General features: G+C 44.0%; 8 protein-coding genes across 10 annotated transcripts in view; 6 read left to right on the top strand and 2 right to left on the bottom strand.

The window, feature by feature from the left end:
• Positions 1–9345, top strand: part of mtmr4 (myotubularin related protein 4) — a 52428-nt gene extending 43083 nt beyond the window's left edge. For both annotated transcript variants that reach the window (XM_065962700.1, XM_065962699.1), the window contains 9 exons: positions 241–352; positions 838–1033; positions 1743–1928; positions 2825–2995; positions 4152–4306; positions 4502–5981; positions 6075–6185; positions 6342–6430; positions 7627–9345. In XM_065962700.1, the coding sequence (XP_065818772.1) occupies positions 241–352; positions 838–1033; positions 1743–1928; positions 2825–2995; positions 4152–4306; positions 4502–5981; positions 6075–6185; positions 6342–6430; positions 7627–7804 (2678 nt within the window). In that variant the 3' untranslated portion in view covers positions 7805–9345. The remainder of the gene's footprint in view (positions 1–240; positions 353–837; positions 1034–1742; positions 1929–2824; positions 2996–4151; positions 4307–4501; positions 5982–6074; positions 6186–6341; positions 6431–7626) is intronic.
• A 5076-nt stretch (positions 9346–14421) lies between these two features.
• On the top strand, positions 14422–25815 carry ca4a (carbonic anhydrase IV a). The gene is made up of 8 exons (XM_020649982.3): positions 14422–14588; positions 19179–19223; positions 20420–20584; positions 20676–20821; positions 21762–21854; positions 21947–22013; positions 22094–22257; positions 22862–25815. The coding sequence occupies exons 1-8, from the start codon at positions 14525–14527 to the stop codon at positions 23039–23041; spliced, it is 924 nt and encodes a 307-aa protein (XP_020505638.1). The 5' UTR covers positions 14422–14524; the 3' UTR covers positions 23042–25815.
• Positions 25816–62349: 36534 nt separating this feature from the next.
• On the top strand, positions 62350–74677 carry gusb (glucuronidase, beta). Its single transcript, XM_020649977.3, has 12 exons — positions 62350–62608; positions 64062–64247; positions 64335–64516; positions 66769–66911; positions 67012–67199; positions 67518–67670; positions 68150–68328; positions 68795–68941; positions 70122–70206; positions 71420–71596; positions 72265–72400; positions 73403–74677. The coding sequence occupies exons 1-12, from the start codon at positions 62393–62395 to the stop codon at positions 73552–73554; spliced, it is 1944 nt and encodes a 647-aa protein (XP_020505633.2). The 5' UTR covers positions 62350–62392; the 3' UTR covers positions 73555–74677.
• An 845-nt stretch (positions 74678–75522) lies between these two features.
• On the bottom strand, positions 75523–89059 carry vkorc1l1 (vitamin K epoxide reductase complex, subunit 1-like 1). The gene is made up of 3 exons (XM_020649940.3): positions 88761–89059; positions 83701–83810; positions 75523–81004 (listed from the first exon to the last, which is right to left on the bottom strand). Exons 1-3 carry the CDS (start codon positions 88949–88951, stop codon positions 80778–80780), a joined length of 528 nt encoding a protein of 175 aa, XP_020505596.2. The 5' UTR covers positions 88952–89059; the 3' UTR covers positions 75523–80777.
• Positions 89060–92564: 3505 nt separating this feature from the next.
• znhit3 (zinc finger, HIT-type containing 3) lies at positions 92565–95486 on the top strand. The gene is made up of 5 exons (XM_020649938.3): positions 92565–93332; positions 93648–93679; positions 93792–93857; positions 94336–94413; positions 95152–95486. Exons 1-5 carry the CDS (start codon positions 93265–93267, stop codon positions 95352–95354), a joined length of 447 nt encoding a protein of 148 aa, XP_020505594.1. The 5' UTR covers positions 92565–93264; the 3' UTR covers positions 95355–95486.
• A 1382-nt stretch (positions 95487–96868) lies between these two features.
• LOC109996036 (unconventional myosin-XIX) lies at positions 96869–116226 on the bottom strand. Its single transcript, XM_020649978.3, has 24 exons — positions 115994–116226; positions 113051–113189; positions 111252–111400; positions 110875–110988; positions 109369–109498; positions 109196–109265; positions 108964–109066; positions 107735–107831; positions 107562–107638; positions 107145–107235; positions 106796–106961; positions 106593–106666; positions 106388–106509; positions 105980–106093; positions 105642–105818; positions 105420–105557; positions 105225–105332; positions 105041–105111; positions 103222–103301; positions 101590–101753; positions 101271–101400; positions 100882–100967; positions 99969–100289; positions 96869–99871 (listed from the first exon to the last, which is right to left on the bottom strand). Exons 1-24 carry the CDS (start codon positions 116045–116047, stop codon positions 99758–99760), a joined length of 2889 nt encoding a protein of 962 aa, XP_020505634.2. The 5' UTR covers positions 116048–116226; the 3' UTR covers positions 96869–99757.
• Positions 116227–116805: 579 nt separating this feature from the next.
• On the top strand, positions 116806–119580 carry pigw (phosphatidylinositol glycan anchor biosynthesis, class W). The gene is made up of 2 exons (XM_020649945.3): positions 116806–116964; positions 117540–119580. Exon 2 carries the CDS (start codon positions 117543–117545, stop codon positions 119013–119015), a length of 1473 nt encoding a protein of 490 aa, XP_020505601.2. The 5' UTR covers positions 116806–116964; positions 117540–117542; the 3' UTR covers positions 119016–119580.
• A 1292-nt stretch (positions 119581–120872) lies between these two features.
• Positions 120873–129137, top strand: ggnbp2 (gametogenetin binding protein 2). 2 transcript variants are annotated; one of them, XM_020649984.3, is made up of 14 exons: positions 120873–121002; positions 121805–121941; positions 122762–122842; positions 122971–123224; positions 123621–123719; positions 124586–124699; positions 124810–125019; positions 125108–125276; positions 125361–125546; positions 125648–125792; positions 125990–126115; positions 126652–126800; positions 126887–127096; positions 128404–129137. In XM_020649984.3, exons 2-14 carry the CDS (start codon positions 121849–121851, stop codon positions 128608–128610), a joined length of 2043 nt encoding a protein of 680 aa, XP_020505640.2. In that variant the 5' UTR covers positions 120873–121002; positions 121805–121848; the 3' UTR covers positions 128611–129137. The 2 variants fall into 2 exon arrangements, with proteins under 2 accessions (XP_020505640.2, XP_020505639.2); XM_020649983.3 differs by having other exon boundaries at positions 125102–125276.
• Positions 129138–130506: the final 1369 nt, after the last annotated feature.

Here is a 130506-nt window from a genome sequence, read left to right as displayed (position 1 = left end):
AGGCTCCACTCGGCATCGTGCCTTGCTGTTGTGAATGTCCAACTTGAAATATGAAACGAAGAAAGCAAAGGTTGCTGCCGCCAATTGATGATGACGATGATAAAGACTGTTCATTAGACTGAGATCATTTAAAAAATAAATACTCGGATCTGAGGAGATGACACCTCTGTGTTTAACAAGTTAAGTGTTGTTTATGTCTTGTGGTCTTCACCAGAGTTGTTTACGTTTATTTTTATTCAGAGTACTACCCAAACTGCGAGGTCATGTTCATGGGAATGGCCAACATCCATGCCATCCGAAACAGCTTCCAGGCTCTGAGGACGGTCTGCAGCCAGATCCCCGATCCAGGAAAGTAAGTTGATCTGTTTGACCTTTCCTCTCCTCTCCGAGCCGAGCCACTTCAGTCGTGCCTCCCCCTCCCTTCCTCCCACCTCTCAGTAAGGCGACACCACGCAGAGATGGGAAGGCTGCCACTCAGTCCAGACCCGATCCTGCTGGGCTGGCCAGCTGTCAGTCTGTAAACACCGACAGCGGACTCATCCATCGTGCGTTTCCATTTGTTTACAAGTCTACATCTGTGTGCTTTGACCAGCTGTGTGTGTTTTAGTTGTGTGATTACATATGTGACATGGTATACATGACAAGTACAGTACATAGGTTAGCTCAGCTGCTCTGATGTCACAGGTCATACGCTTTCTCCTGCTCACGCCCGCAGCCTAATAACCCAGTCAAGTGTACAGATGCATTGTTAAGATATCATGGCTCTAGATCACTCCCATCACAAAAACTGGTTCTATCTAGATTTGCCTCTTATCAGCATCCTCTCTCTGTTCCAAGCTGGCTGTCAGCACTCGAGAGCACCCGTTGGCTGCAGCACCTGTCCGTCATGCTCAAAGCAGCCACTCTGGTGTGTTCGGCAGTGGAAAGGGAGGGGCGTCCTGTCCTGGTGCACTGTTCAGACGGGTGGGACCGTACTCCACAGATCGTAGCCCTTGCCAAGATCCTGCTGGACCCTTACTACAGGACACTAGAGGTGAGATGTCACAAAGATTGCCCAGGTAGTCGTCCATAAAGTTGGATTTTACATGCTCATGTTATGATTGTGGGCTTAACGTTGGTGCAGTTGTTAGCGGTTTGAGTCCCTCGTTGGACTTGGCCTCTCTGTGTAGAGTTTGCATGTTCATGCATGGGTTCCCTCCAGTTTTCTGCCTTTCTCCCACAAACCAAAGATAAAGAAAGGCTAAGTATTTAAATCCACAAATCTAAATTGTCCGGAGGTGTGTTCACACTGTCGCTAAAATGACCTGAGGACACGTGGAATCTGATCTTTTCAAATTAGATTTTGGACACTATTTATGTGTGGATTCCCACAGGAGTCTGATACACCCCACATTTAAAAATCAACCTGAAAACGGAGAACAAAAAAGTCAGATCTGAGCAAAAAAATCTGAACTGAGTGCAGCCTTAAAGGCAAAACAACATCCCCTTCTGTTTACCTTCATCCTACATAATAACAGCCAGTCTGAATAGAGGCACAAACTTGCTGCAGAAGAAGCTTCAGATCTAAATGCCAGCAGTTGAGATGCATTTTGGGTATTGTGCCAGCATGTGAAGTATGTGTGGAATAAAAAAAGTCAATGTTGAGTGATGTTGAGTAATGCATGAGTGCAACGCTTAAGTTAATCATTTAAGTTGCACTGTACAGCGATCCCGCTCAGTTCTGACTGCCGTGTTGTCCACAGGGTTTCCAGGTGCTCGTAGAGACCGAGTGGCTGGACTACGGTCATAAGTTTGGGGACCGCTGTGGTCACCAGGAGAACGCGGACGACGTGAGCGAGCAGTGTCCCGTCTTCCTGCAGTGGCTGGACTGCGTTCACCAGCTGCTCAAACAGTTCCCCTGCCTGTTCGAGTTCAACGAGGCCTTCTTGGTGGGTGGTCATCCTGCAACGTCTCCCTTCCTCTGTCAATCTACATTCAGCTGCATCATAAACAACTTAGAAGACAAAACACAAAAAGAAGAACTTCTTTATTATGATTCTCTTGTTAACCTTTATAATCCTTAAGGCATCACCTTTGTTTGTTGTAAATAATGATAATGATTCTTCACTAGTTCTTGCTCCTCTTGGATATTGCTGCTACATCGGTCAAGCCTTTTGTCCTTGTGGCAAATAATGTAGATTACTATTGATGTTCCCACACATGGAAAAAACTCTGAGTTGAATTTGAGTGAAGTCCGGGTGAGCTGATGTGTGAACAAAGCAGGTAAAAATCAGAAGACAGGACAGACTCAGACAACAATTCCTTTTAGTGTCATGATCTGCCTCCTGAGACCGGCTTCAATCCTCTGACAGGGACTACAACTTTTAAATATTTAAGGGGGCGAGGCTGTCTTAAATTTTCTAGAAACTTTCAGGAGTAAATTTGTGAAAAACAGCGGATGAGGGTTAAGAGCTGGGATGGGAAGACATGCCCTCTTTAGTATCCAGAGGTGGTGGAGCTGATGTTGAGTCTATTTTACTATGGCTGAGGTGTTGATGGAGGAGGTCAGCGAGGTACAACAACTAAAGAAGTGAATTTTGCCATTAGGGATTACAGCTGTCGTTGGCAGAGTTTATTACCTCTCATCTGAGCTAGCTTGCTAATGATGCTACATTTGGCTTGAAGAGTTTGATACAAAAGATTCCTGTTAAAGCCTTGTGGTAAAATCAATAAATACAAACAAAGAACCACAGTTATTCATGTTTCTGCCTCCTCAGTTGGCATCACTTATCAAACCGTAAAGGATGTAATCATCGGCCTTCTCCTCCCTTTGATGTGTTTTCAGGTCAAGTTGGTGCAGCACACGTACTCGTGTCTCTACGGCACCTTCCTGTGTAACAACGCTCGAGAGAGGGAGGCCAGGAACATCTACAAACGCACATGCTCGGTGTGGTCGCTGCTCCGGAGCGGAAACAAGAACTTTCAGAACTTCCTCTACATCCCCACTCATGATATGGTACGTAACAAAAATCTTACAGTGAGCTGCCACCTGAATCATGTTTTTAAGCTTTTTATTGAGGAGGAGATGACTTGCACATTCTATAGAAGTCGTGGTGGAACGTCAGCTGACCAGAGCTCTCGATTTATTTGTACGATTTGATTGTCAGACACGACCTGAGAGCTCTAACTGTACGAGTGAAATCAGGACTGAGCATTCACAATTATCATAAGAAAACTCCTCATAAGCAGGGCTTAACTGGGTTAAATACGCAGGCAAAAAGGCTCTCTGTCTCTTGCCCTCTCTCGCCCTCTCTCTCTCACACACACACTAATAAACACAAGCTAACTAGCAGCTAAATCATATATTCCCTGTCAGCTGGAGGTCTGCAGATATGTCTGCTATAGTTTCTTTCATGATATGAGTGGGGAGACAGAAATAAAGGGAATGCCTGCTGTTGCCATGGTGATTTCAGACGCTGTCCGTCAGTTTGTGCTGGTAAAATCAGAGGCGAAAAGTCCAGGATTCTGGGAATCGGCTCACTGTTCGATTGTGTGTAGTTGTACGACCAAAACATCAAACATGTCAGAAATTCATCCGACTTATCGGGAGCAGCTGTTTGAACGGTGATCAGCCGTCGTGTCTCAGTGTACATTGCACTACTGACCTCGGATGATCGGGCTGACATTCTTCAGAAATCAAAAATTGAAGGGCGCTGGTGGCGCTGTGGTTAGTGTGTGCGCCCCATCTATCGATGATATAGTCCTCCAAGCTGGCCGCCCAGGTTCAAATCCAGCCTGTGGCTCCTTGTCTGCATCTCTCTCTCTCTCTCTCTCTCTCTCTGATTTCCAACTCTATTCACTGTCCTATCTCTCCATTAAAGACACAAAAGGTAAAAAAAAATACATCTTAAAAAAATTAATCAAAAATCGGTTCTCAGCCTGAATTCGTACAGTGTACGCCGGGCTTAAGTCTGTTGTTATTTCTCTAAGATTGAACAAAGCGAGGCTGGACAACTTACAATATCAACAACTGGACAATACTTCATTTAGAGCATTGTTGCACTTTTACTTTCTCCAGTTTTTTTCTAAAGCTGCACTCATAGAGGCATAGGAACCTTTATTATTGTATTTTGACCTTCTGAGATTAACTTAGTCCCTTGTTTGTCTGCTAGGTGCTTCAGCCAGTCTGCCACACTCGAGCATTACAGCTGTGGACATCAGTCTACCTGCCCACCTCCTCCCCCTGCACCGCTGTGGACGACTCCATGGAGCTCTACCTCCCCCCAAATGTCACAGGAGACGAACTCAACTACCGCTCCCTGGACAGGTGTGTTTGTAAGATGCAAATCTGGTCTGTTATTCAGCACCAGTACTTTGTGTTCCTGTCAATCCCTGAGCAGTGATTTACATTCATTCACAAGAATTGTATTGCAGGGAGTTAGACTGCCCTCTTGTGTCCAAAACAGTGAATTGTATTATCATCATTTCTACATATGTGGGAGATAAATTCTTTTTTTTCTAGACTTCCCAAGACGCGCTCCATGGACAACCTGCTGTCAGCTTTAGAGAACGGGGTCCCCCTGACACGCACATCCAGTGACCCCAATCTCAACAAGCACTGCCAGGAGGGTCGCTCCGCCCCCAATCCCTCACCAGCTGCAGAAGAAACCTCTGCAGACGTCTCTGAAGAGGCCGAACCTCAGGAGGGGCTATACACCTGTGAGGTGGAACCTCCACATCAGAGCCCGGCTAAGACCCCAGAGGATGGTCCTGGTACTGAGACCTGTGAAGAGGAACCAGAAGAGACCTGTCTCACTACACAGCCACTGCCCTCTCTGCCCCTTCCGCCTGTTCCTCTCAGTACAGACATAACACTCGCTCACACTCCTTTCCCAGCTCCTGTACTCCAGCAGGCTGTGCTTCAGATAACTAATCCTCCACTACCACCACCTCCACCTCCACCTGAGGCTGAGAGCCCCTGTAGGACTGCAGAAAGCCCCACATCACCCTCTCATAAATCAGAGCCGTGCTTACCTCTTCCCTGCAACGGCACACAACCTGCAGTCCTTGCACCCAGCTCGCTGCTCAACGGCCACACTGACAGCCTCTCAGAGTCTGCAGACCTGCTGGCTTTGAAGCAGCTCACACCACTCCTTCCCATGGAGGACTCCACCGAGACTCTCACAGGAGAGGGAGAGCTTCCTCCTGTCCTGCCTCCCACAGTGAGCCAGGATCTGACCCAGAATCATACGGAGGAGGAGGAGGAGCTGCCTGAGCCACAGCCACCGGTTGAGCTTAAGACGGAGAAGGAGAAAGAGGACATGAGGGCAGATGTAGTGAAAGGACGAGAGCGCATGCTAACTGTCACCCCTGTAGATTGCACCCAGGTTGCAGCTCGCCATCTGATCACGCAGAGCCAGCTGTCAGACCTGTCCCTGCTCGGCTCCCACTGGGAGAGTGTCCAGGGTTTGGTCCAGTCCGCCTGCAACAGTCACTCAGTCGTTGGCCGAGCCTTGCAAAACAACAGTTACCAGAGCCGGCGTCTTGCAAGTAAGCTGCTCCGCTCACAGGGCTTCTCACTCGCCAACGGGTCCCAATGCTGCCGCAGAGAGGCTCTGTGTTGTCCCAGCAGCCCCCTGCAGCCTGCATGGCTGTCTGCTGCCAGAACCACAGGCTACTCCGGCCTGTGCGGCCCCGCTGCTGCCGCCGCCGCCGCCCTTAGCGGCTACTCCCTGGCAGGCCATCAGCTCCTTCCTGCTTCATTTTCTTCCCCCTCATCGTCCAGCTCCCCTCCCCCTCCCCAAGCCCCGTCTTACCTGGACGACGACGGGCTGCCGGTGCCCATGGACGCCGTGCAGCAGAGACTGCGGCAGATCGAGGCGGGCTACAAGCAGGAAGTGGAGGTGCTGAGGCAGCAGGTACGACAGCTGCAGATGAGGCTGGAGAGTAAACAGTTCAGCACTCCTCCATCAGAGCCAGACATTGACTACGAGGACGACATTGTGAGTAGTTTTTAGATGATGACGGTTATTCTGGCCAGTCTAGTCCTTTAACCTGTCTGTCTCCTGACCTCGTCATTGTGTCTCTGCTTTCAGACGTGTCTGCGTGAGTCAGACAACAGTAACGAGGAGGACTCTTTGTCCACCCACAGTGAGGACCGTCTGTCTGAGGGCAGCTGGGACAGAGTGGAGCCCAAAGACACAGAGGTCAGTGTCCATCAGTACTTCATCTAATTTAGCTTCTGTCTTCGCTTCCCCCCCCTCACCTGTATGGCTAGGAGCTCCTTTGATTACTGCACTCAGCTCTGATAACGTGTGTGTGTGTGTGTGTGTGTGTGTGTGTGTGTGTGTGCGTGTGTGTAGGTCACGAGGTGGGTGCCCGACCACATGGCCTCCCATTGTTTCAACTGTGACTGTGAGTTCTGGATAGCCAAGAGACGTCACCACTGCAGGTTCGGGCTTCACTACTGTTTTCTTACATCCACAAACACAACAACACATTCACTCACAAATGTTAGAAGGTAACAACTTCCACATAACTGCAAACAACTGAGCAGATGCATCACATTACTTCTCTTCCTCACACAGCCTTGGACACATGATGATATCGGTTGTTATGTTTGGTACTAAATCAACATTACCCTCTTGAGAAAATCAAGAATTTAGCAGGGAGTTTTTTACACTCTAAGTATGCGATAGGTTACACGTTATTGTCCTCTTTGGGAAATGTGTCTGGGACTCGAAGTGCTGCAAACATTCAGCTGCTTCCACTAGAATCAATAAATAAAGAACAATAGACAAACACATCAACATGTAAACAGAACTTCACATACCAATGCAAGACAACACAACATGTATTGCACAAGATCTGCAGAAACCGCACAAGAGCAAAGATGACAAAGGTAGAAGATAAAAACATATCGGAACATCATGACCATAAATAACTCTGAAAAATCATCATCTTGTGTTTAGGGGGCATGTCACCCACTTAGACCGTAACACCAGGAAGGTTGTGTCCGTAGCTGGGGGATGAAAATCAAACTACGAATGAATTGAAGTTATCTGTTCTTTTAGAAAGAGGAGTTTTCCTTCTAATGAAAGTAATGACGTGGGAAAATAGCCGATCAGTGGTGGTCTTGACCGCCTAGTCTGAGACGAGACCGAGACCTTCAACGAGTTGTCTGATTTTGAGTACATCAAGTACATCACAGAGAAAGCTCGACCCCCCCTTTGACCTCAACCTTGACTGAGGTTCAGCGAGCAGGGCGGAGACAGCTGATCTCAGAGGCCTTCTTCAGCAGTTCTTGAGCATATACTTTTTTGACGTAATAAATGATGTTCATGCATCAAGCACCGAACTTCTTGAGATGCAGCAAATCCGTCATTTTAAGAATCAAATTTGAATCATCACAAATAAAGTGTTTGGCTGGTTTAACCATCAGTGATTCTATACAATCAAAATGAGTTTAGTAAACATTTCCATCCTCTACAGTCCTGTAAAGTAGCACATTACTGAAAACAAAACATTTTAACTACAAGCTGTCTTTTTCACACACTGCTTTGTTCTGATGTTTGATTGTTTATGATTTTTAGAGCACAGAGCTGTGATCATGTATGAAGATGTCCTCTATGTGCTGTCCCTCTGCAGAAACTGTGGCAACGTTTTCTGTAAAGACTGTTGTCACCTGAAGCTGCCGATCCCGGACCAGCAGCTGTACGACGCCGTGCTGGTCTGCAACACCTGCCACGACCTGCTGCTCGAGTCCCGCACCCGTGAGATCCGCAGCCAGCAGCTCAAGAAGGCGATCGCCACTGCCTCCAGCTGAGACGAGCGTGCTGCAGCTTGGCCCGCCTCGGCTCTGTCCTGCTCTACGGACTGACAAGCTGAGCGCCCTGTTGTGACCCTCAACTTGCTGTGGTTTTGGCTGTGGAGGGGGAATGGGAGGCGGAGTTTTTACTCTGTTGGTGGCTCGACTTTGGAGAAGGAGACGCACTGTGAGAGCGTCTGAGATAGGAGTGTCAGGGGGGATGAATCCCTTCAGAGATATTTTCAGCCTGCAGCGCTGCAGCGTCCGGCTGCCTCCACGCGACTCAGTCCTCTATCGGTGCCCTGTCCCGAGACCACCTCCAACCTGTCCACCCCTGCAGAGTCACCCACTTTAAGCACCAAACACCTGCACCCTCCTCACAGACACCGTCTCGCACCTCAGAGGACAATCGCTCACACTTTCGGCGTGTCGGGGGACTCCAAAGCCTTTCCCTGTACTACTGGAGGCTTTCAACTTTAAAAAGAAAAGAAAATTGCTGCTACAGTATTTAAAAGTCTAATTTTGTATTCTTATTTTGTGCACTACTAGTTGTCGTGTGTTTTGAGGGAATCTGAGACCAAACTTGAGCAAAAAGGGAGAAATCTGCTGTTTACTTTGTCATCGCGTCGTTTTTCTTGGAGCCTGAATGTAAAAATGTAACGGGGGTTAACTGGATCGACTTTATGTTCCTGTGCATTTGATTGGTCGTATATGTGTGTTCATTGCTGCAATGTGTTTTCAAAGAGTTCTATATATATGCACAGTCAGTGTGGTTCTGTCTCTATCAATGCTTTCCTGCAGTATAGCCACGATGCTACATTCTGGGGGGGCTGTGTGCGGACAGATGGATGCGATGCAGTGTGTTGTTTGTTTTGTGGGACGTGTGCTTGATGTGTCAAGAGGAAGAGAAGCCGGGGGATGCTGGGAGGCGTTCTGTTAAGTCTCCTTCTGATCTGAGAAAATGTGAATTGAAGGTTCTGTGGTTGGTTTTTTGTTCCTGAATGAGCGGCTCGTTGTCCTCCTGAATGATGATGACTCCTCCTCAGAGTGTGAAGACTGAACTAAGTGCTCGGAGTTTCTCGTTCTGTTTCGGGGGCGTTTGGCCACAGTCCCCCCTCCCCCCCTTTAAAAAAAAAAATCTGTGTTGGTGTCAGCTGGTTGTTCTTTGAGACAATAGTGCCATATTCTGTTCTGTCTATTTTAAAGCCTTTTTTCTTTCTTACAGACGGCAGCAGGTTTCTAATTGGCCACTTCTCTTTGTGTTTGGATGGTACGGATAGTTAGCTGCTTAATAACACTGAGATGACAAAAGATTTAACAGGAAGCTCAGACGGATGATCGGAACGTCACTAAATTAGTCAAACTGTGTGTCTAATATTTGGGATTTTTCCACACGGTCTTCATGAAGTCAAAATGTATCAAAGGAAGTCAGACATGTAACATACATAGTTATCTGATCCGTAGTGGTGGCTAAAACCTGTCACTTAATGAATAATTGTTGTAAAGAAATGCACTGTAAAAGTTAAATCCCATGGGTTAAAATAAAAGATTATATCATGGATCGGTTTCTGAGCTGGTTTATTTATGACTCTTAATGGCAGGTCTTCTGCTGCATGCACTATCTTCAACCAGTCTTGAGCTACGACTCATCTTCAACCTCCCCAAATCAGCACATCACTCTGCTGTTCATCTCCCTCCTCTGACTCCCAGTCACTGCTCACATCAAATTTAAAACTCTGCTCCTCCTTACCTAAACTCTCTCATCCAGGTCTACTCTCCCTCCTGCCCACTACGCTCTGCCAATGAAAGGCATCTGATCCAACCTTCACAACAGGGTCCTAAGTCTCTAAGGCCGCTCTTACACTAGGCAAAGTTGTCCTGTACTGTGCTTAAGCATTATTAATCCCCCCATCACTTCCTGTCAGCACCTGTGTGTCTGATCAGACTTAAAGCTGTTTGTGTGCACCTTCTGATGTTGTTTCCTCCTCTCTCTAGTTTCTTACTTTTGTTTTTCTTACTCTCCGATTGTTCGTCACTTTTGATAAAAGCGTCTGATAAATGAATTCTAGAATTGCATGTCGAGTTGCATGACTTATTCTTATCTATATCCAGGGGATGAATTTAGATCCTTGTCTTAATCATAAGCATCAAAAGTGTCCTAATGATGACACAGAAGAGTCTGCGGCAGCAAATCAAGAGGCTGATGATCAGAACATCAACACGATCAGCCCTGCAGAACATCACAAAGAAGAGGACGCAGGAAGTGTATTCAGATACAGGATCTGTATCTGCACAAAACAGACAACGACCCACCCACACATTCGCACCTCTGTTAAGTATGTAGGTGTGTCTGATGTAAATTGAGTTCAGCCCTTTAACCCTCTGATGGGCTCCAGAGAACATAATGCTGCTTTCTAATTATCTGTCTGCAGCGTTGTAACTTTTCTCACATTTCCAGGTCCTCAAAGATGCTGAATGAAAACCACAGACGCACAGCATGGACTAGTGGTGAGTTTAGAAGAACCTGAAGTGCTATGCTGATTAGTTCTTTCCTCCTCTTAATTCAGAGGGAGACAAAGTTCTTAGAGTACAGATCATAAGTTTGCAAAACAAGATTTTAAACCTGGAATATTACATTTGCTGAAATTGAAAAGCCGATAATTTTTCATTACGTTGAAGAGTAAATTCAGCACTAGTCTCCCCCGTATGAGTAGTGGGTTGCTCATTACACAAATGCATGATCCTTACAAGTTATACCTCGTTGTAAAGGTGACTAATCAGGCTTTCCAACGATATATAATACAACACCAATTAGTATTATCAAATGGGCGAAATAAGTGACCAAAATAACATTTGCAAACTTTTTTTGAGTAGTTTATATTGTAAACTCCTTCCAGCACTGAAGCCTAAATCTACCCGTCATTTGTCCACCAGGTGGGGCTGTTGCACCTCGAGAGACACATAGTGTAGTATCTGCAACAAGACCAGCTCTATCAGGAAATCAAATCAAGAGACATTTGCATAATTTCACAGTAAGAGATGTCTCTGTTTCACAATGTTCCCTGGTAAAGGACGAGAACAGTTCCTCTTTAGTAGGAATCAACAGTCATCTCCTTCCTGCAAGTTAGTGTTGAAACTTTAAGTTGAATTAGGAACATAAAAGGGACTGAAATAGAAGTGTTCTCTTGACCCCTTCTCCCTAAGCAGCATGTCATTTCACTGCAGTTGAACTCATTTTAATGAAAGCCTGCATCTGACTAGCAGAGACGGCTTTCCTCCCACTTTGGATGGTGCAGCTCCTTTATCTGGAAACATTGTCTTTTTTTTTTTATTCGTCCTAAATTCTGACAACACAGAGTTCAGACCAGGAGGCAGTGCTGCAGTATTACACGCTCCTCTGCACCTCCTTTAGAGCACTTTACATCATCAGCAACTAAATCTCTATTAGTAAATGATCGGATATCAGATTATTTTATCTATTTACTTTGTTTAACTCGCCCCTTTCAGACTGCCTTTTTTGCAAAAGTCTACAGTCTCTAAATGTACTATGGGAGGTAGAGCCTTCAGTTATCAGGCTGCTCGTGGTACCTACAGTCTCTAAATATACTATGGGAGGTAGAGCCTTCCACTATCAGGCCCCTCTCCTTTGGAATCATCTACCAGTCAAGGCCTGGGAGGCAGACACCCTCTGTATTTTAAGAATAGACTTAAAACATTCCTTTTTGATAAACCTTAGGCTCAGGCTTGGACCAACTCCCAGTTATTCGGCTATAGATTGAACTGGACTGCCAGGGGACCTTGCTCCAGAGCTCCTGAGCTCCCTGGTCTCGTAGGTCCATCTGGATTGTTGGTGTGTTTTTACCCGCTGACCCCGCTACAACTATTATCAGCCTTACATCTATAATCATTAATATACATATTAAAGTGACTCTATCCCACTTTCTAAGCTCGACACAGCAGATGGCTGTTCATCATGAGTCTGGTTTCTGCCTCTCAAAGGAAGTGTTTCCTCTCCACTGTGACTTTGCTCAATGCTGCTTCTTGCTCATGATGGAGTAATGTTTGGTCTTTGTAGAAAACATAACAAAGAGTAAGATCTAGAGCTGCTCTTTTGTAAAGAATCTGCAGATAACATTTGTTAGAAATTGGAGCTATACAAATAAAGATTGATTGATTTTCAGACTTCATCATCGTCATGCAGCTTCATGCTCTTTTATCGTTGCTGACAGAAGATTTGAAGAGCAGCATCAGCTGATTCATGTTTTTAGGATGAAGATGTGCCATCCTCCCTCACCGTCCTCACTCAGCAGGATCAATAATTCAGCAGGAGTGTGTTCAGGTTTCTGTCCAGCTCAAACTTTTCTGAGGAGAAACTTGAAGATGTTCGTCAAGTCAGAGGCAAAGCTTTGCACTGACTTGACGAGTTTTGAAGAGAGGGTGAAGTGGCCTGGAAAATAAAAACCTTTTGGAAGGTTTTTAAGGTGTCCTCTTAAGATTCAGGCTCGCAGGTAAAGCTGCACGCGTGTCTGAGAGTGTGTGTGTGTGTGTGTGTGTGTGTGTGTGTGTGTGTGTGTGTGTGTGTGTGTGTGTGTGTGTGTGTGTGTGTGTGTGTGTGTGTGTGTGTGTGTGTGTGTGTGTGTGTGTGTGTGTGTGTGTGTGAATCTATCCCTTCTCTTTGTGTCACTCTGTGTCAGGTAGTTTAAAACCACAGAACTTCATATCAAATCTAGTGGAGAGCCCCAGATAACATTATGAGAAAAAACAAACATCTCAGTACTGATTGTGAAAAAACAGATGTGTTATAAGGGCGAGAGAGAGAGAGGAGTGACATGCAGGAAAGGAGCCACAGGTCAGATTTAAACACGGGCCGTGCAATGGGAGGATCATAGCCTCCTTTAGCGCGTGCACTAACCACTCTGATTCTGGCGCCCCTTAACTGAGATCTTCACTCCAGTATCTGCACCTCAATAAAACTTTACAAGTCCTTTTTTTTACATCAGTATTTCTATTGTGTGCAACTTTCCTGCTCTAAATTGATGATTCTTTGTTTAAAACCTGATGCACTAATACAGAACTCCAGCTTCATTCACACCATGACACATTAAACCATAAATGATGATTATCCAATAAACAAAAAGATATATATCGCTGACAGGAGGCGACCTTCATCACGAGGACTTTTATCTGAAATACGTTCACTGTGTTCTGCTGTATTTCATAAAACGTGTTTGAATGAGACATCAGGTTCATGTTTCAGGACTCCAGTGATCCACAATCTAAGAACTCAACAAAGTACATGAATATACGTTTTATGCAGCAGACATGATGAGTCATTGTGAGCGGGCATCTTCACCACAACCTCGACTAAGGTTGATCTTATGAGATAAAAACTTCAGGTTTCAAAATAGGACTTCATACATGCCATTATTGTGTGCAGAAACGGGCCTTTTAAAGATCTGGTGCCCTCGGCCATAATGTGGGGGAGCACATCATGGATTCTGGCTGAATTTTTGGACATATGAATATGTCTCTATCACCATGTGAAAAAAAAAACCGATGTTTCACACAATGTAATTTGTCTTCATCACCCTATTCATTTTGTCAAACATGTAGTCATGGATATCCTGTAGGTGACGTGAAAAAAATGAAAAAGCTTACAGCACCTGGTATTCCCAGGCGGTCTCCCAACCAAGTACTAACCAGGCCAACCTTGGCATGGTCTTGGTCCTGACTTGGTCTGGATCCCTAAATGTCCTGGTTTTGTCTCTGTCTCGTCCTGCCTTGGTCCTGGTCTTGGTCTTGACTCAGTCTCGACCCCTAAATGTCTTGGTCTTGTCTCAGTCTCACCCTGCCTTGGTCCTGGTCTTGGTCTTGACTCAGTCTGGACCCCTAAAGTTCTTGGTCTTGTCTCGCTCTAAGAGCACTCTGGTCTCGGTTAGTGCGGTCTTGACTACAACACTACTCTGAAGGTTTTTACCCAAGACTTAAGACTAAACACTGAGACTGTTTGAACTTTATAAATGGCCTCCTTAAAGCTTCTCTGAGGTGTCCGCTGAAATGGAGAACTGCAGATTTTCACTCTGCCTGAGCCGATGTAGTGAGAACAGTTTTATTTCATTTTAAACCAAACAAACGTGTTCATGTTTTTAAAGCATCTCTGACAGAACTGAAGGCACTGAATGGGTTAATTTAGTGATCTGAATACTTCCTCCTCCACTGATAATATATGTGACCCAATAATAAAGCTTTTACAAAGAGCTCCATTTGATCAAAAGGGAAAGAAGACATGGAGTCTTTGTTTCCAGAAGTGATTATATCATATTTGTACTGTCAGTGTTTTATCTTGAATCTATCCAATCAGGGGCTGCTTTTGTCGACTTATCGTTTTGTAATGATAATTGTGCACACATTGATTTTCAGTTAACCCTTTGAGGGCCACCTTTAGTTACCTGTGGAGCACCTAGCTGCCCCCCGCATGAATGATTAACCCCCCTGTGGTTCCTCCACTTTTCTCTGTGAATGTGTTTTGGCTCCTGCGCACCAGGAGCCCATTGACTGCCCCCCCCGCATTATCAGTGCAGAGCGCTATTAGAGGCGATGCCCGAAGGGGGAGGGGCCACTCTTTCTTTCCAGTCGGATGCTGATAGATAAGTATGAGACCCCCTGCAAGAATGCGATCACATTGGAAAAAAACAAGTCACCGTGTCATTCCCTCCGCCGAGTCGCACACTCTCCAGAATGCAGCAGCTCATCGTGCCCGCTCTGCTGGCATCACTGTGGACCCTCTGCACGGGAGCCGGAGGTGAGTGACATCTCAGTCATTAAGAAATATCTGGAGGATTTTATTCTGACATATCAGGTCTGTCACCTGAACTAAGAGGGGTTAATCATCTAATGTCTGTATTCATTAGTATCTTATATTCCTCTCCTCCATGTATCTTAAAGCCTCTCTGTGATTACAAGTCGTGAGGTTTTTAAACATCAAATCATTTATTTACAAGATAAATAATATCTGTCAGTTTTATTCTCGATTACTCTAAAAAAATGAACGCATCAGGAATATTTTTTTAGAGCCTTTCAGGTGATTTTTTTAACACTTTTCTCCAACAGTACAACTATTTTATTTATCATAAAGTTAGAAGTTATCGGAATCCTGTAATTCAAAGGAAATAAATCAAAAGAAAAACAAGCGCCGCAGTTCACGAAAGAGAGGCTCCACTCTCACCAAAACCAAAACAGGCTGCGTGACGCTCTCTCGCCGCGCTCACACACACACACACACACACCAAACACACGCGCGCACACACCGGTCCCTCTCTCAGTTATGTGGCCCCGTACATTCCTCCATCTGTCCGACGAGTTCTTCTACAACTCTTCACCGCTGAACTCCCTGCTCAAAGGCACGAGAGGATCCAAAGATACTGGATCGGTTGAGCCGGAGTCCACACTCTCTCTCTCTCTCTCTCTCGTGCACCTGCTCAGATCCACGCTGAGCCAATGACAGACGTTTGCGTCCTTGTTGCCGCAGAGAGAGCGAGAGCGGGAGAGAGAGTGAAGCGCTCACTGACTGAATGAGGTGTTAATTCCGCAGAAAAAGCCGCGAATTTAGACACCAACACTCGATGGATCAAATTATCAGTAATTAATGACTGACTGTTGTGTGAGACCTCCCATAGTCTGTCTGTCTGTCTGTCTGTCTGTCCGAACATTAAGGAGCCGTTGCGTAACGGGTGCGTAAATACGGAGGAAAATCTTGCGAATCCCAAAACTTAAATCAAGCCTGTCGGTGGAATGTGATCAGATTTGACACCGTGCGACAAACACAGAAGTCCATTTAAATCATTTAAGAGAATAAAAATGTCTTGTGAATACTAAGTGAACGCGTAAATGTTCCAAAGTGTTGTGCCAAGAACTCCATGCACCGCGCCTTAAAACGGTGGCAGATCTGTGATTACAAAGTATCTGAAGTTTATATTTGTATTTAAACGTGAAGTGTCTGTATTGTTCTGCAGACTCTGTGAAGACGCGTCTTCTTTTTTTTACTGGTCTGCGTAAATATGAGCTGAGAACAGAATCTGACTCTGAAGTGTCTGTTGAGGAACTTTAAGGCTGGATGGTAAAGTCTGCAGCGTGGAAAATGTGTCTCCATCATTTTGCATTCTCCTGTGAGTGCAGGATTTTATAAGCTGTTTTAATCGTCTCCTTAGAGTTCCTCTTTGAGGAACTCAAAGAGGAACTGTATGTTAGATCATCGAGGGGGGTTTAGTGATTAAATGAGTTTACTCCATTAAATGGAGTAAATGAAACAAAAAATATATAATTTTGAGTTCTTTAGGTCGTCTGCAAAAGTCAGTTTTTTCTCCTCCCTCGTTTTTAATTGATGCACCATCAAAAAAAAAATTCGCAGATTGTTCCAGTCCTCTTTTTTTTTTAATCCCTAAAGGCCCGGTTTGGCACATGAAGGGGGGGAAGAGGACTGGCTCCCCGTTTCTTTTGAACCGTGTTTGTGTGTGGACGCAGCGTCTGCAGCTCCGCACAGTTTATGTCTGGCTCTACCAAAGTCACAATGGCATGAAAAGATCCGCCACATGATGTTTCTTTCTGCTCGACGTGCACTCGTGCACAGACCTTTGTTTTTTTCTTCTTCACAGTTTCCTCCGTGTTTTTTTATTCTACCCTCTTGGCAGAGCTCTGACTTGGATCATTGCAGCTCATTCATACTGTTCATTTTGCCCTGCGCCTCACAAAAGATCAAAGGCGAGCGCTGATTGGCTGCGAGTTGTGCGGACAGAAATCTGATTGGCTGAAAGGAACACAAGGCACCACGCGGACTTTAAAAATATGTATTTAGAGTTTTTAGATCATTTACTTCGTTAGCAACAAAACACGAAAAAAACATTCTATCACTAGTTCAGAGTTGTAGTCAACATTTTACTTTATTCTAAAAATGATTTTAGTCGCATTTCCTTTAAAGTAAAAATCTGAAACAGGCTGAAAATGTCGAGTAACGTTTTATGTTAAGTAGTAACTACACAAATAAACACATTTCTGCTCCTAGAATTATGTCAGTAAAGTATAATTAGATCTACAACCATGCATCAAAACAAAAAGGTAAATTATTAAATAAAGCCCGCACTGAGTTGGGAAAAGGGCGTTCAAGTACGCTGCTCCCTCTTCTTGGATTGTAAAATTGTTGTAAAATAATGTAAAATCAAATCTTTGGAAGCTGGTCTCCCTAGATCAGGGGTGGGCAACTGGCGGCTCGGGGGCCACATGCGGCCCCCATCAACCTTAAATGTGGCTCTCATGTTAATTTTTTACACATCAATTAATTGGAAACATGAAGAAAACATGATGAAATCTGCCATGAAATCATGAAAACCAGAAATATGTCCATAATAATATCTGATCACTGGTATATGTTGAGTTAAATTTGAGACATAATCGACTGTAATCGTTTAATTTGGCCCTCTGGCAGTGAGAATTAAATGAATGTGGCCCTTGCTGTGACCAAAGTTGCCCATCCCTGCCCTAGAAGTTTTTAAAGGACTTCTTAATGACCTGGAGGCATAAATATCTGGCTGTAGATGCTTTAACTGACTCATATTGCCTCTTTTTTGATCGCCTTGTTGATGATTGTTGAATGTTTTGATGAATGTTTCTTATATTTTGTGATTCCTTTTTTTATTTTCATTGTTGAAACTCAGTAAATTGTGCTGCTGCCTGTCTCGGCCAGGACGCTCTTCTAAAAGAGATTCTTCATCTCAATGAGACTTTTCCTGGTTAAATAAAAAATAAATATAAATGTCTCAGAGGCTCTGAGATGTGTCAGGAATAAAGTTTAAAATTGATGTAATGGATAAAACAAGAGCACTGAATCTATATTTATAAGCATAAATGAATTAATAAAAAAACAAATAAAAAAACTCACTAAGAGCTTGAATATGAGAAAACCTTATTTAGCAGATTTTTTGTATATGACAGCATGTTTGTTATGTCTTTTAAGAAACGTGATGTTTGGAATGAGGCTGACAGGCTCGATGGTCGCAGTTATCAGAAGTCATTTGAACATCTCGTCTTTGTGAGACTCCCACAGCTGCATGTCCTGAATGTTGCTTTGATAAGCCTGATTTTAGCTCATGCAGCCTTTGATGCAGATTAATGACACATCACACAGCTACCCCCAACCGCCCCCACCCTGTCAGATCATACAGCCTGTAGTGTAAAAGTGAGTCAAAGTTTGGAATTAATCATAATCCTTTTATGCCCAGTGTGCACCCAGGCTGCAGGCAGGGAGAGTTAACGGTAAATAGTAAATGGACTTGAGCTTGTTTAGTTCTTTTCTAGTTTTCTGAGGACTCAAAGCTGCAGGTCACATCTACACATTCACACCCTGATGGCAGAGGCTGCTGGGTAAAGAGTCCATCAGTATTAACTCATCCATTCATACGCTGCAGACAAAGCAGCGGGAGCCACTTGGGGTTAAATGTCTTGCACAAGGACACATCGGACATGTGGCTGCAGGAGCTGGGGATCGAACACCCGACCTTCCAGTTGAGAGACGACCGACTCTACCAACTGAGCAGAAGTGTGTTGTGGGAAGTGTTTTCCCTCTGCAGTCGTCACGCTGCGCTGCACACAAACCCTGCAAAGATCCTGCAAATTATGAGATACATGTGCATCCTCTTCTAGTTTCTCCGACCTCTTTGGTGAATCAGGGTACATGTGAGAATCTGGACACTTTCCCCCCCAAAAAGTTGCCCCCCCTGCTTGGTTTATTTTCAGTCCCCATTATCGTGCAGGAGCAGCAGGAAAAGGCTCACCAACATGGCAAAGAAACCAAGCAGTGACTTCCTTTACAAACACCGGGAGAAACCTTTTTTTTCTCAATGGCATGTGTGTTTTCCATAAATATTTGATTTGTGAGATAGCTGCAGATATTTGTCTCCGAGCACGTGGTGGAAACATGCAAACCAATTGTGAAATATTAATAAACCTTCAGACAAACATGTGAGAATGGGAGCTGGCTGATGCTAAAGATTGGCTCTGTGTTTGTTCTGATAGCACGGAAAGATAAAGCACAAACGCAAACTTCTGTTTTTGGTGAATAGGAAGACAGTTCCTGTGTGTCCGGAATAACAGCTGCTTTAAACTAATAAGAGAACAATTCACTGTTCACTGTGAAGAAAATAAATAAACTGTCAATAACGGGACGCTTTTTAAATACACAGGGAACCACGCTGCACAGTTTTCAGAGTTTATGTTTAAAAAGAAACATTCAGGCTGAGGCTTCATTGTGTGAAGTTTGAGTGTGTGTTTTGTTTTTTTACAATACTTCCTGTTGACGATGACACTAAGAAAAACCTTTAAAAGTTAATTTCCTGTGTTTCAGATTGGTGCTATCAGTCCCAGTTCAGCTGTGATCATCAGTGCAATGGTAAGCCTAAAAATGTGACTTGTTTTATGATGCCGTTGAATCTTTCTTGATATGCTCTCGTCAACAAAGACGTTTAATTAAATCATTTAAAGTGCAATAATACACAATCACTACAACTGAAGTCAAGAGCTCTGAACATGTAATATTTAGAGCAATGGTTCTTGACTGGTCGAGCCTCAGGACCCTCCAACGACTCCTTCATTAAAGATCACGACCCAAAAGTCTGATATTTTTTAATCAGTCAGATTTAATTAAAGATACATTGGGCAGTTTGGACCTCGGGCTGTATGAAGTGTGATAGCACAAAGAAACTGAGTCAAAAAATAACACTTCATAGACTTTTTGACAGCATTTTTCTTTCAGGCACACTGAAAACGGCTCTGCAACCTACTTTTGTGTCCTGACCCACCAGTTGAGAACCACTGATTTAGAGAACAAACACATGTAAAAGAGGAGAATGAAATAATTAAGATTATAGATTCTATGTTTAAAGACTCGATGTCTGATTGTGTCAGAAACAAGCAGCCCTGAATAAAGTTTAAATCAATCTGAAACTCTTTTTCAACGCCGGAGGTTTCAACTTGATTTAAAGCCACAAAGAGACTGACTGACAGTTTTTCAATGAAGTGATGGAGAGAAGGATGGTAAATGTGAAATAGTGGGAAAAAATCACGTAGGTGAAGCTAAAATGATAACGAGATTTGTTTATTTTGAAGGACTCGACTTCATCTGTGAGACAGCTGTAGTTATCCGAGTTGCATCATATTTATGTAAATGAAGTAGAACTAGGTCTAAGGACCGTCTGCATGAAAATGAAACACGATCAGATGCTTTGGGAATATTTCAACACAAAACATTACATGTGGATGAACAAAAGTAAAGGATCGAGGATGGATCTCTGCGGATTTTCATTTCATGGAGAAAATAATAAAACACAATATTTGACATAGCTTGAATGCCTTCTAGATGTTTAAGATGCTCAGTTAAAATCATCATCATTAAAAGTGGGCGTAAGATCTCAAAATAAAAGGATATGCCACTATCGGCTGCCGTGAGAAACTTGTTTCGAGCCCTGAAAGGAATCGTCTAAATGCCATGACCTGTTCTAAAAAACAAAATGTAATTTATCAAAGAGACAGCTGAGCAGAAAGCGATCAGTGAAAGTTGCATCACAGGAGTTATTTTTCTTGTTTAAGCCCCAGAAAAGTGGGACCACGCAAATAGCAAATGCGGAGGAAGAAACCAGTCACCCATCAATGTCGTCACCAGAAAGACTGTGAAAGACGAGCGACTGAAGGACTTCAAGTTCGAAAACTACCAGGAGAGCTTCAGAGGCACGATCAAGAACAACGGACACTCTGGTGAGCATATTTAAGAATGCACAGACAAAACTCACCAACTCAATGAAACTGCTTTATGAACTCTTAATCCTCTGTTTTTGTTCAACAACAGTTCAAGTTGGAGTTCCTCACGTGAGCACCGTCTCAGGCGGAGGTCTGCCCACCACCTACAAGGCGGTGCAGTTCCACCTGCACTGGGGCAAAAATGGAGGACCTGGCTCTGAGCACACCATCGATGGGGAGCAGTATCCCATGGAGGTAGATTCATCTTAATCTTAGTCTTTAACAGGTGACAGTTTATGAAGAGTAAAGGGTCACATGAAGACAGCTGGATGAATGTCATTCACATGTATGACCTTAAACTGACAAAGATGATGTTAAAACTTTGGGTCAAAACATCTGAAACCTCTCCTGCGTGGTGTCGGTCTTTAGACGTGTTCACACATGCACTCCTGAAAAGTTGTAGAGGATAACAGGAGGACTGCCCCTTGAATCCTCCTGACCTGGTTGTTTACCCATGCACCTCACAGGGGGAAACTATCCCTGTCAGACAGGAGGGGGTCTCCTGAGGTAAGATGTGACGTAAAAAGAACGACGTGAAACTGGAGGACGAAGCAGCAGAGTTCAGAGGGGGGATCACTTCGTCTCCCCATAACGCCTACACAACATTCAGTAAATATTGCGCCTTGAAACAACAGTCTGAATAGGGGCTTTCCTAGATCCTGTTAAAGGAGCTCGAATCCGCCTTTATAGTCCTCCTGTCTTCCCTTCATTGTTTATCAAACAGTGTGTCTTTGTAGTTTTAACAGAAATCACCCCAAAAGGAGATGAGTACCCCTGTTTTTTCAGGTGTGAAAGTATTTACAGCGTCTACTCAACATAAGCGTCACAGTCTGAGCTCAGAGACAAAGGAAACTGTCACACAATGAGTCTTGTTGGCGTCTTTTAACAGCTTGTTGAAACAAAGGCACAGAGGAATAGAGAATATCAGGATCATGATACGTGACAAAAGGGACAAACTTATATCCACGATATCTGCGTCTTTTGTCCGAGCAGAAAGTCAAACATTGCAGCCGTGAACTGATGAAGTTGAGACATTTCTGTTGGTCTGATTCAATATGAGATCGTACAATCACTGCAAAAAGTAACGACTGTAAAGAAGTAAGTTGTGACATCAGTAAACTTTTTTTCTCCACAGCTGCACATTGTCCACATGAAGCACCAGTACACTGACCTGACCACGGCGCTATTAGACTCCGAGGGAGTTGCAGTGCTTGGGTTTTTCTACGAGGTAACAACATAAACCTGAATCTGCTGTCACAGATCAGACCTGGAGTTGGTATGACACCGCAGTGCTGACCGGTGTATTTATTCTATTTCCAGGCATCAAACAGTGGAAACAAGAAGTATGACCCGATCGTCAACGCTCTGAAAAGCATCCAAGACACGAGTGAGCGCTGAAGTCCACTCAAACATAATCAAACACTGCAGCCCTGCTTGTGTTACTTAACCTTCATTTTTGATTTTCAGACGGCAACACGTCTCTACTTCCCATCTCTCTGGCTCAAATAATCCCACCCGAGCAGAATCTGACCTCCTTTTACCGCTACAAGGGCTCTCTGACCACCCCGGGGTGCACCGAGTCCGTGATCTGGACTCTGTTTGAGAATCCCATCCCTCTGAGCATGGATCAGGTCAGGACATTTTAAGGACATACCACTGCTTGTTGTTTTGTTTTGATACCTTCTCTTACTTTTGGTTTCAGAACGTGGCCCTGAAACCAAAAGTCTTTTAGATCCTGAACGTAAAGGTCACATCTGAAGTTTCTTGTTTGTCTGGAGAGAATAAAAGTGCTGCGAGCGCATCTTGCAGATGTCAACAGACTTTATGATAATTGGCGGTAATCATATAGTTACTATGTGATTGGCTGGTTCAAAAGAGCGCTGGTGACGTCATCCTTCTGAAAAGTTTAAAGATTTTCAATTCCACTTGCTTAGAGCGGCTGCACAAAGAAGGCAGAGCGCTCGGAGAAAGGACCCTGGGTGCTGCCCTTTTTTTTATGCAGGTGCTGCCTGCTGCTGCAAACGCTCACTCCTCATTGGGAACACTTGAAAAACAAAGCTAAAACTCCAGTTGGACACAGGGCCTAACACCAAAATGTGTTTGGTTGCACCACTTGGCGTTGCCCACATTCATCATGATGATACGAACGTGGCCTTTGAATCCAATGTTGCTATGCCTGAATTTGCACGTTTGAGACTGTGCACTAACATTTGTGTTCCTCCTCTGTTCCACCAGCTGCGGGCGTTCTCCGAGCTCAAGTTCAAAGATGGGAAATCGATGGTGGGGACCTTCAGACCCGTGCAGCCACTGAACGGCAGGCAGGTGTACCGGTCCGGCGGCGCAGCCATCCTCGCCAGCTCCACCCTCCTCATGGTCGCCATCGCCTCTGTCTTGGGTCTGTCCGAACCCAACTAGAGCGAGGCATCCCATGATGCACTGCGACATCCATGAACACAATAAGCTCTGAATCATTTCTAAAGTGAACTCCTGTTTGTAAAGTCTCCATCGCATGGTCGCTAAGATGACGGACCACGTCGTAGTGCAGAAATCACTCACCTGGTCTTCCTCCCTCACAACACCAATGACAAAGGCATTCTGGGAATGCTTTATGAAAGGTGCTGTCAGGGTTCGATCAGCGTTCATGCATGCATAGTAAAGCAGTAGATCTTTTTTCAGCGTTATGAATGTGCCATAAAGAAGGTTACATAGCACTAAAAGTCATATCTTAATTCAAACTCCATGTCCGATCCCTGAGTCGTACCTAAACAGCATCATCCTGCAAACACAAGCACACAAACACGCCCGCATACCCTTTAGACGTCACCCGCCTCTTCCAATGTCAGGTAAATTTAGTCTCTGCTAATGTCTCTGATGGTTTGCGCTCTAAGGGGCAGACGTTAGCCCCCTGACCCGGCACGTGACGCGTGGTTCTCAGTGGGGCCTGTGAACAACACAGAGCTATTTATAGCAGGACTGAGTCACAAAAACAAGCTCCATTTCAAAGCCAGCGGTCAAAGGAGTCAGCAGTTTGGCTTTTCTGTCCCGGTCCAGGAGAACAGAGCGCAGCCGTCAGGGAGGGAACCTGCACAGCCACTCAGTCAGCAGTTGGTGGGGCAGGAGGGAGGGCGGTTAGGTGGGTGAGGGGTTTTGCATTCTTAGAGCAGCGCTGTCTGTTTGCTTCTACAATCAGAGGCCACTGACACCTGAGTCCAGGATGAGGAGGCAGAGATGCTAGTGCTCACAGTGACAAAGCATTTTGGCAGCCTGATGTCAGATGGAGGAGGGATCTGATAGACTGTATAAAGAAGTGAATGTAGCTACTATGACGTCACACATTCATTTAAGAACCCGCTCTGAGCCTTTTGGCCGTCGCCATGTTGTTTTCAGAAGCATCCACATTTGGACACAAAGGGCGGATAACCATTGTTACGGCTTGATAATCCCAGGTAGCCTCAACCAAACAAACCCCAAAGCGGTGCACGTGACCCCTACGGGGGACCGGAGTTATGATGGGTCCCCCCAGAGCTTAAAACAATGCACCCGGTCTGTCACTGATAGCAAAGCATGGCAAATTTTGTGAAAGGACTTCCATGTAACTGCCAATCTCCACATAGTCTGTACACGCCAAGGTTCGTCAGCACAGCACACCTGTTCTCTCCCGCTCTAGTCAATGATTGTCTTTCCACATCACGCACGCGGTCTTTCTCTGGAGCGTGCCAGCAGCACAAGTACACTCTGCTCTGTTTCAAATACGCACCAAATCTTTTTGCGACGGAGCACGCTGCAAGCACGTGTCAAGCAGGACAGAGTAGATCTGACAGGAAGTCAGACAACACACAGAGAGTCTAGTCAATTTCAAAATAAAACAAAATCAACGGACTCCTGATCGTGTTTTTCATCACTTTATCAACATGGCGGCGAATGAAAAACAAAGACAAAGCAACATGTTGTTTGCACGCTTTTCTTTTTATTCCCGTGTGATCTTGAAGTTCTCCTGTGATGTGTGTACAGCTGATCATGGCTTAGCTTACGCTTCAGAAACAGGCCGAGTCGGGCAGGGTGCACGTTGGCAGACGGAGCAAAACCGTGGCACTGACGAAACGCAGTGCAAGTACTAATGCGGAAATGGGGGAAGTGGGTCAGGCTGACAATGAATCTACATCTCACGTTTGCAGTATCACTTTTAATTGCTTCCTCTTTTGAATCCTCTAATGAAAATATTCATCTGCCAAAGGGGGATCCAGGAGAAAAAGTTCATGATATTTAATAACGTGCTGTTTTAAAGTTGAGTGAATATGCATGTTTAGAAAATGTTTACAAATGAAATAGAGAATCAAGGTTATTTTCTCATCTGGTGCCATACAATCCAACTTCTCTTTGCAGCAGGTGGAGTCGCCCCCTGCTGGTCATTAGAAAGATTTAGTGAACTTCTGAATTGGCTTCACTTCTAAAACTAGAGGCTACATCCGATTCTTTTATACAGTCTACTAGGGAATATCTAAAATCCCCTGCAAACAAAATGTCATTATTCCTGTGCATCTCAAACACTCGGCATGAATCTGCATGTTTTGATGTTTCCAGATGTTAGTAATGTGAGCTACGTGTGTGACAGCAGGGGTTGAGCTACACACACTAATTGCCAAATTCATTAACGACGCCATCACTCCATTTTCCATTTTTTTTGACCCGTGGCGTTCACTGAGCTTCTGTCTCGGAACATGTGACTTTGTTCATGGCTTGTAAAACAGGGTCTCAGATGCACTGAATGTTATCGACTGTGAATTACTCCCCACCGAGTCCTCGCTCATTTATCCAGGAGGACTCGATATGTATTCTAGCGAAGAAAATGTACTGTGATGACTGAGCAAGGAATCTGTGTATATTTAAATTCCATTGTTTCATAATGCATCAAGTTCTATTTCTATGCTGTGTCATTGTACACATGTATTTATGTACTGAATGTGTATATGAGACACACAGTTATTGTTATTTATGTAATGCAAAGTTTATATAGTAGTGAATGCAAACCCATAAAGATGAAGCATCAAGTCGTCCATGACAGATCGACCTTATTTACGATATGTAAGTGTATGAGATTATAAGGTTGTCATGCTTGAGAGTGTCATAAATTATATGGAGAATGTGTTCCAACAGAACTAAAGAATAAAAAAACTTACATGCCTTTTTAATGACGGTGTCTTCTGCTTGCACGGGCGCAATTCAAGCTAATGGAGCGGGGATCAAAACAATGTCCTCCTCCGCTTCTCTGCACGCTGAAAACGGATATTAGAATACACTCTGTTGGCTCTGTTGTTTGTCTGCGAGCTCAGACACACAGACAAGCCTCTCACTTTTCCTGCACACACACGGATCTGCATCCTTTAATCCTTTTCTAATTGACCTGTCCTTGATGTTGCAGAGGCTGTTTTTGGCTACACGCAAATATAGCAGAAGAGCAGGTTGTTGTAGCTTCAAATCTACTAGACAACACACACCTTTCTTTTCCAGAGACAGGGCTGCAGGTGCTTTTTCACTGCCCCTTTCAAGCTACTTAAAAACCTCCTCCCCACTTCTTTTCTTGTGTTTTCCCTCGTCATTAAGGAATCAAAAGGCTTTTTGTGATGGGCAGCCTCTCACAGAGACATGCATCACTAGAGAGTAAAGAATGAATGAAAGCCTCCTGTTCATTCCTGTGAGCTGGCCTCTTAATGCTTCTTAAGTTAATCATCAGGACAGGCTGGAGATCAATGGCTGCATGCTTCATATCTGACAGGGGGTACCTTGATCTACGTAGTCAACAGGACAGCATCCATAACTCCGAAATCTCTCCTCTAGCGACCCATGTCCCTGGGGGTCTGTGGGACAAAGGGTGTCCTTCTCCCATCCTCAAACTGAATGTGACCCTCCTGAAAAACAGGCACAGGAGCCCATCAGATAGCGAGCTGAAGCTAAAGGTCATGGGGCCAAACTTTGTCAATGTGGTGAAGAGAAAAACAAGCAGTGTCACCTTTACTGCCTCTCCGTGTGAATCTCCCATTTCATGACTCTTAAGCTTGATCAATGCTGCAGTGTGTGCGTGTCTACCACCAGCTCAACAGATATTTGTAGCCGACACTAACTTTCTTACCCTAATGAAAGTCTACAATAGTACAGACAACTTTTTGTATTTTCGATGTGGCTGGTTCAATAATGTCTAGAGGCTCGATTCAGAAAGGAGCTTCAGAGTTAGTTAACCCTAAATTGAGGGAAAGTCTGGGTTCTCAGTTTCAGAAAGGGAGGCCAGCAAGTGAGCGAGCAGTGTCCTTAGTGTTTTTCTTAGCGAGCAGAATGAGTGTGCTATATTACGGTGACAGGGACGTGCAAAGCAAACAAGAAAAAGTTTGAGACAAATTAACATTTTGGAAGTCAAATGTATAAACGACAGAATCTTGCCAGAAAGGGAAAGTACCAAATGGAGCGAGGGACCCCGGAAGTGATTGAGTGAGCAGTCAACTAGTTTCTTTTGGAGAAAAGACAGTTTCTCGGTCCAATGGGGGGAATATTCTTTGGCCACAGCACCACTTACTTGTAGGGTCCCGCAAGGCTCCATTTTGGGGCCTTTCATCTTCTTATTGTATTTGTTGCATTTGGGATACGTTTTCTAAAAAACAATATTGCTTATCACTGCTTTGCTGATGAAATCCAACTCTAAAGATTCAATGCAGCCATTGCTGAACAGGAAGAAAAATGTTAAATTGTGGATGGACTTTAATTTTTTTATGAGTCTGAACAAAAATTAGTTACTTATTACTTGGTAATAAGTAACTTATATTTACTTATATTTGGAAAACATTTTGATGACTGTGTCTCAGCCCTCTAGCTTGTCGTATATGCCAATCTGTAAAGATGTTTTACATCTAAGACAGGTGACTTTCAACCACTAATAAAAACACATTCTGTGTAATTATGCAGCTCATTAATTAGATTTGAAACAGCTTTGATAACCAGGTAGGGATTTCTGTTTCGCTCCTCTCTGGCAACACACTCCAAATGTTGTAACCCCCTTCTCCAAAGGTTGAAAAATCCCTAACACACTCAAATGGATTGGGCCTCCATGATTTTGCTCGCTATTCTTCAGAGAGAAATACCATCGTTTGTCCGGTGTTGGAGCAGCAGCTAGTTGGGGTCAACGGCCTCTGCTGCTCCTGTTTTTACGAGGATAAGAATCCACAGGAAGCAATATAAAAAGGGCCAAACATTCATTTCCTTAACGCAGAAGAGAAAGGCCATTAGGAGAATGTTGCTTTGTCCTTTAACAAACGAGGGCTTTTGTTGAGGAAAATAAAATAACTACAGCGGGGAACCATTAACAGCTAACATCTTTGTAGGATTCTATTTATCACAGCACAGACTTTGTGACAGACATCAGAATACATTTCCCATCAGCGGGGATAACCACTAAGAATTGACGCACCGCAGCAAAAGTCAAACAGTTTTTAAGCTGACAAGCAGCATCCATGCTTTCAGTCAGACGTCCCTCTCACGTCTGCAGTCTTTGCAAAACGCTGCTGTAAGAGTTTTAACAGCTGCACGTATACAGCAGCACGTCACTGCTGTAATCGCCTCGCTTCACTGGCGCCCTGTTGATTTTAGAATCCATTTGAATATTTTATGAATTGTCTTTAAGTCACTGCATGGTGTAGCCCCCTGTTATTTATCAGAACTCTTAAACCTGATTAATGCTTCTAGGCGCAGTGCGGACGCCGTGCACGGTCACTGCGAACGTCGAGTCGTTTCATACTGATTGTGTTAAGAGCACTCAAAGAGCTCAACACCAAGGAACAGGCCTCTTCAGTAGTCCTCTGAACCCCTCCAGTTTTACAGCTCCATTAAAATTTGAACGGCATAAAAAACTTCTGGGCCCTGTAGCCAATCAGTGCAATGCATACGGCTTCGCGCCGACCGCTTTTTTAACAAAATCTTGGAGGTGCGCGGCTGGGTGCCGGGCCGTGGGCCCTCCTCACGCTGTCACACAGGGCCACGATTTCGCAATAACGCCGAAGCATGAATCAAGTTTTAGTCCCCTACTCCAGAGGATAATCACTCAGGTCCTCTGAGCGGTCTCTGTCTCCTTGTCGTCCCTCGAGCTCGGTGTAAACTCAGGGGCGACCACGCCTTCTCAGCTGCGGGCCCCCCCATCTGTGAAATCATCTGCCTCCCCTCATCAGATGTGCAAACTCATTCACTCAAAGCACAACTCAGAACCAACCTTTTCTCCAAGGCCTTAAAAATTTGTTAAAACAAATCTTATATTTGATAGAAAATGTCTTTCTTTGTTGCTGCTGTCTTTAAAGCTATTATGTTTGCCTGAGATCTGTTACGCCTCGTCTGTGCTGCACAGTGTTCAGCTGAGGCTGATTTTAAACGTGCTATACAAATAAACTCGACTGGATGACGTGTTCTCGTCCATGCAGCTGACATCAGTTTACATCCAGGGCTGTGAGAGACGATGAGAAAGAATGTGAGGTGACTTGAAGCCTTTTCATCTGACAGATTGTTCGATTAGTAATAAGATTAGTTCGATTAGTGTTTAAAAAACAACTTTCTTCCTGTCAATAACACTCGAGGTGGAGGGCAGGAGAGGTTGGAGGTCACAGCACAGCTGTCCAATCTGAGGTGCTCCAGGAGCAACGAGGCATCTTGTTTGAATGAAACTCACTGCTCCAGGTGTCAGACGGGTGAAAATGGAGTCAGTAGAGCTGACAGACCTGGCTCAGAGTCTGGTCTGTGAGAGGCAGCCAAAGCGAAAAGGTTAACTCTCTGTAATCCCTTTTAGGACCAGCAGACTCGAGGGAAGAGATCCGGATTAGTCTGGTCCTCTGTAGACTGTAGTTCATGGGGGGACAGGGATGGATATGGAAGAAAGACCCGCAACACTTATAGAAGAACCTGGACTTTTGACAATGTCCACAACAATTACGTTCGAATGAATGTAACTAAAAATTATGCAGTCCGGAGTACCAGAGACCAAGGAGCAGTGGCGATTCTAGAGCCTGTCAGGGTCCCAGGCAAAAATCAATTGGGGGGTCCTCCAACCAGCGTTCATCACCAGCCGACAATTACTCCTCCTCCATTGGATCATTCCTCTTCAATTTTCTTTGTTGACTTTCTTTGACAAACTTTGGTTTTAAAGGAAATGATGCAGGGCAACAAGAGTGCTGTCAGATCGGGGACCCCTAAGGGAGGTTTCCTACTGTTGTTGCAAAATGTGCACATTTTAGGCCACTGCTTTGGTTTAAGTTTGGGCCCCTTTACTGGTCTGGGGCCCCAAGTGGTTGCCTGCCTTGCCTGTTGACATGCAGTGTCTCTGCCAAGGAGCCAATCATCAACAAGTCGGAGAGCCATGAATCAGATTTCCAGAGGCGTGCATCGTGCACCGGGTCTGCCTGTTCCCCTCAGTTACATAATGGCCAAGGTTTCCAGGTAGCATTTTGTGGAGGCAGAATGATGCAGTGAGACTGAGTCATACTGCTAAAGGCAACTCATTTCACGTTAAAGCTGACAGGAAATGACGTTACTTTTTTCACAGGAGGATCTCCTACATTTAAACCTTTAAAGCCAGAGTGAAAGGAGCGAAAATTACTGCTCGACCAACGTGTATTTCGGGAATGTGAGTTTGAAGAGGCTTGGACGACCATTATTTTCCCTGGATTGATTATAATTTGGTGGAACTCATTATCTGAAGAAGCATTGTTGCAGTCAGCAGAGACACACTTCATTTAGAAAATGATACATATTTAATATGTTTCTGTTGATTCTGGGGACTCGGCTGTTCTAGTGATGTTAAAATTGAGCGCTGCCTTTGATACGTTTGATCACAGGATCCTGGTTCAGTTCTATGCTATTCCTACCTTAAACAGACTCGATGCTCACACAGGTCACCATGTGGTGGACACTGAAGCTTCAGTGTTTATCCAGCTCTGCATCGGTCTGTAAACCTTTCTGTGTTCTAACCTCTCTCCATTTTTCAAAAGCATCTCCAATATTGACCCTAGTTTGAGCACGTTTCTGCTCGTGGAGCTTATTAGAAACATGCAGAGGCTTTTTAGGTCGGGTACAATCACTTCTATCTGAACCACTTCTCTTGCCCACTTCCATCGCTGCAACACCTGTTGACCTGATAACTACTCTCATATCTGGAAAACCGAGGGCTGTCCAAAACGGCCGTGTGGGGGTGTCTTAAAACCGCCTACCTTCTCTGGTCCAAACAAATCCAGAGCATTCAGGAGCAGAATCTAAAGTTAGAAGGAGGACATACTGGCTGCTGCATTGTTGTCAGAGAAGCCAGCACTTCATCATAGCATGTTTCCTTAAAGTCTGATCATACAGCAAGATCACTTTATCATTTCACTCACTACACATCTCACTGATTGGACCTTTAAGGAATAACGTTTTGCAATAAGCAAAGGTCAATCAAGTTAAATAAATAAAAGAAACTGAAAAGTATCTGTCAAGTGGAAGATTTCAGGGTGAGATATAAATGTAAACTATGAGAATGCTGATATCTTTGTTCTCAAATTGGGTAATATCTTGACGTTAGAGCAGACTTGGGCTGAGGTGGCGTCACTAACAGGAAGAACACTCCGGCCGGGGTGAACAGAAGTATTTAGAAACTGAAACAAAGCTACCTTAAGTACCAGCGCTAACAAAGAGCCGGAGGAAAACACGGAGAAGTCGTTCTATTTTTGACAACAATGTTATTTGGCTGCATTGTTCTGGGGGCACAGGGCACAGCAGAGGGTGAGGGGGCTTTTAGGAAGGAGAGCATTTAGTGTGAAGCTTTAGCTTGACCTCACATTCCCGCACTGAACCAGACTTACTGGAGGGTTTTTTCCTGCAGAATTGCTGAGAAATCACAGTTATGATCCTGCCCTGATCATTTCCAATAATCATAGTCATATCCATTCAACACATTCTGCAGAATCAGTGAGCGCTCATATCCTTTCTCAAACAGTGTTGAGCAACAGTTACCTCAGGAATGTCTAAAATCCACACAAGAGGATGTGATCAAATATGTGCTCCATTATTTACCTATACACCATGACCGTAAATAAAATCCATCCTCCCTTCTGCTGGTGCCACTTTATTTGTTCTGGCTGTCGGCACTCCCTGTTCACCGGGACGCCGCGAGGAAACAGGGGCATTCTCATTTCCATTTCTGAAATTGAATTTCATGAGTCATCCCGACCAGTTAGAGCCTCCTGCCATCACGACAAAGCCCCACCACCCGCCAGGCACGTCCATCCCACCACCCACAATCCACCCCTGGCACTCAGCCTCACACACACGCACCGAACACGCACACGCTCACGCACACGCACATGCACACGCACACGCACACGCACACGCACTCACACACGCACACGCACACGCACACGCACACACACACACACGCACACACACTCAGCTCTGACTGCAAGGGGAATAAAAAGAGCTGTGTGCTTTGGTCCATGATCAAACTAATGTTTGGTGCAGAAGCAGTTTGTTCTTTTAAAAGTAATATTTATCATTTTGAAGGAAGAGAACGCAGACAGCCTCCACTTTCAGACGGACAGATGACTGCAGGATGAGAGGACAGGAGACGGAAATGTCCTTGACATCAACAATTTCTCTAAAGCAAGGAAACTCGAGGGGCTTGTGCGAGGTTTTGAGAGTCTGTAAATCATAACTGTAGAAGCCATAATGTGTATTTTTACCTCGGTTGATTTTGTTATTTTTTGCTTCTTTTATGGATTTGATATCGTTTCAGGTCATTTACAATGGACGTACAGCCACGATAATAACTTTTAGAAATGCATCGTTAAAGATCTCTCTCTTAATTTGCAATGGTAATGATGTTATATGTTCACTCCCATAAAAACACTGAATAAGAGCCGCTTCTGCTGTCGGTGAGGGATGTGTGACTGATTAGATGAAGTGTCTTCCCCCCCTTCTGCAGATTCAGTTCCACAATTTCCATCTAACATTCAGCTAACGGTCTTTTTCTGTTAGCTGAAATGAAGAAGTACTTTAATCCTTTTCACTCTGTAGCGATGAAGCCATCTCCAGGTTTTATCTGTGCATACGCTGAAACATATATGTTGGTGTGATAAAAGTGATGAGAGATAAATAAATGGTGTAAAATCCCACACAGTGTCTGTGATCTCTTCTAAGCTGGTTCCTCCACTCCCACGCTTTCTGATGCTCTGTGCACACGTACAATCAATTTGCACATGCAGGCTCTGCATATCTGTTTATAAGAAGCTTCATTTTAGGAGCTTGTGGACTGACAGGCTAAAATCAAGCAGCAACCTCCAGTGTTGAAAAATGAAGCCGATGCTGAAGTGTAAAATCCTGCAGTTCATTGTGTGCCCACTAGAGGCTGGCTGCAGAAGCACAGGAAGTCACATACACACCCATTCAAAAAAGCCTGTTTTTACAGCAGAGATTAACATGTTTACAGCCTGTTTAAAAAACCAAATAGGTCTGATTAGCTCATGTCTCAATCGACACACACTGTACGGGGGGGTGAACGTTTTGATGACTCATCAGTTTTGATTTGATGAAGGATAAGAGTTATTCACAATAAGGCGTGTAGCTGACCTGATTGACAGGCGGGCACGGTGTAACGGTTTGTCAGGAGGTTTAAAACCTGCCTCTGCTCCAGCTCTCAGCCTGTCGTTAGGTTGACTGAAAGTTAGACTGAGACAGCATTTCCAGCATGGAGACTGCCATCGATGGGACTCCAGCGCCCCCTGCAGGAACAGACGCCACAGCAGTTTCTTAAAATTTGTCTCCACAGAGTTTAAGAAACATACGTCTGTAAGTACGAGTGCATATGGTGCTGTTTGTCGAGCATGTTAATTAAAACACATAGGTTCCTAAATTTAAATAATCACTGTTAGTAAGAATTTTCATGAAATTGATTCATCTTGGTAACTTTGTGAAATGTACTATTCAATCTGTCTACCACCTGTTAGCACTCATACTTTTGGGTGTCTGAAGCTGTAAATGGATGAAACACCTAAATTGTAGCAGATCTTTATTTGTGTAAGAGCCAACCATATGTTGTCAACAACTGTTTGTTAGACAAAGAGTCTACATCTGTTACGTATACAAATCAGTGTCATGTCATCTTTATTGTTTTATAGTGTATGTACCCAAATAGAAAGGAATTTGTGGGTTGCAACTTCTTACAGAATATAAGCAGCACTGTGAACACTGTTACTTTGTCAGCGATTTGTAAGCATGCATGTTTGGTGAAGTTATCTGACCTCGGCCGATTAAATGGAGTTATAATCTACAGTCTGTTTCAAGATTTCTTCACTGGATTTATACAGCAGAAACAACCCCCACCTAACAATCGCAATGCTAATTCTGTTAGCTAGTTAGTGGCATATTCTAGTATGTGTTAGCATCAAGCTAGTCAGTCTCAGATACCACGAAGAATATAAGAGTGAAAGGCTGACAGAAAAATGACTGTTTTCATGTTTTAACAGGAAGTGTCATCGCCTGAAGAGATGATGCTTCACTTCTTTCTTTCTACTTTGTGTCATCACACTGTGATGATATCAGTTTCCAAATAACTTGTTTTTGTAACCAGGCAGGCCTTAAGAACACAGGATAAAACACAACTGCCTGTTCCATAGTTACGCCCGGGAAAAACTGACTCATGTAACTCACCAGTCTACACGGCGTCTTTTTGCACCGGACACCGCAAAAGGCTCCAAAACAACACAATGGTACAAGTCAGGGATGATGCCCGACAATGAGTAATGAAAGAACGACATGGAGACCTGCAGACTCCAAGATGCAGGGAACCTCCCTGGAGTCTAAGCAGCTAGCTAGTTAAACAACACGATGAGGTGTTCTTCTTGCAGCTTGTGTGCGACGGAGGCCATGTTGTTCCGGGGACGAGGAACATAGTGACGACACATTAAGTACATATGAAAAGTTTTTCTCATTTTACAACCTTAGTTTCTCTTTCTTTATTCCTTTCGATTTTAGTCCTTAAAGTTTTCATACATGCTTTCACTCTCGCACAAATCTGAAAAACTCCTGAAGTTTTCGTGCTGAGCTGCATGTGTGAACACAAACAGCTGAATGTTTCTCTCTTCACCCGGAGTTTCTCCTCCAGCCTCCTCGTATTTATTCTGCAGAAAGTCAGCGTATGTAGTAGTAGTAGCGTAAGTTAGCGTATGTGAGAACGCAGCAGGATAAATGTCCGACAGGGATATTCTCGCGCTGTGAGGTGCATGTGTGAACAACCAGATCAGGAGGATTTCAGGGGTAGTCCTCCTGATATAATCTAGATATTTTCAGGAGGGCATGTGTGAAAATGGCTTTAATTATTTTCAGCCGCCACCTGCTGGTATGGAGTGTTATTGCATCTTGCACTTCTTTAGAATACACAAACTAATCAGCAGTACGCCTGCTATCAGTTTGGTGTGAACTGTGCGACGTGTTGGCCCGACAGCATCACTCGAAACATGATGCAGGAGTTGTGTTTGTCACAGCTTGTTCTTTGTTGTCAGTATTGTGTGTACCAGCATTAACACCTCCACCTCCAGGGTCTGGACTCCATGGGTCGGATAGTTCTTGCTGCCGTTTAGGCAGACATCTTGGATTATCAGATCTCCCTGTAGAGTCCAAGTACCAAATATTCTCTGACAGTAATTCAATATCACAGCTATGTAAAATAATACCTATCTTTGATTCTTTTAGTTGCCTCTTGTGATTAAAATGTCAATTTTTTAATAACAAGATGCCGACCTTAAACATGAAATCTTCTGATATTTCCCAGCAGATAACAATAATATAAGTTAACACTCTTCTTTCATGTTTTTTATTTCTGCCCTTTCAAGCTGACCTCGGATCCTCTAATAGTCAGACTCTGACTCAGGAATAAAAAGCTCAAGTTCAGGTCAAGAGGACATTTGTGTGACTCTCCTCTGTGAGTGCTCAGAACTTTCCCGAAGCTGGTGAAAGGCTTCTTCCATATATTGTTACACCACCTTTCCTCAGGGAGCCGTGGTGGTTTAAACGCAGCCTGCCAAAATCCCGAGACTGGGCAGAGTTAGCAAACGCTCACCTCTGACGCCTCGACAACGGAGGAAGGAAAGAGGAAATATCAAAGACTTCCCCTCCTTTTTTCTTCCTGTTGCTGGACTTTTAGCTGCTCCTCATTAGCACCATGGAGATCCATTAAAACAAGAGGACAACTTCCTGATCAGGCATCGGTTTCACAGCGACAAGAGGCTCAGTAAGGTGGGTGACAAAGGCAAACGGGCTGCAAGGCAAAAGGTTTTCTGAAGTATAAATGGGCTGCATACTCAGAAACAAACCCCAACAGAGTCCACAAACAAGCTGCAAATAAAGGCAAAGCTGCTGAAAACCGAAACACCTTTCCCTCTTACTGTGATGTTTTATGTTTGTATGCATCATCTCAACGCCTTCCGTATTTAGATACTGTTTAGATCACGTTTTACCAAAATATTAATCACTGCAGCTGTGCACTTATTGGGGGGTCCAAATTAAAAGAGTTGTGGGACGTGTATCTTCAACTGGTCTCTCGCGCTCCTATCCAAAACAATATATTGAGCGCCCCCTGCAGGCCTGGAGTAGCTCGATTGGGATGACAAGAAATGCAGCTTTTTGGGGTTGGTTTTTAAAGCTCTTTTTTTTGCAGTATCTTTCACCTTTTGTCACATGTTTCTGTTATTGTATAGATTTTTTTGCATTTCCATCATCTCTTCAAGTTTTAGTCCATTTCTCCAAATGAAAATCTTGCAGGTCACTTTTGACCTTGTGGACCACCGTAGTTCAGGGGGTGTCTGTGTGCTGCAGCCCCGAGGTGCAGATCATATTTAACTTATTTTTCCAATTTTACGCTGAATTGGACAAGCACTCTGGTTTCAGAGAGGATGCATTGGCAAGATTAGGAGGGGTAGCATTACTGAGGGTTTCTGAGGCCAGGTCTATCATTTAAACACACACACACACACACACACACACACACACACACAAACACACACACAAACACACACTCCACCACTGCATGCATGCATACAGTTAACCAGCGAGGATGGCCTTACTGTGTGTACAAACAGAGGTGTAATATATCTGTCGTGGTCGATCAAGTAGACACACATGATGCTGTCTCTGTATTGTATTAAATGACTTCATGACCACATATCAGTCACTCTCACTCAGTCCTCCTGTCCGCCCTGCGGGCTGCTGCCACTTGATTCCTGTGCTGTGCAGTTTGGGACACTGTGATCCTCTCAGATGTCCGCTTCAGCTCTGTTCAGCCTTTTTCCTGCCTGCCCGAGGATGACGAGGTGCTTCTCTCTCCTTCTCTTCTGCTGACTGCTGCTGATTAAAAAAAACGAGAAGAACAGAACTTCTTTTTTTAGAGGAATCTGAGGGCACCCCACAGGCTGAAGCTCCCCTCTCTGTATCAGTATATACGCCTCCCTCCCTTTCTCTGCATACCCCCACCCGCATGTGTTTGTTTGTCTGTGTGTGTCCTCATTCTGCCTTACATGATGCTACGCACATGACAGCTTGTGTCAGCATCAGACGGCTGTGCGGCTGTTGATCGGGGGATTTTTCGGATCACACAAACCTAATAAGACACGGAAGCCTCGAGCGTTTCTTACTGGTGTAAAAAAGTGCCTGAATAAATACGTCTGCGCTGACGGAAACTCTCCTTAAGTTAGACCTCAAAGCAGCGAGTGAGTGAGAGTACAGTGATTCCACAGGAGACGGCCTCTGAAGAGCTGAGCTCCATCCTGACACCCCAGGATCGCTGCTGTCTCTCTTTTTAATCTCACATGTTTTACAAAGCAGGCAGGTTTTTGAACAAGTATCCAGAGCAGTTATATATGTGTGTGTTAACATTAGTTATTTAGAGGAGAAACATTTCTAAAGGGGATCGTGCTGCATCCATCCGGAAGTGGAGCTCCTTTGCACTCTTACACTTTGTTGTGAATGGTTGATGATGGGTGGATGCACAGAGAAAAGTGCACACAAAAGGACAAACCAGGACAAACGGAGGGAAACATACATGTGAGAGCTTTACATAACTGTCACTCACCTTTAGACCGCTGCAGGAACACTTACTTATATAATATTGTCTTGTGAAATATGGATGTATCCAGGCAGGATAAGTTGAACATCATCATAAGTTTGAAACAAAGATGATTGTTCTGGAGCTTTTTCTCAGCTGTATTTTTGGGGGGTTCTGACGATGCAGTTAGTTATTTAGATTTTTTTTCACTCAGACACATCCGCATGATTTGCTTTGTCTTTTTGTTTCTCTCTCCACACTCAGGATGCTTTCCTGTAGAGAGGGGCAGAGCCAGTTAATTTGATTTCTTGTACCTGGGGAGGCAGGGCCGGGGTATTTAAGCTTCTCATGGAGCACTCACACTAGAAAAAGTTGTCCCATACAGTGCTTAAGTATGATTGCCCCAACACAACACCACCTGAGGGTTTGAGTTGAAATACTGATTACTTCTGGATCATATTAATCACAGATTTAATAAAACACTCGGTTGTGACGACTCAGCGGTCACGCTACAAAGAGTCCAGTTTGATCTGAGTGCTGTGATTTAGAGATCATAAACTTCAGCTCCAACAAAGTAAGTACAACACGGTGTGATGACTACGACAGCGGCCCGTTTGTGAGGAGGATAACGAACTCACAACATCACAACTAATGACAATAACTCATCCTGAGCCTCTGACAATCTGAGCAAATATTCACATTTGGAGATGGAAAGTGATTGATTTTATGCAAACACAGAAACATACATTTCTCGTCCAGCTTCTATCTGGGACCATTTAGTGTCCAGATTAAGTTGTGAACTTCTGTCGGAGTCACTATTGTTCCTGAACATGTCACATCTGATATTTTCCCACAGTCATGTTGGCTTCTGTCGAGGCGTGTTTGGGTTTTTCTGTCCCTGAATTCTGTCCCTGATGCTCGGCTCTCAAAACATCGGGCCCCTGGATTATTAATATTTATCATTCAAACATCCTGCCGAGAATTATTCTCCTGAATGGGATGAGATTTTGTCACCAGCTGAAAAAATGGGATGTTGTTTATTTATGAGAACTTGGGCGCCATTGTGGGGGTGTGTGGGGAGGGTGGGGTGGGTCATTATTTGAGTCTCATCCAGCCTGGACATGACCTTTAACTCATGTGCGATTAAATCATCAATCATATAGAAAAGCAAATAAACTCAGCGTTAATATACAGAGACGACAAGTACAATGGTGGTCAACATGTGAGTGTGGAGCGAGGTCACATGACCTGAGGCTCCTTTAGCCGCTCATCAAAGATTCATTTTCACTTCAGATGTAATTCTTAATTAGATGAGCTTAATTGCCTGTGAGACGAGGATCACTTGTGTTTACCCACAATCCTCTTCTAGATCGTCTCCCACTGCAGGGATGCTGCCAACCTGCCCTGGAGCTCCTTCTCGCTTTTAATTTCCTCATGAAGCCTTTCAGATCCGATGTGAGCGCTCAGAGAGAAACACACCTCCACATGGGGCGAGCAATGTTGTGATGAGCAATCACTGAGCGCTCCCGTGTTGGCTCTCACATCTGATTATGTAACATTTGAAAAAACAGGTTTGTACCACCAGATTAAAGGTCCAACCAGTAAGATGTGTAGTGAGTGAAATGATAAAGGTACCTTACTATATGATCAGACATTAAGGAAACATGCTATGTTGAAGTGCTGGCTTCTCTGACAACAATGCAGCAGCCAGTATGTCCTCCTTCTAACTTTAGATTCTGGTCCTGAATGCTCTGGATTTGTTTGGACCAGAGAAGGTAGGCGGCTCTAAGGCACCCCCACACAGCCGTTTTGGACGCCCCTCGGTTTGCCAGATATGAGAGCAGTTCTCAGGTCAACAGGTGTTGCAGTGATGGAAGCAGCAAGAGAAGTGGTTCAGATAGAAGTGATTGTACCCGACCTAAAAAGCCTCTGCATGTTTCTAATAAGCTCCACGAGCAGAAACGTGCTCAAACTAGGATCAATATTGGAGATGATTTTGAAAAATGGAGAGAGGTTAGAACACAGAAAGGTTTACAGACTGATGCAGAGCTGGATAAACACTGAAGCTTCAGTGTCCACCACATGGCAACCTGCATGAGCATCGAGTCTGTTTTAAGTTAGGACTGGAGTCTTACGGTTTTCATCCATCAACCTAACATCGACACAAAAGCATGCAGACACCTGACGCGTTATGGTCAATGTCACATCACCTTTAATTATCTTTCAGAGTGATTTTATGACTTAATAACTTTCCAATAAGCCTGCAGGAAGAGACGTCGGTGAATCATCAAGAATGAGTTTCTCACTTACTCTGAAGCCACCGAAGCTGCAGCAGTAAAAATTTGCCAATTGAAGAGATCCTGCTGATTAATTCAGCAGCTCAATTTAATAATAGAAGTCGCCTGAGGAGGGCAGAGTTTGCAAAACAACCTAAAAGGTTTCTGAATGTTTGAAGGAATGCTTTGGGTTTTATGAGTTGGGGGTTTTTTAAGGTTTTTATCAATAGTAACGGTCAGCACAACGCCTGTTTGGAGAATACCGCTGGACTTCCAACACAGAAGCTAACTACCCATTTCCACATAGTCTGAAGGCCTACATACAGTATGTCAGCTTCACGGTTTTACTCCATTGGCAACATGCACCCTGACCCACTGGATCGGTTTCTGAGCAGGAGTGCAGCTATGAGCAGCTGTGCACACATCACAGGAGAACTACAAGATCACGCGGGAATAAAGTGGAAAACATGCAAACAACATGTTATTTTGTCTTTCTGAGGATGATTTGTTTTTCATTTGGTGCCTGTTTTGATGTAAAAATGATCTTTGTTTGAGTTTGAAAATGACTGACTTCCTGTCCGAGGTCGATCTATTCTGTTCAGTTTGATGCATGCTTGCAGCGAGTCGAATAGACTCAAAAATAGACTTGCAGCGCATTTGAAATTGAGCAGAGCGTTGTGGCCCTGCTGGTAACACTCACTGTGGAAACAGGAACATTGAATAGAGTGGCAGCCATTGGCGCCGTAGTGTCCCTGACGGGAATATGTGGAAATTGGCAATAAGATGTGTGTAGCGGTGGACGACGTCTGCTGCAAAATGTATTTAATCATCTTTTACTTTCATGTTTTCTGTTCTGCTGTTGTAACTGTTTGAGTACGTGCCTCTTGTTCAACGGCGTCTTGGAGAGCGTTTGAAACTGGAAAGTTAGCCAAAAGTGCACGACCGTGTCTGTGGTTTCCACAATGCTCGTTGTTTATTACAAACTTTACCTAAGTATTTTATCATACATGAGGAACGTGGCGTTCAGAGGCAAAAGGAAAACAGGAGCTCGGTTACAGACGTCCGTCCATGGAAGAAGCTCAAACTAAACTTCAAGAATAAACCATTGTTGATTTTGAGTGGTTAAATAAATATCATTGTTTGTGATGACAGTGATTAGTTATTAACTTAATGGAGGCACAGAAAAAGAAGAGGAAGAGGATGTGTAGAGATGCTTATGAGCACCAAGTAGGGCTGGGTGATATGACCTCATATCAATATCACGATTAATTGAACATTTTACCTCGATTACGATGAATGAACGATCATTTGTTTTTTGTTTTTTTGCCCTCATAGTTCACTGACAAGGTCTCTACTGTAAATATGCTCAACTATTAAAGCTGGGATATTTCTTCAAATGAAGGAGTTCATATCTGATGAAGTATTTTGTGGTTATTTATTGAATATTTCAAACTGAAGGTTTTACCAGGTGTAAATGTTTGTGGTCAAGCGCTATATGATTGCAATTCAACCATAGAAAACACATTTTAATGCCAGGTACATCCATAAGCACTTGACATAGGCTAACAACATTGCCCTTCTCGGACGCCTGAAGGCGTTTGGCCTGAGGCCCCAGATCCTCGGGAGAGCCTCCTGACAGAACGCTTCACCACCTGGAATCACAGCAGTACCAGCATGGACCGTAAGGGGTTGAAGATGATGGTGCACACGGCCCGACACATCACTGGGTTTGAACTGCCCACTCTGCAGAAGCTGTACACCCAGCGATGCCTCAAGAACTCCCTGAAGGCCACACACACTCACAACTACCAACGTTAACTGCCGCCCTCCAGTCGAAGGTTCACGACTCCAAAACTCTGACTCTGACTGAGGAGCAGCTTCTTCCACCGGCCATAAGACTTTTAAATAATAGAAATAACAACCAACTGTAATCTTGAGTATAAAGGGAGTCTACAACGTCATCCAGCACTTCAAAACTCATTTCAGCACCACCACCACTGTGTAACGTGAGTCAAAAATGGATACAGCTCGCAATTTAAAACAACCGTCTGATGTAACAGCTGAGAAAGTCTCCATCGGTGAAGTGCGGGTCTCTGATTAACATGACCTGCCACACAACAGCTTTGTAAACATCGCTGGCTTTTCAAAATAAGACATCTTTCATTTTTCACACTCACCCAAACATCATCTGTGTCTCGGTGTGTTTGTTTTTTGTTGCAGACGTATGGTCCAGAGATGAACTGTTGAACCCCACCCCTCAGGTCTCCCTCTCATTGTGTGTGGAGGGACGGGGGCACGACCCCGCTCGGCACAGGATGACATAGGTGATGAGTCTATAGAGGCTGCAGGGTGAGGCACGGTGACATCACACACGCCCAGCCCAGAAGGAGGATGTGAGATAGACACCCATAATCTGGTTTGTTTACAGTTTGGGGGGTGAGAGAGAGAACTGGAGATAAAGAAAGCAATACATCATCTGCTCACAACGCCACCTCCGAGGCAGTGTGGAGTACAATTTAAATTCTGATTAGTCAGCAGGTTTATTAAAGGTCAAACTTAATAAGATAATCGACAGGATTGTTTAATCTGTAGTCTAAAACCTCACTGATGTTTCAGGCACATCCAGATGTTTCGCCCTGCTTTGTTTTTCTGGTTGGCGGTCAGAGCAGGAGGCCACGACTTTCTCATGGTCGCGGTCCTCTTCCCACCACACTGCCCGTGCACTTTTTGTCATAACCTTCTCTTGACCTCCATCCTTGAATCCCGTGACACTGAGCACATCATAAATCTCACATATGAGTCCACAGGGTCTACATTTAGACCAGATAACCTCGGCACTACAGGTGATCAGCTGACCCCACACGCCTTCGTTTTATGATCAAATCTGACTCGTTTAAGGGGGAACTCTTTGTGTGTTCATTGCGGACTATAACATGCAACCTGTTTTATGTTATCTAAATCTAAAGCCATAGAAATCTACCGCCCCCCATAGGAGGACAACTTTATTCATATTTCATTAGCTATCCTAACAAGGATTGGTTCATTAAAAAGGCTCCAGTATGTATTTTTCACACTACATCCCGGCGTCTCTGTTGGCTGTGGCCTCATAACAGCGGTGTCCTAAGGTTTAGCAACCAGATATCAGAACATGCTGACAGAGAGAGAGAGAGAGAGAGAGAGAGAGAGAGAGAGAGAGGAATCAAAGCAGTTTGAGTTTGAAAGAAGCTACGGTGCAAAGTAAAACTGAAATGAGCAAACACAAACGCAGCTAACAGGCTAACTGCTACGGAGCGTGAGCGAAGTAGGCGAAGTAACTGACTAATGATCTGTTAGTAGTGAAGTTACTGATCTACCTGCTGTATACAGTTTTTATATTACCGAACCAACCAATCAAACTTAAAATAAGCAAACTTTTCGGTTATTTTATAATTTTGAGAAGAAGCCGGATGATTTGGTGGGGCAGTCAGAGCATTTGGGGAGGGATGGGATATTACCCCCACCCTGCCCATGAGAATGCCTGTTAGCATCACTGACTGGACCATCATGTAGTATTTGTCACTAAATTAAGTAACCTGAACTTAAACTTCTAATTTTTTTGGCACTTTCACATGCACTTCAAAAGACAAGATTGTTCCTCCAGAAAGTAGAAAATGAATCACTGTTTGTAAATAACTTTGAAAGCGAGTGTTTTAAAAGTGCTTCATTAATAAACCTTTCCTGACTGACGTTCTGTCCATGGAGCAGGACTCTGAGTGACTCTGAATGATGTGTGGGATTTACACAAAGACTTGTGTAAATCAGTGTGATGAAAGATACAACAGAAAACTTCAATTCTCTGACTTTTTTGAAATTTTCAAAATCCAAAACAAAAAATGTACATTTTTAGACACTTCGTCCGTGACCTGCTGTGAACTTACACTTCCTTCCATGTCTTCAGAGGGCAGATATGTGGTGTTGTCAGATAAAAAACATCGCTGAATCACTTTTATCAGGCTGGAGCACAGAAGAGGGACAGATGCGTTTGGAATGTTTTCACTGAAAGTCTGTGTCACGGTCTTTTCTACACACGCGTTACGTAATGTTTGTACCTGAGCTGTGACGGTCTGGATTTGTATTTTCTGTTCTGTTCCTGCGTGCTGGAGATATCATGAGTGACCTACATGCTGTTCCTGAGGATGTCTCTGATTGTGGTTTAACTTCACAGCAAGTCAACAAGAGTTTTTTTTTTTTTTTTTTTTAAAGAACTTACGTAATGCTTTTCTTGTCTTCTTACCACTCGATGCACAAAATACAGGAGCTGGGATTAAACCACGACCTTCTGATTAAAAGACGGCCTTCTCCCCCTCCGAGCTACAGTGTAAAAACAACACGATACAGCGTCCAGTCAGTAAATCTCTTACTGGACTTTCACTCAGGGCCAAATTTAAACAACGAGGTGATCTGGCACTACAACCCGACGTCCCTTATGCCCAGCCTCCACCATCGGACTGTGTCGTCCCCACAACTACCGACGTCCTCATTCATGCCCCGGCTTGCTCCGACCTCCACCTAAAGTGCACCTCTAACAATATGCCACCCACCAACACCCACTATCGCAGAACCAGAGAACGGGTATGACGGCTTGCAATGGCACTGTGTGAAGAGCTGCTGTGGCACCAGCGGAGAGGCTAAAGTAGAGACAGATCTGTGGCTCAGTTGTTAGTGTTGGTCGTCTTCTAACCGGAAGGTCAGGGGTTCGACCCCCAGCTCCTGCAGCCACATGTCTGATGTGTCCTTAGGCAAGACACTTAACCCCAAGTTGCTCCCTCTGCAGTGTGTGAATGTGTGTGAATGGATGAGTTAATACTGATGGTTTTGCTACTCTTTACATAGCAGCCTCTACCATAAGGGTGTGAATGTGTAGATGTGACCTGCAGTGAAAAAGTGTTTTGAGTAGTCAGAAAACCAGAAAAGAACTAAGCAAGCTCAAGTCCATTTATTGTTTATCTAACCTGATGTTCTGCTGATGCAATTGCCCAAGAGCCCTCTACAGATCTTGGGCTCCTGGGCAATTGCTCGGTTGCCTTAATGGTTCATCTGGCCTTGCTCTCACCACTTTACCCAACATCAACGCTGAACTGGACCAGTGGACCAAACTCTGTGTACTAACCATCTGATGAATCAAGTTCTGCAGCTTTAAAATAAAAAATTGGCATTCAGTTTTATTTTGTTTTTTTAATTTCCTGTATCACAGCATCATTGCTTTAGTTTAACTCTCACATTTACCTTTTTGCTTCACGTCTGCTTAATCTCTGCACATCTTCCTGCAGGGTTGCGTAACCTCTGACCAACTTTGCCCAAATTTTTAACGCAGCAGACCTTTTTCTGAGGCGCTGACCTTGCACTGAAGCATTTTCTTAAATCATCACTTGAACGTCACTTCTCATTCCCCTCAGGATGTGTCAATGAGTTGGAAACCAGGGAAGGAAGTGCATTGCGATGCATCCCTCCAGTGGTCGGGTTCACGTCACTGAATTTCAGCATAATGAGTTACTTTCCTTGTCACTTTCCCTGAGTTTTCCGGATGACTAACGCTGCAGTGAGGGCTCTTTATTCCACAGACCTGAGGTGAGACTGCAGGAGGCCTGTTTGAGAAGCAGTGGTAACGTTGGAATGACGCAGAGGCAGAAAATCCTGAAGGGGAAAAGGTAGAGACACCTTGTCCAGGCTGAGACAATGAGGACCAAAACCATTCTTATTGAGTCAGGAAGCCGCAGAGAGGGAGAGAAAGGCTGCTGAGTCAGAACAGACAGGTAATCAGTGAGTTATTTTACGAACCAACACCCTGCACGACTTCTGCACAGACTTTACTTCAGCCTGCTGCCGCTATCCGTGCACAGTGCTGGAACAATCCTCAGAGGAGACCCCCCCTCTGTGATGATGTTATCATAAACACTGATTAAGTCCTTTATCACAAGCACAAGACACACAACGGGGGAAATTGTTTGTTGTATCGATGCCAGGAACAATAAATGCGAAGGCTGCAATACAGGAAGTGAACCGCTGAGGAGGTGTATGTTAGGATCTGACCGTGTGGAACTGATAGGTTTATATTTTAGTGATATTGAGTGGATTTAGGTCCGATTATAAATATGACGCAATTCATTCAATTCACCAATTGTTTTATTTTATTTACACCTGCGTAGGGGTTTTTTACACTCTGTTATTGAGACACGTGTTACTCAAAATACACACCTGTACCAAGGACCTGTGGACTGGAGAGATGTCAGAGTGAGGCCGCTACACAGGGAGTGCACCAGAACTGCTGGGGTTTTGGTGCATTGCTCAAGGGCCCCTTGGCAGTACTCTGGAAACGAACTGGCACCTCTCCAGCCACCAGACCAACCTCCATATTTTGGTCTGCACCCAGACTTGAGTTAGTGACCCTAGTGACCCTCGGGTACCCAAAACAAGTCCCTACAGACTGAGTTAGTGTTGTAGTACTTGAAATCAGTCTTGGTCTCCAGATTAGTCTAGAGACCACTTTTTGAAGGTCTTGGGTTCGACTTGGAATCAAAAGCATTTTTACTCGGTCTTGTCTCTGTCTCAGACTGGGCTAACTCCGGATTTTAAATCAAGACCTCCACTGAAAGACTGTTTTCCCACGTCATTACTGTGATTAGAGGGAAAACCTTAAAGAAGGAAGAACTTCAATTTATTTTGTAGATTGATTTTTATCCCCTGGTTACAGCCGCAACCTTCCCGGTGTTAAGGTCTAAGTGAGTGACACGGCCCCTGCACACAAGATGATGATTGTTCAGTGATATTTATGTTCTTGGTCTTGTCTCGGTCTCGCCCTAGCTGCCCCGGTCTTGTCTTGGTCTCGATCCCTACATGTCTTGGGTTTGTCTCGGTCTCCAGGCACTCTGGTCTTCGGTATGTCCTGGTCTCGGGTAGTGTGGTTTTGACTACAACACTACTTGTAAGTGTATGTAAGTGTGGCTGGTTGTCTGTCTCTATATGTCAGCCCTGTGTTGTACTGGCGACCAGGAAGGGGATTTCCCCGCCTCTCGACCAAACTGGAAAAGGGGGTATTGATAATGGATGGATGAAATAATGGAGTCTGTATCTTAAACATCAGGATGAGTTTGTCATCCTCAGGATCTAAAGGTGCTGACGGACGCGTCCTCTTATCTTTAAGAGAGGAGCTCTGTGACTGCAGCTGCTGGGACTCAACACCTGCTGTCACGTGGTCGACTCCTACGGACAACGAGACCTCTAGTCTGTGGCAAGCACTTTGTCCAAGCAGAGGAATGTGTGTTTGTTTTGTGTGTGTGAGGTTTCATGAGAAATAGTCCCCCAGACATCCTCTTGTGTCTGTGTCGCTTTGTGCCTCTTATTCAACCTCCTCGTAGGCAGGAAGAGGAAGCAGAGAGCCCGATTGTGTTTTTGAGACAAACGCTGATCAGAACTTGTCCAGAATATCCCTCCTTTAATAATACATGAGGTCACGAGCAGAGCATAATGTGACAAACTCTGCGGAGCACTTGAACGTGTCATGATGACTGAACACAGAGTCATCATCAGAGCGTAACAGTGCTTACTCTGAGGTGTGCCGTTATCCTTTCTTCCATTGTCCCAACATTTTAACTCATAAACATTTTATCCTCCTAAATCACTATTCGGCCTTTTGATCTATTCTTCGTCTGAGGTCATGTTCAGGAATGTGCAGCTTTGATGATACAAGACGCTGACTTATTTGTCCAGCTGAACACCCCAGGACGCTGGTCCACCCCGGAGGATTGTGACCCACAGCAGAGACATGGACCCCTGATCTGTGGAGACCGCAGCAACCAGAACGAGGGACAAACACTCTGAAGACCAACGCACAACCTGCAGATTTCAGCTTTAAAGAGACAAATGTTGTTCATCAGCTCTGCAGAGCTTTACAGCATCTCAAGCTCGATTGGTTTTACAGCCTCCTACATTACTGTTTGGTTCCCTCTTAATGATGTCGACAGGATTTTTTTAGCACCAGACATTTTGTTCAGCAATAGCAGAAAAAGCAACGACTGCGTCACATGGACTTGAGTGTCCCTGTTATGAGCTGGATCCTGGTTCTGATCATATTCAGGATCTGGTGTTCACATGCACACAGAGAAACCTGGTTATTCATATCCATGTATTCATGATAGACACTAGTATCCATGTTTGTGATTACTGCGTCTTATTGCTGCAGGCTCCTCTTTAACTTGTTATGATTTAATTAATCTGGGAGTTCAAGCAGTCGGGCTAAAAACATCGACATCCTGTAGAACCTGCTTCCAGGTCTTTAATTTTAAGGCGTTTTGACATCAGGCACGATTGTACATTTGTGTATGTTCACAGTCGGATACAGCAGGGGGCAGTATGCACATAGTTGGTTTGCAAGTCCTCCAAAAAGAAGAAATAAGTAACCATGGCAACCACTTGCAGGTTGAGTCCATCCTGCTAACTGTGGAGGTTTTTGTTATTTGCCAAAAAACGACCCTCTTCCGACTTCATAATCTACCGTGCAGCTCAGAGAATGAAATGGGCCCGTGCTGCCGGCATATAGCGGTCCACTTCCTGTTTGAGCACGGTTGCGTTCACATCTCCAGCGGACTGTACTTGAGTACACATGAACCAGGCCCGAGACCCCCTCTTCCAGTGTTCACACTGATCAAATGAACCAGACTTTGGGGTGAAGCGTACACAGATCCAATTCCGGGTCCCTGAAGACATCAGCTCATTGAGTTTCAAGTCATTCTTTAACAGATTTCAGGCTGAGGGTGCAGAATACCCAGAAGCTCTTTTCCTAATTGATCTCCGAGCATTTGGGACAGAGAGCATGAAGAGGTCCTGAGAACGCAAAGAAAACTGTCCAGTACTTTTCTACGTGATAAAAACACAGAGATAGTGAGGGAGCAGAGCAAAGATTGCCTTATAAATAATAATAATATATATATATATATAAAGATGTACCAGTGTGCAAGCCTACAGGTCCCCAGAGCATGCCGTCCTGCCCGAGAATACAGCTCACAATGAGTCAGAGCTGTACAGTTTGTAACGACCCTCGAGGATGCACTGAGCAGAGTGTTAACTTTAAATTAACGAAAAGAGGAAGATGAATAATTTTGATCTTGTGGTTGAGGAATTCCACCGCGCCTTACAATCCTCGGGGACGCACAATTGGCTCATCTACATAAAAAATGCAATATGACCTTTTCCGATAAGCCAGCCTCCACAACACCACAGAGGAAGTGAGGATTCAAGAAATCCTTTCACATAAACCGCCGTCAGTGACCTTTGCTGCCGCTATGAGAGCCTCCACACCTTCATATTCCTTCATTATGAGTGTGTTGTCAGTGTGAGTTATTCCTGCAGCACCTGCTCAATAGACACCCAGCTGCTCGGTGTCATTATGAAGGGAAACCCCTCAGTGCTGCAAAGATCAAATCGCTCTCTCAGGTCAATACATTCACACACATAACACCTGAAAACAGCCCACATCATACAGCAGCCTCTGGCCTTCTCAAGGCTCCCTGGGGTTTCTGCACAGCTTCAATGAGACTGTCAGGCTCAAACCTGCAGCACACACATCCTCCTACATCGCTTTAATAAGTAAAAGTGCAGCGTGCTCCTTCGTCTTGCCCGGGGGCGTGTTGCTTCTCCACATACATGTGAGGTGTATTTTTAGAAAACAGTGCCTTATGGCGGGTGTTGCGTGGGTGGATGTGAGGAGTTACTTATAACCCGGGAATCAATGAGCCATGTTCATCGGGAAAACAACAACCACACATGCATGAATCAGATTTGTCAGCAAACACACATGCACACATTCAAGCAATGGATGTGTGTGTGTGTGTGTGTGTGTGTGTGTGTGTGTGTGTGTGTGTGTGTGTGTGTGTGTGTGTGTGTGTGTGTGTGTGTGTGTGTGTGTGTGTGTGAGGGAGATAAACCCCAGATGCACCCGCTCCATACACTCTCTGCACAGGAAACCCCAGCGTGCAGACACAGCTCTGCGTGATGCTGCAGCGATGTATTATTCACCATTTTAAACACGGATTCTCCTTTTTCTCGCCATTCACACAGTTTTCATGGCGTTCAGAGAGCACTTCTGAGCTGACAAATGGATGAGGCACAGCAGAGTGGATGTGCGTTATGTCGTGTCAGCGAGCAGCAGATCCAGCTCAGAGTGCAGGTTGAACATTTTGTCCTCAAACCAGCCTGTAATATTCTCCTTCACTGACATTTTAAAGCCTTTTTTGCTGATATGTTGCAACACTGTCTATGTATTTCATGTGTACTTTCTTGCTGTGTCGTGTTTCTGTGAATGTTTCTTGTTCTCAGGTAGGTTTGTGTGTTATTGTGGCCCCTATTCAATTATTCCCTTTTCTTCACTTTTGCAGGTGAGAGATCACTCAGCAGGGGAAGCCCTCCTCTCAGCGTTCATCCTTTAATCACTCGCCCATATTCATTATTCAACTCCCACAGATGATGAATTATTCAACACTCAGATTTCCACATGAGAACAGTGAGAGAAGACACAAGGAATGCCTGTTCCCCGTCTCTCCCACACCTCTCTCTCTCTCTCTCTCTCTCTCTCTCTCTCTTCCCTCCCTCATACACCATCATCAATCTGGCACAGCGAGGAGGAGGATGATAGAAATCACCCGTCTCCAATATGCGTGCATGTTCTCCCTTTGAGGTGTATGAATGTAAACTGTGACATAATTGAATTACTATTCATAAAGGAGGGCAGCTGGCAGAGAGCTCAACATCAACAGAAAAATACAGGCTTCCACACTCCTGCAGAAAAACTCAAATAATCAAAATGTTTCAGCACCTCTTGGGTCGAGGGTGATACCAGAATTTTTTAATTTGAGATACTAGGATTTAAACTCTTGACGATTACGTCATGAAAGGGTCTGACGTCAGTTGTCCATGCCTACATTAACCACCAGAGACGAGGGAGGAGAGTTTTAATGGCGACCGGCAGCAAGACACAACCGGATAGTTAAAATCTGACCCGGGCTGTTTTGCTGAAGAACAGACAATCCATGTTGTTTGTCACATCTCTCCTGCCATTTCTCAACCCCTTTATTTATGTTTTTATGTTTTGTTTCTCTCTGTGCAAAGCATTCAGAATAGCAGCATGAACTGTTGTTTACATGAGGTCACCTGAGGCGGTGCGTTCCTCCTCTGGGCACGATAATCTAAATAAAATTGTGTAGTATGTGAAGTGCCCTGATTTTCACATCTCATTGTGAGTGCATGCTGGAGATTATGGAGAAGAATATCTGTTAAAGGGGATATATTATGAAAAATCCACTTGTACAGTGTTTTTGAACATATATTTGGGTAACCTGAGTGTCTACTGACCCACAAAATGTGAAATAAACCCATCCAGTCCTTTGTTTGTGGTCTGCATAAGTCTTACAACACAGAGAAAAATGTTCCGTTTGAAATTTGCTCTCCTTGTGATGTCACAGTGGGATTCTGGTAAAATAAGAAATACCCTCCCCTCCCCTGGTATCTCCACCCATGGACTCCACCCCCAGCCTAGAACAAAACCTTTGCGCAGGTCCTCAATTTTTATTCTCGCTACAGAGGAGTGATGTCTACCAGGAAAACTCAGGGGGGGCTCATTGCATTTAAAGAGACACACACACCAAAACGGAGCGTTCTGAGAGAGCTGGTTTCTACAGGGTCAAACCTCCTCTGGTGCTTGATTCATGTTATATTTTGACCAAAGCACAGCACAGATGTTTCATTTAGACCACAGGGGACTGTTTGAAAAGGTGAAGAAGGGGGATAGTATGTCCTCTTTAAGATTCTTCTTCTGCAGGTAGCAGATTTAAAAATCAAAAAACGATCCACCCCTTCCACTCGGCTGGATACGGGCCCGCATGTTGAATACTTATTAATCCAGCACATATGGAACAAAAAAAACAGTTAATCTTTAGCTGCTTTTGTTCCCGAGCTATTCAGCGGAAAATAAATCGAGAACTAGCAAGATATTGATGTTGTTCGTCTGGAACTTCGCAGAGATAAGTAAGACTTTGATAGCCATAGCTACTCTTTCTTAAAAATGTCCCTGCTTGTCTCCTCAGATCTGATAAAGCCATCATGCAGTATGTCTTCCTCGCTGCAGAGATTGTAACGAGTTGGAATTAAAAATCGAACGGTTTGTGCGTGTGCAGCTGCTGCCCTCACACCTCAAACAGTGTTATGGTGTCAGGAACTGCTGTCATACTTCTGTGTTACTGCGTCCTCCGGTAGCAGCATGCACCACTTTAATGTTATGTCATGTACAGGGAAGGGGACTACTTTTATTCATTCATAGCAGAGCGATCACGCCTCATAAATCCTGGTTTCACACATAGATCTGACAGACACTTTAACAGATGGCATCGCTCTCTGGAAGCTCTGCTCCTTGAGGTGTGAGCGGTGTTATCACTCTGCAGCTGCAGCAGAAATACACAGACTTTCACTTCCTTACACTCAGCCTTACTGCAGGCGATTTAAAGGTAATAAAAAGTGAATTATCGAGCAGATCTGTAGAGGTGGTAACTGTCCTGCAGGATCCTGATCGCAGCCCGGGGATCTGGCAGTGTGAGACGCTGGCACAGAGGGAGGCGCAGCGGGACTTAAGGGATGACTTCCTACTCTGCTATGCATGCGCCCACACAGACAATCTGCCACTATAATGATATCAGACAGAGCCTCCCAGGACCCTCAGAGCTGCTACGCCCTTTTTTGGACTTCCACTTTTTTGCCCCAAACTGGAGGGAGACAATATTGCAGGATATCACAACAAATTCATAAGAATACACAATACAACTCTACTAATCTTAATGTACATGTAGAACATGTACTCAGTGGTTGTGATCTGAAGATCTGCTCAGCATGTGGAAATGCTCAGGTTTTCGTTCGTAGTACATTTGTCAGTAGTGCCGACTGCAGAGATTGAAAAGCAATAAGTGACACATGCCAGGGCACATGAATATGCTGCTACATTTGTGGCAGGCTAGTTTGACAGCGACATGGCACAATAAGTTAAGTGGCATCTGCATTTGCCAGTGGCCTGCCAGCAGGGGGCCAGTACCACCAGAAATGCCAATCTTCCACCCCTTGATTCATATGTACCAGCATGGACTCCCTTTACAACATTTACTGCCATTAATGTGTACTTTTTGTCTTTGTTGACAACGTGAGTGCGTCATAGTGAAGTTATTAAAGGTCACATATTCTCCTCCTCATCAACCAGTGTAAATAAGTCTCAGAGCTCCCCAAAACATGTGTGTGAAGTTTCTTGTTTTAAATCCACTCTGATCCTGTATTTGATCATGTCTATAAACCCCTCTATTTCAGCCCTGCTCAGAACAGACTGTTTCTGTGGCTGTACCTTTAAATGTAAATGAGCTGTGTCTGACCACGCCCCCTCTCTGGAAGAGCTCGGGTGTCTTGGGCTTTCTCACTCCATGTCCTATTGTTTATGGTGAGAAGGCAGACTCAGAGGGCAGAATAAACACCTAGCTGTGGGAGTGTCACCCACCTGGGGGAGGGGTTACTGCCCTTTGTGATGTCATGAAGGGAAAATCTCCAAACAGCCTGTTTGAGCACATATTTTCTGAAAAGTGGAGCAGGCAGAAGACGGAGAGGATGGACTTTTCTCATCATTGGGGGGTTTGTAGACAGACTAGAGACACATATTAGAGTTAGAGGAAAATGGAAAATTTTTACGCTGTCTTGTCTCAGTCTCAGACTGGGCAGATTCCAGATTTTAAATCATCAAGATTAGAAGGACAACGCCTAACTTATAATTAGATTTTATTTCCTGGTTACGGCAGTGAATAATCCTTGTCACTAAATCTGTTACTTTAAGCGGCTTTGTCACATAAAAGACGCCTGCGCCGGTCACACCTGACTGCTTCCAATATCGTCACCTGTTTGGCAACACATTTACAAACCCATTGATAATGTTCAACTCACTTCATCATCTATTCATGACTAATATAGGATGCAACGGCTCATTAGATCACCTGCCAACGTGTGACATCATTAATATTTGACCAATATTTCACTACATGTTGACGACTCTGTTCTCTGTCATGTTTAAAGTGTTACGGAAGTTAGGAGTGATATTAATGAACTGAACTCAGGACGTTGCTGCTCAGACGGAGCGTAAAGAGGAAGAAAGCACAAGGCAAGCTGTCTCAGTGACCGGCTTCTCCATGACACGTTCACGGGGCACAAGCTGTGGTTCTTGCAGAGAGCCAAAGATGACTCCCGCTCCGTCTGCTCTGACTGACACTGGTGAGGGAGACAGGTAAAGTCACGCCATTCATACAGCGTTTAAAAATCAGAGTGAGACAGAACATGCTTTACAGCCTCAACACATGTGTAACCCAAATATTCTTAACAGTTATCAAAGCCAGAGAAATCCTTCATTTTAGAGTTGTAACGGGACATGTCTTTTCGCAGTGGCTACCATGACAGAGGACAGACACGACATGTTTATCGTTGCCGTGGAAATAGTGAATGTTATGTCAAAGACCGCTGCTAAAGAAGCATAAGCTGCTACTGAAAGCTACCATACTGTTGCTGTATGTGCTGCTGTGATAAAAAAAAAAAAAAAAACGTCATGTATATTATACTCGGATACATTAGCTCTTCTGTAAACATAATCTCTTCCTCAGGTCGTCTAGACTACGGTAAACTCGGAGGTCGTTTTTCATAAGGGGTGGGGGAGGAGTAGCAGAGGAGAACTCCCATGATTCCCTGCCAGCCTCGAAGTCATCCTTTGTTTTTATTTTGATCGAGAGCCCCCTGTTGGTGGATTTTACATACTGTGTGTCTAATATGAATTGTTAATAAAATTAATAATATACCACAAAGCCAAACAAATGAACCCGAGGAGTATCCTGTGTGTCTGTGGATCCAGAGTTGTACACTGACAGCCTGATATCGGTGACATTGGCTGGGTTTGCGGCCAGCACAACTCACTACTGACTAGTTTTCAGATGTACCACCGGGCAGTAAATGTTTCTCCAGGCCGTGTATCCGCTGAGACAATAAGACAGGATGCAGAGAGCACTAAAGGAAACACACAAGTACATCCGCCCTACACCGCCACCAGTCAATTAGCAGCCATTAGTTTCTATTAATAACCTACATAACTATTATTAGACAGGTTTTTGAAAACTAAACCAACTTAAATAATGTCTGATAAAAAGTTGAAAATGGCGCTGGCGTTGTCAGTCCTTGGTGAAATTCCTTTCACCGACCGCTGATTCAACAAAAAAGGCAGACGGGTAGCGACGGAGCTGGACACACAGCAAAAACTAGGGCGACGACCGCTCACCGACGGAGCAACTAGGACCGACAGCCGACGATCTCCTTGGTGTGTCAGGGTCTTTAGTTTTACCAAATATTTTCCTGGTAGCTCCTGAGCTCTCAGGTCTTGTAGGTTCCTTGGTATTGTTGGGAAGGACGGCCTGCTGCTATGCTCCCTGACACACCAGCCTCCACCATCAGACTGTGTCGTCCCCACAACCACCACCGTCCTCATTTATGCACGGCCTGCTCCGACCTCCACCTCAGCGGTAAGGAAGTTTGGACAACAGGAACACAAGGAATACAAAGGAGAAATTCTTCCTGCATATTATCCCATATGCTCTTTTGGGAGGTGTCTCGAGATAACACTTGTTGTGAATTGGCGCTTTACAAATAATGATTAATTGATTGATTGATAACTTGCTATAGTTTACTAAATCTGTTCTAGGCCTCTTGAACACTGTATGATATTACTTCCTGTTTTATTTTGATGATACTGTTATATTCCTGAGTTCTCTGTTGGTCTTCAGTGTTTCCTGTTTTATTTTGTAGGTCTTCCCCCGGTGTTTCATGTCAAGTTTTACTTCCTCTTGTGTGTTTTCCCTCCACTTTGATCGTCCTCATCAGTGTCAACTGTCTTGTATGTCACACCTGGTGTTAATGACCACACGTCTATTGAGGCTCTGTGTTCAGTCCCTTCTGTGTTAGTTCGTCATACATCAGTCCCAGAAACGTCTTTCTTCTTCTTTCAACACTTGTGTCGTGCTAGCTCAGGCGCAGTGGGACTATTAATAGCAAATCAGCTAAAAATTCAGGCATCCAGGGAATTGTGTCTCCCTTTCTTCTCTCTTCTCTCCCCCTGAATCGCTCACTTCCCCAGCTCACTCATCAATAATGTATGGAGGAACTCCCTTTAAAGATGGTTTTACTGCAGGCTGCTACTTCTTTCTTGGAAATGAACAAATGTATTCATAAGAGATGAGTAAGAAGAAGTTAAACAGCAGGATGCGATGAAAATAACCCAAGCTTTAGAGGTGACACGATGAGATGGGATGAAAAAAAACTAGTTGAGAATAAAGTCAAGACACGTTTCTGTGACTTTGGTACAATGCTGTTATAGTTCATGCTTAATTTAGGCAAATATTCATTACATAACGACCCGACAATATACATCGACATCTGAATCTGCCACAAACTGCCATCACAAACTGCCTGAATGCAAACCAGCTCGAGTTCATCAGACTGGAAAGGCCAGAGAGGGATTCTAGATGGCACCGCAGTCAGATTCGTTGACATGTTTGCCAAAAGCAAAGCCCTCCGTGGCATTGACCTCGGCCATTTTATTTTAGTCGGTCAAGGTTACGACCTCTTTAGTAACCCCTCGGCTCCTCTGAGCATCGTTTCAGGGGCATGGCTCTGTCACACAGAAGAAAAGATGTTCTGCTGTGCGCAGAAAAGTTGGAAAAAAGTCGACGAGGTTTGTTGTCGAGGTACAGGAGAAGAGATTTGATTTCACTCCGGCAATAAAATGTTGATTTGTGAATTACCTAAAGGGAGGACCTGTTGGGATGTAAACAAATAGAGTATTCATACATAAAATAAACTCCTAAAAATTTCCTGAAAAATTTAGGGTGGCAGACATCTAGAAATTTGTAAAAAAAAATAATGATAATAATAAAGCATCAGGAAAAATGTAAATTGTTCACTGGCTGCAAAACGACACAACTTTCTGTGACGCCTCATGGAACAACAAGAGTGAATTTAGACTTAAAGGCAGGGTTGGTAATATTCGAGAACTAGTATGATTTTGAAAGTAGCATTCCCTCAGTGATCTGTCTGCACCCACCCCCTTCCCTCTGTGCTCCCTCAAAAGCCACGCCCCTCACTGACATGAACGGGCGCCGTTACTCCAGAAGTGGACCTCAGCTCATCTCTTGTATTGTGTAGAAACTACGTCGTCTCATGTCTCATTCAGTGGTAAGTAAACTCACAGTATAAACTCTGTTATCTGTGACGTGCTTTGAGTGTGGGCTCGTGCATGCACGGGGTTGAGCGTGAGCAGGGAGACAGGAAAGGCTTGATTGGTTCATCAGATTGGTACCTCGTGGCAGACATTGGTCGAAGTTTTTACAGACTTACAAACTGCTACAGATGACGGATTTTCTTTGTTCCTTTTCCAGAGAACATGAGTTATTGATTTCTGTCAGGACCTAAAAACAATTTCAACCAAAATCTTCAAAAGTGGATCTGGAGAAAATTACCAACGCTGCCTTTAAGGTGGTTTTCACATTAGGGACCCGGATCCGAGTACACTTGACCCCAAAGTCTGGTTCATTTGATCAGTGTGAACACAAGCCTACCATACTCGTGTCCTCAGGTTCAGAACGATGTTCCTGATGTGAACGCAGACCAGCGGGGGAGAGGGGGGCAATAATGCACTGGCATCTAATGAAACAATCGTGTTGACATGAATGGACCTGAAGGACTTTGACAAAACGTGTCCTTTGCTGTCATGGTGGACAACAATCAGGGCAGACGATTTTTTATTTTTACCACAGGAGTCTGTTTTCCAATGATTCAGTAGGTATGTCGAACGAGACATCAATGACAGAGAGATGGGAACCAAAGGAAAAGCTCCAAAATAGATTAAAGTACTTCAGAAAACAAAAACATCCCGAGAGCATTTGTGGGAAAATGACCGGAGACGGGCTTTACACAGGAAATTAACACTGAACTCACCATTAACCTTACATTAATTTCAGGCCGCTGGCAGCTTGTTTGGATGAGTCTATCACTCTGTGAGGCTCATTAGTACGAACCTGACCCGTTCATCCTGCACATACACAGCAAACTGACATGACTTTTATAAAAATAATCATGAATATCACTCGGCTCACTCGATTGGTACGTTAATAATTCACTGTGATTGCTCATGAGAAGACGTAGTTCAGAAAATAAACCAGAAGAAACCTTTTAAAGGGAACCATGTGGTCAAAAGGTCACAGCAAGTGAAGGAAGTGAAGTTAAAAAGAAAAATGTGCACAGATGAAAGTTCCTTTCAGTCCGTGGAGTCTTTGCTTCTGGGATTAAGAATGCCATCAGAGTGGGAAACATAACTGGGCAGAGAATAAAACGACGTCCTGTGTTCTACAAACCAGAGCCCGACCGATAGATATTATCATCTCCAGTGACTATCAGTATCGGTTAATTTTATCTCAGATATGCGCCGATATTAATCGATTTATTCACCGCTCAAACAGAATTTCATTTGAGTTTCATTGTATTACACTAGCAGTTCTCTGTCACCAGCAGAGGGCGCTATATGGATTATAACAAGCATCATCACTCTCCAGAGTGTCGAGCAGTGACGCACGTTCATGCTCAGTTACTTTCCAGTTGAGTGACCATCTTGTCTTCTTTATAAATATTTTCCATAAGTGTTTGATAACTGAGGGATCAACACAATAAATGTGTATTTCTATATCTATCTAAAGATCGAACATAGATCTGAGAAAGATATCGGCCAATATATCATATCAGATTTTTTCTCTCCCCAATAGCGACATCGTTATTATCCCCCACTATCCCATATCAATCGGGCCTTTCTACAAATGAGACCTGACACATGAATCTGTCCAATAAGTAACTCTAGAGAGTCAAAGAAAACATACGGAGCTTTTTATGACATTGTTGAAATATCCTGAGAAAGGCTTATTGTATCAAACACTTTAAACCAGGGCTGTCAAATGATCAAAATTGATTTTTAATCGTGATTATTTGCATGTTTTAGATTCCATTATTTAGAATTTAAAATACAAATAGTTAGGATTTTATTTTGAAATTTTGTACTGTCCAAAGCTGAGAGTACTTTACTTCCTGTGTGCTTTTATTTCTAAACAAAGTAAGGCTCAGTAACAGCTCAAAGGAACGGTAACAAAGGTCAATGTGTGATGTCATAAGGTCAATGTGTGATGTCATAAGGTGGATATTACTTTGGACTCGTCAGCTGAGCTGTCAGAGAGTTTGTTAAAGTGAAATGAGACATTCAAAGATGCAGCAGTGTCCTTCTTTTACATCACTGAGACTACAGGGAGACACTGAGGACCACTATCTACGGAGAGCCTGAAGGGACAAAATAACACCAGATTAATCATGATTAACTCTTGAATGCTGACAGCCTTAGCTGTTACGTACAATTCAGTTATATAGAAGTTCTCGGGCGCTGGTGGCACAGTGGTTAGTGCGTGTCTCATGTGTGGAGGCTTTGGCCCTATAAGCGGGTGGCCCAGGTTCAAATCCCACCTGTGGCTCCTTTCCCGCATGTCATTCCCTACTCTCTCTCTCTCCCCGATTTCCAACTCTATCCATTGTCCTATCTCTACATTAAGGGCAGAAAAAGCCCCCCCCCAAAAAAACTTAAAAAAAACAAAAAATCTAAGTTTTCAAAACATGATGTCACGGAGATTTGTACTCGTCCTGTGTCTGTCATCTTCATGTGTTAATTGAACCCTCACTCCTCACATGCTACATCACTCTCTTCAAATACACTTAAATCTCTCACAGCACGACGTCTGTAAGCGTCTCCTTCCCTCAACATTTGTATCTGCTAAATGTTGTATTTCTGATGGTGTGTTGCCCTTCTTCTGTCATTATATTGGTGATGGGAAAGCAGATATATGACAGGAAATGAGGGGACAGATGGGGAAGGGAAGGGCGAGCTACAAAAGGTCTACAAGCGGGCACGGCCGAGGCAATTTGACCCGCAGTTATTTTACAGTCTAACAACAGTGCAGTTGAGCTCGACACAAAACATCAACCGCTGCTTCATGAATCTGTAGACGTCGACACACATGAATGACGTTCTGTAAGTGAGCCGGGTTTTATTCATATCTACCCCGGATATCCCAAACTAACTCCTCAGCTCACCTGAGACAGCATTACTACCTACATTACCTACAGACAGGACAGTGGATAGAGTCAGGAATCAGGAGACCGAGAGAGTGCGGGAAAGGAGCCACAGGTTGGACTCGAACCCAACTGCCCGCCTGGAGGACTCCAGCCTCCGTTCATGGGGCACGTGCACAAACCACTAGGCCCCAGGCTCCCCCATGGAAAATGAACTTGAGCTTGTACAGTATATCACACCGCAGGTCTCACCTACATCACACACTGATGGCACACCGCTCCCATGTTTGACCTCTCCAGTTTCGGCCCAGTGACACAGAGCTCTTCTTTTACTCTCTTTTGACAGGACAGTGGATAGAGGAGGAAATCAGGGAGAGAGAGAGAGTGGGGAACGACAACCCTAGGAGCCACAAGCCGGACCTGAACCCGGGCCGTCCGCCAGGAGGACTACAGCCTCCATATATGGGGTGCTAGCACCAACCACTGCACCACCAGCGCCCCGTAAACTGTGTTTTTAAATACTGCTGTCATCAATAGATCAATAAAGAACATAATAAGCTGTAGTTATAAGGGCTTCGAGTAGGTACATTTATTATTCTCAAATTATCTTAATGCATAGAGTACAGTTGAATTAAGTTTTGTTTCAACACAGGGGGTCAAAAGGTCCCCAGCTCATTTCCAACCCCCCGCAGGTAAATCCGCTCATGTTCTAAAGTAATCTGGAGATGTGCACAAGCTTTAAAAATAAACAAGAAGTGCAATATTAAAAACCCCTGTGCGCATTATAGGATTTTTATTTATACTCCACCTCAAATATCGACATATATTTTCAGATTTTAGGGTTAATAACTTTGATCATGTAAATAGTTTATATTATTATACTACTCTTATATTGATCTTTGCACACTCTTAATGTAAATACTGTAAACTATCTGCCTCATGTATATAACCCATCTGTTACATAATTACATGTTTTATTATCATGTTTATCTCAGCATGTTTTCATTCCTCGTCCCTGCACTGTTGTCTTATTTTTGTACTTATTAGTCTTTGATTATTTTGTTTTTTTTATTGATATTTAACATTTTACTTTTTTTACATAGAGAGCTCAATTAACCAAGCAAACCTGGCAAATAAAGATTATGATTTTTTTCTAAAAAAAAAAAAGAAAACACACAATTTTTCATTCTCATTTTAATTTTTTGTTGTTTTTTATTATATTTCAACGACTTTCATAAACAAGAGTCTGGCTCCACCTTGTGACGTTTTTGAGTATTACATCACTAAGCGGGTTTAAGGTTTAAAATATAATGTAGAATAAAATATGGTATTGTTTTCCTTGTGTTAATTTGAGTCAAAAGTCATTTAACATAACAAATAGACCTATATTGAATAATAAAATAAATACATCTGAAATGTTCGTTTCACAGTTGATTTGGTCTTTTTTATTAGCGTCACATAATTAATTCGCTTCTTAATCGTATAATCCGAAAATAACTGAAAGAAGAACATTTGATTCAGAACAAAAAGCGAGATGAAAACGGAGAAGAACGCAAAGGTACAAATCGGTGAAGGAACTTCGTATCCCACAATCCATTGCGATTCCAATGAGAACCAAACAAACGATAGTTTAACCCGCTTCTTTCAAAACGAACGCGGACTTTTTATCTGCATTTATCATTATTGTAGAATTTATGTTGTTAATAATTCTGTTGTAATATATTATAGTTTGTGTTAGTTAGTGTGTCTAACTTCCCCGTCCGGCAGCCGAAGTTGGCGGGGTAGTAAACATCTCCATGGTAACAGTGGGCTCCACCAATCAGAGACGACGCTGTGGTACAACGAAATTGGTTAGTGTAGTTCTTTATCCAAGAGCGCGAATCTAGCGGGTTTTTACTTATAATGAGGTTGATTTCACACGAACTTGTGTTTTCTACAGGAGCATATACCATTGTTTCACACTCAGGTAACTCATGGTTACTCTACCTTTGATGGTTACGACATCATGGCTAATATTAAATCCGTTATGGAGAACATGAATGGGGTTTTTACTTCTGGAACTTAGCGATCACGTGACGACAGAAATTAGTCACGTGACTGAAGCTGCGTCATAACCCGCTGAGGGAACTTCCCAGTTTTGAGCGTTTTGAGTCCAGGATGGCCTTACCTGGGAGTCCCGGGCTGCTCCGGGTTTTGTGGCTGTTAGCGGTGTTTGGGGCGGTGTCCTCTCTGGACTCCGGCATGCTGTTCCCCCGGGAGTCCTCCTCCAGGGAGGTGAAGGAGCTGAGCGGGCTGTGGGGCTTCAGGGCGGACAAGTCACCGGACAGGAAGCAGGGCTTTGACGAGGCATGGTACAAACGACCACTGGCAGAGGTGAGCAGGAGACAAGCTAACTGCAGCCCTGATAACAACACCTCACTTCGTTTCTGTCATTCAGACGTGTTCAGAAAGTTCACTTTCATGGAGCACCTGAAGCCCCAAAAAGTAAAAACAAAAACTTCTTCATAGTCAGTTATCAATTACATTACGCACAATGTAATTATCTTGTGCACATAAGTTAGGTGATATCTTGAGGAAACATGAGAACCTTCTGATGCACATGTACAGACATCATCAAGACATCATCTAACTTTTGCGCACACACAATTATATTTTGATTTATTAAGTAAATATTAAGATTTTAATTTCTGCGCAAAACATAATATTTTGTGCGCACCGGATATTTTCTTTCACTTTTTGGGGCTTCAGGGGCTCTGCACATTTTTACTGCCAGCACAAAGTTCACATTATGCAATCAACTTTGAACTTTTAAGCAGCCAACGTTATTATATGTAATTTTACGTCAAAATCCCCTCAGAGTACATCCACTTAGCGTGCCACAGGAGGGGTTCAAAACCACAAATATGCAGAAACTTGCAGCAAAGAATGAACCAATATGTACCTTTTTATTATCGGTTTGATTGGCACACACTCAGGTGATTCTACAGAATGATAAAAACACTACAGTGCCAGTGTTTCCAAACTCTTACTTATCAAGTTTGACCCATTTTTGTAAAAGCTAAGTTTACTTAGTTATCTTTCATTGCTTTGCCTCACAGTGGACTTTAGTCGGGTCGTTTGTTTTTGTGGTGGCAGAAAAGTATTAAGGAACTCGCTCAGGAAAAAGAATACAGAGGAAATTAATTAAAATGAACATTACCTCCATCTTAATAACTGGACAGGCTGTTGAGGTGGTGAACCAGTTCAGATACTCGGGGACAATAATTGACAACACACTCACATTTGAAGCCAACACTGACGCCATATGTGTAAAAGGCACATCAGCATATGTATGTATGGAAAACTGAAGAGTTTTAATGTCGACCGTGTTAGGTAAAGGTTTTCTTCTCTCTACTCTGAAAAGTAGAGAGGTTGGAACAAATCTAGAGACTGTGCAGTAAAATAGGCGGCACTAGTTTGGATGAACTCGCCTTCTCATATGGAGCCAGAGCTACAAAAACCAAAAGCACAGGCGACCCTCTGTGACTGCACTCGGAAACGGGGCTTAAAGGGTCCCTTTTGAGTCTCCTCTACAACATCACGTGAACCCTCCACCCTTAATGTGTGTTTTTCAGTTTTTTCTTGTTTTACTCACTGCAGGCTGAACAGCAAATTGCCCCTCCAGATAATAAAGTTGACCATGATTAATTGTTGTTCTTCTTGAGGGTCCTGACCTCCAGGTGTGAATCCAGCTTTGGTTTTAGGAGCAAATATAAGTAAAAGTAACAAAGTCATCTTAAAATCCTTTTTTATTATCATGATCTCTCCCTCCCCCCCCCCACTTCAGTCCGGCCCAGTGATTGACATGCCAGTTCCTGCCAGCTACAACGACATCACTCAGGACCCGGCTCTCAGAGACTTCATTGGCTGGGTGTGGTATGAACGCGAAGTGGTGGTGCCGGCTCGCTGGATCGCCGACAAAGGAACGAGAATCGTCCTCCGAGTGGGAAGTGCTCACTATTACTCAGTCACGGTGAGTGTTGCATGTTTCTCGTAGATTTAAGAGATGGTGCTCACCCCTTTTAAAAAAAACCTCGTCATCGTCTTGGCCTTTTTTCAGTGGGTGAACGGGGTGAAAGTGACGGAGCACAAAGGTGGCCATCTTCCCTTCGAGGCTGAGATCGGCAGTTTGCTCCGCGCTGACCCGTTGACGCCGTGCAGGATCACCATCGCCGTCAACAACACTCTGACTCTGGACACACTTCCTCCAGGAACCATCCAGCACATGGACGACCACACCAAGTAACCCTCGCCCTTTTTCATTTCAGAATAAAACCCTGACTTTAGCTTGCATTACTCCTTTACCCCCCAAACTTTGACTCACTGGGAACAATGGCGGCTTGTTCAAGGTAGACCAGTAACAACACTCGATTATGACGCGTTTATGAGCATATCCGGGACGTGATTTATCGTTATGATGATGGAGGTCGACCCTGAGGAAAGACCAGCTGAGAACTTGTTTGGACTCAGTATTCCAGTTAAAGAAGACATGATGTCTTAGACATCCTTCAGTCTTTTTGAAGGTCTCATCTCTGAATCGCAAGCATTTTTACTTGGTCTTGTCTCGGTCTCAGACTGGGTGGACTCTGGATTTTAAATCAAGACCAGTCATGATCTCCACTGAAAGACTGTTTTTCCACGTCACCTGTGAGTGACACGCCCCCTGAACACAAGATGATGATTTTTACGGTCTTGGTCTTGTCTTGATCTCGGAGCTGGACTCGGGTATGTCTCTGGTCTCTGTTAGTCTGGTCTTGACTACAACACTAGACTGATGTCTTCCTCCTTTTGTAGCCAATTTGAACTGTACAGGTTTTTAGAAAACAAACTGTCGTGCGTTTTCTTTGTGGGAAAATGATTAAGAGGTGATTGTGGTGATACATGTTGCTGCTGTGACGATGCTTCACTTCAGCACCAGACGCTGTCTGCAGCGCCGCTCTGTTGCATGGCGAGAACATTTGTGTCGCTCACTGATCATCATGCGTTGTTGTTAAGAAAATAAAAGTCACAATGGAAATAGTGTTGTGGGCCAGTTGTCGACCCCTGACTCAAAAACAAATTAGCCACATAAATAAAAAAAGGGGGGGGGGGTGCATGGTACCGCAAAGATCACTTTTAAGACACCCTGGATCACCGCAGTGGGAATTCCCTCGCCCTGACAGCCTTTGACAGAGATTCTAAAAGTAAAATGTCGGTGCACGTCTCCCATCGCTGTCAGCTGTGTTCATGGTTACACTCCTGCTGCTTCAACAGATAACGATCAGCAGTGACTCTTAAAAGTGACATTACATCTTAGTATTGTAACTTCTCCTTTCTCTTCTCAAATCTAAAGTGACACTTTTAACTCCATTGGGCCTCCATTGAAGAGACGGACTGCGGAGTATGTGCAGATTGGGGGTTAGACATGTTTGATTTGCTGTTTGGTCACTGGGCTTAGGCGGCGTCTTTGCAGGTAGTCAGCAGCTGTCAGAAACCGCGGTAAGGCGTCTTAATGCTGCAGTATCCTGCTCTCTTTAAGAGCTTTAAGAGCGCCAAGTGGGGCGCTGGTGGTGCATTGATTAGTGCACACACCCCATGTATGGAGGCTGTAGTCCTCCAAGCGGGCGGCCCAGGTTCAAATCCAACCTGTGGCTCCTTTCCCGCATGTCATTCTGCTCTCTCTCTCTCCCTGATCCATGACAATAAATGCACAAAACACCCCAAAAAAAGAGTTAGCCAAATCAGGATAAGGCCTTATCTTGGTTTCTGAAATCAGGATGCACAAACACAAAACAGTCCACTTAAAAACCCGATCAAAACTGGGAAACTCAAGTCCACATATACACACCCAGCGTCTCCCCTCTGCAGCAACCTGTCACTGAAGCCGTTTTCACATATGCACTCCGGATAATATCTAGATATTTACAGGAGGACTGCTCTGGAGATTCTCACGACCTAGCCGTTCACATATGCTCTTCACAGCGGGGGACTATCCCTGTCAGAGGGGAGGGGGCCGCAGGGGGTTTTCCCGACGTAAGACGCGACATAAATAAACAACGCCAGAGTCCATTACACAGCGCTTTCTATCAATGCTGTGTGTAATCCAATGGAATGACAACATCCACAAAAGAGAAGAGAACAACATACTGACGAACAGAACAAAACATAATGCAGCCGTTTAATTACGTGCACGGAGATCGTAGTGGTCGCGTGCAGACACTTTAGCCGGTCACTGTATATAAACCTCATTCTCTTTCCATTGGCTTGAATTGAAATCTCTGGAGTATATGCTGCCGCATTCAGACATCAGCTCACTGGGATTTTCTGCGGAAAAAATACTAGGGGTCTGGCCGGAGAAACTCCAGGTAAAGACTGCACAAAAAATGTGTCTGTTTGCGTTCACACATAGCCTAAAGAACCTCCGGGTAGCCAAATCTCCGGAGTTTTTCAGTAGATTTCCGTATGTGTGAAAAGGGTTTAAGTGTTCAAATAACGAGTATGTGATCATTCGACAGGTATCCTGAAGGATTCTTTATCCAAAACATCTACTTTGATTTCTTCAACTATGCTGGGATCCACCGTGCTGTCCTGCTGTACACCACGCCTAAGGCATACGTGGACGACATCACCGTGGTGACGGACTTCTCCGATAACACCGGTGAATATAATCACACAGATAACTCACCTTCATAGCATCACCTGCACTGAAGCAGAAATCAGATAAATATGTCTATTGATTTTTCCTTGGTTCCTTACAGGTTTGGTGAAATACAAAGTGTCGGTGAAAGGCGCCGCCTCGGCCTCTCTGAAGGTCACGTTGACGGACAAAGATGGTCACTGTGTGGCCTCCTCCAGCGAGCCATCTGGCGTGCTCACAGTTGTCGATGTCAAGCTGTGGTGGCCGTACTTGATGCACGAGAATCCGGCTTACCTGTATTCTCTGGAGGTGAGAGGACATGTTTACCTTCACATCTAAATTAATGTTGGAGCTTTTCCATCTTTTTGTGGAGAATTAAGGACTGAAACTAAAATCTGATGTGTGATGCATCATGGTACATTGAGTCTCTGCTTGTGTCTACACTGTAGTTTGCAAAGTAAAGACACATGGAAGAAGAGTTAATCAGTCTTATCTGTCATTGCATAAATGTTTTTCTGCACCGCTGTGATGAGAACACACTGTAGGCGTCAACTTCCTGTGATTATAATTTCTGCAGAAAGTGATGCAACACAAAATGTTTCTGACATTTTCCGCTCTGATATCGAGGTTCGAGTTCTAGCTTCCAATAAGGGATCAACATCAGAAGACGTTTATGCTCTTCCAGTCGGCATACGCACGGTCAGCGTCACCAGCAGCCAGTTCCTCATCAACAACAAGCCCTTCTACTTCCACGGGGTCAATAAGCACGAGGACGCAGATGTGAGTATCACTAGAGGGCAGCATTTATCCTACAGAGCCAGAAGTCAATTCAAAGAGATTCACACAAAGACATTAGAAGCATCACGACAGAGAGAAAAAGAGACATTAAAAATAATATTTCAGAGTAAATATAACAAATAAAAATTCCAAAGAGAAAATCAAACATTCGTAAAAGACAAGCGCCAAAAACAGCTTTTGGATCTTTAGGATACATTATATTATTTCAAGATGATGAGACAGCGCTCTCCAATGTTTTGAATTTGGACTGCAGTACCCATTTTAACCACTAGGGGTCAGAGTTACTTATTGCACCTTTAATTATAATAACTGTAGAGTATTAAGTTTACAAAGTGAGTTCCAAAAAACTTTTTGTATACATTTATGGACTGTACATGCTGGAGCTCTTCAGACAGGATATTGGGGGGGAGACACAGTTGAATAATCCAATCCTTCCCTCCTGTGTTCACTTTGTGTTGTAGATCCGAGGGAAAGGCTTCGACTGGCCGCTGGTCGTCAAAGACTTCAATCTATTGAAGTGGTTGGGGGCCAACTCGTTCCGCACGAGCCACTACCCGTACGCCGAGGAGATCCTGCAGATGTGCGACCGTCACGGCATCGTAGTGATCGACGAGTGCCCGGGGGTGGGCATCAAAGACATGTGAGTGAGGTCGTTCCTTTCATCCTTTCATCCTCTGTGACCTTCAGGTGTGTTTGAGGTTCAGATGAGCAGACCTGCTCATGCTCCCCGTTTTGAGTGGGTTAGCGTCTGCATGTCATGGAGACTCTTAAAGTGGTCTTCACAGTTCTTGCATTGCTCAGATACTGACTCAGACTGAAGCTGCAGGTTGAATTCAACTTCATGACGCATCTTTGCACAGAAGGATTGCGGGTTGTGTTTGCAGCGCGTCTCGTTGGTGCGTGTTCTGAAGAGATCTCTTAACAGCCATTGTTTTTGTTTTTAAAGATATTGCATATCGTGATTCTTGCAATCAGTAAATGAAGCGGTTTGTAAAATCACCCTCTGCTGAGTCGTCTTTGTTCTTCTTACAGATTTGACAGATGTTTTAATGGATGACGTCAGTAAGCTGTCGTTTCATAATGTCTTTCCCCTCTCACCAACACAGACGCAGTTTTGGAAACGCCTCCCTCACCCATCACCTGTTCGTCATGGACGAGCTGGTACGGCGGGACAAGAACCATCCCTCTGTGGTCATGTGGTCAGTGGCCAATGAGCCGGCAGCTGAGATGCCTCCTGCTGAATACTACTTTAAGTAAGTGCTGGTCATTTTTTAACTCGCCAAGAACACATCCATGTGTATGGAGATATTAACGGTGCTGAACTTTGCACATGGATCTGCAAATGTTTCCAGTATTTTGTCAAATGTGACCAAATTACTCTCATTACTTCTGGCGTCCATGTTTGTTACATTTTTTCCAACCAGAGCACTCAAAGTCGTAATTACGACTGTACAACTGGGACGTACGATTTTTCCGAGGAGCACATGAAGGCAGCATTTTAAGAGTTGTTATTCCAACTTGAGCAGTCGATTTAAAAACTCACTTTATTCAGATGTGTCCGATAACACCTGAACCTAGCTTAGAGAGAGTTTTCAGCGCCTGGCGTCTTTTCCCAAGCGCTCCGCCTTTTTTTGTGCGGCTGCTCCGAGCGCTCAAGTTGAAAATCTTCAGAAAGATTTCTTTCAGAAAGGCGCTGTTAACATCTCCGGCGCTCTTTTCCAAATATATGCTATTCCTCGTATTTTTGCTGCCTACAGATCGTGTCTTGTCCCCACATCCTCCTCGCTGTCTGATCGGGAAATAAACAATCTCAAATATAAACCTGCAGTAAAAAGTAACGGAGCAGTGTCGGTCATACAGCTGCCGTTGTCAACAGACTGAAAAAGAGCGGACGTCGTGCAGCGCTTTTCTTCTTGGTGCTTCATGGAAGCCATCTTATGCAACATATCTTCATATGTCTGACTCTTGTTTGTCACTGATCATGCCTTCAGGTTCTGATTTTTAAAGTGTCTCTCATTTTTAGGTAGGCTACTTTTTTTTTTTTTTTTAATGACTTGATGGAAACCGTAAAGAACTGGACTCCCGGGGTTCATCTTCAACGCCAATAGTTCTTTAAAAGAGTCGTAAAAAAGCTTTGTTCCGTCTCCTCAGCGCCTCTTCACTGAGATCTGAGGACTGGAGTATGAGAAGTCGTCAAGCTGCCCTGAAAACAGAAACAGGGTCGACAAATACTAAACCTCCTGAACTTCTTTAAGACTAAAGCAGCGTGATGATGGGGGTGTGTGTGTGTGCAGGACGGCGTGCTCTCATAGTGCACACGGGCTTCACACTCAAACTGTCACAGACCGAATCATATAAGTGCTGCTGAAGCTTTCAGTGACATCGTTGTGATTGTACTTGATGTGTGTACTTTTTTTTTTTTTGTTGTCACAGGACGTTAATAAAACATACCAAAGCTCTGGACCCCACAAGGCCGGTCACTTATATCACCGACAGTAACTACGCCAGGGACAAGGGGGTGAGTTCTGACAGCACAGGCTTCAATCACTTTAAAGCAAAGTTTAAACCCACACAGCACTTTGTTTGTTTGGTTTCATAGGTTTGCCCCATATTTAAAGGAAGAATGTGTGACTTTTTGATCCAGTAGATTTCACCCTTGAGCTCCAGCATGAAACCAAAACAAACTGCTGTTTGGCCACGCCTCCTCCATACTGAAGCCTCCGCTCTCCTACAGAGACACACCTCCAATGCTCACAGGCACCATAATTAAGCACAAGAGGCGGAACAAATTGTCCTTGCCTCGAGCTGCAATTTCCTGTGTCCTGCATTGTTGTTAGCATGCTAACATTAGCGCTCTTAGCTCTTAGCTTCATTTGCACACAGAAGCAGAAGCAGAATCACTCCCATAATTCCCCGCCAGCCTCGATGTCATCTTTTGTTATTGTTTTGATTGAGAGCCCCCTGCTGGTGGAATTTACACACTGTACCTTTAAATTTATTTCATTAAATGTCGACCCCAGATTTGAATATTGACCACCTCTGTAACCAAGTCTGACACCCCTGATTTCAGATAATATATCCACTAGGCGCCTGTATAACCCCATGTTAAGTCTTTAGTCCGGCCCCCGATGAGGTTTCATTTGATGAATCCGGCCCACTAGCAAATAAAAGTTTGAGGCCCCTGGTATGTAGAGATCTTAAATATGGAGGAATGTTTGCAGAAAAGACGCAGTGACACATGCCTCATAGTTCTTGTAAGTTAACTCTATAAGATTCACTTACAGTCCTAACGTCCCCCATGAGGACTAAAGGAGTAAAGCTTAGACTGTTAAAGTGAGACGTTCGGTATCTGTTGGATTTCTGAAGCTTTGGTTGTTGACCCAATGTCACACAGTTGTTGACAAGCTGCAGAACAGTTCACATTCCTCTGCTGTTCAATAACATCTTCCATGGATCATGTAGAACGTAACACCGGGACGGTTGCGGACGTAACTGAGGAATAAAAATGTAAAAAAGTTATTTGTTCTTTTAGTAATAGCTGATCAGTGGTGGTCCTGAACGGTCTTGATTTAAAATCCAGAGTCCGCCCAGTCTGAGACTGAGACAAGACAGTGTAAAAAGCCTTTCGATTCAGAGACGAGACCGAGACCTTCAGAAAGTGGACAGGACTGATTTTGAACACTTAATTGAACTTCATTAAACAACATTATTTTTCTCTTCTCGTCCCTCAGGCACCCTTTGTGGATGTGATCTGTGTGAACAGTTACTTCTCCTGGTACCATGACCCAGGACACTTGGAGGTCATCCCCATCCAGCTCAGCACCCAGTTCGAGAGCTGGTATGGAAAGTACCAGAAACCCATCATCCAGAGCGAGTACGGAGCCGACGCCGTGCCCGGGCTCCACAATGTGAGGAATCACACACACACCAGAAAGCAAACAGTTATAACGAGGTTAAAAAAAAGCCTTCAGTTTCAATAATAAAAGAAAATGTAATGCGTCAAACTATTTAACGCTAATAAACTACACTGTGACGTCATGCGTCTCTGATCATAAAACCATCCACAGCAACACACACGTCTTCCCATCAGGCATGATTGTTCCCCGCTCCCCCCTCCCCCACTGCTCTGCGTTCACATTAGTAACATCGTTTGGTACCTGAGTACACCTGTGTATGTTCACAGTCTGATACAGCAGGGGGCAGTATGCACATAGTTGGTTTGCAAATCCGCCAAGAAGCACAAAGAAGAAGAAAAAATAACCATGGCAACCACTCGCAGGCTGAGTCCATCCTGCTAACTGTGGATGTTTTTGTTATGAAACAGGCCGTCCTGGGTAGTTAGACATGAGCCGTTTAGAATGACGTCATATAGCGGTCCACTTCCTTGTTTGAGCACGGATGCGTTCACATCTCCCGCAGACCATTTCAGTACGCATGAATCGTGCTTGAGACCACCTCTTCAAGCGGACTCGGGTATGGCACCAAACGAACCGGACTTTGGGGTCATGTATACTTGGATCCGGCCCTGGGTCCCTAGTGTGAAACCACCCTATAAATCTGTCTCCTCCCCCTGCAGGACCCGCCCATGATGTTTACAGAAGAGTACCAGAAGGCCGTCCTGCAGAGCTACCACCGCGTCTTCGACCAGAAGAGGAAACAGTACGTCATCGGGGAGCTCATCTGGAACTTTGCAGACTTCATGACCGCACAAGGTAACCGCAGCTTTTATACACCACACCCGTCCCGGTGTGACAACAGTTTATGAAGGTTAGGAAGACGCTGCAGACGCTGCAGCGTGCCATCAAGATGAGTCGTGTAGCTGTCGGTAGGTTCAACAAAAGTCTGTTTCATAAGGCAGGTTCATGGGGAAGTTATGCACTCTCTTACTAACTGGTGATGTGTCGGGACCAGAACATTGTAAGTTACTCTGCGTTAAAATACTTTAAATCGTGACTTTGAACATGCATCTTCTGTTTGTGTCATCAAGCTAATATTGCCATTATCTTTTGATATTAAGTAGATATGATTGGTGAGGTTAGATAGGGTCTGCAAGTCAGTGCCCCAATTGGGCCACCCCAGTCCAAAAAGTCTGGACACGGCCCCATTCCAAAGAGACCAGAATAACTTTTTTTTTTTTAAATGAAGATCACATATTCTCCTCCAATGTAAATAAGTCTCAGAGCTCCCCAAAACATGTCTGTGAAGTTTCTTGTTCTAAATCCACTCTGATCCTGTATTTGATCATGTCTATAAACCCCTCTATTTCAGCCCTGATCAGAACAGGCTGTTTCTGTGTCTGTACCTTTAAATGTAAATGAGATGTGTCTGACCACGCCCCCTCTCTGGAAGGGCTCGGGTGGCTCAGGCTTTCTCGCTCCATGTCCTATTGTTTACGGTGAGAAGGCAGACTCAGAGGGCAGAACAAACACCTGGCTGTGGGAGTGACACCCACCTAAGGGAGGGGCTACTGCCCTTTGTGATGTCATGAAGGGAAAATCTCCAAACGCCCTGTATGCCAACAACTGAGTATTTTGCGTTTTAAAAAAAAATGTTGCCGAGGTTTAGTGTGGACCTCAAACATCGTAACATGATAAATTATATTTAAATATGGATCAACATTGTAGATGTCCTTTACATTCTGAAATGTTTAAACTTGTGACATGATAAGAGGCTGAACATTTCAGAGGACTTGACGAGCCCTCTTGTGTCTGCAGGGATCACTCGTGTGGTGGGGAACAAGAAGGGTATCTTCAGCCGTCAGAGGCAGCCTAAGTCAGCGGCGTTCATCCTGAAGGAGAGATACTGGAGACTGGCCAACGAAACGGGAAAACTACCCGTTTGGACCAAGTACCCCTGCTCACTCTGACCCCCCACAGTGTGAGCACCCTGGATCAGGAGTCAGGACTGAAACTGTACACCTGATGAGAAAGACAGTTTTACTAAAGCGCACACAGACACAACACTTAAAGAAACGCTGTTCTGCAGCATGAACTAAAACAGTACAATGATCTGGGATTTTAATAACAGCCTGTCCTAACAGCACGCCACACCAGCGAGCATCAGCGAGAGTCTGTTATTTACTAGTGGGAGTGTTCTAACAGCCCGTGAGCGACGCTGCGCTCCTCTTTTCCTCTCCGTCGCTCACGTAGATGGGCAAAGAAGGAGGAGGCACCTACACTCTCTTTCCTCCCTCAGCTGAGCTCGCTAGCTTATTAGTTATTTGTACAAAGTGGAGATAACGGTGCATTAATAATATCCACATCATGATTAAAATGTTGACCTTTGACAACATCGGAGAAATCTTTATTCAGCCCACTGTGTAGTTTATTGACGAGCCTCCAAGTGTTGAAATTTGAGTCAGCAAATCGTCAATACAAAGCACCACACTTCAGTTTGCCCACCTTCAAAATAAAAGCACCAGATGTCAGACTGTTTGCAAGGGGGAACTGAAATTCCCAGAGCAGACAATGAAATATTTTATGTGGATAGCGAGCGTGCGAAAATCCGCGTGCTGTCAGGACACGCTGTTAGTCTGAGAGATTTTTAGCACGTGAAAAGTCGCCTCTGCTGCTTTCTTTCTTGTTGCAATTCACGTTTGATGGACAATAAATATATTTTTGATATCTGTTCCTAAAGAGACGCCTGAGTGAAGGTTTATAAAGTGATTTAGCGTCACAGGATGAACGTCGACATATTTGTGAGGTATTATGAGAGCTCCACCTCACCATCTCTTCAACTTCAAAATAAATGTTTTAAAGATTATTTTTGCAGTTTGATATCACGACCGAGGTGAACGCTTCTGTCACTTCTGTGCGTTTGTTGTTCTGTGTTTGAGCGTCTCTCAAGGATTAAAGAACGTAACAGCTTTCATCAGAATGTGAACAACGATGCTGAAAATAATCAAAGAATGTTTTTATTTTTATATTTGTGTAAATCTACGAACAAAACTCTCTTTACATGAATCAAGATATTAAAGACTGAACAAAGAACTCAATGTGCACACTGAGTGTTTCTTCAGTCCAAACTTTACTTGTTGATTTGTTTCACTCTTCTGGGACACAGAAGACTTCGTGCTGGAACTCAGGAACAGTGACTCTACTAACACAAAGGATCAATCAGTGAGATGTGTAGTGAGTGAAATGATAAAGTGACCTTACTATATGATCAGACATTAAGGAAACATGGTATGTTGAAGTGCTGGCTTCTCTGACAACAATGCAGCAGCCAGTATGTCCTCCTTCTAACTTTAGATTCTGCTCGGTCTGCACTCTCACTGCTCCAGGACTTATTCTGAGTCATGTTAGTCAGATACAGACACAACACTCCATGCTGTGTACCCGTGCTTGTACATGAACTGTACCGAAGAGCACCTCTTCAAAGCGTGCCAGGGCCAAGGAAGTGTACCGAGCTTGAGCACAGATCAGTGCGGTCACACTTGTCAAAGGAACTGGACTTTAGGGGTGACGTGTGCTTAAGCAAGGTACGGATTGCCAGTGTGATCGCGCTCTTAGGACCCTGCAATGTAGGTTGGATCAGACGCCCTTCAATAGCGGAGCGTAGAGGGCGTGAGGGAGTGTAGACCTGGATGAGATTAGGTAAGGAGGAGCAGAGTTTTAAATTTGATGTGAGCAGTGACTGGGATCCATTGGAGGGAGACGAACAGCGGAGTGACGTGCTGGTTTGGGGGGGGGGGGGGTTGAAGAAGAGTCGTGCTGCAGCGGTTTGATAGAGCATGCAGCAAGAAGACCTGCCAGGAGGGAGTTGTAACAGAAGATCTCCGTTTGGCAGCTCAGTTTGAGAATAACATTTGAGTGGAAGAAGTGGACATGGCAGCTCGTTTCAGAGGGAATGTTTTAATGGTAGATCATTTCCACATGACAATGACACAATTAAAAACGCTCTCATGTCAACCGTTTCCACAGTTTTCCCTTAAAGTAAGCTGGATTCAAACAGATTCTCTTTTCTTCACAGCACCCTCCTACCATTCATGTAACACTTTTTCCATGTAAGAAAATACAGCATTTTTAAAACATATTTGGCAATACAGAAGCAAACCTGGTAAGTTTTCCTCCACAAAGAAATTGAATAAACATTGAATGCTGACACATGGATTCCCGAGCCCTCCAACCCCTCAACTTTTTATAACCTAAAAAAAAAAAAAAAACAGTAACCCAGAATGTTAACAGTCTATACAGATAAAGGGCATAATTAACGACGAGAGAGAGAACATTACAATCATGTAGTTTAGACAGAGTGTGTTCTTAGCTAACAGACGTGTCCTAGCTAACAAACCAAAGAGGAGAATTATAAAGTGGAATCACAAACGGGGAAGGGGAACGGCCGTTGATCTGACAGGGCGATTTGTGAATGGATCGTTGCGCTGATACTGGAAATCAATTCTTTGGACAATGACCAATTGATCCGATTACATGTTCAGGTCGTTACACTTTCCATTGGTGGTTTTGCAAGGCTTAATACTGTTGCTCGTCTTTGGCTCGAGGCCTCGTGATCAAACAGAAGGCACTTTTGTTGGCATTGGTGATGCGGCTAACATGGCAGTTAAACCTCCGGGCCTATGTGAAGATTCATGAGAATGCAGGATTGATCTTTTTTTCACATTTCACATTTTGATCCTTTTTTTTTTTTTTTTTTTTTTTTTTTAAACAGCCAAACATTTCAAACTTTTGACCCTTTTTTTTGAAAGTAACTGCACATACTTTAGTGTAACACGCGTGCACAGGAGTGGAAACATGGATGCAATGAGCACTCAGTCAGTTTCACAGCACTCGCAGGCGTTGCCACAGTAACCGGCAGGTTGTGTCAGTTTGACCTCCCTAGGTGATGAAAATTTTTTTTGACCTATGCAAGAAGTGAATCCGTCCGCAGGAGTCTCGTGTTGAATGTGAACACAGAAGGCTTTTACAGAAAGAGCATTGAGATGAAGAACAACCTGATGTTAGCCCAACGAGGCAAAACTGTAAGACGGAAATATGACCGATAATCGCTCAGGGAACGTTGAAAACATTTAAATAATCAGATGCAGCACCATGAACCACGTTTCCACCGAGCGGCCCGGTTCAGTACGGTACATTTATCGGCTTTTCCACAGTCAAAATAACCGATTCATATCGCCCTACTTTTTAGCAACCCTTCTGTTTGGGTGCCAAGCGTACCGATCTGACCCTAAAGGCTGGCGTTGGGACACACACCGCATCCGGCTTACATTCCACTTTACCAGTAAGCGTATGGTCGGCTTGCAAGATCAGGGTTTACCGTACTGAACCGCTTGGTGGAAAAGGGCGCTATATGGTCTGTAAGAATGGTGAAAATATTACAGAGAAAAGGTCAGAAAATGATGAAAACATTTAAATCACCAGATGGAAGCAACATGAGCCTTGTTTCCACAGAGCGGCCCAGTTCAGTACGGGTACATTTATTGGCGTTTCCACAGTCAAAAGTTGGGAATGGTACCAAAGTAACCGACCTGTACCATCCTGTTTTTTTGCTACCCCTCTGTTGGGGTGCCAAGCGTAAGGATCCGACCCTAAAGGGCGGAGTTAAACACACTGCAGTCTGTTGATTGGTCGAAAGAATCGTCATTTCCTGTGTGACAGCGGCAATAAAGGACAAACAAAAAAATGCAACATGTTTAAGTAACCTGAGCCAAGCGTACCGATCTGAACCATAACAGCAGAGCTAGACGTCTAGCTTAGCGCAAGGTCGTCTGTGGAACTGCAAGAGATCAGGGTTTACCGTACTGAACCAAACCATACCGCTTGGTGGAAAACAGGGCTTTAAAATCTGTAAAAATGGTTCTGCTGGCATGTTTTACCACTTTACAACCAAACATAAACTGCCAACCATTTTCCAAAGCAAAACAGAGTTTGAATGTTCTACTATGTTTGTCTGGGCTGACTTTACCGCAAATATGTCCTCGAGTGATGTCACTTGAGTCACTGTTGAGAAGTCTGAAACTACAAGTTTTTCTCAAATTTAAAATTCTGAGTGTGGAGCCGGGTCCAGATTATAGACGTATCTCTGCCTGAACAGTCCAGTTGAGTTGCATTGTGAGTAATGTAGTTGACAGGTATTGCCACAGTTTTTAATTTCTAGATTTTGGACACAGTTTATAAAAGTGCAATGCAGTAGGGTCCTCTCTGTCAGGTTTGGTTTTTCATCAGAATCAGGGTGTCAAACGGCTTAAAACGTAGTCGATAAAGTTTAAGAGTTAATCACGATTAATCACATTTTTATTCGCATGTTTGAAATTCCATTCATTTGCATTCAAAAATACAAATAGTTAGGCTTTTATTTTTAATTTGTGTACTTTAATTCCTGTGTGCTTTTATTTTGAAATAAAGTAAGGCCTTTCCTGTAGAGTGAAGGTTAGGACAGGAAGTTAAGCACAGAAACAGGAAGTGGTTACGGATCCCAAACTGAGGTCAAACAGCTCAAAGGAATGGTAACAAAGGTCAATATGTGATGTCATAAGGTGGATATGACTTTGGACTCGTCAGCTGAGCTGTCTGAGAGTTTGTTAAAGTGAAATGAGACATTCAAAGATGCAGCAGTGTTCTTCTTTTACATCACTGAGACTACAGGGAGACACTGAGGACCACTATCTACGGTGAGCCTGAAGGGACAAAATAACACCAGATTAATCCTGATTAACTCGTTAACGCTGACCGCCCTGATCATGATATAATTGGATTTGCTGATTGGTGCGGCATGTATCAGTTTTACTGTCGTCACTCAAACCTAAACAGAAAAGAATTGCACGTAGAGATCAGTGAGTAGGCTCCTCCCACTGCTGAATTAAGTGCTAACGTTCAAGAGTGAAAAAGTGCAGATTTCGCTGTGCTTTGGAAAATGGATAACATCGATGTAGCAGGCAACGATTAAAAAAAAAAAAAAAACATGCATTAACAGTAACCTCTGGGACAACATCCTGCGGGGGAAATAAACAGCATAACCTTAAACTCCTGTTTTCATTCAGGACAGATGACCTCATGTGGAGGAACAGGAAGTACTCAAGTGAAACGTCTCCTAATATTTGCCAACATCAATACTTTAACAAATAAAGAGAAAAGGTCTGTGAGGAGATGACTGCTGTGAAATAAGAAGGGGCATGGAGACTATTAACAAGCTGGCTGGACACCACAGATTAAATTACATTATTACAGTTATTACTACGACTGCTCTACAACTTGGAGGTGTACGATTGTCCGATGGCCGACGCACGTTTAAAGCCGGGAGAAAGCGGTGTACCGTGCATCCAGCGAGACGCCTTAACCCATGGATTCTGTTGGGGGATGGAGGGAAAAAAAAAACACGGATCTACTCTGTCACTGAAGTGGAACAGATACCGTGACCGATCTGTTTACAAACCATGCTATGCTAGATCAACTGCTCAAAAGAAAAACTTCAGTGTCCGCAGCTCGCCATCGTAAGACGGTCGCCTCACTCCGCCTCCACGTGTGGCGTGGCAGACCGTTTTAAGTTTCCTCAAAGGGAGACAGTTCCATTCACAAAAGCCCACAAATGAACAGCAACTCAGCTTTGCAAGATCACCGCCGCTGTTCAGTTGACATCAAATGTAACCAGGCTGGAGAGTGAACAGAAAACATGATGAGCAGACCAAACCGCCGGGTAAGAGACGCTTCTGCCGCCAGGCCACCCCGCCCTCGAGCAGATGATCACAGTGTAGCAGCCTTTGCTACCTCCAGACTCTCATTAGGGAGGGAGAAAACACTTCACTGGCTTCTGGATTTACAAAAACTGTGATCAGAAAATAAAGCCTCGGACCTGTGACCGTAAAACAACGAGCAAAAAGAGGACAATACCCCCTCCGACCCGTCGTCCCGACCGTAAAAAAAAATAAAATAAAGGTAATTCACCTTAACACTCCATTAGGCACATAAGTCTGTATGGATCCCACTCGAGCGGTGGTCAGGAATGCTTTACACAAATACATAAGAAAACAAAAAAAGAGTGAGGGTGCCTTTATGCAAACTCGGTGGGAAGAACGTATCGTTCTGACTCGTGTCGGTGGCTTCAGATGAAACGGGAGCCACTCACAACAAAGAAATCCACACAGCTCTGAACCGCACGCCGGACCCGGTTTACAGGACGCGGCCTCGTCCACAACCAGCTGACCTCGATCACTTTTCTCATCGTTCCGGGTTCAACTCGTGTTTTCCTCCTCTTCTATCGGGTGTTTAGTTTTTTTGTTGGTTTTTTTCCTTTGAGTCAACACTAAGTCACGATCTAGCCTGGAGTATTGCTCAGCAGCTATTTACAGAATTGCAAAAAACAAACAGTCGGACTGATCTACGCACAACATGTCATATTGTCCCGTGTTTACTTTTGTAGTGGTCCTCTTCAAAACGAAACATCCTACAGAGTGTAAACATGAAAGAAACTATCCTGCAGACATGTTCATCCTTGTTGCTCCCTCGCCCCGACCCCCCCCCCCCCCCCCCCCCGTCAACCAAACTTTATCTGCAAAGTGTATGATGACCTAATGAGTGTTTTTTCCCCCCTTATTGGGCGCTATTTTTAGTGCAGATCCGCTGTGCAGTTATAGGACCTCTCTAACATTTCAAGTAAACCCTTTCAAAGTCTTGTTCCTCGTCCGTTCTGCGTTCCTTTTTGTTCAGAACAGAGCCGTCCTCCGTTGCTCTGTGTTGTAGATTCTGCCTCCGCTGTTCGTTTGGATGGTTTTCCCAACACAGACGCGCTCACACTCTCACTCTCGCACACACACACACACACACACACACACACACACACACACACACAGGAACGAGCACACGCACAGCCAGCCCCTTCCTTGAGTGAGTACAATGTTAAACAAGGAAAAAGAAATTAAAAGAAAATCTTTCACTTACAAATCCTTCCGTGTTTCGCAACATTAAGATGTCAGGCCCAACATTTAAGTTACATTTCTTCTTTTTTTTGAACACACAGCAGAATAAACATTGTTTTGGAAGCAAGGTCTCCTGGTGGCAAGTCAAATGTTCAGAGGTCACATTTCTTTTTTGTTGTCGTTTGTTTGTTTATTGTATTTTTCTTGCCGCTCTCCACAGCTTAGTCCTGCTTGGCCTGCAGCTGCTGCTTCCAGGCCTCGTTCAAGTAAACCAGTCGCTTGTAGTTGAGAATAAAGAGAATGAAGTTCAGCACATACGTGGTGATGCAGATGATGCACAAGTCCTTGAGGACAAAGTAGAGGATGTAGCCCAGGTAGAGCGAACCCACCACCGACAAGATGGAAGTCGTCATGAGAATGAGGGCGGCCATTGCACTGACAGTCATTCCTATGGCGAGAAACACAAACTAAAGCTTAGAGCAGAAATAAGACAGACAACCTGAAAACACTCTGAAGACCTGATGAGTCTGCACATACACTTCTGCTTTCTGCTGCTCATGATGTCACCGTCCACTCTGAATAGATTGGTCATATTATTTTGCTGTCACATGAGCTGCAGTCATACGTATAAGGCTGATTCTGCATCCTGAGCTTATAGCTCCCAATTTCCACAAACTCTGCGTCAGCGCCACGGTTTTGCTCCGTCTGACTTTGAGAGCACTGCACCAGTGGGTCAGTTTCTGGATTGGAGCGTTACAAAATGACTCAGGAATGAAGAGAAAACATGGCAAACAACATGTTGCTTTGTCTCTCTGAGGATGATTTGTTCTTCACGCTGTCCGAGTTCGATCTATTCTGTCTAGCTTGACGCGTGCCTCCAGCGTGATCGAAAACAGACTTGCAGCATATTTAAAACCGAGCATAGCGTAGTGGAGCTGCTGGCCCACTCAGGAGTCGAACCGCGGCAATCACTGTGGAAACAGGATCATTGACTAAAATGGCAAAGAGCAGCAGACTGCAGGGAGTATGTGGAAATTGGTAGTTCAGGTATAAAGCAGTGACCCAATAAACTTAAGACTTTGTCCACTGATTTTTAAGGCCAACGCAGACGCCATGCTCACAGCAACATTTGAAATATTTACACAAAAAGCTGCAGAACCGGGATGAAAATAAACGTTTTCTGTTGTCTTTAAAAACGTTGTCAAACGTTGAAAATTGTGAACCTGTCCGTCTGGTTCTGCTACATGTTCTGCAGACAATGCTGGGAATGTTCCAAACTATGAAGCTGGAGGTCATTCTGCTGTCTGCTCCCCTGACTTTTTGTTTTTATCAGCTCGTGCAATCAGAGCCCGTTAACTATCGTCTGACAGTTACATCTTCCCTCACTCTGTGACATAAATCTCATATGATCCTATGAAGCCTGAGAGTCTTTTTCTTAAAGTTATGCTGTTCAAAAAGACAAAATACCCACCAGTCTCAGCTCCTTCTGCTCATGTTTGAGTCACAAAACCTGTTTTCACGTTTGCACTCCTTAAAGGTTTTCTATGCGATTTTTCACACTTAAATGTAACAGAAATCAAGTATATCCTCTGAAAATAACTCTGTGAGTCATGACTGTCTACAATGGGTGTAACACCCGAGTCCCACTGTCTGTGATGCTTTCAGAGTCCTATCTTCACTTTGTTTACATCGCCAGGACGGCCTGCCGGCCAGCTCATCCCCTCACATATAAAAGTTGTTTAATTGAGGGACTAGAGAAAAGAAGAATAACATACTGTACTCACTGCTTAACTGTGTTTCTAGATCACGCTCATTTCAGGTAAATTTACATGCAGTGTGAAGATATGAGCATAATAAAGATCACTAGCATTAGCATGCTAACACAACAATGCACCGCGAGTTGTTTTGGTTTCATGCTGGTGCTCAAGAGCGAAACCTGCTGGATGATAAAAATCGCATATAAAGCCTTTAACCTTTCAGGCAGCCTGATGCTGGAATCTACCTGAGTTGATAGAAGAGATTTCACACCTGCACAAAACTCCTGAAAAACTCTTGATTAACTCCTGATATCTGCAAGTTGAGCTGCATGTTAGATTGCACACAGCCTCCTCATATTTATTCTGAAGTCAGAGTGAGCTGATGTGAGAACGCAGCAGGATATAATCAGGAGAATTCACCTGGAGCGAGTGGGAGGAGGTGGTGACGTTTATTCCCTGTGATCGCTGCACGACCATAGACTGTCTGCACACTCAGGAGCAGACCTCCTGAAATGATCTAGATATGTTCAGGAGTGCAGATGTGAAAACGGCTCTAGTGAGCGCTGTCAGCCCGGCGTTGGGGGGCACAGGCTCTACTGATGCAGCAGTTGCACTTTTCTGAATTGACATCTTTGACTTTATGACAGACGTCCTTAGCTGTATGCTGGCACTATTTAGAGATGAAAGCCGCGACATGGACTTTTGCCCACTCACAAATATTAGACAGCCAAATGCGGCGAGCACAATACAAGTCCTGAAGCAGAGTGGCTTTGCTTTTAATATGGAAATCTTGAGCCGCTGTAGCAGTTTGGCTTAACTGGGCTGCTATTGTGTTAGTCAAATGAGTGGTTACTGCCTAAAAGGACCTCTTGTTCTGTGCCAGTGCCAGGTGGCCAAGCAAGCCTTCATGCCACTATGCAGGAAAACATGTCAAACCAGCATGACTGAGTCAGCAGCAGCATCAACGTACTGCAGGGAGAAGAATGTGGACGAGTAACCAGAGGGGAAAAAGAGCTTCAAGTTAAAACAAGTCACACTGAGGGAAACACTTTGTCCTCCTCTATATTCCTGCCGTGACACACAGCACTTTCTGATCCGTTCTGGTGTAACATGTTTATCTCTTCAGGCTCAGCAGGAAAATCACCAGAATTAGATCCAATAAACTCAAATATTGATTTGACTTCTGTAGTGCGAGCTTTAAAAACAGCCCTCTCCCTCAAATACAACACTGAAGAAGGTGATTCTATTTAAGCATGGACTCTAGTATGATATCTGTGTCATGTGACTAAGCTGAAGTTATGTCAGAGTGCTGAGTCAGCACTAGTCTAGGGAGGTTTGTCAGCTGAACTAAGAAATAATAAGTCTGGATAAAAAACGGACGGCTTACCCAGAAGAAGCTGAAAGGCATAAAAGACGATCCCGTAGACACTGTTGGGTTGATTCAGTGCGCTGTCATTTCCAAAAATTGAGCCCAGGAGTCCAAATCCTCGACCCCACCTGAAAGCACAGAAACATCAGCATGAAGGAGGCGACCACTTGAGTTCATTAGTACAGAAGTTAATCAGACCCAATCACAGCGGGGGACGCCAAAAAAATAACGAATGAGGCCTTCTAACGTCTGTAAAGCATTTAACCAGCTCTTCTTCTCCTGAGTATGTCTGTCAGATACTGAAGTTCAAGGTAGATGAAGTTTGCTTCTTTAGGAAAGGAACATTTTTATTGTTTAGTTTACTAAGGCTGGCATCAGACGATTTTAGGCCCGATTTCACCACTTCAACGATTAAACACACTTGAGGATCCAAATAATCCTTCAGTGTGGTGTCATGACGATTATTCTACTGCTCCCCATCGAGCCAGAGCCTCCCCGAATTGAAATCAGGATTCCACGTCAGGCTGCCTCCGACGGAATACCGGCACTCAAAGAGAGCAAGCAGACTTGGAAGCTTCACCAACTGGAGGCTGCAAACTTTAACTCACCCTCGGCTCGCGCTGATCCATTTGTTTTTCGTTGCAAAACTGAAACAGGACAGCCAGCCTCCTCCATATTTGTTTTCCTTCTAAATGTACGCATGATCACACAAGTTCCCAAGCGATCTTGTGTCTGTGTATGAAAGAGCTACACACGCGTCTTGTCAGTACAACAACGGTCTGTTCTGTTTACAACGGACGCTGCGTGACTAACACTGCTCCATTGAATTTTTACATTTGATGTTATTTTTCCTTCACTATGAGCATCACTAGTAGGATGTTTGACCTCCTACTACCTCTGGATAATACGCTTGATAATAATAATTCCAGCAGGAGGATGTGGGTACACAATACAATCTGTAGGATGCAAATATACTGGGACTCCTGGCCGATCTATTATATGATTGACTTGTTGAAAAGAGCGCTGGTGATGATTACAGCGCCATTCTGAAAAGTTGAAAGAGTTTTAAATAGAAGTGCTCAGAGCAGCCGCAAAAAAAAAAGGCAGAGTGCTCGGAAAAAGAGCGCTGCACCTTTTCTCTGGGCGGCTGTCTGCTGCTGCAAACGCTCTCTCCTCCAAGTAGACACAGGGCCTAAGTGGTGTCTAAAAAAATGTCGTTCCCCAGATTTTTAGACTTCTCTTTCTGTGGACTAAAAAGACAATTTTAACTGAACTTTCGTAGATCATATTGCATATTTCGTTTGTTTGGGACTTTTTGTTCATTGTGAATTCATAGGGGGGTTAATTAAAGGGATATTTTTGTTAGGGTAGCAGTGTACGGATCAACAACGGACGCGTTTCAGCACAGAGCCTTTATCAGCGCTTTGTTTGTCATCTATTTTCTTTTTGCGCTCGTGCTCCTTTTTTCTGTTTTGAATTAGGCCTATCCAAGAACCCACAATGCAACAAGAAACATTTACAAAAATGTGGACTACACAACGATTATCGATTACGTTTGTTTTGTAACCGATTATTATTTAATGAACGAGTTTGCGCCCCTAGTCTCAACCTTTAAGTGCTGTGTGAAGAGCAGGAGAGTAGGGGGCACATCTGCTGGTCAAATATTGTCTCGTCCTCAGCTGTTATGACCCTTCTGTTTCTCACCACTATCTGCAAACTGAGCAACACTCTGAGTAGTGTTCAGCTCCTACTGGGCTGTCGCTGTTCAGTGTAACTACAGTACAGATTACCTCCTCAGCTTTGTGCCTAACTTATTTCTAAACAGATTTTGGACAAACTTTAAAGTTGTTTGCTCAAGGTGGGTCTTCAGAAGAGGAGCCTTTTTTGGGAAGACGCTCCTCATTTTTACTGCCTCAATGTTAACATCTAACCGTATCATAACTGATGCAGAGTCTCTCATTAATCTTATTTCAATGGGAAATTAATTTAGTATTTATTTCTGTATTTTTTATGGACCATTTTACAGCTCATTGGAGGGGACATTGCAGCAGAATGGCAATAAGAGGCTTGTTCAAAAAGTCTTTCATTTATTCTCCGTCACCACAACCACATGACCAATCAGCCCCGGAGGAACTGTTACGAGAACCAAAGGGACCACAGTCCACCCAGAAAAGCCGAGATATAAAATATCTGAGAGAACTGATTTGAAGAACTGGGAATGATACAAGAATGTTCCTATTCTTTTGGATTTATTTTTGGGCTTTTTATGTCTTTAATGGAGAGACAGGACAGTGGATAGAGTCGGAAATCAGGGAGAGAGAGAGAGGGGAATGACATGCGGGAAAGAAGCCACAGGTGGGATGTGAACCCGGGCCTCCCGCTTGAGACTACAGCCTCCATACATCGGGTGCGCGCACTAACAACTGCGCCACATGTTCCTATTCTAATATAAATTAATGTTGTGTCTGATATTCAGACATCTCACTTCATTAAACACTTCCTCTGATTTTATAAGAAAGTGCGGATCTCAACACTGCAGGCAGATGAATGTTTCATGTTTCCACAGCAGTAGTTTTTAAGGCTTTATCTTTAGACGTGCACAAACTTAGGTCAGTAAAAATCATCAATCTGCTTCATCAAAAAATTGCTTTACACACATTTAGATTAGAGAGTTAGAAACCAATTTCAGACAAAGACAAAGAAAGTCATTTTTGCAAAGGAAAGGAATTAATGCATCAAAAAATGCAAGAAAATTCCTGCAAACACAAATTCTTGCTTGGCCATCACGAAATATTTGGTTCATAAATCTTCTTGTTGCCGTGGTTTCAAAACAAAAACTTATAGCATCATTACGACCCTACTGACAATGTTCAGTATCTAAAGCTCAAAGTCACACGTGGTGGTTTAAATCTTTTAGAGATGACAGAGGTGTGACTCAGAGAATTCATTCTCTCATCTTAGAAACATTTACTAACCGTGTTCTCACACAGATTGCATTCCAGATAAGCAGCAGATGTTTGTTCAGGACCTACAAAGACTCTTATTCAGTGAGATGTCACAGGCAGGGTTAACTTCTTAGTACACACATTTCTAAAGTAAAGCTGGGGCAGCAGCTTTTTCAGTTTCATGCAGAACTAAAAGGAAGTCAGTGTGCACAATAAATCACAATTTAATAATTTACATCGCAAATGTCTGCAATATCACAATAAATACGAAAAATGATTAAATGCAAACAAGCACTGCTTCCTCTGCACCGTCTTCAGAGGTAGTAACAAAGGCGCTACAGAGGAGGGGCGGTTTCAGCGGAGCCAGCAGGGGAGCGCAGTGCTGTGTGTGTGTGCATGTCGGACAGTGTGTGTATGTGGAGCTCCTGCTGTGCTGAAACACAGTGCATATTCATAGACTGGGACACATACAGTATATTGCGCCGTCGCTGAATCAGTATGAATGTACAAAGACATGATGACGGCTTCAAAGCAGTCTAAGGGGCCGGCGCACTCACACTGGGCTTGGCTGCTCCTTACCGCCATGAAGCAAGATTAGTTGTCACCTATCTGTTCCTGCAGGGGACTCCGGAGTCCCATCGATGGCGGTCTCCATAATGGAAATGCTGTCTCAGCCTAACTTTCAGTCAACTTAACAACAGAGAGTTTGAGGCGGGTTTTAAGGCTCCTAACAAACCGCTACACCGCACCTACCTGTCAATCAGGTCAGCCTAGCACCTAACAATGGAAAACTAGTTTAGCTTTCATTTTGCACTTTTGCCATTTTTTTAACATTGGAGGTTGCCCTGAAACTTCATTCCCCCCCTGCATAAGGAAGAGCCCCAGGTGGGCCACCTCAGACAACAAAACAAAAAGAAGCCTGGACACGCCCCTAGTACTGAAGATAAACCGGTTAAGGACCACTGCTCTAGGGAACAGCAAATGGGGATCCTAACCATAGACTGTAAATATTAATGAATGAAGCCTGAGTGACTTCACCCGTCTGTTCCTGCTGGGGGCGCTGGATGGCCGATGGTGGTCTCCATGCTGGAAATGCTGTCTCAGCCTAACTTTCAGACAATTTAACGACAGGCTGAGAGCTGGAGCTGAGGCGGGTTTTAAGACTCTTGACAAACCGCAGCCTCCTGTCAATCAGGTCAGCCTAACTATGGAAACTAGTTTATCTTTCATTTTGCACTTTCGCATCAGCTTCTTTTTTTCTTTTCTTTTTTTAACACCAGAGGTTGCCGCTTGGTGGTTGCCCGGAAACTTCATTCCACCCCTGCATTAGTAAGCGCCCCAGGTGGGCCACCCAAGCCAAAAGAAAAAAAGCCTGGACACGCCCCTGGTCCTAAGGCTAGACCAGTTGAGAACTACTGCTCTAGGGTACGGCCAATGATGATTAGAACAAATAAATAAATAAACACTGGCACCTTCACTGTACAGTATGTGAGGGTGCTGACTCCTTAAGGTGGCCTACTATGTTACAGTCCTCCACACTGACCTCTGGAGCAGCTGTGTCCACTGTCTCTGTAGGTAGCCCGGGTTTAGTCCTTTGGACTGACCCACAGCTGCCCGGTGACATGACAGCAGCATGACAGCAAGTGAAGAAGTAACGATATCCCAAAAAAATCCAAACCAATAATCCAGTTTACTGAGAGAGAAAGCCTTAGTTTGAATGAATGGCTTCACCTAGCGCCTACAGTAACGTTATGCTAACAAGCTATTAGCTGTACAGCAGATGTGCAGCACCTGAACACACACAGAGTCTCCTGCAGGATCAGAAGAAGAGACAAATATCTTCTTATCATGTTTTCTCTCTGTTGAAAGCTAACCGGCTAAGAGTAAGGCTAACGGTTGGCGGCGCTAGCATCCCGGAGCTAAACGGCTAATGTTTTGCTAACAAGCTAAAAGTTAAGTTATTTTACACAGGTGAGTTAACCAACACCTAGCTCACAGCAGGGCACTACTTATAGTCAGCAGGTAGCTTTAGAGGTACAGGGCAGCCGGATAATGTGAGCTGTTGGTGCAGTTATAAACCTCCCTTCTCAAAGTGCCACAATGGGAGGCAGCTCCTCGCTGAATTCAAATTACCTTGAGCTGAACACTTTCGAACAGCTGATGGAGCTGCTGACGTCGCACACGGCCTTATAGCTCGGGTCCCGGGCCTTTTCCCTCTCCACGTGGAAGGCATACAGAGACAACAGGATGCCCAGCACACAGACGACGAGCCGGGCTATTCTCTCCCACCGAGGGGTGGACACTCTCAGGACGGGCGCCGCCATCACTCTCTGGCCTAGCTGGAGACACGCATTCAAACGCAGCGAGCTCGCCTGTGAGACACACGACTGCGACGTGGAATAGCGTCATGACGTCACAGAGCTTCAGGGAGGGCGGAAGGGCGGAACGCGGTGTACCCATCGGGTGTACTCATAGGGTGGACACGGGTCCCCCCAGGAACTGAAACTATCCGGCAAAAATAAACTTTATTCGAAAATATCTAAACACTTTTTCTGTTTCTTTATTTTTTTTATGGAATAATTTCAGTGTCTCGATCAACATTGTCTTATCTTTATGTTTGAATTCGTTTTATAATTCCACCATTGGTCTCTTAATTTTTCCATTATAAATACAATTACTTACTTACTTTATTGATCCCAAACTGGGAAATTGTGGCGTTACAGCAGCAGGTTATCCAAACACACAATATGAGCAAAAAACACAATGTTCGCAAATCTAAACATAATATAATATTAAATACAAAGTAAATAAGTACTAAAAATATCAAAACTAAGAATGTGAATATATACAACCAGGATTTAACTAAGCATTACATTCTTAAATAGGAAGATTAAATATGGAAGATTGAATGTAAATGTGCAAAAACAGAGTTGTAAATGGACAGTATTGACATAAGTCAAAGAAATATCTGTAATATATATTTATGTATATTCTAGTTTTGAACATCAAAGGTCAAATGCTGCCGGAGACATACAATACATTAACAACACTAATAAACAATCCAACCATCATTAGGTTCATTATACATAAAACATAAAACATGAAAGCCCCCGCAGAGATGTTCCCGCATCCAGATAAAAGGGATAAAAGTGAAAGTGTGGAGGTATCCAGCTGCTATTCAAACTGTACCGTGTCCAAAATGAATATATCGATAAATAAATGTAATTACAAATCAATTATAGTATATTTCTTTGTAAGACAGCCCATCTCAGCCAAACTGCTGCTGTGTGGGGGACAGAGGGTCAGACACATGTTATGTAATATAGAAGAAGATCTACCTTATGAATCCCACGAGGGGAAATCAATTTTACAGTCTGATGTTGGACATGCTACACACACAGAGACTGAAACACACACGCAAGCACACACAGGATCCTGTGGACATGCACTGATGGAGAGATGTCAGAGTGAGGGGGGGCTGCAGGGGGAGACCTTGCCTACCAGACCAATTTTCAGCCTGACACGAGTAATCAAGAGTAACCAACGATGTGCAGCGAAATCCAACCATACCTCCCTTGATATTGTGTCATTACCGTAATTTATTAAATATGAACACAGTTTTGTCATTTAGACTGACAACACATTTATCAAACAAGAAAATCAAATGATTCTGACTGGAGGTGTGAGCACGCAAAGACGATAATCACACAAAGATAAAATCAGCCATAGATAGAAATGATTCCCAGTAACAGGTTCCATTTATGTATGAAAAAGCACAACATCTGCATATCTCCATCAATCAGAACGACCCGGCCGCGTCACGTGACTCCGTGTATATAAACACGGGGTGACGTCATCTGTTTACTTCGCTCCTCGACTCCTCTGGTAGGAAAGTGTCTGCAGCAGTCCGCGTCCAAACAATGGCGACAGACATGGAAAGATTCGTGTCCTTTGAGGAGGCTCATTACGATCAGTACGACTATTACAACCTGCGTGAGTACTCGTGTCACGCCTGCGGGAAAGGCAGAAGCAAGAGAGAGATCGAGCTCAACACAAACCGTCATTGCCCCTCCGGACACGAGAGGAAGATAGCAGAAAAACTTCACAACAGCCAAATGAAACGCAGGAGAACCAAGAGCTTGTCGTCTTGATGGATTTGCTCTCGGTGTGTACAGGTAAAGGTATGCTTTGAAGGTCTGAGTGGGGGGGCTTTATCAGCCTCATTCCTTTGTGTGTCCAACAAACCGCCTCTGGGTGGAAAAATAAACCTCCTGCTTGATGTTTGCATAAGTCGATCCCTGCAGCAAACACACAGAGGTGTGTGTGTGTGTGTGTGTGTGTGTGTGTGTGTGTGTGTGTGTGTGCGCGCGCGCGCGCGTGCGTGCGTGCGTGAGGTGAACAGAACAATGCTGCTGTTGTTAGGATCTCTGTAATCTATGCATGACATATTTAGTGTGTTTTACTAAACCTATGAGGTCACCCAGTTACAGAGGGATATGTAAAACTAGCACGTTTGACAGAGAGAGAGAGAGAGAGACTTTATTAATCATTTGCAGGTAATTACACAGTCACAGCAGCTGCCTTCAGTCAAGACAAAATATTAAAGGTGACATATCCTCCTCCTCTTCAACCAGTGTAAATAAGTGTCAGAACTTCTCAAAACATGTGTGTGAAGTTTCTTGTTCTAAATCCACTCTGATCCTGTATTTGATCATGTCTATAAACCCCTCTATTTATCTTTTGGGGGGGTAGCTGAGAGAACTCCCTGATTCCCTGCCAGCCTGACGTCATCTTTCTGTTATTGTATTGATTGAGAGCCCCCTGGGGGTGGTGGTGGGATTTACAGACTGTGCGTTTAAACTGATGCATTAACATTTTCCTCCGATGTCTCCACAGATCTGGACAAAGGTTTGTTTTTATTGACGCTGACCGCGGCCACGGGTTCCCCCCCCCCACCTTCCCTGACCCAGTGAATCGGGTGCTGTGACCCCATGGGGATCACGTCGATTCACCTGTCACGAGACGGCTCTTCATTCCTCCACCCTGTAACATCGACTCTGAAATTACAGCTGTGTGCAGAGATAGTTAGTGTTGAGCTTTGTAGGTCAGTAGTGTGAGCGTGAGAAACATATCGATGAATAACGTTATGTCTGTCGGTGCAATATATTGTGTTTTATTTCAGATTAATAAAAAATGATGTTGACTAAACCACTCTGGGTTATTTATATGACTGATTATAGAAAACATCTGGTTCTGTTGTAACAGCTGCATTAGAGGGATGTCACTGCTTTAGTGATCAGCCGATGAGCGTCTCTCTCCTCTCTGCACGCCGCCTGTTGTGTACATTCTTTAACCCCGGGGGGGAAGTGGCTCCACATTCACATGCCGAGGCTGAGCAGCAGTGCCCTTAAAAAACTGGTCAATTACACGGCCTGACAGATATTATGATTAGGACTTTTTTAAAGTGGTGTGAGCTATTTTAAGTTCTCCTTTTCTGAGACAGAGATGTGAGTGCAGAGACCCTTGAGCCCACCACAGATCTGAAATAATTATAATGAAGTGTTCAAAGAGGATATATGAAACCAGGGCGATATGGACAAAATTTCATGTCTGGATATTGTTTTAACTGAAGGGAGAGACACGATATCTTTAGGGATATTTTTAATGCCAAGAAATAACATAAACAAAGGCAGCTCTTATTCAAATCCACATTCAAAATGTTGCACAGGCACTTTTATTAACAGCCTGTCATGAAAAATGACTTTAAAACCAATCACGTTTGTGAAGTAGAAAATATAATTTGCTTTTCAAATAAAATAAAATAAATGTTCTTTCCCTTCATTAAAATATACAATTCAATACTTTATTGTCACAGCTTTGCACAGTTGGTCCACAAGTATACATATATAATAACGTAACACAGGAAGAAACATAATCAACAAGGCTGTGTGTTTGGTTATGAAGGTGCTTTTGAATTTTGCTCAGAGAGAGAGAGAGGAGGAGGAGAACTCCTGACATCCTCCTGTTGTTTTCAACCATTTTTCTGTTGGTTGAGCGGTCATAATATCTCTTCCTTCAACTCTCCCGTTGGTAAAAATATAAGATAGGCTACTACAGATTATAACCTGTGGAGAGCAGCATTAAACTTCCCAGAGTACAGCCAGGATCAGGTGTTAGATGAGAAATCCATTCTCCTCGCAGGAGTCCAGAGGCGCTGGTTGTCAACAGGCAAGGCAGGCAACTGCTTGGGGCCCCAGACCAGTAGGGGTCCTCCAGAGGGCTGACAAACTTTGAACCAAAGCAACAACCCAAAATGTGCACATTTTTCAATGACAGTAGTTAACCTCCCTAACGGGGCCCCATCTGACAGCATTCACTATCATTGCCCTGCTGAACGCTGGTGGGTGGGCCCCCAAATCAATCTTTTGCCTAGGGGCCCCAACAGACTCTAGAACCGCCACTGTGAAGGAGGTAACACCGGAATTCATTTAACCACTGATCGTACCTGCTTTTATTTTGAAGTAAAGATCGCGCCACCGGAAGTGACATCCCGTGTTTTCCTGTTAGTCCCAGCACGTGTGAGCTGTGAGCAAAACGGAGCAGATTTTTCCTGTTAGTTTCTTTTTGTACCCCTGAGATGCAGATCTGCAGCGTTTGCAGCGAACAGACCCCGAAATACAAATGTCCATCCTGTCGCATCAGATAGTAAGTAACCATTTGTTTTCTATCTTGAGCTCAACTTCCGGTCTGAATGTTTCAATAAGGTATGTTTAAATCATAGACTGTACATTTCACAGGGTTTTAAATTCACTAAAATGTCGTTATCTGTAATTTCAGACCGGAAAACAGAAGAAAATCATTGTAGATACTATTCTCTGTCGTACTATGTTTGTTAAACTTTACTTCAGTAAAACGAGTTAAACAGAATTGTGAAGGATGGCCTCCTGTATGAAATGTACAATTAAAGTACGCAACGAATGTATTATAATAACTGTTTTTAATGTGCATTTTCTCATACAGTTGTTCTCTTGGCTGTTACAAGAGGCATACAGGTAAATGAGTGATTTACTGATGTAGTTATGTGATCTTTGTACGAGCTGTGGAAATATTTCCCTTCTCATCATAAAACAATCTGCTGCTTCATATTCCTCGTCTTGTTCACAGACACCTGTGCACCTGTAGAGCAGCCTGCACCTCCTCATCATGAAGCTGAGAGGACCTCAAACACCGGTATGTTTGATCCAGGACCAGAATCTAAAGTTAGAAGGAGGACATACTGGCTGCTTCATTGTTGTCAGAGAAGCCAGCACTTCAACATAGCATGTTTCCTTAATGTCTGATCATATAGTAAGATCACTTTATCATTTCACTCACTACACATCTTACAGATTGGACCTTTTTTTTAAATGTTAACCTTCATCAACCAACAAAATAAGATTGTCATGTTCTCCACAGTCTGCAGTAACCACATCTTACAGATTGGACCTTTTTTTTAAATGTTAACCTTCATCAACCAACAAAATAAGATTGTCATGTTCTCCACAGTCTGCAGTAACCGGAGGTAGAGAGTTGGTGATGTGGTGAACTTGATGACAGTGGGAAGTTGGTTAGGGTTAGCTGAACCTGTCCGTGAACTAGATGAAGTCACAGTAAACATTTGGATCCCCCGTTGTTGAAAGCTCTTTTTCTTCTTCTTCTGTCTTTGCAGAGCAGTGGACCGTCGAGGATCTTCTGCATGAAGGGGACATCGTTGACAAAGTTCCTCTGCAGAGACTCCAGCTGCTCGGTATGAATCCAACGTTACCTCCTCCTTCTTCTACTCCATAGATTATTTGGCAGCTAACCCCTCTATTAGAGCAACAGTCTGTAACTTTTCCACCTTTAAACAATCGCTTTAAAACGACTTCAACAGGGAGAATGGCGTCTCTCTCTTGTCCACAGAGTGCCACAGTCGCCTGTTTTCAGCACTATGTAACTTTAGCAGGGGTCGAGGTCATCTGGTGAGTAGTGAGTACGTCTTCACGGCGCTAGTTCACTCAGCAGCCTTCAGCCACAAAGCAGCCAGTTAGCCCGTCTCTGTACTGATTGATTTTTCCGAACTGTTTCAGAGTTGTTGTTCCGATTTGAGCAGGCGTTCATGTGTATTTTACCACCCGGAAACTTGTTTTTCCAATGTCTCCGACACCACATGAATGCAGCGTAAGCCACAGCCTATCGTCGTCATGGTAACAGACACATACTCCACATGCTAACAGTTAACTAACAACAGGCTGTAGTCGCTAGCAGAGTCAGATTTGATCAACAATATAAGTGACCCTCGTCAGTTCTCGTGGTTTGCCCTGTTTGTTAAGATGTGCACGTTGTCCAGGAGATGGCGCTGAAGCAGCACTGTGTTATACGACACTGCAGTTGAACTCGGAGACCTTCAATCGGCGCTGAAGCGAATCTGACGTCCTGCATGTTGTTGCCTTAATGAAGCTTGTGTGTAACATTCAGTTCTCTTCTTCTACATTTCCTGGTGCAGGTCAGTCGAAGGAGCTCAGGGATCTTCTTTGTAACCCTCATCTGAGACGCTTGTTACGCTCCGTTGATGCTGCAGACAACAAATCAGACGCCATGAAGGCCGCCATGCAGGAGCCGCTGTTTGTTGAATTCTCTGATCAGTGTTTGAGAATCGTGGACGACAAAGCGGAGCGCTCACCCTTCAGTAAAGCTGCTGATTCATAGAACCTTTAGTTACACATCTTTATACTTTAAGAGAACGTTTCCAAGTACGCCATTTGTGACTTTTTGTACAGTTTCCTGTCCTTTGCCTTCTTGTGCTACGGCATTTTAATAAATGCTTAATGTTTTTAACCATGTAAATGTCTGAGTCATAGTTTTAAGTTATACGTAGAGATGCACTGAGTCAGGGCTGTTACCAATACAGATGCTTAAAATAACAATTTAGCCCATTCATCCGTCCATTATCTTCACCGCTTTTCCTGTTCAGCGTCGTGGGGGCTGGAGCCAATCCTAGAGCTGTCATTGGGCGAGAGGCGGGGTTACACCCTGGACCTGTGGTCTTCAATCACAGGGCTGACATGTAGAGACAGACAACCAGCCACACTCACATTCACACCTACAGGCAGTTTAGAGTCTCCAGTTAACCTAACGAGCATGTCTTTGGACTGTGGGAGGAAGCCGGAGAACCCACACATGCACGGGGAGAACATGCAGACTCAACACAGAGGATCCTGTCAGACGGGGATTCAAACCAGGAACCTCCTCGCTGTGAGGCAACAGCGCTAACCACTGCTTCATCGTATGATACCGATGTTTAAAACAACAATTTAGCTGATTGCTGACACCAGGCTGTCATGACTTCTTTTAGTGTCAGACTTCCACAGTGCTGACATTTTCTCTAAAGTTTAGCCAAGAATATGGATCAGTTTGTCCAACAGCTGTTTTCATCTGCCCTTCACGGAATCAGAAGTTAGGTGAACTAGATGTCAGCATTAAATTGGTTTGGTACAACAAATAAACATCTGCTTCTGACATCGGTTCATCCCTCATTAACCACATAACCCACGCAGAGAATCCAAAACGCAGCAGCACAACTCATCTTCAACCTCCCCAAACCAGCACATCACTCTGCTGTTCATCTCCCTCCTCTGACTCCCAGTCACTGCTCACATCAAATTTAAAACTCTGCTCCTCCTTACCTAAACTCTCTCATCCAGGTCTACACTCCCTCCTGCCCTCTACGCTCTGACAATGAAAGGCATCTGATCCAACCTTCACAACAGGGTCCTAAGTCTCTGACTAGACTCTTCTCCTCTGTCGCCCCCCGGTGGTGGAATTAACTTCCAAACTCCATTCGATCTGCAGAGTCCCACTGCACCTTAAGAAAAAGCTAAAGACCCAGCTCTTTATGAACACCTACGACCTTAATGAGGATGATGATGATGGGAACTCAAGAACAGCCGTCGATGTTGTCCTCTGCCTCTGGTCACTTCCTGTCAGCACCTGTGTGTCTGATCAGACTCAAAGCTGTTTGTTTGCGCTTCCTGACGTTGTTTTCTCCTCTCTAGATCCTCGCTTTTGTTGTTCTTACTCTCTGATGTTTGTCTCTTTGGATAAAAGCGTCTGATAAGGGAGTCGTCCATTATGTCGAGAGAGCCGGTAGCAATGCCTGAATAAAGTCACTTGTGAACTAGCTGATCACAAGTGAACAAAGTTTGAAATAAAGACAAAATGTCTGAAGTAAAAAGACATTTATTTGAATAAAACAGTCACTTTTAAATATCAATATAATTTACTTTGATCCCTCGGTACCGCAGACAAAAACAAACACGTAGATATTCAAGACTGTGAACTCATCATGGTGACATGTGATGCACATAATGAATCATCAGAGCGGTCCCTGTGAAGGTTAAAGTGATTTAGTCTCATGTAGAATCAGTCTCAGACACTATGATTTTTTTTTTATATAAAGATGAACTCGTTCTCACACATATGACAATCTCAGACTTTGGTTTGTACTTGCATTGATGCTTTGGCAACCACACAGTGGTTTAGTCAAACACTTTACAAAGAAACAATGAGCAGCAGTTTAAACAAAACTTTCATGCCCCTGATGTGTCTGCTTGTTTTCAGGCCTTTCTCAAACTAGCTCCTTACACTCAAGGTTCCCACTCCTTTCTACCGTTCATTTTCCAGGACTTCCTCTGTGGCATTTTAGCTGGTGTGTCACATAGATTGTAAATATTTATGAAGCCTGAGTGACGTCACCCGTCTGTTCCTGCAGCGGGCGCTGGAGTCCCATCGATGGCGGTCTCCATGCTGGAAATGCTGATTCAGTCTAACTTTCAGTCAACCTAACGACAGGCTGAGAGCTGGAGCTGAGGCGGGTTTTAAGACTCCTGACAAACCGTTACCACGCCCACCTGTCAATCAGGTCAGCTACACGCCTTATTGTGGCTTCCTGTGCTGCTGCAGCCAGCCTCTAATGGACACTCAAGGAACTGCAGGATTTTGCACTTCAGCATCACCTTAATTTTTTCTCGCAAATATTGTCTGCCTCACCAACGTCGCCTTGTATGGATTGAGAAGAAATGGAAGTGATGCGTCACACATGAATCTAAGGCTACATAAAGTTCCTTTTCCTGCAGACGATTATTTAATTTATACACATTATTGAAGGTTTCCTCGCTCAGCTGTGAGTGTGACTTCAAACAGAGTCCACGCCGTGACTGACTGATGAGTGCCGAGGGTCCGGTTTGAGAAAGGCTCGTCGTCTGTCTCTGTGTGAGGAGTTAATGTGCAATTTGTGCATTACATGTGCAATATTTGCTTAATTACTTTTTTTCCACAGAACAAAACACTCACTCTAAAAAAAGAAAGAAAAATGCTGGTGTGACCTTATAATGTGCGTCTGAACCATCAACATGTTTTACACAGAAAATAACCAGTATATAAAATCCCACCTAAATATTCACCGTGAAATAAATACATGTTTCTATCAGTCTATTAGTGATCCAGGGTAGATTTTAAGGCACGGCGTTAAAGGCTTGGATCAGTAATCAGAACTTTCAAATATCGATACGAGAAAACCTCAAAAGCAAAGATTGTGCCATGTCTTTTAAAGTTAGAGTCAGCAGACTTCTCCTAAAGTGAAGCTGCTCCATCGTCCCTTCTGGGCCTCCATATATGTGTGGTGGTGACTGTGTCTGCAGAGACTCTGTCCTCTCACTGGATTTTACTGTTCTGCTTTGTTCTGGTTGACTCGGGACATTTCTGGTTGGAGCTGGTGTGTTTCCTCCAGCCAATGACAGCGCAGCAGGTGAGCTTGTGCTAGTGTGCGTTAGCTTGCAGTGTAGGTACAAGCAGTAAACGTACACACTACGTCCTGCAGTGAGGGGGAGTTTCTGGGGGGCGATGAGCCCAGGAGGAGCGGACAGTCTGAATGTTGTGTTTACAAACATTTCTACTGACTCCACCTTTAAGTTCCACCGACACAGACTGATGTATTTTAAATAATTATTCTGTTTTCCTTGTCCTGCAGCACCACCATTATTAATACAACTTCTGTCGGGTTCATCGTTGTCTAGAATTGGTTGACATGGCACATATCCAACAAGACATCGACAAATTCTAATCTGCCTAATCTCAGAAGAAGCCGGTCAGCGTTTCTCGACGGGCTACAGACTGATTTTTAATTAGAGAGGATTTTCCTGAGTATCTTTGGCATGTAGGCCACGTTGTTGTTTTTGGTAGAAGAAAACTGCATTATCTCACCTGACCATCTGTTAGGTTAAAGCATTATTAGACACAGGTACAACGCTTTGCACCATTGCATATCAAAAGTCAAAAACATTTCTGGTTTGATAAAAAAAGTTAGAGTTGTAAATGATCACTTAACAAAAATAGACCTCGCTTAAACTCCAGGTTTGTTCCCTCTGTGTTGGGTAAAAGACGACAGCAGCTGCTCGAGTGTAAAAGCACTTCAGAGCCTGACCCCCAATTCACACATACTCCGTGCGCGCCGCAGTCAGTCAGCGCCACGGTTTTGCTCCGTTGGACGGCTCGCGCCCATTCACACTGCATCCGTTTCTGGGACGTCAGCGTACCCATGACACATCACAGGAGAACTACAAGATCCCGCGGGAATAAAGAGAAAAACATGCAAACAACATGTTGCTTTGTCTTTCTGAGGATGCATTGTTGTTAATTTGGTGCCTTTGGTTTTGACGTAATGTTGATAAAGTGATGAAAAATACGATCGCGAGTCCGTATATTGTGTTTTATTTTGAAATTGACCGGATGCTCTGTGCGTTTTCTTGTCTGACTTCCTGTCCGGGCTGTCATATTCTGTCCAGCTTGACGCGAACTTGCAGCGTACTCCGGCGAAAATAGACTCGCTGCGTATTTGAAATGGAGCAGAGCGTAGTGCCGTCGATGACACGTGCCGGAGACGGACCGCAGCGCGCCCTGTGTGAGCACAATGATAGACTAGAGTAGCAGCTAAGTACAACGTAGTGCGCGGTGCTGACAGACCGCGGCGCGCACGGAGTATGTGTGAATTGGGGGTGAGTGTCCCTCATGGTGTCCATGAAATCAGCCTTTAGTGTTCTGCAGGGAAGATCCGCTCACAGGGTTTTGTCTAGCAGGATCTCGTTAAACCCCGTCACAAAACTCTTGGTGTCTGGCTGCCTGTCAGCATAAAGGAGTGGAGATCTCTTACAGTGCAGCTTTATAGATCCCTGAGGAGAAAAAGGAACAAAGGGATTAAATCCATGACACAATTGATACAAACATGTTTGAGGAGACGTAGTAGGATTAATGTGGACTGTGCCTCACCCTTGGCTGGGCCCGTATGGAGGCCAGCTCCTGTGTGTACTGGTTGGTCTCCACCTTGTACTCCCCTCGCCTGGAGTTCAGGTTGAGGCAGGCCATCACATACATGATCTTCTGGAAGCCTCTGGCTGTCAGGGACACGGTGACGGACGGTGCCGAGGCCAGAGCCAGACCCAGGGGCCACCCTCGCACTGTGACAGGCTTGGTGCTTTTGGAGAGCTGCACAGAACCTGGTTCCATGACAACAGGGTTCAAAACTTGCTCCTCCTCCACGAGGTCCTCTGCATTATCTAGCTCTGCGTCAGCCAAGGACTTCAACTGTGCCTGCCACAAGAATGAAAATGTCATTAAAATATCCATAACTACTAAGTGAGTATCAGTAAGTAACAGGAGTCAGGAGAGCGGCTAGTTTTCCATCACCAGCCCTGAACAGATGTGGCTTTAGTCTCCTGTAAAAGTGCAACTTTTTTTAAACGGTGGACACTGATTTAACAGAGTCTACATTACCCATGATGCAACTCAACTGCTGCCAATTGAGGCAGGTCTGGTTGCTAGTAGAAGCTAATGTAACCTCAAGCAGAGCTAACGAGCATGCTAACATAGAGGTCTTCTTCTATCTCCACATCCTCAGATTTATTTTATCATAACATCAGACTGTAAATGTTAGGAAATAACAGTCAAAGCAGAACATTATTTGAAATGGCCAACAGGGTACCCCGTGCACAGCCTATACATTCTCAAGTACGCACGGTTGTAGGAACATCCCATAATAAATAAATCCAAAATGCGGGGCACACTGAAAATCCCTGGTGGATAGTTCCTCTTCACAAAGTCGCCTGAACTGTTCGATCCAAAAACAGCAGATGATAAGAGCAAGAAGCCACACTAAACAAGATGTCCTCTGAGTTAGACTCACCCTCCTCTTCTTCCAGGCCTTCTGGATGACCGCTGCTGCTCTGCTCCACCTCTTGACCTGCTCCCTGACCAACCAGGACCGCACCACTGCAGGAGACATTGAACACATTCAACTTTCAACTCTTAGCGATGTTATTCACACTGCAAGTTTAATCTGTGCACCTCATTCAGGAGGAAGCTACAAAGGCAATCTGTCATTAACTCCTAATAAGATGATGAGCTTCCATGTGAGGAACCCTGCACTGCCTCTGAGCCGCCTGCAAACATTGTTTCCTGTTGGCCCGACAGCCGGGTCACAACAAACGGACACACACGCTGTGAAGAGTTCATGTGTTATTGATCCCTGCTGTTTCCATTCATCTGTACCTAGCCAGGGCATTAAGAGTTTACCTGCTTGGATGAGAATAGCAGATTGTTGACGTGCACGCCTTTTACGACGCAGGTACCGCAGCCAGCAGCACTGAATGGAGAAGGCACAACGGGACAGGATCTTCTTCCTCTGATCCTCCAACAAATCAAGCTGCGAGACAAAAGAGTGAGCCGGGTCATTCTCCGTTATTCACTTTACAGACCTGAAAAATTACTGAAACACCCGATGAACCCCAATAAAAAGAAACTCTCGCACAGATTCCCTCCAATGTGCACTAACCGATACATAAACATGCTATGAAGGATTAATCACAAATACATAAATGGATGAATGACTGACCATCAGCTGGGTGAGAAAGACTTTAGTCCTCCCGCAGTGCACCCATGAGTTGTGTTTTTCATTTTCACGCTTGTGGAGGGGGTCGACATCGTCGTGTTGCAACACGCTGTGAAGGAGCTTCTCCACTTCCTGGCGAATAAAGACGCTGTCGTCGGCCTCCATGTCTAAAACGGAGAGGAGATACAGTTAGAGTGACACACTGGAGTGATAATTCATGTGAGGGTAGCACAGGACTTCAGAGGATACAGTTTGAAACATAGTCGTTAGAAGTGTCCAGGGGGTAAGTGTAGAGAAAATAAAAGCAGATTTTTCACACACAAACACGATATGATTACAGTGAATGAAGTTTTCTCACACCTGATGATATTTCATGGAGGATCAGTGAGCAGCTTCTTTAATAATTTGTGCAACTAAAGTCTACAATCATGCATGCATCTCTGTGAAGCGATCCTTAAGCCCCGTTACCACCGAGCAGTCCGCTTTGGTTCAGTACAGTTTGGTATGGTAAACCATGATCTCGCTTGTGTTGCCACAGCCAACTGTACCTTTACCTGGTTGGATGTGGTGTGAACCAGATGGCGATAGGCGCATCACCTACTTAATAATGTGACATCATAGCAGCGTGACACAGTGTAGCGGGCCATTACATTCAAAGAAGAAGAAGGTAGACAAAGGGCAACCATGGAGGCCGTCCAGCATTCTGTGTTTTTTCTTCTCTGCACATCACAAGACGACAAGCTTTATTTGAGAGAAGGCTGCGAGGAAAAACAGCCTTGACAATATCCACAGGATATTTAAACAGTCACATCCTTTGTCACACAGAAAGTTAAGATTCTTTAAACCACTCCAAGGACTGCAGGTTGTCTAGCTCCAGTCTTTAGGGTTGTATTGGTACGCTTGTCACCCCGACAGAAAGGCAGCAAAAAGTAGGACGGTACGGATCTGTTATTTTGGTACCATTCCCAACTTTTGCCAGTGGAAAAGTCAACAAACGCATACCTTACTGAACTGAACAGAACTGGACCACTTGGTGGATACAGGCTTTAGGAACAGCAGTGCTTTGAGCTAAACGCTAACACGCTCACAGTGACTCTGTTTACATCAGGTGGTTAGAAGGTGTAACTTTTAGCACATGCGCCATCTTTGTTTGGTTTGTTAGAATTCTGAATTCTTCCAACAAGGACGAAATACAATGAAGTCAAAGGAGTGGCATTAGGTCAGCAGGTGATTGGTCCACAACCAAAGTAAAGAAGTCTGAGAAGAACTGAAATGTGTGTTCTCATTTTTATGGGAATCCAAGTGACTGACGAGTATCACGCTGCTGCATAACTAGAAGCAGCTAAATTATGAGATGACATGAATATTACTTCAAGCACAAGATGGAAGTCTAATGAGAGGAGAAAACATTGTGCACCACAGCGTGCTCTGATAATCAGAGTGGCGTGCATTTACCTACTTTATCATAAATAAGGGTTGTGAGGGAAGTGAGGGTCGAGTTTACTACGAGAGGAAAGGAAAGGAAAAGGGAGAATAAATCAGCAGACCTAAAGAGAAGACACACAATCACCTTTTTCTTTACAGTACATAAAACAAATGTGACCTTTAATGCCTCCCAAAACAAACTCCACTTACCCACACGACGGCTCCATGGCTTGAAATCTGAACGTTTTTCAATCAGTCCGTAACGTTGCAGGAAGTTTTTGTAAAGAATTCTGGTGACAGAAATGAAAGATGAATCAAAATCCAGGAGAGACTAATCAAAGCTTGAAGCTTAAAGTCCCCATGACACAGAACATTGAGTCACTAACTGCCGTGTCATGACAGATTTCCTACTGAAACAAGAAACAGCCAATCGAAAGAAGGTGGGACAAAACATTGGGATGAATTTGATTTGATCGTTAGCCTCGACAAAGCTTTTAATTGGCCGTACAGGCTGGGTCATCAGACATTCAAAAAGTTTTACAGGAAGAGAAAATATTATTTTGATGTCAAACTACTCTGACAATGTTTTATTAAGATATATTTGGCAGATAAATAAACATTTAAAGGTCCAGTCAGTGAGCTGTGTAGTGAGATAAAGTGACTTAACTATATGATCAGACATTAAGGAAACATGCTACGTTGAAGTGCTGGCTTCTATGACAACAATGCAGCAGCCAGTATGTCCTCCTTCTAACTTTAGGGCACGGTCACACTGGTCATCTGTACCGTGCCGTACTCAAGCACAATTGCGCCTCTGCTGCGCCATTCCCACGCTGGCCGGCATGGCCCGTGGTCATACTGGCCAGGACTAACTGTGCTTAAGCACGATTACCTCTTGTACATAACGTCGTAATACAACACATGCATGCTTTATGTTATTATGAAGCGTGCTCAGTTTACAAACAGGCGGACGAGAGAGAGAGAGAGAGAGAGAGAGAGAGAGAGAGAGACGCGCAGTCGAGTCCGCATCTGCACATCAGAGAAAAACACAGAGAGCATGACAGCTACTTTACTTTGCAGCTTATTTTAAGCCATTTTAATCAGACACAGCAATAAATAAATAAAAAATAAAATAGACGCGCGGATGCCTGCACATCGGAGAACAACACAGAGAACATGACAGCTATACTTTGTGTCTTATATTGTATCATTTAGTCAGATACAGCCATGAAACTCTGGATTTCTCCATAATGAAGGCTGTCAGCGCTGTGTACCCGTGTGCTTGTGCTCGTGCATAAAGTGTACCGTGCTGAAGCACACCTCTCCAAAGTGTGCCAAAGCCAAGGAAGTGTACCGTGCCTGAGCACGATACGGAGCGGTCACACTGGTCAAACGAACTGGACTTTAGCGTTGAAGCGTGCTTGGGCACGGTACAGATGGCCACTGAGACTGCGCCCTTAGATTCTGGTCCTGAATGCTCTGGATTTGTTTGGACCAGAGAAGGTAGCCGGTTTTAAGACACCCCCACACGGCCGTTTTGGACGCCCCCCGGTTTGCCAGATATGAGAGCAATTATCATTGTCAAACCAACAGGTGTTGCAGCGATGGAAGCGGGCAAGAGAAGTGGTTCAGATAGAAGTGATTGTACCCGACCTAAAAAGCCTCTGCATGTTTCTAATAAGCTCCACGAGCAGAAACGTGCTCAAACTAGGATCAATATTGGAGATGCTTTTGAAAAATGGAGAGAGGTTAGAACACAGAAAGGTTTACAGACTGATGCAGAGCTGGATAAACACTGAAGCTTCAGTGTCCACCACATGGCAACCTGTGTGAGCATCGACTCTAGAGAGGAGGGGTCGGGGGGATACAGCTCTCTACAATGTTTCGAATTTGGACTGCAGTGCCCATTTTAAACACCAGGTGTCCGTTACATTTTGCCCCTTTAACACCAGAACGCTGGAATAAACTGAGAAAATGTATTTTTCATTTCATGGGAGGCGTTAAAGAGTTCACAGGAAAAGAGTTGTACCTTATAGGAAAGCCAGCAGCACTTATGGTAATGGTCTCCACAATCCCACAGGCCTCCAACTGCATGATAACCTGACAGGAAATCAATCCATTAAAAATCTCTCTCTTTTGTCAAGATAAAGTGTGAGTCTTTTGGTTTAAAACATGAAACAGTTATTATCTATGTGTGTGTGTAGAACATCTACCTCCTCCTTTTTGAAGGTGAGCGGCTTGCAGTCTGGGTTGGGTTTGATGCAGCGGGTGTAGTGAGGCGTTGTGGTGTGGAGGATCTTCATCAGGCTCTCCAGAGAGTTCTACGATCAGAAATAAACGTCACCAGTGTCATGACTAAAAACTCCCCGCAGAAAAAGATTATATAAACATGAGTGACTGACTCCCACCTTGAACTTGGAGACCACCGTGACTTTACTGAGTCCCTTAGAATTTGGACTCTCAGTTTCCTTGTCAGAGAAGATCTGGTGAAGCAGCGGGTCCTCAGACTTCTGCAGCAGTTTGATGAGCTCTGCTGGCACCGGGTCCTACAACACAAGATCCAGTAGATGGTAACTAAATGGGTCTGTAGTCAACTTCCTGAACACACTTTGAAAGCTTTACTCACACACCTTGTTTTTCTCCACCATGCCCTGTATCTGGTAGTTGACCTTTCCAGCGTAATGAGCCACAGTGAAGTGCGGGTCCTTGCTGAACTTGTCCCAGCTGATGTTGGAGTTAACGTGAAGCTCCTTCTCCAGGCGAAACCTCAAGGTCTTAGCGTCCGAGGTTCGGTTTAGACGACTCTCCTATAGGACAGATATGTATGTTTATTTTTGGGAGGGGGGTTTTGTCTGTATTGGATAGGACAGTGGATAGGGAAATCAGGCGGAGAGAGAGAGTGGGGAATGACATGTGGAAAGGAGCCACAGGCTGGACTTGAACCCAGGCAAGAAACTGAGCATCATACCTCGTTAAGAAGAGAAAACACACTGATGGGGCTTCCCTCGATAAGATCCAAACAGCTCTGGTTGTCTTGGTATTTGACGAAAGACCACTGCAACCCCTCTGTCACATATTCCTCCTGAAGAGGCAAAAATAAAGATAAATAAAATTAGTTTTTCAAATTACAAAAAGTAAGATGAGTTGTTCTCTTTTTGATCCACAGAGAATTCACAAAGACTGAATGAGAGACTCTGTAATAATCTAGACCTCAACATCAACATAAGAAGCAGATAACCACCAGAGACACAGTGGTAATCTCCTGAAAATATTTAGATAATTTCAGGAGGACAATATCAGAAAATTAAGGATGTGGTGGTGGGTCCTGAGGCCAGACCAGTTGAGAAGCAGTGAAGAAGCATCAGTCAGGGGTTACCTGCTGAGCTCGGAGATAATGGGCCACAAAGTGCTGCTGCAGCTTCTCATTTGCATAGTTGATGCACAGCTGCTCCAGGTTGTTGATGTAGAAACACTCAAAGCCGTACACATCTAGAACTCCTGGAGAGAGAAGAGAGGAGAGAACTGAGTGAAGGAAACAAACACAGGAACACTTAATGCTCTATAAGACAACAAGGTTTTACCTATGAAGTTGCACCATGTGGACTCGTCTGCACATATGCTGTTGTTTATTAATGTCACCAGCCATTCGAATAAACTGTGGAGGGAAGAAGTGATATTTGATATTTGATATACATCATATTTGAATGATAGAGGGCCTGTGATGATAAAACTTGAGGAGTAGACTAATCCTGGCGTAGTTCTATCTTTGATTTATTTCTCTTACTGTGCGTAGATGACCTTGGCCAGACAGTCTCTCCTCATGCTGCACTCCGCCTGAGAACACGGCTTGAGCACGCTCTGTTTCCCGGCCTTTAACATCCTCACTATCAAACATGTCTGAAGCTCCTCTGCGGGGACGCACAGCAGCTCAGCAGCCCTCTGCAGGAAGTCTGGTGCAAAAAATTAAAACATATTATCAAGGAAAAGTTTGAAAAATTCCCCTGAGCAGCGTAGGACTGTTTCTCCAGCCTTCAGCGTCTGAATCATCGAGATTTAAGCACTGAATCATGAGACGTGATTCCTTAAAGATGCTTAAGCATGTCAAATATTTTGAATTGAATGGTATCCTGTACCTTTGGTCTGTTCTTCCAGGTCACAGGGTTGTGATTCATCCATTGAAGAGGAGAAATTTAGATTCCCCAGCTGCAGAATCCCAGCTAAGATCTGTTCAGCAACATAAAGAGAAGATGAAGAATGTGGTTACAGATGAGGTGAGATGATGACACGTTGCATGTATGTTGATGATTAGGTAACACTTTAATCCTTTAATCCTTCACTTGAACTCTCCACTTGGCAGTTAAAGGATTATCAGAACATATATTGACGATTAATATTTATTGATGCATTTATCTACTATTAGATTATTAAAGGAATCCTGAGCTGGCGTAGAAACAAATCGTCTTCTCACTTCATTAAAAAGACACATGGCTAGTTATAAAAGCTAAACAGACAAAGTTAAAGTAGAGTGTTGCCTATGATGAAGAACTTACCCTGAATATTTGTTTCTGACGCTCTGCGTTAATGCCCAGATGAACCATCGCCTTCACAGTCTCATGAAAACAATCCTCTATAAATAAGACATGACATGAATAACGGCTGGGAACAACAAGAGTGAAAAAAAAGACAAGGAAATGTCTGAAGAAACACAAAAATGAAGACAAACCTTCACGTGTTCTTTCTGAATTTGGCAGCCAAACAAAATGTTGTCCATGAGACATCTTCCACTCCCTTCTCTGCTCTGCTGTGGCCCCTTTCATCATCTGAAAAACACATTAAACACATGTAAATAACATTTTGAACACGTTTCATATTAAACTAAAACACTATGAGCACAGGAGGTTTGGTGCAGTCCTGTTAATGCTGAGGTCTGACCACACGATCTGTTTCTCTGTTACGATGCTCAGTGTCAGACTCAGTGTACACTCTACGATTTTAGCCCGATTTAGAACAGATTTTTGAGACGTACAACTTATCTTTAAGTCAGGCTGAATCACCTGGTGTCAGTGGAGCACGACGTCCGATCTCCTCTCGATCAGTCGGATTAATTTCTGACATGTCTGATGTTTGGTCGTACGACTGCACACATTCACACGGTGTGAGCAGAGCCACGAGCATATTCCCCTCCTGATTTTTTTCTGCACAAACTGACAGCATCTGAAATCGCCATGGCAACAGCAGACATGCCCTGTTTATTTGTCTATCCCCTTCTATCATGAAATAAACTATGGCAGAACTATCTGCAGACCTCCAGCTGACAGGGAGTATATGATTGAGAGACAGAGAGACAATCAGGTTGTTCAGTGAGGGCACATACATCTTGAGGTCTGTTCGTGCATCATAAACGATTCACGTAACAATCCTACAGAGTACGCCGAGCTTCAGTTTAGGCGATCATAGAATCCTAAATTTGTTCCCTGACTTGACCAACAGACATAACAGACAGCACGATGGTACCCGACCAATCATCACAACCGACGTGATTATGTAGGAAGGAAGAGGGGCGGGGCTAGACAACAAAGAAACTATTGTTGACAGAGCTCAACAAACTTTTACTCCATGTCATAGTTCCATCTCGCAGCACCAACTTCATAATTCCTCTTTTGCTTCACCAGTTTGTTTATGATTGTTACTTCTGCGTGTGCAGAGTGCTCTGCTGTGCTCTCATTGGTCAACGTCACATTCGATATGGAGCACATCGTAGAAGGCAGAAAGAAAATCAAACATGCTAGATTTTCTGTCAGGAGGTCGTGAGACATCCCAGGTGCGGCCTTGATTGCTGTTCACTATGACACTCAACACGGGATAAAACCATCAATTCTCGGGGGCCGACGGGTCCCAACAACCTGCTGGATCGTGCTAATGGCGTGGCGTCTTAACTCGGCATAACCTCACCTGGTAGAAGATGTGGAAGTTCCTCTCATTAGCTGGTTGGCAGGACACTCTGGTTTTCTCTAGTAAATATGTCTGCACGGACGCCCCCACCAACAGCTGACCTCTGAGCAAGAAAACAAAACATTTGAGATTAAACTGACTTACATCTTTAACTGAAGGTCATCATGACAAAGTGAGAGGATGCTGTATTGAATAATGCTGAGTAAAGAGCAGCAGGCTCGGCTGTCCGTACCGGTCTAGCTGCAGCTGGATGTACTTTCCAAAGCGGCTGCTGTTGCTGTTGCGTAGCGTACACGCGTTGCCTACACAGGAGAGGAAAGTGTTAACCGAAAGGAAAGTGCTAACCGAGAGGATCTTCTGTGGTTATGATGACATTGAAAGGACACCAGTGATCAGTCGTCTCACCAAAAGCCTCCATGATGGGGTTGGAGTCCAGTACTCTCCTCTCTATCCTCTCCACTGTGTCCTGACTCTTCGTCACCGAAGAGGCCGCCACTGTGGCGTAGTATTTCATCAGGCAACGAGATGTCCATGTCTACAAACATATCATCATTAAATATTATTTATACCAATTCTCAGACTCTTTTTTTATGTTTAGAAGTGGAATTAACTATTGCTCTCCTTAACCCTTATCGTCTGTGGTTTGTTTGGTCTTAAAACCTTGAGCACAACGTGACATCTTCAGATTATTTTAGTTCAAAGGCAGTAAGTCCTCTTAATTAAATAAAAAAATAAAAGCAAGAATCAGGAAGTGTTGATGATTTACCAACTACCGAAGTTGTTGCTGATAAATGTTCTGTGGATCAACGACTAAGGAAGCACTCACACAGAGGACTCAATCCAAGTCCAGTCGCCCCATACTGTGCTAAAACACGATTGTCCCCCCTCTCCTCACTCCCCCGCTGGCCTGCACTAACACTGATCCAGCTCAACTGTGCCTGAGCTTGGTCACCTCTTGTAAATACGTCATCAGGACATAGTACGACACACACACACATGGCTTTACCTCATAATGACACGTTCTTTTGTTTACAAGGAGCGCTGTCTCAGAGTCAGCGCAACGGAGAACAACACAGAGAGCATGACTGCAACTTTACTGACTTTGTGTCTTATTTTGAGTCAGTTTGGTCAAATACAGCACGCTTACACGTCTGGATTTATTGATAATGCAAGGCAGCAATCGATGATACATCATGTCCACCTTGCCTACCCATGATTGTGCAGTAGCAATCGTACCGTGCGTAAACACTCCTCTTTCAATAGTGCCGTGGCCAAGGAAGTGTGTACGGAGCACTCCAACAAACTGGACATGGGGGTAAAACATGCTTCAGCACGGTACGGTACGGATTGCATAGTGTGAGTGTGCCCTTAATGTTTCAGCCAAACTGACGTTGCGAGGGCTGCTCACTGCAGTTATACTTTCCTAAAGATCAGTTGTCAATCAAACTGCTTCACACACATGCTTTACTTTGGACTCTGCGGCCTGTTGCCATTCTGATAATCACGTTAATGTAAACTCCCTCCCTATCAGTCGGTTTTTTTTATGCCATTAACAAACCTAAAAATAAGGAATAAGGAAGTGGGGAAAATAATGAACATTTGTAATAAAAAGCTTTAAGTTTGGTCTGATCAACAAGGAATACATTCTTAAATTAACATGTCAGAGAAAAGAAGAACTTCCTCACATTTCAGAATCTGCTACCAGCTTTGTTTAGTAAAAATCAAACCACTAGTGATCCTGAACATGTTAAACCCAGCATTAGTTTTTACAGGACAGGAGATTATGGGGGGATATGGAGCAGCAGATTAACTGGTTTAACAATAAAATACGTCTGTGCTTCATCGATCAGTAAAGTGATAGGAGATAAATCATTTGGAACTTGGCATATAAATCGGGGTGGTTTTTTTTACCTTTCCTGCACCGCTCTCACCGCTGACCACCAGGGACTGATTCACTGGCTCCAGTTGGCCCTTCACGTTCCTGTAGGCTTCCTCAGCCACAATAAAGATATGTGGTTTGAATTCCTGTTGACAAAAACATGCAGACTTATTTGAGTCTTCGGGTTCAGGAGTTTGACCTCACAGCTGTTCTTGTCAAAAGCAAGCAACCTAGAAAACCTAGAAAAAGTAAAGATCTACATTTGTGCATTAATTAATCCTGTGAGTCCAGGAAGCAGAACTCTGAATAAGTCAAACATTAATACCTACCATGGATGTGATTAAAACTGTAGAAAAAAAATACTGGTTTTATAAACTACAGTGAGAAGCAGCTGAGACGACGTTAGTACCTGAGGCTGAGGAGCACAGTGATACTCCTTCATCACATCCAGAGTGTACAGATCTGGGATCGGCTGGAAGGGGTTAAGAGCCACCAAGGTGCAGCCAGCATGGGTGTAAAACACCTTCACACTGTACCGAGCCTGCAGACATTGCAGCACTACGAGAGAAACACAGGAAATATAATCAGATATTAACAGGCAGGTCAAAATGTTACAGGTAGAAACAAGAGAACACAAAAGAAGACTGCAGCATGGGCTTCTCCCGCAGACCCAATAGTGGGTCTTTAAGCGGTTTTTAGTGGGTCCTTGTTTGTGTGCCAACATGGAGAAATGTTTTGCCGCATGTTGTGAACTTTCTGAGGTCCAAACTGCAGAACTTTTCATTGATAAATCTGATTGGCTGGTTGTGATGCTCATTAAGACTTGTTGGTGGGTCATCCTGAGGCCAAACCAGTTGAGAAGAACTGATCTAAATAATATATGCTTTCATCAGTACAACATTTTTCACATTTGCACTCCTGAAAATTCTAAACAATTTCAGGACTGCTTCTGAAATCCTCCTGATCTGGATGTTCACACAGATGCACCTCACAGTGGGTGACTATCCCTGTTGGACAGTAGGGGGGTAGGGGGTCTCCTGAGGCAAGACATGACGTAAAGAGAACGACTCGGCTCTGTAGCAGACGAAGCAACAGAGTCCTCTATACAACATTATAATGAGAATATGTGTCTTTCTATCGATGCTACGTGTAGTTAAACAGAATCTCAATGTGAACTAAAGAGTGGAGAAGAACATACTGGAGAACAGGAAACATAATGCAGCAGGTTCATTAGAGCACAGAGATGGTAGAGGTGGCGTGCAGACAGTCTATGGTCGTGCAGCGATCACAGGGAATAAACGTCACCACCCCCTCCCACTCGCTCCAGGTGAATTCTCCTGATTATATCCTGCTGCGTTCTCACATCAGCTCACTCTGACTTTCTGCAGAATAAATACGAGGAGGCTGGAGGAGAAACTCTGGATATATATATATATAGAGCTGTGTGCTCCTCCTGCATATATCTGACACCTTATTGACATATAAACTAAAGAACATCATTTACAAACCCTGATCGACTCTGACATTACATAATGTCAGTGACGGTGCATTTCTTTTGGAACAAAAGAACACACAACAAACAATGGAAAGAAGAGATGACTGTTGATAAAGCACTCAAAGATATCATGCTTCACACTCATCAGTAGCTCAACCATATTATTACACTTTAATTGAAATAGGGTCGATAATTGTTGTTTAGTGTGTCTGCCAGCAGAGTAAACAACAAACTTGGTTCACGCACAGTCACCTGAGTGAAAACTGTTCGCTCTCACTGATACTGCACCAGTTTAGTAACACAGCAATCCGCCATGGATTAAGATTTCTTTTAATCATCCCTTCCAATGTTTTCTTAACATGATTAAATAAGACACAGCAAAGTCTCAAGGTGACCTCAGAGAGAAAACACAGTGGCACGCTGGCTGGCTGTGTGTTGGTAAATAAAGACAAAGTCTGCACAAGCAGGGCTGAAACGATTCCTCTAAATATTTGGCCAAACATGACCTGCTTGGAAGCCTGTTAGTTCAATAAAAAGGGGCAGATCCAGATTTATTTATTTTTTATACACAGGTGGCCCAGCCCTGACCTATGCAGAGGTGACATTAAGTTTATGAGCATAAACAAAAAGTCTCGTCATTGATTTATCTGTGTTAACAAATGTAATTATTAACAAAGAAATAGAAATAAAATAACTCAAGGGCGTTTCGTTACCTGTTGTTGGAGTCACTGGGTTGACTTTGGTGAGGTCATCGTACGTGTGGAGTTGGTCTTCATCAGTGAGGAAGGCCTGAACTTCTCCATTCAGTGATTCATTTAGGGACGGTTGATGAGACTGGACCAATCCTTTCACCTGTGGAAATACGACCAATCGTGAGGCAACGATATACAAAATACTGAGCTTTTCGAATATGAATTAACGTCTTTTGGAAACCAAAATAATAAGCCGAAAGTGGATGGAAACAAAAATAAAACACACATGAAATTTTCAAGATTAAATATGGAAATATGCAAGACAGGAGAGGACGGTGTGTTTTTATTGGGGACGCACTGATTGTGGAAACCAGGGCGGCTAGCGATGTTTTAAATTACAATTAAGACGATTGTCTATTCCAATATTGATGTTTGTTTCATGACTTGATTGATTTTCTGATGTCTGTCTACACGGCTGATACCGAAGCTAAACTGATGCATCGGTGCATCCCTAGATTTTATGTATTTCCAAAACCTAGAGCATAACTAAAACAGAAACGAAACTCCCTCAGTAAAGATCCAGACACAGAACAAACAGGAAATGCACGATCTCCTTTTTTTCCCCCATTCTTATTCGATTTTGAAACATGTACTGATATTTCTTTATATCATTATTAACAGTTATATTGTTGTTGTTATGGCCTTGTCTCCACCTAGTGTTTTTTACGGGCAGAAAAGCCATGGCTGTACGCTCGGAAGTGCTTGCATGAAGTGCTACTCGCTGACCTGTCTCTATGACAACAGACTGTTAACAACAGCCGCTGTATGACCGACACTGCTCCGTTACTTTTTAATGCATATTTTATATTTTAGACCGTTTATTTCCCGATGATGAGTGTACAAAACACGATCCACAGGCGGCAAAACTACAGAGAATATCTTATCATTTGAAAAGAGTGCCACTGACGTCAACAGCGAAAGATTTTCAACTTAAAGCACTCTGAGCGGCCAAACAAAAACGGAGGAGGGCTCAGAAAAAAGAGACACTGGGTGCTGCGCTTTTTCTCATGGCGCCCGTCTGCTGCTGAAAACACTCTCCCCTCATTGAAAACAACTAAAAGCAGACACTGGCACTCTGGAATAAACGCCAGGTGGAAACGAGGCCTAAGGCTACACAAAGCTGTAGTAAACCTGACAAGAGCATAAAAAATAATAATGCATAAAAATAAAAGTGATTCCAAAGAAACGTATTTAAATGTTATGATGGCTTCACAAACAAACAGGAAGGAGCAACACAAGATCACTTGATCAGTGATCCATGTGGAATGGCGCCGTCAGTCCGATATGTAAATTATGTCAGTATTGGACCTGATACAGATGTTAGATCCAATTTGTCCCATCTTTGAATATGATCCAGTTTTGTGCATCAAACATTCAAACATCCTGATCCGTCAAACTTTGCTGATCTACTAGGATCTAAAAGTCTGCCATCGTTACCAATTAACGATGACGCTTTTAATTTGAGGCATAGAGAGAGAGAGCTGTCAGACTTTGTAAACATTACATAATGCAGTTCATCACAATCTATTTTCACCAGCGTAAGAACATTTTAAAGTTGTAAAACCAGACAAAGGGTAACAACTGTATTCCTGCAGACTGTTTGGACCACCTGGTTAAACGTTCGAGATGTGCCCGTAACTCATTCAGTCTTGATTACTTCAGACTGACAAAGAGAAATCTGCTTTATCCCGCCTCACATGGCCTGGATCTGCAGCCTGCCTGACTGCTGTCAACAGAGTGACGTACTGAATTGTGCAGACAATTAATCCAGTGACAGGTCGCCTTCATCCCATTATTCTGTAAGGACGTTTTAAACCCTATAAATAGTCTTAATTCCATTTATTTAATGCCGGATGCTTTACAAATAATGTCCGGAGTACACTATGCACTCAAACTACAGTTAGATAACAGATACAGGACAATCAAAAACAAAAAACAAAGAGCCACCCACAGTCCCTGACAGGGAGGAAATTCTCCCACCTGTCACTGTGACGGCTGGATTCAAAAATATATCAGTCACTCTTTTTTCTTACCTGCCATTTAACTTTAACCAGCAACATAATGTCATGACGTAGAATATCAAATCAAGGTTTACAGTATTCAAGTATAAAGGGCTATTTTATGAAGGGAAATGTCTTAACTATTACCGAACACACTGACATGCTACTTGTCTCGCTCATAAACAGAAAATATGTTTATTTATGTTTATCATTTTGAATAAAAAATGTAGGTTAAAAAAAAACCCCGATATCTGCGATATAACAATGTTAATTAAATATAAGTTTTTTCATTTCTAATTCTTAGTTTCTGAGTATAAATTCGTGTTTTAGTGCAGTGATGTTATTCTGGCTTAAAAAAGTATTTTGCTCAACTTAAAAACAAAAAATCTTAAGTATAAATCATTTTCAGAATTGTTTAATAACAGCATTTTAGATATCGGCAACATTGTCATATCAGTCAGGCCCTAGTCTAACCAGGTTAAAACACAGGTGTGTGTGTGTGTGTGTGTGTGTGTGTGTGTGTGTGTGTGTGTGTGTGTGTGTGTGTGTGTGTGTCCTTATGTCCATGTTCAGTTTCTTCGACCTAAAGTTACCCACAACAATTTAAATTACGCTTATATTTTCTAAAGCAAGGTGGCAACACGTCACTGCTAATCTACATTAAATGTTACTTTAAACCGGCACATTGTAAATTAGCTGACATGGGCGAAGGTTTCCGTTAATTATACGTTATAAACCCGTTTGAATATGAAGCAACCAATAAAAAGTGAGAACCGGTACGACTAACAAACACTTTTATCTTTACATTTCTAAACACATTACACTAAAACTTAACAATTATCTTAAAACCACCGGGTGAAAAACTTGTGGACGTAGTCTTTTCCCGTGTTTAAACCAAACTTACCGCTCCATGTCTGTGTCCTGCTCCCCCGGTTCGTCGGTTGTCCGCAGAAGTCATTGATTTAACCGTTTAACCGAGTCAACGGAGGGAAACCCGTTCAAAAAACTAACTTAAATGAAGCGTCAGAGTCAAGTTTTGGTTATTTTACTTTGCTGTCCTGAACCTCAGTATTTTCCATTCCTGTCAGACATTCCTCAAGGACAACTTCCCGAGCCCGCTGCATGACGGCATGAGAGCTCCCGGTGCCTCACTTATTCCCGCCCTCTTCCCGCTGTCGTAAAGCCACCTGTCCCGCGCATGAATAATGATGAGTGTCTATTCTGGGTTTTACGGTGCAGGTGCTGAGACAGCCCAAAACACTAACGCAACACCTGAGGTTCCAGAAAGTAAAAAAGTGCGTTGAGACTCCCTGAATTACTTCAGTTTTCCATTGATTCCCCCAATTTTTTTAATTGCATTTTCATTTATTTCAAGTTATTATAAAGGGCTGTCAAATTTTAACATTTTTAAAATTTTGATTAATCGTTATATTTCAATAGTTAATCGTGATAAATCTCATTATATTTGCACGTTTGAAATTCCATTATTTCGCATTCAAAAATATATATTTTTTAGGCTTTTAAATACATTTGTGTACTGTCTTAACCTGAGAGTACTTTACTTGCTGTGTGCTTTTCTTTTGTAATAAAGTAAGGCCCCTCTGGTAGATGGAAGGTTAGGACAATGAAGTTATGCTGCATTCATGAATACAGAACGAATAAAAACTAGATAGAAACTCTGCGAAATCCGAGCTTCTATGAATGCATCACGTTACTGAATGCGGAAGTACGCATTGCCGCTCTCATGTTGATGTGAGCATGATGATGGCTAGGATAAACTCGGAACTTGAAGCAAATATGAATAGGTATGCTGCAGAACAGGTATTTTTGTGAAACTGAATTCTCACCGCCGCGGAGGAAACCCTTTAGTAACACGTAAGTACTGGTGTCTTAACACACACTCGCTGTAGTCACGTTATTGACGTATTTGTATAAATTAAAGCATCCGAATTGACCCCATTCGTGGTTTGCTAGTGAAATAATATGTGGGGAAGTGGGAAAGTGAGACCAGGAGAGGTTTTCAGCTCCTAAAGAAACTGTGATATGTAGAGTTCCTGACAAACCTCTCACTTCAAGACCGAGAAATACTCTGTCGTACAGTTATTATTAATATTATTGTTATGTGCATGTTATGAGGCAGCCAGAGTTTTAACACATTCAATAAGAAGAGATCTCATCACTCCAATTCCTTCCTCCTTACAATCTGTCAAGCTGAGGATTGATTTTAAAATACTGCTGACTGTTCAAGGTGCTAAATGGAATTGACCCCACTGACCTTTCAAAACTCCTCTCCCCATATGACCGTACACACCAGGTTCCAGTTTGGTAGCTTACTGGATTTTAGAAAAAGGTCCCTTTGAATTCATTATGGGTAGTGACCCTGATGGTGTTCTCTTTGACTGCAGCCATGTTTATCTCCTGTAGTAATACGTGCATTTTGTTGTGTGCAGGCCATGTCACAAAAGGACCTGAAGGAGGCGTTTGTCAGTAATCTCAATGGGACCAGTCTCCAGGAAGTGGCACTGGGTTCCCTCCTCTCTCCAGTGTGCTTCATCAACAGAGGACTCATCCTGATCCTCTACTACCAGGCCAAAGAGACCCTTCCACTGCCACTCCCCCTGTTGTCTCACCTGTTTCTAGACTTCTCCGTGCTCATCCTTCCCCTCGTTCTGTCCTGCACCATCCTGAGCAGCGTTCTCCAACACGTCATCCCGAGCCTGCTCTTGGTTACACTTTGCGTCTACTGCTACGTCCATCTTAAAAACCAGCATCCGCAGAATACTGTCAGCAGTTTTCTTCAGAGTCATGTCCAATACAAGCAGATTCCCTTTGTCACGATATTCAGAGTGCTTGTAAATGTCAAAACAGCCATCAGCATTCTTGCTGTAGACTTCAGTGTGTTTCCGAGACGCTATGCTAAGACGGAAACCTACGGGACAGGTGTGATGGACTTTGGTGTGGGGGCGTATGTTTTTGCCAACGCTCTTGTTTGTCCGGAGGCTCGGGGAAAGAGCTTCTCAGGATCCAGGATGAATCACATCAAAAAGCAGCTCCTCTCTGTGTGGCCCCTGCTCGCTCTCGGTATGGGACGGCTGGTTAGCGTCAAAATGACCGGCTACCACGAGCATGTGACAGAATACGGCGTCCACTGGAATTTCTTCTTCACACTCGCCATCGTCAGAGTTGTTGCTTCTTTGCTGTTGGCCGTTCTACCAGCCAATCGGTCGTGGGTGTATGCAGTTATGATCAGTGGACTTTATCAGCTTGCTTTGGAGAAAACGGAGCTGAAGGCGTTCATTCTCCACAACAACGACAGAGAAAAAGACTTTCTGCATGCTAACAAGGAGGGCATTTTCTCCGTCGTGGGCTATGTAGCGCTCTACCTGGCAGGAGTTCAGGTTGGACTCTACGTCATGCAGCCGAGATCCCTGGTTCGACAGTGGCTTAAAGTACTCTTCAACCTCTCATTTGTGTCTCTTGCCCTGTTTGCTGCTCTGTGGGTGTGTCAGACCCTCACAGAGCCGGTGTCTCGCTGCTTAGCTAATTTATCTTTCTTCATCTGGAGCGTTGCCCAGTCGCTGTTGTTTCTGTGCTGCATCGGTTTCGCTGATATGGTGTTACTGTTTTCCAAAAAGACATCAGGCTGTCATTTGGTCCCCTCGTCGTGGAGTTTGTGTAAAAAACAATCGGACTCTGACCAAAAGACGGACGACATGGACGGACTGTGCCTCGTTCAAGCTGTCAGCAGGAATCAGCTGTTCTTTTTCTTGCTCGCTAATGTCATGACAGGAATGACCAACTCTGTGGTGGACACCCTGAGCTGCAGCAGTTTGTTGTCAGTGTGTGTTTTAGTGTTGTACATGTTCATGAATTGCTTTGTGATTTATCTCTTACACGTTTGTGGGATCACAATTAAATTCTGGTGAGGTTGAGTTTGTAAAACTGCGAGATGAATCCGTATCATGGGGCTGGAATTAAATGTTAAAATACTCATACTATTATTTCAATCAGCAGAGATGTGAATAAAGAAAAAGATTTTTTACGATAACATAGAAATGTGACTTGAGACAAAGACTTTGCCGCTTGGACCCTGTGGACTCTATGATTCTTAGCATTAACAGAATAAATCCTCCCCATGGAGTCCAGACCCTGGTGTTGGTGGATCTGCTGACTAGTTGAGACCGGATGGGTGAAGAATTGATGGATGATGATTTTGTGAAGACGGGCGGTGATCAGGAGGTGGAGGGGCGTATGAAACATCGGCAAGAAGGAACTATAAAGGCAGAGGAGGAGTCATGTTTGAATAGGGGAGCAGAACGATGGTAGGCTGACAACGAGGGAGGAACGCCATGCGATTGATTAGATGAGCACAGCTGACCAGACTGCTAATTAACCAATGACAGCCCCAGAAAATGACAGTGAGAGTGCGAGAGAGGGATGAAAGAGAGATGGACCCGACCATTAAGGCAAATACAAAATCTTCCTGACTGATCGTAGAGCTTCATTCAAAAAAGAGTCCTCTGAGTTGCTGAATATTGACTGTGTGTGCTTTGTTTATATGTGCAAATGAAAGTTCTTATTCCTTCTGTGTTGTGAGCAGAGAGTCTAGCATTTAAAAGCAAACTATTCCTCTGCATTATCGTCCTTTGACCTAAAGCACCATCTTTACTATCGGACTGCATCTGATTGGGACAACTTTAAAGGTCTTTGTAGGGGCGCTGAATAGCCTAGCTGTTATGTCGTGTGCACCATGTACAGAGACTATAGTCCTCGTCGCAACGGGGTTTGAATCTGACCTCGGCCCCTTAGCTGTGTGTCATCCACCCACTCTCTCTCCTCCCAACGTTTCCTGTCTCTCCTCAGCTGTCCTCTCTAATAAAGGCAAAAAAAAGCCCCAAAAAGTGACTTTAAAAAAGGTTCTTTGTTGTGGTGCTTAGACTAATCCATACATAATACATCCACTAGTGTATAATTTGATTGCATTTAAATTGTAAAGGATGTTTAAGTTAAACTGAAATCTAAACAATTATTTTGGCATACTAGTACATATTGGACAAGAGGAAGGTCTGTAGAAGCAGAGTAGGGTTAGCAGGCACAATTTCACCAACTACTAAGGTGCACGGAGAGTGAAAGGGTTGAAGAGGTCAAAAAGCTCCAGCAGCACTTGTAGAACGAAGATCAACTTTATTAACTTTCTTAGACCGATGCGTTTCAGCGCGTGGCCTTCATCAGGGTCATCCATAGTCTGTTTTTCCGCTCACACCAAAGAGAGCTGATTTGTCTAGACTCTAATTTCTACGACAGGAAATGTTCTCTTTAAGATGTTAAAACATGCTCTTCATCCAACTGATGTAACCTGTCAGTGGCTATCACCTTTCTTTCATGGACTCATACAGGTGCGTCTCAAAATATTCTACAGATGGATGTCAGTGTTTTTAGAACGACTGCTTGAGCTACTAAATCCCAGGTTTGACTCAGATTGCTAATTTTAGTGTTTTGTAAATTGTGCTTTGTCTCTTTTATGTCTCTGTGTGTAACGTTGTGCTCTTGCTGCTGGCTGTATTGGTCAGGTCTCCCTTGGAATAAAAAGGTTCTTAATCTCAGCGGGACCAACCTGGTGAAATGAATGTGAAATAAATAAAATAAAACACGGATCACTTTATGTCAAACCGTCTTCCTGTTAATCAATCATTACTGTAAGGTTAAAGTGGATTAGTTACAGCCTTTCCTTTATGAATGAGCAGCTTGTGCCCGCACTGCGCCCCCTAGAGGCGCCACGTCATCACAACGTCAGCTTCTGCGTGCGCAGCCACAGAGGGCAAAGGTGAAACGAGTGATGAAGATTCCTTCGCCGTAGCAGCCTCACTCACCGTCGCACTTGTTTATCTTTAAAGGGTAGAAATTCAGAAGCGGGTGAGTAAACCAGTTAACCAGTAACTCGCACCTACATCACATCCTTTCAAGGTGACAGATTGTTTAAAACGTCACGAAATAGAAGCTGTACAAGCGCCGGTTTAACTTTAGCTCTATCGTTAGCTTGGAAGGGCAGCGATGCTAAACAGTAAGTTAGCAAAGTTTGCTGGCATCGACATGGTGTGAAAAACTGTCAACACTTATATACACGACTCGTGTGTCGATGCATTGTTATCCACGGATTAAAACAAATAACTGTAAAGCAGTTCAGCAGTATAAAGGAGTATAAAGAGAAACACAATGGCCGGCTTCGTCCTTCTTGCGCTGCTGTTGAAATCAGCTAGCATGCTAAAGCTAACTGGCTAGCAGCCGGTTGATTGTTTTTTCATTACCAATCAAATAAATATTACTCTTCTCGACATGCGTCATGTTAATCTGCACAGGTAGAAGTTCTGTTGACTACCTGAAATAATACACCCTTATACCCCACACCCCCTCACACACACACACACACACACACACAAGTTCCTGTTCCTAAGTTGTTGTGCTAACTGAAGTTAGCCTGTTCAATCTGGGTCAAGACAAATCGTTGTTGCGAAAGTGTCGATGACGTTAAATCAGAAGTTTTCAACGCTAGGGAAGATGTCTGCTTTGCTTTACTGCCCCCTCGCGTGACTTTGATATTGGTGTAAAATTAAAGTTGTGCAATGTTAGCTCGCCACGACCTGCACCAGACTGTTAGCATTAGCTGGATGTGGCTTGTGCTGGTGTCAGCGGGTCTCTTCTGTGTCATCCTCTGCAGGCGAGCTGCATCAACAAACCCGACCCGGAGGAAAAGAAACAAACATGGCTCGTTTAGTAGCAGTTTGCAGGGAAGGGGAGGAGGACTACCCTTTCCTCTCCAGGCAGATCCCTCTGCATATCGACGACACCCTCACGGTGAGTATCTCTTTCCATGAAGTGGTTCACTCATTCATAAGCCTCTTTGTGTTTTCAGTACTCTTTCTTTACTTCAGACCAGAAAAGAACCGATTAGTTATAAAAGCGTCGACCATCACCAAAATAGAATAGAAGGTTTGGTAACACTTTAAATTTAGGTCACAATATTCACCATTAACTGGCTGCTTATTAGTACCTTATTCTACATGACCATAGTCTAAAGCATATAAGCCTTTAACTAAGAGTTTGCCCTCAGTGCCCTCCTGATTACTGCTCGTGGATTGTAAGTTAAGGAGTTGTTGAACATGAACTATGATCTAAATATGCTTTTGCTTACGTCTAGCTCATAAGGGCCAAACTAAGAAGGCCCGGGTTTAGGACAAAGTGACTTAGGGTTTATCTGAGATTAAACGGGGTGCAGCACCTACAGTGACCAGCAACAGCATTGATCTATCAATCTCTTTTTTTGAAATGTTCTTTTTATTAGGAAAAGCACAGTGTGATTGCACATAACCTTCATTACTTGACAGACTTCCTTGATCCTCATATAGTTATTTGACCATTGTTTGTCCCCTATTCCGCCGGGACTTACGGGAAAGACTGGTGTGGAAAGTCTGAGTGTCTTTGTCCATAATGCTTTCCCCAAATTTTTTTTCTTCTTATAAATCATTCATTTACTGCATCTGATCTATCAATTTCCTCACGCCAGACGTTCCTCGGAGGAGAGATTGTCGCTTATAAAAACGATCCAATCCTGATGTAAGTCTCTGGATATTTCCAGAATGTGCATTTAAAATGTTTCACGATCTTCTGTTGTCAGATGGTGATGGAGTTTTCTGACAGTGTCATGGACGTGGACAGCAACGACATAAACGTGTCTCACTGGAAACAGTTTTCTGAGGTGGGCAGTTTTATGCACGTCATTGTTTCAATGTTTTTCAAGTACATCAGCAGCGCTCACAGGTGTGAGGTGTGCCTTCATTTGATTGGTCAACAAAGTCTTAACATAAATCTAACCTTTGTGTTTAGTATTACTCCAAGCTGAAGCAGCAGGACCTGAACATGGCCCTGATGGTGACTTCCAGGGAGGTGTACGCTGCGTTGTCTCAGCCGGTGCCATGCGTGGGCTGCAGACGCAGTGTGGAGCGCCTCTTCTCACACTTGGTAGAATCAGGGAACCCGGCCCTGGAGCCCCTCACTGTGAAACCCAGAGGCATGCTCTCTGTCACCAAAACGTGTTTGTCAGACGTGAAGAAGCTCTACAACCTCTTCTACGTCCATGGGTGAGTCACAAGCTGTTTTCAGACCACAGCGCCGTATCTAAGCTCTGCCGTCATCACGTCTTCGTATTGTCATATTGATTCCATGAGGGTGTAATATTGGTGTCCCAGTCCGTGAATTCATATTGTGTTTTGGCACAGTCAGACATGCACACACATGCTCAGCTGATCCTGTCTCTCCTCTGTAACGCCTTTCTTACCACCTCTGCAGACGGTACAGAGGGGTGATAGAATGCGATAGATTCGGACGTTTGCGATGTTTTGATTGCGATAACGATAAATTAGCCATTTATTGTGGTGTTAAAATACTACCATCTATTGTCAAATATATTAACAATAGACAATTGTTCTGTTGTACAGAGTGTTGTAAGAAAAGCTTTGTTTTTTCTTTGTTTTCAGGTCAAAGTTGAACGACATGATTGATGCCATTCCAAAAAGTAAGAAGAACAAACGCTGCCAGCTGCACTCCTTAGACACGCACAAGCCCAAACCTCTGGGGTGAGTCATTCCACCTCTTGATTTGTGTGTCAGTCGTATTCTCCTCTGGACAGCATGATGGATGTTAGTGTGAGAAGTCTTGATTATAATCTTTATTGTGATCATTAGAATGAAACTGTGACGCAGTGTGTAATGGGGCTAGTGTCCGGCCCCGTGTCCACCTGACACTTTTTCGGGGGGCAAAATGAAGCGTTTGTCCTCTGAGAGAAAAGACGCAGTGCTGCCGTCCGTCCTGTCTCTATGACAACAGTCTCTTTAAGACAGCCGCTGTATGGCCGACACTGCTCCGTTTTCTTTTTACTGCACGTTTTATATTTGAGGTTTTTTCCGTCACTGTGAGCATCAAACGGAGGATGTTTGTCCTTCTGCTTTGTCTGGATGATGAGATTAATAATGGTGACGGCCCCGCCATCGAACCTCCGATCAGACACAGAGAAGGAGACACGATCTGTAAGAGACAAAAATACAGGGTATGTCATATATTTTGAAAAAATAGTGCCTGTGACAAAAAATAAAAAGCCGAAAAAAAAGATGCTACACGCCTTTGCTGCTGAAAATGCTCTCTCCTCATTGGGAATGATTGAACAAAGAGGTTGGCCCTCGGGGCGCTGGTGGCGCAGTGGGCCTGTGGCTCCTTTCCCGCATGTCATTCCCCACTCTCTCTTTCTCTCTGATTTCCAACTCTATTCACCGTCCTATCTCCCTAATAAAGGCACAAAAATAAATCTTAACAAAAAAAAAAGAAAAAGAAGTTGGCCCTCAGAACAAAAACGCCATGTGGACACGGGCCCTTAGATCAGTTAGTTTTCTCTTAGTTATTGAAGGTTTGATAGTCAGAGTCATAATGTTTGTATATTTGCCTCCAGGGGGAGCTGGATGGACGTTTGGGAGCTCATGTCTCAGGAGTGCAGGGACGAGGTGGTCCTCATCGACAGTGCTTGTCTTTTAGAGACTCTGGAGACATACCTGCGTAAACACAGGTAACGTGTGCGACCACCACAGCCTCGCACTAAATACCTGATTTCCACTCTCGTTACAGTGGGAGGTTTAAAAACAATCGCAATAACTGCACATCACTTAACGTCCACAGATTCTGCACCGACTGCAAGAACAAAGTTCTGAGGGCGTACAACATCCTGGTAGGGGAGCTGGACTGCAGCAAAGAGAAGGGCTACTGCGCCGCCTTGTACGAGGGGCTGTGCTGTTGCCCCCATGAACGCCACATCCACGTGTGCTGTGAGACAGACTTTATTGCTCACCTCCTCGGACGGGCAGAGCCGGAGTTTGCAGGAGGCTACGAGTGAGTAGAGCTTCAGATAGTTTCTAACTTAGTCGGTTTGTTCCTTTCAGTATGTTGAGGATGTTGTTTGGGTTTCTCTAAGACGCAGAGAGAGACACGCCAAGACCATTGATATCGCACAGGAAGAAGTCCTGACCTGTCTGGGTATTCACCTGTACGAGCGGCTGCACAGGATCTGGCAGAAGCTACGAGCAGAGGAGCAGACCTGGCAGATTTTGTTCCATTTGGGGGTCGATGCACTACGCAAAAGTTTTGAGGTAACGAAACTTCATATTTCAAACTATGAGGTGATGAAAGGGTTAAGACGGGCGAGTCATGTTTCTGTTAACCATTTCTGTCAGATGGCTGTGGAGAAGATGCAGGGCATCAGTCGCCTGGAGCAGTTTGTAGAGGAGCTGTCCGAGGAGGAGAGAGCGAAAGAGCTGAAGCAGGAGAAAAAGAGGCAGAAGCGTAAAAATCGACGGAAAAACAAGTGTGGCTTTGACGTGTCAGAACAGGAGGCGGACGACAAGGAAAAAACAGACGAGGTAATCATCCACCACGAGGGAGAGTCTGGCCTTGTTTGATTATAAGAGGGTTGGATTATGTGCTCGCTTTATTGAACTCTGACCCGGGTTGTGTGTTTCAGGGTTCTCTTGAGTCCGTGGAGGACTCCTGCAAAGTCTGTGGCAGCCAAGAGGAGGAGGAGGAGGAGGAGGAGGAGGAGGCGGGATGTGATGAGACCGCCACCAACCAGAGCTCTTCTTGTAACTGCCCGGAGAGCACCAAACAGAGTAAAGACCAACTCCAGGACTAATCCTGTCACACACTTAACACATCTTTCATAAACAGTATTCAAAGTCAAGGCCAGCCCCAGAAATGAACCGTTTGTCTGTGGAGGACGCCACATTAAAGAGAGGAAAGACCGTTAGCATAAACAACAGGCCTTTAAGATGGTGTGTTTTGTTTTTTGTTGGTTGTGTTTCTGCAGATTTGTCCCCTCAGAGCAACGGCAGTGACTGTGGATACTCCTCAAGTATGGAGGGCAGCGAGATCGGCTCACGGGAAGGTTCTGACATCGCCTGCTCCGAGGGAATATGCAACCACGACGAAGCAGGTCTGCTCTGAGCCGGCGTTCTGTTTTTTAGACTAAAAACACAATATGATTCGTATATACTCCGAGGTTTCTTTGTACAGGAGCGCTTTGCTTTCACACGAGAGAATAAAAATCTGCTCAGGTTTTCTGAATTGACGAGACAATTATCTCAGAATTACAAGTTACGAGCGGCTTGTGGTTGTGCCGTGGGATCCAGTATTTTCAGCAGTAACCTGATTGTCTCCTGTGTCAGCACGTAGCTAACTGATTGTATTTTCAGCTGCAGCGAGGTGTGTGTCTGAACGAGCAAAGATCTGAGCAGCCTGTGCAGAGTCGACAAACTAAGAACGATGTCATCGATGTTACCTAAGGACACGAGTATCTCCTCATGTGTCAAACCCAAATAAATCTAATCAGTCTGGGAATGTTCAGAGGTCTAAATGAAGCTGCTGATCGTTAATTCAGAAGAACAGATTTTATTTTCTTGTGACAAAATGTTTCCATATCTTGGAGCTTTTTTGAGTTTTTTTGTTTGTTTTGTTTTTCACCCTCTGCAGGAGAAGAGACCAACCCCCATCACTGTGCTGAAGACAAAGAGGAGGACGCCCTAGACAGCTGTGTGGACTGCTGGACGCACTCCGAAGAGAACAGTCAGTGCAAGAGTAAAAAGAAGAAACGGAAGGGGAAGGCTTTATGCAACAGTCAGGTGAGCGAGCGCCGGTAGACGTGTCACACTGCATGCTTCATATTTGATAAGCGTGTTTTAAATGGTTCTGTTTCTCATTCCTGCAGGGAAAGAAGGCTGAAGGTTGCACGTCAGACGGGAACACGGCACGCCACAGTCTACCTTCGCGTTCATGCCGAACCAAAGAAATCTTCTCGTCCCTTTGTGAAGACGCACTCGCCAACCTTGCACTAAGGTTACCGTGGACGGCTCATCAGAAGAACCTCAGCCTTAACGGGAGCGCTGCAGAGGCGAGCATCAGTCTGGTGGAACTGCTGGTTAGTGAGACGGTTTGACTTGTTATGGTCAGATGCTGGTTCTGTTAGAGTCCCCATGAAACAGAACTTAGGCCCCGTGTCCACCTGGCGTTGTCTTCTGAGTGGGTTAGCGTCTTTTTTCAGTTGTCTTCAATGAGTAGAGAGCGTTAGCAGCAGAAAGCGGCCGCCTGGAGAAAAAAAGCACGCTGCCGTTTCTGTGCAGCTGCTCCGAGCGCTCAAGTTGAAAATCTTTCCGTTGACATCACCGTCCCTCTTTTCCAAATGTCTGATATTCCCCGTAGTTTAGCTTCCTACAGATCGTGTCTTGTACCCTCGTCCTCCTCGCTCCGTGTCTGATCAGGAAATAAAATATCTCAAATAAAAAACATGCAGTAAAAAGTAACAGAGCGGTTTCTGTCATACAGACATGGACGGACGCTTCATACGGACATGACGGACGCTTCATGTAAACACTCGAGCGTACAGCCAGCGCTTTTCTGCCTGGCAAAATGGCAGGTGGACACGGGGCGTTAGAGAATATCCGTCTCTGCATTCATGTCATGTTTGACACATCGGGAAAATGACTTCCTCAGTTGTGCACGTCAGCGGCTCCCAGGCTTCAGTGTTGATTGGCTGTTACTCGTGTGACGTCTAGCCAATCAGAAAGTGTTGTGGGCGGGACATTGGGTGAGACAGACCCAGAGGGAAAAACACACCTGCTAGGAGCCAAAGTAGCACACTTTAAAATTAATGAATTTCATCAGTAAAATGAATCAGATCATCCAGTTTTCTAATGTGGGCAGCTGTGAGGGGCAGGTCCTTCGTCCTCCGAGCTAAAGAGGAGAGGGACCATCGGGCTTGTTATCAGCGCTCTGTTCAAAACGCCAGAATCTGTGATGGTGCGGAGGAGCATTAGTGCACAGTGCATGGGTCACCTGCACATTAGTGAAGGAATACTGAACTATATATTCAGGTTTGGGAGCAATATATGCTGTTAGTGCAGCTGTGGCTCAGTGGTAGAGTCGGTCGTCTCTCAACAGGAAGGTCGGGGGTTCGATCCCCAGCTCCGATCTGGAGTGTGTGAATGGATTTGTAACTTCCTCTACTATCAGGGTGTGAATGTGTAGCTGTGACCTGCGGTGTGAAAGTGCTTTGAGTCGTCAGAAGACAAAAAAAGAAATATACAAGCTCTGCTCTGCCGATAATCGTTCGACCCCTGATACATGGTGTACGCTCTGTTTCACCGAGTAGCTCTAAAGGAAAACTATGATTACATCTTCATCTTTTATGTAACCTCCTGTCCTTTTCTTTTGTTCTTGTTACGACAGGACGATTCCGAAGTGGCCTCTGACGAGGAGAACTTCCTGACGCAGGATGAGATTCAGGCCTTTCTAGAAAGAAACCAGTCCTTCTACAACAACCGCCACCAGTACCGCCAGCTCCTGAAAGAGAAATTCACCAACTACTGCCGCTCCAATGAGCAGAGTAAACCCGTGTGTGGGAAGTGGTTTGCCACCACCACCAGTGTCAACTAACTGCACAAACCGCTGCCACCGCCACCCGGGGAGCAACACTCGTGACCACTGCTGCAGCGTCTTCACTGAGATAACTGTGAAGTCCGTTTGGTGTCTGGTTCAGTCATTTCTCTGTTTTTTAAAGTGTCGTGATTCTGACTTTCTGTTGCAATCGCACACAAACACACTTTCTCATCTCTCGGCTGCGTTCTTGCCTGCGGTTGTTCTCCCTGACCAAACCTAGCTTGGTGTCGTTGGTCTTCTGTAGGGTCATTGGGTCGGAGCACAGTGGAATCAGTAAACGAGCTTTGCAAGCTGTGATGTTAGGGATACATTTTAGGAGTCTTATTTTTATGTTTTCTTGTTTTCTATTTTGGTGACACGTCAATGTAGTGGTAAAGGTCGTACCGTTATATGTGTACAGGAATTCTAAATATAGAGATTTTACAGAGAATCAAAAATCCATTTGTAACAAGGATTTGGATGATGTGATGTCAAGAATGCAATGTGCAACAATTTACTAAATAAAGAATATTTATTAATATGCATATTTGTTTTTTAACCGTTTCCTGTTTCTAAAGCTGCAGCACATTTACATACAGAGACTTTAAACTACCCTGGGGCTTCCTCACACACACACCTCCACTTAAAGGAGCAGTATGTAACTCTGACAGCTAGTGTTTGGGTACTGCAGTCCAAATTCTAAACATTGTAGAGAGCTGTCTCCCCCCGCCCCCTCCTCTCTAGAGTTGATGCTCACACAGGTTGCCATGTGGTGGATACTGAAGCTTCAGTGTTTATCCAGCTCTGCATCGGTCTGTAAACCTTTCTGTGTTCTAACCTCTCTCCATTTTTCAAAAGCATCTCCAATATTGATCCTAGTTTGAGCACGTTTCTGCTCGTGGAGCTTATTAGAAACATGCAGAGGCTTTTTAGGTCGGGTACAATCACTTCTATCTGAAACACTTCTCTTGCCCGCTTCCATCACTGCAACACCTGTTGACCTGATAACTGCTCTCATATCTGGCAAACTGAGGGGCATCCAAAACGGCCGTATTGGGGTGTCTTAAAACTCCCTACCTTCTCTGGTCCAAACAAATCCAGAGCATTCAGGACCAGAATCTAAACTTAGTTGATTTGAGGCATCCACAGAAAACCATCTCTCATAGGTAGGATGTTTCTAAATCAGTGGTTCCCTACCTTTTCTGGCCTGTGACCCCACTTTGACTTCACCAAACTCTGATGACCCCAGAAATCCAAAACACAAACAGCTTTGTGAATTTGTTTTCAATCATGTTTTTCTGCTGTGGTGCCGGGAAACATTCATCTTGGACACAATACAGGCTTTTTCATGTTGATCATTTTGAGCAGAGGAAGAGAGGCTGAGAGGAGATTTCTACACAGACAGACAGACACTCTGCAGGTTTCTTGTTTTGGCATTGGATATCATACACACAGGAGCCTCGACCCTATTTGAATTCCATGCGACCCCACGCACTGACTTTCAAATGCTTTGCTGGCAGTGCCAAACGGTGTGCAGTGTTTTTATTCTGCCTTGCCGCCCCCTCTCCCCCGTAATGACCTCGGGCCTCACTTTGGAGCATGAACCATTCCTTGTCAGCCAGAAGAGGGCAGTCACAGTCCCCTTTTCAAACTCAGACTTCTGTCAGTGATAAACTCACAGCCCAGACCGAAGCATGAAGCTAAAACAGAATACAAACATGAATTTAACTCTGCTGTCTTTAGACAACTTGAATAAAAGTCTCTCACTAACGGCACTGTGTGTAAACCCTCTGCTGGTTTCATCAAGTTTAGGGAACAATCTCTACAGAGAATCCAAATAATCTTAATCTCACTTTATATTTAAAGAATCCTTAAAGCCAGGATGTCGAGGACATCTGATGAAACGTGTTCATT

The sequence above is a fragment of the Labrus bergylta genome, chromosome 14, assembly GCF_963930695.1.
Source record: "Labrus bergylta chromosome 14, fLabBer1.1, whole genome shotgun sequence".
Classification (NCBI taxonomy): domain Eukaryota; kingdom Metazoa; phylum Chordata; class Actinopteri; order Labriformes; family Labridae; genus Labrus; species Labrus bergylta.
Note: the sequence above shows the minus strand (reverse complement) of the source record. Positions and strands in the feature narration are given on the sequence as shown.

What these genes read in the sequence shown, in the direction of transcription:
- LOC109996036 (XM_020649978.3), bottom strand. Translation starts at nt 116,047, where the DNA reads ATGACTTCTGCGGACAACCGACGAACCGGGGGAGCAGGACACAGACAT. An exon ending in GTCAGAAACAAATATTCAGG is followed by an intron (nt 107,236 to 107,561) that starts GTAAGTTCTTCA and finishes GTTGCTGAACAG; the next exon opens with ATCTTAGCTGGGATTCTGCA. An exon ending in TCTTTCTCACCCAGCTGATG is followed by an intron (nt 101,401 to 101,589) that starts GTCAGTCATTCA and finishes TTTGTCTCGCAG; the next exon opens with CTTGATTTGTTGGAGGATCA.
- ca4a (XM_020649982.3), top strand. Translation starts at nt 14,525, where the DNA reads ATGCAGCAGCTCATCGTGCCCGCTCTGCTGGCATCACTGTGGACCCTC. An exon ending in CTGTGATCATCAGTGCAATG is followed by an intron (nt 19,224 to 20,419) that starts GTAAGCCTAAAA and finishes TTCTTGTTTAAG; the next exon opens with CCCCAGAAAAGTGGGACCAC. An exon ending in GGGAGCAGTATCCCATGGAG is followed by an intron (nt 20,822 to 21,761) that starts GTAGATTCATCT and finishes TTTTCTCCACAG; the next exon opens with CTGCACATTGTCCACATGAA.
- pigw (XM_020649945.3), top strand. Translation starts at nt 117,543, where the DNA reads ATGTCACAAAAGGACCTGAAGGAGGCGTTTGTCAGTAATCTCAATGGG.
- znhit3 (XM_020649938.3), top strand. Translation starts at nt 93,265, where the DNA reads ATGCAGATCTGCAGCGTTTGCAGCGAACAGACCCCGAAATACAAATGT. An exon ending in CCATCCTGTCGCATCAGATA is followed by an intron (nt 93,333 to 93,647) that starts GTAAGTAACCAT and finishes TTTCTCATACAG; the next exon opens with TTGTTCTCTTGGCTGTTACA. An exon ending in GCAGAGACTCCAGCTGCTCG is followed by an intron (nt 94,414 to 95,151) that starts GTATGAATCCAA and finishes TTCCTGGTGCAG; the next exon opens with GTCAGTCGAAGGAGCTCAGG.
- vkorc1l1 (XM_020649940.3), bottom strand. Translation starts at nt 88,951, where the DNA reads ATGGCGGCGCCCGTCCTGAGAGTGTCCACCCCTCGGTGGGAGAGAATA. An exon ending in TCGAAAGTGTTCAGCTCAAG is followed by an intron (nt 83,811 to 88,760) that starts GTAATTTGAATT and finishes CTGTGCTTTCAG; the next exon opens with GTGGGGTCGAGGATTTGGAC. An exon ending in TGCCTTTCAGCTTCTTCTGG is followed by an intron (nt 81,005 to 83,700) that starts GTAAGCCGTCCG and finishes TTCTCGCCATAG; the next exon opens with GAATGACTGTCAGTGCAATG.
- gusb (XM_020649977.3), top strand. Translation starts at nt 62,393, where the DNA reads ATGGCCTTACCTGGGAGTCCCGGGCTGCTCCGGGTTTTGTGGCTGTTA. An exon ending in ACTACGCCAGGGACAAGGGG is followed by an intron (nt 70,207 to 71,419) that starts GTGAGTTCTGAC and finishes CTCGTCCCTCAG; the next exon opens with GCACCCTTTGTGGATGTGAT. An exon ending in AGACTTCATGACCGCACAAG is followed by an intron (nt 72,401 to 73,402) that starts GTAACCGCAGCT and finishes TTGTGTCTGCAG; the next exon opens with GGATCACTCGTGTGGTGGGG.
- ggnbp2 (XM_020649983.3), top strand. Translation starts at nt 121,849, where the DNA reads ATGGCTCGTTTAGTAGCAGTTTGCAGGGAAGGGGAGGAGGACTACCCT. An exon ending in GAGTTTGCAGGAGGCTACGA is followed by an intron (nt 125,020 to 125,101) that starts GTGAGTAGAGCT and finishes GGTTTCTCTAAG; the next exon opens with ACGCAGAGAGAGACACGCCA. An exon ending in ATGCAACCACGACGAAGCAG is followed by an intron (nt 126,116 to 126,651) that starts GTCTGCTCTGAG and finishes CACCCTCTGCAG; the next exon opens with GAGAAGAGACCAACCCCCAT.